At 38.0% G+C, this 144,179-nt stretch overlaps 8 protein-coding genes, 1 long non-coding RNA gene and 1 pseudogene across 12 annotated transcripts in view; 1 reads left to right on the top strand and 9 right to left on the bottom strand.

The window, feature by feature from the left end:
• LOC307157720 (scavenger receptor cysteine-rich type 1 protein M130-like) overlaps window positions 1–1,295 on the bottom strand; it is a 6,205-nt pseudogene extending 4,910 nt beyond the window's left edge. Inside the window, exons 1-3 of the transcript in view lie at window positions 1,005–1,295; window positions 553–855; window positions 101–415 (exon numbers count right to left, since the gene is read on the bottom strand). The product of the transcript in view is annotated as a scavenger receptor cysteine-rich type 1 protein M130-like (transcript). The remainder of the gene's footprint in view (window positions 1–100; window positions 416–552; window positions 856–1,004) is intronic.
• Window positions 1,296–4,166: 2,871 nt separating this feature from the next.
• Window positions 4,167–36,701, bottom strand: tmtc2a (transmembrane O-mannosyltransferase targeting cadherins 2a). Of its 2 annotated transcripts, XM_079869422.1 has the most exons (12): window positions 36,245–36,700; window positions 18,461–19,052; window positions 13,580–14,411; window positions 13,380–13,494; window positions 11,845–11,930; window positions 11,578–11,762; window positions 11,348–11,426; window positions 9,353–9,474; window positions 7,304–7,385; window positions 6,851–6,965; window positions 6,379–6,442; window positions 4,167–6,136 (listed from the first exon to the last, which is right to left on the bottom strand). In XM_079869422.1, exons 1-12 carry the CDS (start codon window positions 36,325–36,327, stop codon window positions 5,957–5,959), a joined length of 2,535 nt encoding a protein of 844 aa, XP_079725548.1. In that variant the 5' UTR covers window positions 36,328–36,700; the 3' UTR covers window positions 4,167–5,956. The 2 variants fall into 2 exon arrangements, 1 of the variants encoding a protein (XP_079725548.1); XR_013821012.1 differs by lacking the exons at window positions 4,167–6,136; window positions 7,304–7,385 and having other exon boundaries at window positions 36,245–36,701.
• A 5,802-nt stretch (window positions 36,702–42,503) lies between these two features.
• LOC307157506 (putative methyltransferase-like protein 25) lies at window positions 42,504–54,165 on the bottom strand. 2 transcript variants are annotated; one of them, XM_079869425.1, is made up of 12 exons: window positions 53,772–54,165; window positions 53,169–53,336; window positions 52,917–53,035; window positions 52,237–52,836; window positions 50,850–50,997; window positions 47,770–47,864; window positions 47,475–47,504; window positions 46,875–46,948; window positions 45,444–45,537; window positions 44,410–44,484; window positions 44,251–44,322; window positions 42,507–42,777 (listed from the first exon to the last, which is right to left on the bottom strand). In XM_079869425.1, the coding sequence occupies exons 1-12, from the start codon at window positions 53,974–53,976 to the stop codon at window positions 42,682–42,684; spliced, it is 1,776 nt and encodes a 591-aa protein (XP_079725551.1). In that variant the 5' UTR covers window positions 53,977–54,165; the 3' UTR covers window positions 42,507–42,681. The 2 variants fall into 2 exon arrangements, with proteins under 2 accessions (XP_079725550.1, XP_079725551.1); XM_079869424.1 differs by having other exon boundaries at window positions 42,504–42,777; window positions 44,251–44,484.
• Window positions 54,166–54,208: 43 nt separating this feature from the next.
• Window positions 54,209–57,662, top strand: LOC307157507 (thyroid transcription factor 1-associated protein 26 homolog). The gene is made up of 4 exons (XM_079869426.1): window positions 54,209–54,417; window positions 54,608–54,959; window positions 55,115–55,220; window positions 56,719–57,662. Exons 1-4 carry the CDS (start codon window positions 54,264–54,266, stop codon window positions 56,881–56,883), a joined length of 777 nt encoding a protein of 258 aa, XP_079725552.1. The 5' UTR covers window positions 54,209–54,263; the 3' UTR covers window positions 56,884–57,662.
• On the bottom strand, window positions 57,506–62,169 carry LOC307157505 (scavenger receptor cysteine-rich type 1 protein M130-like). The gene is made up of 14 exons (XM_079869423.1): window positions 61,861–62,169; window positions 61,684–61,767; window positions 61,279–61,596; window positions 60,599–60,901; window positions 60,297–60,374; window positions 59,784–60,098; window positions 59,480–59,677; window positions 59,298–59,381; window positions 58,744–58,803; window positions 58,568–58,624; window positions 58,320–58,397; window positions 57,973–58,035; window positions 57,706–57,768; window positions 57,506–57,584 (listed from the first exon to the last, which is right to left on the bottom strand). The coding sequence occupies exons 1-14, from the start codon at window positions 62,069–62,071 to the stop codon at window positions 57,535–57,537; spliced, it is 1,962 nt and encodes a 653-aa protein (XP_079725549.1). The 5' UTR covers window positions 62,072–62,169; the 3' UTR covers window positions 57,506–57,534.
• A 7,522-nt stretch (window positions 62,170–69,691) lies between these two features.
• Window positions 69,692–101,284, bottom strand: LOC307157719 (scavenger receptor cysteine-rich type 1 protein M130-like; the record flags this gene model as incomplete). The annotated part of the gene is made up of 29 exons (XM_079869644.1): window positions 69,692–70,164; window positions 70,246–70,308; window positions 71,075–71,131; window positions 71,257–71,317; window positions 71,402–71,476; window positions 71,601–71,657; window positions 71,825–71,884; window positions 72,284–72,367; window positions 72,466–72,663; window positions 72,770–73,084; window positions 80,039–80,116; window positions 80,325–80,627; window positions 81,040–81,357; window positions 81,395–81,757; window positions 81,995–82,309; window positions 82,479–82,775; window positions 83,640–83,708; window positions 94,749–94,832; window positions 94,931–95,137; window positions 95,239–95,553; window positions 95,751–95,828; window positions 96,061–96,363; window positions 96,761–97,078; window positions 97,116–97,478; window positions 97,696–98,010; window positions 98,097–98,399; window positions 99,002–99,307; window positions 99,416–99,712; window positions 101,233–101,284. The coding sequence occupies 26 exons, from the start codon at window positions 101,282–101,284 to the stop codon at window positions 71,295–71,297; spliced, it is 5,496 nt and encodes a 1,831-aa protein (XP_079725770.1). The 3' UTR covers window positions 69,692–70,164; window positions 70,246–70,308; window positions 71,075–71,131; window positions 71,257–71,294.
• Window positions 93,778–94,521, bottom strand: LOC307157514. Its single transcript, XR_013821016.1, has 4 exons — window positions 94,463–94,521; window positions 94,273–94,338; window positions 93,975–94,028; window positions 93,778–93,825 (listed from the first exon to the last, which is right to left on the bottom strand). It is a non-coding gene; the product is annotated as an uncharacterized lncRNA (long non-coding RNA).
• Window positions 101,285–112,071: 10,787 nt separating the features above from the next.
• Window positions 112,072–119,739, bottom strand: LOC307157718 (scavenger receptor cysteine-rich type 1 protein M130-like; the record flags this gene model as incomplete). The annotated part of the gene is made up of 14 exons (XM_079869643.1): window positions 112,072–112,124; window positions 113,056–113,118; window positions 113,260–113,328; window positions 113,453–113,509; window positions 113,668–113,727; window positions 114,228–114,311; window positions 114,410–114,610; window positions 114,705–115,019; window positions 116,210–116,506; window positions 117,301–117,618; window positions 117,695–118,018; window positions 118,188–118,502; window positions 118,607–118,933; window positions 119,529–119,739. 14 exons carry the CDS (start codon window positions 119,737–119,739, stop codon window positions 112,072–112,074), a joined length of 2,694 nt encoding a protein of 897 aa, XP_079725769.1.
• A 5,805-nt stretch (window positions 119,740–125,544) lies between these two features.
• On the bottom strand, window positions 125,545–137,127 carry LOC307157509 (uncharacterized protein). The gene is made up of 9 exons (XM_079869428.1): window positions 136,717–137,127; window positions 136,535–136,618; window positions 136,021–136,080; window positions 135,855–135,911; window positions 135,522–135,599; window positions 126,669–126,728; window positions 126,476–126,538; window positions 126,209–126,271; window positions 125,545–126,089 (listed from the first exon to the last, which is right to left on the bottom strand). Exons 1-9 carry the CDS (start codon window positions 136,946–136,948, stop codon window positions 126,040–126,042), a joined length of 747 nt encoding a protein of 248 aa, XP_079725554.1. The 5' UTR covers window positions 136,949–137,127; the 3' UTR covers window positions 125,545–126,039.
• Window positions 137,128–137,748: 621 nt separating this feature from the next.
• Window positions 137,749–140,793, bottom strand: LOC307157717 (scavenger receptor cysteine-rich type 1 protein M130-like; the record flags this gene model as incomplete). The annotated part of the gene is made up of 7 exons (XM_079869642.1): window positions 137,749–138,156; window positions 138,478–138,795; window positions 138,882–138,965; window positions 139,064–139,378; window positions 139,559–139,795; window positions 140,059–140,373; window positions 140,736–140,793. The coding sequence occupies 7 exons, from the start codon at window positions 140,791–140,793 to the stop codon at window positions 137,834–137,836; spliced, it is 1,650 nt and encodes a 549-aa protein (XP_079725768.1). The 3' UTR covers window positions 137,749–137,833.
• Window positions 140,794–144,179: the final 3,386 nt, after the last annotated feature.

The following is a 144,179-nucleotide window of genomic DNA, read 5'->3' as shown; positions in this document are numbered from 1 at the left end:
CGTATGAAAATTACATCATATCAGATTAGTTGTTCTCTCAAGAGAGTTGTGTGTAATTTATGATGTTTATCACAATGTAAAAGTACACTATGTCATTCACCTGAACAGATGACTCCAGCATCACCATTATGATCACAGGTATGTTTACCCCATCCTGCTGATTCACAGTTTTTCAGTGATGACTCAATTCCAAAACAAACTAAAACACTCATCCAGATTGGTCCCGATCCTGGTCCAAAATGAGCATCACCCAGAGCATCTACAGGTTCTCCACAGTCCAGCTCTCTACACACCACTGCAGCATCAGACATATCCCAACCATCATCACACACTGTTCCCCACTGACCTCTATGAAGAACCTCCACTCTACCAGCACAGCGACTGTTGCCATCAACCAACCTCACATTCATTACATCTATGAGAGGGTAATAGAAATGGAGAGAAAAAAGCATTTATCAAACTTAAAACAATATAATAGACCAGTGTGTTGCTTTGTGATGGATTCATATACAGTATATGTGTATCATTTCAGTCTTTTAGTTCAGCTCTTACCAGCACACACCAGTTCAACATTGCTGTCATGTGAACAGTTGTTTTCATATGATAGTGATTTTGAACAGAGATGAATCTGAGACTCATTTCCTCTGCACTGAATCTCTTGTGTCCACATCTGAGCGTCTCCTTTGCCAAAAGCATTTTCTCCCAGCACCTGTACAGGAGCCCCACAGTCCAGCTCTCTACACACAACCTCTGCATCCTGCTGGTCAAAGGCAGCGTCACACACTGAAACCCACGACTGATCATCAAGTATCTCCAACCTCCCAGAGCAGCGAGAACCTCCAACCAGCCGGACTTCTGAAAAAGCAATAGAACAGAAACATTTTCAGAAAAAAATAATCAATGACAAATTATTTATTTAAAAAGAATACTGGTGTGTACGTATATAATTTAAATATATACAGTATGTTATAGAATAAAATGAGGTTTGGAGCAGTTTACAGTACCTGAACAGATGACTCCAGCATCTTCAGTATGATCACAGTTGCTTTTACCCCATCCTGCTGACCCACAGTTCTTCAGTGTAGACTCTGATCCAGTACACATGACAAGATTCATCCAGATTGGTCCTGATCCTGGTCCAAAATGAGCATCACCCAGAGCATCTACAGGTTCTCCACAGTCCAGCTCTCTACACACCACTGCAGCATCAGCCAAATCCCAGCCATCACCACACACTGTTCCCCACTGACCTCTATGAAGAACCTCCACTCTACCAGCACAGCGACTGTGACCATCAACCAACCTCACATTCAAACCTTCTATATATTGAACAGAGAGCATGAGAGATGAAGAGACAATGAGAAACAGAAAGAAATAAAGAGTGAGATAAAAGAAATCACACAATGAGGAGGGAATGCACATAGATATAACATCAAGTTTTAATCTGGGGATTTGAATCAGAAGTGAAAATTTGATTTCAACCTGCACACACAAATTCAACGTCGTTGCCATGAGAACAGTTGTTTTCATCTAATGGTGATGTTGGACAGAGGTGAATCTGAGACTCATCTCCTCTGCACTGAATCTCTTGTGTCCACATCTGAGCGTCTCCTTTGCCAAAAGCATCTTCTCCCAGCACCTGTACAGGAGCCCCACAGTCCAGCTCTCTACACACAACCTCTGCATCCTGCTGGTCAAAGGCAGCGTCACACACTGAAACCCACGACTGATCATCAAGTATCTCTAACCTCCCAGCGCAGCGAGAACCTCCAACCAGCCGGACTCCTGTAACAACAATACAGTTAATTTAAATAGTTCATTGGACAAAAAAAAAATATATATATATATATAATATATATAACCAAAGGTGTGTATGTATATATCAAATTATTCAACCCTATTGCGAATCATTGCAACTTAGCCATATTTCTAACATGCTCAACAAACCTAGCCAGTTCAGATATTTCATGTGTTCTAGCTCAAGCAAACCTAGTGCAACTAATGAAGCCCTTGATTAGTTGCATTCGATGTGCTTGATTTATTAAAACATTATATAATATACATAATTATAATAGGTATCATAACGTGTAATTTATGGTGAGAGGAGAAGAAACAGCCACCTCTGAACTAAAGAGTGTCTAATTGGTCAGAACTCATCTGAGAGGCTGGACAGACTCCTCAGGGTAAAATCTCAGGACACGAACAAAGGATCAGACGACAGAGTCAGATCAAGATCAGAAGAACATGGGTTAACAGTTTCATTCAAGCCATCTAACTACTCTCGTCTCACTTTTCTTCCTTACTTAGTTTCCTTTTCTTTCCGTTTATATAAAATTTAATAACCCTGCATAAGAAACGATAGAAGGGTTAAAATGAATGATTGATGGTTCGTTCAGGTCAGGTCAAGTGCACATAGAAACTTAGGATTTCATCATTTCACTCCTAAAACTCATTCTTTCCTCACTTTCTTTCTTTCTGCAACTCGTGTGAATGTGTGTTTGCGCATGTGTTTGTGTTAAATGTTAGTTTTATGTGTTAGAAATATCAATAAAGTCTCATTTGCATTTAAAGAGAAGTGTTCTTGTGTTATGTGCTTACAAATTTAATGTCTTAAACTGCTGATAGTGACATTGGTAATAAATAGTGTTTTTACTATAGTTTGGATATTAATATCCGCTGCAGAGCTGATATAGTTACCATGATCACTCAGGGTTGTTTTACACATTAAACTCGTGGCCTCAAGAAAGAAAAAAAATAGTTTCCTCAACAATAGAATAGAAAATACTCTACATTTTGGTGAAATGAGGACACTTTTAGTAATGTTATATTAAGGTGAGGTACTGTACAAAGCAGTTTACCTGAACAGATGACTCCAGCATCTTCAGTATGATCACAGTTGTTATTACCCCATCCTGATGACCCACAGTTCTTCAGTGTAGACTCTGATCCAGTACACGAGACATAACTCATCCAGATTGGTCCTGATCCTGGTCCAAAATGAGCATCACCCAGAGCATCTACAGGTTCTCCACAGTCCAGCTCTCTACACACCACTGCAGCATCAGCCATATCCCAGTCATCTCCACACACTGTTCCCCACTGGCCTCTATGAAGAACCTCCACTCTACCAGCACAGCGACTGTGACCACCAACCAGCCTCACATTCACACTTTTCATTTGTGCAACAGAAAAATGACAGACTGGGAGAGAGAAAGAAGGAATTAAATTAACACATTAACTACTTAGCACAAAATATACATAATATGTGCCAGTTAGACAGCAAACCAGATGCAGTATAGTATTGCATATAAATGTTTGAATTAAGATAATTTCATCCTCAACTGAAAGTATAAACCTACTAGCGGTGATGAGTTTGATTAGAAACATCAGACTCCTTATCATCATCTTCTGCTGGACGCACACCATTTCATCAGCTCAGAGAACGCAGCACAAGTTTCTTCTCTGTTCCTCAAACACACTGAAGAAACTGGGTACTGTCAGCCCCCTAAAGAGGAGAGCCCTAAAACTTTCCAATCAGGTTCATCATTACCTTATTAGACAGAACATAGGAAATCATCAAACAACTTCAGTGACAAATCAGAGGAGGCATTTCTGATTTACACCATATACATCAAAAGCTCGTCAGCGCTGAAAAGAACTCCTCCTCCATATCGAGACACTTCACTGAGGATACACACACACACACACACACACACACACACACACACACACACACACACACACACACACACACACACACACACACACACACACACATACACACACACACACACACACACACCTGCCAGAGGCAAAAAATAGTAACACATAATTTGGGAGACTTTGAAGATTTCAGAGAGAGGAAGCACCCCATGTTATATACAGCATCAGAACCAAACACCTGCTGATTCAGACACTGATAACTGCTCAATTCAAACATCATAATATGCAATAAAATATATTTATATTGAACATATTTTATAAATGTATATTTTAAATTGACAGGATATAAATTATATATTAATAACAACAAAACAACATATTTGTCATAAATTAAAGCTAAATTTGCATCCCTGTACCCATTCTAACATATTATTATTTAGTTTTATCAATTTTAATGTTCATTGTTCATTAATGTTCATTTAATGTTAAAAAACCCAGAAATCGGTTGTAAATAAAAAGGTTTTATTGACTTTAGAAACTACAGAGAATTTAGCAGCCTTTGGGCAACAGGCATGTGCATTGATTGTGGCAAAGCGTTACTCAACCACAAGATGGCAGAAAAACACTTGTTATTCTAAATACAGGCAGACGTAATTCAGGGGAGTCCAATCCTGTTCCTGATGATCAACCTACAGTACAGGTCAAAAGTTTAGAAACATTACTATTTTTAATGTTTTTGAAATAAGTTTCTTCTGCTCATCAAGCCTGCATTTATTTGATCAAAAATTCAGAAAAAAAAAAATGTAATATTGTGATATATTGTTACAATTTAAAATAATTGGTTTTCAATTTATTATACTTTAAATTATCATTTATTTCTGTGATGCAAAGCTGAATTTTCAGGATCATTACTAACCTTTGATACTTTTTTAGGATACTTTGATGAATAAAAAATAAAAAAAAGAAGCAAATTTTTTAAAAATAGAAATCTTTTGTAACAACAATATACGCTACTGGTCAGTAATTTGGGGTCAGTAATTTTTTTCTTTCTTTTTTTGAAATAAATCAATACTTTTATTCAGCAAGGATGTGTTAAATTGATTAAAAAGTGATAGTAAAGAAGATTTATATTATTAGAAAATATTTTTTTATTTTGAATAAATGCAGTTCTTTTTAACCTTTTATTCATCAAATATATTAGGCAGCAGAACTGTTTCCAACACTCATAATAAATCAGAATATTAGAATGATTTCTAAAGGATCATGTGATGTCTGGATGTCACATGTGACACTGAAGACTGGAGTAATGATGCTGAAAATTCAGCTTTGCATCACAGGAATAAATTATTTTTTAAAGTATATGCAAATAGAAAACTATTATTTTAAGTTGTAATAATATTTCACAATATTACTGTTTTTTTCTGTATTTTTGATCACATAAACACAGCCTTGATGAGCATTTCAAAAATATAAAAAAATCGTAATGTTTCCAAACTTTTGACCTGTACTGTACCTATCCAATCCTGATTCAACACACCTGTCTGTAATTATCACGTGTTCCTGAAGATCCTAATTAGCTGGTACAGTTGTGTTCTCCAGGAACAGATTTGGCATCCTTGCTGTAATGTGTTACTCTTCAGATAGAGTGCAGCAAAATATTCATGAAATGAGCTGATAAACGTCTTGTCAGGAGAGGGTCTCAATGTTGAACGTTTACTGGGACAGAAAATGTTCCGTTCTTTCTTATAATAAAATTCTGAATGATTATTTGGGCAAACTGACATTTTATTGTGGTAAAATGTTTTGGTAAAAAGTCTGATTAAACAAATTAAGCTCTATGGCAGTCAGCAACAACATAGTGCTTCATAATAGATTCAGCGCTGGGTGTTGAGAGATTGTAAGTTCCATTAACAACCATTACAAGTGACAAAATCGCTGATTTATCAACAATAAATTAACAAGAGACATTTTAAATATCTGCATAATGACAATATATGACACTTCAGTTGGTATGAGTTACCGGTGACATTAGCCTTCTGTGTACGCAAGACAGTTAATCCTGGTCACTGCTCTCAGAAGAATACAATCCAGTTTGTTGCAAACACCACCTCTCCTCACTATTTACGGTTCAATACAGAACTTCACAGAGGCTCCATCTTCATTCCCAACCTCTAGACCAGTTCAAGTTTTAACCAACATCTGTCCACAGTAAGGGCTCAATATTCAGAGAAATCCATCTCAAATAAGATCAGACGTCCACAGATGCAATATCTGCAGAGGTTACAGCAGCAGATCAAGTTCCAGCGGCTCGTAGACCCTGTTTCTGCATGACATTCCAGAGTTTGTGGAGGTTGGACTGAGTGATGAGGTCGTCTGGTTTGAGTTGCAGCGCATGGAGGTAGTTGCTCTCAGCTTCCTTCAGCTTCCCATTAAGATGGAGGATGGCCCCGAGATTCATCAGAGCTGCTGGATGCTGGGAGAACGAGAAAAGCAGACACAAAAAGAGAGAATCATGGATGGATTATAGAATGTGGTTCTAGAATTAGGTAAGAAAAAAAACTGAACATTCTAAAAGAGCAAATGCAACAAATATAATGGAAGACTTCAGAAAATTTGTATAGTAGTTTGTAATTAATGCATATAGAAGATTCAATAAATGTGCAAAGTTACTACAAACAAAAATATATTTAACATCTGGCTGAAGAAGGTACTTACATCAGGTCTTAAATCAGCTGCCTTCCCATAATACCTTTCAGCTGCCTCATTCAGACTGGCCTGTCTGTGGACAAACACACACATTACAAGAACCTGTAAGTTATTATGAAAATTATTTTGCATACATAATAAATTATTAATATTGCTGCATAATGAGTGTTGGCCCAGGCAACTAGCCCTCTACTGTACATAGTGCAACTTTAATTTCTCTAATAATACTCTGCTGCCTCTTCTCACATCAACACAAGTTAGAATAATTAATTAGCCAAGCTGTAAGTAAAAACAATATGTCCATGTATTTATTTGGCAAGCAGCTTTGGAATAAGCAGAATAATGTAAAGTCAGCTAGTCATTATCGCAAAATATTCCCTTGTTTCATTGTAGATGATGAAACACGTGGAGTCCACCTGCAATCCATCTGAAACAAGTGTACAGATGTAGCCATATGAATGTTTGACAGACACACACACACCTGAGCATATGAGCAGCGCTGAACACCACGTCAAACTCAGAACTGTCCAGCTCTGCAGCTTTCTGAGCCATCACTGCTGCCTCTCCCAGACGAGACTCTTCACACAGAAACTGACCTGAGAGAGAGAGAGAGAGAGAGAGAGAGAGAGAGAGAGAGAGAGAGAGAGAGAGAGAGAGAGAGAGAGAGAGAGAGATCACAGGATGGAAATCAACTCAAACACAGCAGTCGAAGATCAGATATGCAGGAGGCAGGACATGAAGCACAATGAACCTCTCCTACTTCAGGACATAAGTTTACGGATTCATTTAAGTGATAAGAAAGAAAGAAATCTATTATATATTATACATATATTTATTATTAATAATAATAATAATAATAATAATAATAATAATATTATTATTATTATTATTATTATTATTAATAAAAGAAGAATGGAATCGAATCAGATCCTACCGTAATGCATATAGCAGTTTCCTCTAGTAGGATCCAGCTCTATTGCCTTCAGGAAGTAACGCTCTGCTTCTGACTTTTGTCCCTGTGGAGAAATTAAGAAATAATTACAACTACACCCACCGTTACTATTAAAGGGACATAGTCGTAACCGGATCCTTTAAATTTACACTATACATGATGTTAGATGTTATCAAAGTGTGGGAAAGTACACTTGTGTGACTGTTTCTCCATGTTTGATGTTCAATTGTCTCACTTTCTTTACAGTTCAGTGCTGATTGCTTCCATGTTGGTGTTACCTTTGCAAACGTTCTTGTCATAAGCAGCGCGGTTATATTAGGCTTGCTTCACTGAACAGTTTTGTGGCAAACACTTCAGATAAGAGGATAAAGAAATAGCTTGGAAAGCCATAGCATTTCATGCTCTCATTGGCCGCGGTTCCTGAAAAGCATTCAACTATGTCCAAGAGCGTTTATCAAATGTATAGGCCTATAATACTTGAAGTCAGGGTTTCAAAAACCACTAAATACCTGCAGATTTGAATCCAAAAAGGGTAAATACAAAAAAAGCTATTGTTTTAGCCCCAGACCTCGATTTAATCTGTTGACTAAAGCATTAAATTAGCTTTTCGAGGACATATTTTCAATGTAAAACAAACCTTAGAACCTTCAAGTTCAAAAACAGACTGCTAAACTCTATACAAGGCTAAACAGAAAAGGAAACAGAAGTAAATGTCCTGAATCTTTCACGTTTTGGCCATCTGACAAAAATGGTCTTGTGAGGAACATCATGACATAACTTCAGTCATTTTGTCTGATGCTGTTCTGACCGCCTGACAGAGTAAGCCAGCTAATATGCCGCAGTTCTTCAACAGGTGGTCAAAAGTTCACCAATAACCTGTTTTCAAGAAGGAAAGAGTAATTAAATTAAGCACGGTGCTTGAGGGGTAATAACCGGTTTTAATCTGTGTGTATTAAGTGGACAGGCCAAGTGGGGGTTGGTGGTGTGTGGGGAGGGGGGGTTTAAAGTGAGCAAACAGGTTTGAGGCAAAAGTCTGCACTCTTGACCAGCCGTGCCGAGACACAAACCCAAATCAGATTAGGAGGAGGATATGAGATATCACGTCCTGGGGGGGATGCAGCTGCTCGACCTTTCTTCATCACCCCTTCTCCATTTACATCATGGTGGTCAGAGAGGGTTATTTCGTATGCAGGGAGAGATGGGATAGTGAAAGGGGTGGAATAAAAATGTGAAAATCTGAGAAGACAGGCTTCATTATTAACAAAATGATGTTGCCGTTGATGTCTGAGAGATGTTTTTGTGTCAATGTTCCTCTCAAGGACGAAGCAATTATTTCTTTCCTCAGCACTAAGAGTCTCATGAAGGGTCATCTGTGGCAAATGATTTTGATAACCAGATCCATCTTTGGATACTTCTTTCCACTTCATCTCCCCATTTGTAGATTGAAATCAAACTAAATGGATTTAATATTTAATTACGCTTTCACAAATCCATTTAGCTTCAGGTTTTTACATTCATAATGAAAATTTAATAGCAACCACAGTCTGTAAAATATATAGCAGTAAAAGTTTGAGACCACTGGTGAAAAAGCTTATATTTAACCTATTCTATTTAATAATTATTATTATTATTATTTAGGTAAAATGTATTATTATTATTAGTATTATTATTATTAGTATTAGTAGTATTAGTAGTATTAGTAGTATTAGTAGTAGTAGTAGTAGTAGTAGTAGTAGTAGTAGTAGTAATATGATAATAATCATATCAAAAACATGGATGGATGGAATGGATGGAAGCGCTAGAATGGGATGGATCATAGATAGAATGAAGTGGATGGAAGGGATGGGATGGATGGAATAATGGATTCATGGATAAACAAGAAATAAATAAACACCATGTAAATTGATTTTCAATTTTTTTTTAATTTGTTTTCAATGTGGGCTCAGACTTTCAGGTCTCACTTTTGTGTTTGTGACAAGAAAAGCTCACAAGCACAAAAAGGGTAATAATGTACTTGTCAGATTGACTCACCATGATAGACAGCAGTTTTCCATACGTCAGGTGGGCAGGAACATGGTCGGGTTTGGCCTTCAGTGACTCTCTGTACCAATGTCCCGCTTCCTCTAGATTATTCAGCCTCATATACGCCTCACCTGTGGGCCAAAGTCAGAAGGACATCCAAAATTACCTAGAATTCCCTGGACTTCATGCCAACAAATCAAATGCAAAGAAAAGCATATGTCATTGGATTAGTTTGAGGAGTTATGGAAGAACTTTCCAATTATGCCTAGAGTTGACATTAAACCTCTGGAGCACTATGTTTGAAATGTATAGAGAAAAATGTTCTAAACTGCCTGATGTCCCAAAAACAACAGTCCATCATGGTATGAGACTGATAATGACAGTATCATACAAGGGACAGAAACCATAAGCATAACTAACTGTAAGCAACTGAGCTTTCAAAAGACTACAAGTTAAACTTGCTATATTAAGGTCATGGGTTTGATTCCAAGGAAATGCATATACTAAAAAAAAAGAAAAAAAAAGTACACCTTGAATGGATTCTAAAGTCACTTTGGAAGCGTCTGCCAAGGGCATAAATGTAAACTCATCACATCTCTGGATACTGATTCAGTAATGCAAGGACACATTATCTATGTATCAGATTCCAGTCACATCTCCAGGCATGACAAAACATTATTTGGGATGGTTTTACAAATAACTAGTGTTTTATACAATAGAAATTATTTCAAAGCAGCTTCACGGTAATAAACGGTTAACATAATTAATGATGCAGACGTCATCAAATATGAAATATGAGACAAATTCAAATTCTGTTGTAAAGCAGCTGTAGCAAGATAATGGTGTGATTAAACTGAAGGGGTTGTAGAACATTAAAAATATATTTTAGGTCATATTTGAAATATTAAACGGAGCATGTTTATGAGGTTGTCTATAAGAGGGGAAAATCTAAAATTGCAGGGGGAAAATATCAAAAGGGGATAATAAGTCATAGGGCTGGTCTTTAGTTATAATATTTTTATGGATAGATTGGATGGATGGGACGGGATGAATTGGGATAGATAGAATGAGAATTTATAAATTTACATTTAAAGGGGGGGTGAATTGCCGTTTCATGCATACTGAGTTTTTTACACTGTTAAAGAGTTGGATTCCCATGCTAAACATGGACAAAGTTTCAAAAGTTAAGTTGTACGTTTGAAGGAGTATTTTTGTTCCAAAAATACTCCTTCCGGTTTGTCACAAGTTTCGGAAAGTTTTTTTCGAGTATGGCTCTGTCTTACGTAAGATAGAGCGGAATTTCCTTATATGGGTCCTAAGGGCACCTCTCCGCGGCCGCGCGCGCACTCGCAGACCAGAGAGAGAAGAGAGCGAAAGCAGGACGTTACCTCAAAGCGCTCTGCTCGGCTTTAGGGAAGTCAATGTCACCAAAGAAGTGGGTTTTTGGTTGGCAGGGCAAGACAACCCTGCACAGATTCCCAAAGAACCCGGCGTTAAGGGAATAGTGGATGGAGTTTGTTTTTTCGAAGCATCAACGGAGGTTGTGCACGACTCTTTGTTCCCTGCATTTCGACGATGATTGTTTTATAAACAAAGCCCAGATCGACTTATTTGCAGATCGTCTAATGCTTAAGGATCGAGCAGTCACGGTGAGTAAACTACTTCAAATGTCTCTCTGTGTTGTTGTTAGATCAGTTAGCACAGCTATAGCACACCGCCCACACGGCCCGCCCCCAGCCGCTCGGTTTTTTCCGGAAAGACTCGGTACAGCCAATCTTTAACTTATAAATATAATAAAACTAAAGACGTTTTGGAGATATGAAGGATGCAATACTACTCTATAGGTACTCAAGATTAACAGGAGATTGAGTGAAAATGAGCATTTCACCCCCCCTTTAATATATTGTAAAATTGTGACCTCAATTTTACATTGGTCTATAGATATGTACAGGTACATACATAAAATACATCTGAATGCAGTTCAACTGAGAAATAAACACTGACCCATCATGTTGTACAAACTCTGCGGTGCGAACTGTCGTGGCATCTTTTGCACAGCCTCTTTATAAACTGAAAGCGCCTCCTATACGACAAACAAAAACAGCCTGTAATAATGTGACGAAAAGAACTGTAAAGTATGAACAACCAACAATTCATACAAGAACATTATTGGATCCATCTAGGGTTATGCATGTAGATTTCAATCAATCCTCAATGAATGAGCTGAGCTGTACCTCATGCTGGCCCAGCTCATGAAGCATCTTGCCCAGGTTGTACAAGCAGCTGGTGACGGAGCTCTTGTGGGCATGAGGGTCCTTCAGATTCTCATCAGGGATGTCCGCGCAAGTGTGGAATGTGCGCTTGGCCTCTTCGATATTCCCCTGGGAGACCAGGATGATGCCCACGTTCAAGTATGCAGCTGTGAAAATCAGGACACAAGTAAGAGACTGACTCTGATGGTCAAAATGGTGAACTAAGTGAAACTGAAGAGCTGAACTCACAGGCCAGAGTCGGTCTGCTCCCGATGGCCAGTTTATAGTAATGCAGAGCCTCAGAGAATCGCTCACTCTCCTGTAGCAGCAAACCACTGGATGAAATAAAATCACACAGGTTTTAAGCTTGAGAAATGATGTGTGAAGCAATATGAACATATAAGTTTGTGCAAGGACCAGAAAGTGACAATGAAACATGGAGGGTTTCTTCTCTTCTCCAGGGTTAATGAGTGTTAGAGGTGTTTCACACTTCCCTTCATGCCTGCAAATCAGGACTAATGACTAATGAAATCCCCGTCACACACACAAGCCCTGAGAGAGAGAGATACGGCAAATACTTGCACTGCTCCTCAACCTCCCACTTTAGTTTTCTGAATGCTAATTATGACTTTCCCCTCACAAAGTATGTTTTAACTTTTTTATTTTGGGGCCACCTTTATAAGAATTAAATGTACTATAAAATAGTTAAAAATCAGCTCATTAATATTATGGCACATATTCCTTTTTTGTACATCTGTTCATGTCTGCTGCCCTGCAAAAGTCATGTTTCAGTGGATTATGTCAGTTTCCATGGAAAACTGGCTCAGATAAAGTGCTGTATGACCTTGACAAAACCAACTCCCCAAATTTTGAAAACACTCAGAGAGAGAGAGAGAGAGAGAGAGAGAGAGAGAGAGAGAGAGAGAGAGAGAGAGAGAGAGAGAGAGAGAGAGAGAGAGAGAGAGAGAGAGAGAGAGAGAGAGAGAGAGAGAGAGAGAGAGAGAGAGAGAGAGAGAGAGAGAGAGAGAGAGAGAGAGAGAGAAAACTGCATATGTGTGTGTGAGGTCAAGATCTTTCTGTCCTCATCTGACCCAATTGAGAACATTCAAAACCCAATACATATGTGTGAGAGCTGTTAAGTCATCCCTTTGTTTGCTTATTTCTGGTCATAGACAAAGACAGAAATTAACAGAAATTTAATTTAATTTAATTAAATGGGGGGGAATCTTATTGAGATGTAAAGTATGGTTATGTCATTGTTAAAAAATAATAATAATTTTAAAAAAGACTCAGAAAGGTGAACCCTGAACACATCAGAAACATCTAGCATCATTTGTTTTCTGAACAACTTGGTTAGATTTTTTTATTTTTTTTATTTGATGCAACAACATTCAGACAGTGTGGTGTAGATATAAAAAACCAGGTCAAAGTTATTGGTAACACTTTACAATAAGGTTCATTAGTTAACATTAGTTAATGTATTACCTAACATGAACTAACAATGAGCAATACATTTGTTACAGTATTTATGAATTTTTGTTAATGTTAGTTAATAAAAATAGAGCTGTTCATTGTTCATGTATTGTTAATTCACAGTGCATTAACTAATGTTAATAAATACAACTTTTGATTTGAATGTATTAGTAAATGTTGAAATTAATATTAACTAAGATTAATAAATGCTGTAGAATTACTGTTCATTCTTAGATAATGTTAACTAAGGTAGTTAAGTAATGTTAACTAATGAACCTTATTGTATAGTGTTACCAAGATATTGTACTCACAGGTTGTAGAGCATATCAGCCATATTGCCCCGGTAATAAAGAGCATTTCTATACGCCCTCTCTGCCTCAGCCATCTTTCCCTGGTTCTTCAGGACATTACCCAGGTTACCCCAAGCTAAGGGAAACATGAAATCTCACTAGAATATTTATTTTGTAGATAATAAATCTGATATTTCAGAACACAAGCTCTTTAAACCCACCTTTTGCAGGGTTGACAGCAATGCCAGACCTGTACAGCATCTCTTCACTCTGCCAGTCCTGGTTCCTCCTCACAGTCTTCAGGCTGTAGAGAAGCACCAGGCCTGCGGCACAGGTCAGCAGGAGCGCTCTGGAGCATCTCAACCTACAGCGCATGAACATGCTCCTAAACCCCACGGTCACGAGCAGACAGAAGCCCATACTGGGGATGTACAGCACTCGCTCGGCCACTACAAAGCCCACATAGAAGAACATGTTAGTGGCTGGGACGAAGGGCAAAACCAGCAGCCCGAGGGAAAAGACCACCACGTTCTCTGTGCCTGGGAGGGATTTTTGAGGGGTTTTGAGAGGTTTGTGATAACCATTTCTTTTAGGAGAATTCGAGTCCCTGTAGTGATTGTCATTGTGATTATGACTATATCCGTTAGTTGCAGACTTTCCATTGCTCATATAGGATTTTCCATTGGTTTCACTGATTTTTGTGGACTGTAGCAGTGGGCTTCTCAGGCCAAACCATGCCAGGAGAGAAAATCCTGAGTAAAACATAACCGACTGAAGGTTCCTCCAATCAGCGATGGATCTGAGCAGAGGAACGGCATCCATTGACCAATCAAAGCTGAGTTTGTCAGGACAGAGGAGGAGCCAGGCATTGACAGCTGGCAGGTACAGGAACGTAAGCGCTCTGGTCAGGAAGTGAGGCGAGTCGGCTGCTGGGTTGTCTGAGTTGGAGAAGTTTGGCGGCTTGTTGCCCATCCAGTAAAATCGAGCTGTGAGCAGAATCATTCCCCAACCAACCAGCCAGGCTAAACTGACCAACAAGATTATGTTCCTCCTCTAGAAAATGAAGAGAACAAAATGGATCATTTTACATTTTGACTTAGTTTCTATTCCTTTGTTGTTGTTTTTAGAAATGAAAATTTCCACCACAATGTCATTTACACCACATCTAAAGTTATGTATTGTGTTTAATCGCATTTTGAAATGGAAATGATGATGATGGAAATGACATTAACATTTCAAGAAAAAATGCCCAACAATTTTGTCTTTCTAAGTCTATTCTAAGGAGTTATGGCTAAGCTCATAGCTAGCATTTTATGTACCATAAATAGACCACAATAACATGATCACAGATTTTTGATAATGACAAAATTACAACTTGATTGGAAGTGACAAAATAAAAATAATGATTTTTTCAAGCATGCTCTTCACTGACACTGTTGTCTCTTTATAAATATTAAAATGTTTTATGTTTATGTCACTGTTTGTTTACCATAGTTTTACATATGTACAATTGAAAGTCTGGGACAAATGTATACATAAAAAGTCTGAAAAGTAGAAAAAATATTCCCAAGACTGCTTAATGAGACCATGTAACATTTTAAAAATGAAATATAATAAAATATATAAATAGACATCCCCTGGTGCATAAAAGTACCAGAAGAAAAAAACACCCCTTTGGATTTATACTGCATATAACAGTCTTTTGAGCAAAAGAGAAAAATCTTTTCTAGTATAATTGCCTCTTGGGCACAGCATGACTATTGACAGAGTGCATTCTGGGGAAGTCAAGCTCAAAGACTGGGGAAATTAGATGCCACAAATATCGATTCTTTATTTCACACACAATGGGTCAGAAACTTATGGGCTAAAGCCACGATAGATCCTCTGCTTCCACTGAGTGTGACACTTTAATCTACAGTTCAGATATGGTTGAACTGAATGAGCTCTATTTCATCACCTGTTTTTGTTCATGCTCTTTTGTACCAAACTGTAAAATCAATCTTAGATTGGAGATCCCATAAAGACCTTAAAGCGAAGATGTAAAGAACAATCATCAGACAAAAAGCAGTTATCCTCAATGTCATGGCAGTTTTCTTCTCTGCTTATAAAGTTTGTGCATAAGGTCATGTTTCAATTTAGTAACTAAACAAATAAAACTCATGCATAAAACACAACAAATGACCTCAGCATTTCATGCAAAATCCAGATAGAAATAGTCAGGGCGTTGGAGGATGTTGATGAAGTGAACTCATTACGCTGCAGTTCTTTAAGAGGACAGAGGAGGAGCTTGTTTTAGCTGCTGCTCATCACTGCACTCACAGGTTTACAGCCTTCTCCATTGGGAAACCATCCAAATCTAATCAGAATCTTTCGGTTTTTAACATCAGGGAAAATGTAGGAGGATCATATAATATCTCAACCAGTAAACCTACTGTAGTCTAAACATAAATACTTTTAAGATGCATGATCAGTGTTAAGGAAATGTGAGATCCACAGCATCATTTCACAGCTGAATTTCCTGTCACAGCATAAATGCCATTGCCGCCACATTAATCAATTTGTTGACTGTTTATGAGAAAATCTCCCTGCACAGCATTAAGACAAATGAGCCAAAATATTGTGTGTCATCATTGAATTACCATAAATAGACTATGACACATTTCTTGTGAAGCTGGAAAGATTCATTTAACTCTAATCAGTCATCCATCTTTTTGTATTTCCCCCCTTAAAGGAATAGTTCACTTAAAAATTCTGTCATCATTTACTCACCCTCAAGTTGTTTCAAACCTGTATGAATTTCTTTCTTCTGCTGAACAAAAAGGAAGATATTTTGAAGAATGTCGGTAACCAAACAGTTGATGGACCCCATTGACTTCCATAGTATTTCTTTTTCCTACAATGGAAGCCAATGTATGTAAATATCTTCATTAGTGTTCACCAAAAGATAGAAATTCATACAGGTTTGAAACAACTTGATGGTGAGTAAATGATGACAGAATTTTCATTTTTAAGTGAACTATTCCCTCCAATCAAACTAGAACTCTCTCTTTTTTCAGAATAAAGACCAATTCACACTGCACCGACAGACGCTGACCGATGCGGTCAGTAACCAGATTACAGAACGTCACTTCTCAGACATTCAACCAGGCAAACAGCAAATATGTTCAATCAGCAAAAATAAGTGCCAACCAGAACCCGACAAAGTGTCTGTTGCCATCTGTCAGTGCAGTGTGAATTGGCCTTAAGACAGGTTGACTGAGGGTGTGGAGATCCTGTGCTAAACCAGCAGCCACGTGCACCATTGCTATGCAGAAAAAGGGCAGAACGCATTCCAGACAATCACATGAGCTTTATCTCATCTCAGCCCGATTAGAGAGCAAATGAGATGAAAAATTGCCCTCTATCTGCATTGTGCGCTCGTATGCCCAACCTCAAAACTAATCTACAGCGTATTGTTTTAGACTCACACTGCATTCAGCTCAAATCAAAGCAATATCATATATCAGGGGTGTTTGTAGCCTATAGAATATCAATGAGGGCACCCTATCTCTTTTCATTACCCTGATACGCATTCATTACCGCATGAATGTAAAGTCTGAGACGCGTGGCATTAAATATGCAAAGTCAGTGCCTCCTCGTTGTTCAAAAACCATTTCGGAAGATCCTTTGGGGTCTTTTATTGTTGACCATTCCTTCTGCATTTAATGAGGCCCCTGTGAAACACTGAAAGCCAATGAGCCGGTTTTCCACCACGGGAATAAGAGTGAACGAGAAAGTGCTTTGATAAAGAGAAAGAGAGGAAGTGAGGGCATGGTTTCCTCTCTTCCTCCTCATCCTCTTTTTCTCCCTCTGTTTGCGTTCCCATGCGCTCGTGGCCGTCTGGAGAGTTTGTAATCTCTCGCTGTCGCCCCTCTCGCGCACCTCATGATTACCAGCAAGAAAAGCCGGAGACACGGGCAGAGAGGCCATGATAAAGAGCCCAGATGTGCTGCGGGGTTGGCATCGGTGTACAGTCTGGACTGGTAAGATTACTCTTACATTATTGTCTGAAATAGGGTGGAGGAGAGCTGCAAAAATTCTCATTTATCATCATATTGATAAAAAGTGACATTTAAAGATTAGTTCTGCATATTATACTGAACAGATCATGAGTGTAAGTGTGATAATTCCCACAAAATCATTGTACAGCTAAATGGAATTAAATGTGTAGTATTACTACAGTAAATGGAATTTTCCATCATGTAATACTTGCCATTTGTTGGTTTAATAGGGTAATTCATCTTAACAGGTTAGGACACAGTAAAATACCCCTTTTATATGAAAACTTTTGTCTAGTTTCAAGGTTTGCATAGACACTAGTCACTATTTATTTTTTGCAAAAATTATTAAAACAGTGATGATGCAATAAATATTTTAAGTGCCCACACATTCATGAAAAATCACAGTTTTAGAAATGTACTGCACCTCAGATGAAACTAATAATAATTGCCCCCCAGCTTGTTTTGACTGTTTTTTGCCATATAAACTTACCTGACTGGTCTACAGGTCTTTACTTAAGTTGTATTATAACGTTACACTAAAACATTCACATTTTCTAGGGTAAAGGCCCGTTCACACCAAGAATGATAACTATAACGGTAGCTATATTAGTGTCCACAGAAATATACAGTCCCCTACAGTTTTGTCGTCTGTCACTTTAAATCTTTGAGCTCTTTAAAGCAGTATGGATTCTGATTGGCTGTCATTGTTTTTATCCTTTATCAGCTAAAAAATCATTCAGAAAGTGATTTAAATGATATTGCTTCTCTGTGCCATTATCATTATAGTTGTGGTGTGGACTCGGCTATTCTTTTTATATTTAGAAAGATTTTTAGAGCAATATCTTTCACTATAGTCATCGTCCTTGGTGTGAAAGGGATTTTCTAGCATTACAAAAATACAGGTTTTTCAGGATGGAAAGGAACTCTTGAGACTCTGGATTTATGTTAGTATAAGAAATTCAGCCCGTTAAGATTCAGGACCTTGTTTCTATCACATTGGTGCCGCTATTGCATTTTCATTTGAACTTGAAGTAGATCCACACAATGAGAATCAGATCTCACCTTCAGCACCATCGTCACTGCTTGCCGGAGTCGCAGACGATGCACAACACAGAGGTCATAAACGGCTGACACGGCCAGAACAGTCACTCCCTGCTCCTTCCACAGCAAGGCCGCCGCAGCAGCACCCAGACTCCCGGCCAGCCACAGCGTTGCCTGCCACACAACCCCGCTCGAGTGCATTGCGTTGGGCCTTAGACGGCAGTATTGGGTGTAACAGAGCAGGGACAATAAGAAGCAAAACGCTGCTCCCACATCTGCTCGCCCCACCACCCCAGCTACCGCTTCGGTGTGTATGGGATGAGAGGCGAAGAGCAGTCCCGCCAGCAGGCTCCACGGTCCTCCACCCAGTAGAAGGCCACAGAATGCAGTGAAGAGTGCAGTGACACAGCAGTGCAGGCCCACGTTGAACAGGTGGTAGCCCCGGGGGTCCAGACCACCCAGGACGTAGTTGAGGCGGAAGGAGAGGGTGCAGAGGGGGCGGAAGGACTTGTGGCTGCCGCTGTGGGTGAGCAGAGTGCCCCAGAAGTCATCGTACAGGATGTTCGTCCATGGAGTGTCCGGTAGGAGGTCTTGGTTGGTTTTGATTGCTCGGCTAAAGATGGAGAAAGAGGTAACATGAAAAATAGGAGCCATATTGCATGAAAAAGACATTTAGAATAGCATTAACAATAAAAGTGGCATGAAACTTCTCTGCTTCATGCACATTTTTAATGTTTATTTATAACAATTAATGGAGGATGCCACCAGACCAGACCCAGCATCAAACCATCAAATCTTTACAGTTTTAAAGACATTATCTGACTCCATTAATCTGTCTATTTAACACATATACTTCACAAACAGTAACATGAAATATTTCAATCATCACTTGGATCCCAATACTATTACCAGTGTTTTTTGTTTTTTGTTTTTTTTTACAAAACAATCAGTCATAATAGAATAATATATTACTAATAATCAATTTATGCAGTTATAATCTTTTTTTATATATATTTATATATAATACATACATACATACATGCCATTGATTCCAATACAATTAAATTCTAATGCTTTCTTTCCCTGTTATAAGAATGGAAATTAGTAACAGTGCCTGTTTCACCATGCATTAAAGGTTGTGGGTGTGGGTGGGTGTTGTGAGGTTTTCGCGTGCAACACCCACCCCTGTCGGTGATTGGTTGGAACACTATTTATTTTGGTTTTGAGTGGTGGTGAAACCAACTGTTTTTGTGTGCAGATCTCAGAGCCTAGGCTGCCTACAGAGACGCGTTTTTTTGACGGCATGCTTATGGGACGGGTAGCTAGCGGATCGTTAGGATAGATTAGATGAATGTGATCATTTATGTTTGGGCCTGAAATCGCTGATACAACCTTTAAATAAAGCCATCACTATCCTGCTATCCAGACAGTGACAGTAGCACAATATATATGCGCTTTCTTAATGTGTTCGCCAGTTTAATGTATTCTTTTCATTCATGATTGGCAATGATGTGGGAGGGCAGCTGATTTAAATATTTAAATTACAATGATTTCCAAAGGGCAAGATCGAGATGCAAGGCCACAGGGAATTGAACACATGCAGTTTTGTTTTATCACAAAAAGAATGAAAAGTGAGGTGAAAATAGTTTTATCCTTAGAAAAATAAAAAAAAATAAAAAAATAAAAAAAAAGAAAGTCAGAGGGGAAATATTACAATAGCTAGAAGGAAGTAATGTGGAGTGCAATAAACATCTAACAAAAATACATAAAAAATGAACAAATACCCAAGAAAAACTAAGAATAATACATTTTAGGTCTGTGTTGTAGTGGCAGTTAATACATCAGGCCCTCAGTACAAATGGAGCAGTTTCCTGTGACCCAAATCTCTGTCTATAGAGCTCTCTGTGACTCCATGAGAAAGCTTGCACTTGTTTTCGACTCAGGAAACACAATGCTGGGAAAGTGAAGAGATCGGCGGCCGTCATCACGCTATGACCCCCGCAGTGAGGTCTCAGCTTAGTACCTCGATCATCACATATTAGATGATGCATACCACAAACGTCACTGTTACTACAAATAACACCTAACATAAAATAACCATCACTCTTCCTTACCCATTTTAAATGAGTGCCAATGGGTCATTATTCGCCACACATTACAAGCATCTGCTTTGCCCTTTGTGCATTTCCACAGTGTAGATCCTGAAATTTTTGTAAATGGACTACAGTGTTTGCAAACAATTGTACACTTATTAACACTTATCTGGATTTATGTAGTTGCTTATGTTGTGTACATCTGTTTATAAGGTAATCTTGTTCTAACTGGGCCACAGCAAATCAGATTACTGTGAATATAGTGTGGTCCATTAAGAGCAGCTTTACTCTGAGGTCATGACTGAAGGTATTAGCAAATACTATGCACTGCTGTATTAAAACTATTACAAACACACTCAGAAGCAAAGACGCAATTGACAGAGAGACAAACAAACGTACCCTGTGTGTTTAGATTTTGTGTGGTCCAATCAAATTTATATAACCGAAGATGCTCATGGGTAGACGGCTGTGACACAGACCACTTGAGCGTCTCCAAAATATTTAAGTTTTAAAGCGAGGTCTACGCCTCCACTTGCCATCCCTTATTTAGTCCAAATATAAGCAGCGCCTGAGAAAACTGGTTGTTTTGTATGAGGTTTATCTGTGGACCTTGAGAAGGATGACGGCCTGTAAATTTATGTTTTCCTAAAATCCGAAATGTGTCATTTGTCACCTCAAGGGACTGGAAAAATGCAGTTGTATCTTGGAGTATCTAGCCTTGCTCAGTGGCAATACACTTTACATCTCATACATTTAATGTTTTCAGCTTCCAGTGTTTATAATCTCTATAAATCACTGGTGAGCCGCCCTACAAAGCCACTCAGTCACTGGGAGTTCAGAAGGTTAATGCAGTTAAATGTGAGGGCGGCTGGATGTGCAGTCATTTTTCATTTCCAACGCAGCCGGTGCTATGAAAGTAATCAGATTAAGCGTGTAGTTTAAGGTGAAGTTATATACTGACTGCCTATTAAAGATGCACAACATATTGTACCTATTTTCTATATCAACTAGTCGGTGGGTCGCAAAAACAACTAATCAGTCCTATGTAATTAGACCAATTCCAGTCAAACTTTACACTGCTTTAAAATGCACCATTCATGGTGGAATGCTAAAAAAAAAAAAATAATAATAATAATAATAATAATAATTATTAAGTAAATAAAAAATATATATAACAACAACAACAACAACAACAACAGCAAAAGTTAATATTTATATAATTAAATCAGAGAGGGTATTCCAACAGCTACAGATTAGCGCAAAGTACTGAAGAGGGATGGAGTGGCTTTCAATCCCTGCACAGGGAAACACGGCTGTGGTGTTAATCTGATGCTAACAGGATTACAGGCAAATCATAGAGCCAGAGTATTTTAGGGGCACAGCTGTGGGACAAGGTCTTAATCACTTTAAACCTGTCCCAACAGAGATGTGTGCAATCCTTGTGTTTGTGGTTTTAACAAACTCACTAATGAAAAGCAATTAGGTGGTTGACTTGTCTTAGAAAATAAATTAACTAAAACAACTGCTATTGACCTAAACAAAGCATTGAATACTGATGTTTTTCCAACAGAATCTCATGTTGGCAAGTAATCATAAACTTTCTATAGAAAACAATTTTTGGGAAAATTGGCATCAGCTTTAAACAACACACTCATAAAATGTCACTGCATTCACAAATGGTGGATTTGTTTCATTTAATTCATACTGGCAAGAGTTCCCCATTTGTTTTTGCAGAGACCAAGTGTATAACACCCATTAGCCCATAAAGCAAAGCATAAGATGGTTTTAATATGCGATAAACATCTCCACAACATAAAATTTTCATTTGTTGCTTTCACTAAAAACTATGATTTCTTAAGGTGTTCTTGATATTTCAGATTTTTATAAGGGTTTGAACTTGCATCCACACATCCAACCCATATTTCAGTGAGGAGACAAGGCATCAGTGTTGTGTTAAGGTACACAACATATGATATAAATCATAAACTCATTATAGCAGAAATGCCTGATCCAACTGATCCTTTCTCCCATATGGCTTCTGGCTATAACATCACCACAACAAATCACTGTGCGCTCCACTTTTAATCAGCCTCAATATCACCTGTCATCCGTCTGAAACGCAACATATACATTACCAGTAAAATGTTTAGAAAAAAAAAAAAAGACCAAATTTATGTTTCTTGTGATCTGAAAGCTTATGCTTAAATGCTTGAAATTAGATTTGCAAGCAATATATGTCTTTGTAAGAATTTAATTACAAGAAGAATAAAACTTCTGACTGGTGTATCAAATTGAAGTAGGCCTATGTGAATTATTTCAGAATTAATAATTGCATTGTTTTGACAGACAGTGCAGCACTACACAGTTAAAGGGAATCTTTTATCCAGCAATAATAAATTCAATACCACCATCAATATACATTCATGTTAAAGGCATCTACTATAGGGTCAAGCAGTTAACAAATGCCAAACTGAAGTAAAGAGGCAGTGATCAAAGCCACCAGGCACTCACAGCCGGCCAGATGTTAAAGCCAACTCTGGCATGAGCTTTTAACAAGATCTTGATTAAGATTTTTCCCTCTTGTCTACTGGAACCCATTCATGAGCGCAAAAACATATAACAGCCAATCAGAGAACACATACTTTTTTTCCACCCATCAAAGATGCTGGCCAAGTGGGGTGGAGCAGGGAAACAGCAGTGTCCTTTAGTGCTAGACACTTTCATCTGCTCAGAGAATACTTCCTGATTAGCTCAACAGCACACACACACACACACACACACACACACACACACACACACAAGTAAAAAAAAAATTAACCAAACTGATCGGACATATGATTAAAAATAAATAAATAAATAAATAAATAAATAAATACATAAATACTCAATGACTCAGAATGCTAACATTCAAACTCAAACAGACCCCAACTCAAAAACCTGTCATGCACTGACGGCCCTCACACAAACAGCACTGATTTTAAATCATTTTAATGATCTGAGCAGACCCAATGAGTATCTGCGATACTTCTCACTTTGACAATTGATCTGAGAGCTTCCTCACTACACCAGAACTGACATTGATCTCCAGTAGGAGCCATCTGGGCTAATCCCAGAGCGATGTCATGCTAATGGAATAGCCATTTCACTCAGCACAAAGAAGCCTTGTTAGCTGCATGATGGATGAAGTCCATAAGAGCTCCAGTGGTAGAGGAAGCCACAGAGAAAACTACAGTTAAAGGAAATCAATGTCTTATAAAAACACTGCAGTCCAGTCAATCAGGCAGTATTTCAGACTGGAGTACTTCACAACTTTAAAGCTCTGACAGTTTTAAATAATCAAGCCTAATCAAGTAATTAAAGTAGCTGTGAGCAGGTATTTTATGCTCTTAAAACTTCTAGAAAGTACTACCATAAACATGAATTTTGTTATTTTACTGTATATTATATTATCTTTTTAATATATTAATTTTAATAAATTGATGGACAACAAAAATACTTTCCATCGTCTGCAAACCTGCTACTGTAAAAGCCTGAGAAAGCCCTGATTTCCTCACTTCTCGTAGTCCAGACCCTGTAGAGTCTCACCGTCTGAATGCTGTGATGGATGTGGAGCTCACATCTGGAAAAGTGTGAGGTTGAAGTGTTTCTTGGCCCTCTATTGAGATCCTTTTAATGAAAATATATATGCAAGCCTTCTCTACATATAAAATGTGAATGGAGCGCAAATGCTCTTACCAGGCAATGACTGGAGCCTTTAACAGTGATAGTTTTCATAACATAAATGGCTGCCATAAAATCCAGTTAAAACTAGATTTATTGGGCCACCCAACAGGGCACCAGTGCCTTGATCCGAACTGTATTGCATTTCAACACAAATGCATGTTCAAAACCTACATTACAGAAACATAACTAGGCAGTGAAATATTATCAGCTGCATATCCTGATCCACATCTTCTGTTGTCTGAATAGACAATAATTGAGTATGAGGAGTTAATTAAAAGCTAATGTCTACAGTGTCTGCTCAGCGGTGATAAATGTTGGCCTTGATTAAATTCTGACAGTGCCCGTTTCTCCCAGCAACAAACCATGTCTGTCTACTCATTGCCTTATCGCACAAATCAAAATGTAGGCAGAAGAACCACCCCAGGGACTGATGCTAATTTGATGGTACTTTTGCGGTCTGGTGCCTTTAATGATCATAGATGATACGACTCCATTCCCCATATAATATAATATAATATAATATAATATAATATAATATAATATAATATAATATAATATAATATAATATAATATAATATAATATAATATAATATAATATAATATAATATAATATAATATAATATATAATATTAAGGAATTAAACATTTAATGCATTCTGTAGGTAAATAAACTAGCTTTTTTTCTTCTTCTTTTATACCATTACTTTAACTGACTTGTCCCAAGTTTTCAGTTCCACCAAGATTAAATACAGATGTAGGCCTAACCTAACACACATTTTAAAAAGTACCTTAAAATAAATGCCATTTGGTTTTATGTTTAAATCTAATGCAATGCCATTCATACAAAAAGTATCCATGCTATAGTCATTTTTTACTCTAGTAAACAAATTCTCACTCTGTCTTTCCCAATCTTGCTCTGGTTTTGCATCTGTATGATACATGTCTTGTGTTTTTAGCACGAGTAAGGTAAGCTGGTAAGCTGGATGTCAGTGACCTAAAAAGCTCCCATCTGCTAGAGAAGACAATTGAATGTATTCAGACTACAGTGGGGGACGAGAGTGAAAGTGAAATGTACAATTCCACAAATGAAGAACAGCAGGATCTTTTGGTGCTTTTTCACTGTTTGACCGGCCCAGACTAGTCATTAAAAGATACAAAACTCAGAAGAAACAGAACAAAACAGACAATGAAGGCAAAAAGAGAAAAGCCTAGACCTATTGATCACATTCTATTCTTCATCTGTGCTCTTCATCCATTCCTCCCTGGCCTCTCTTTGTAACAGTTTTCAGGATGTTCACTAATTGGCAAATCGACCAGCTGTGTCCCGCAACTACCTCTTCCTATACAATGCCACATAAGCTAACGGAACAGCGAAGGCTCACAAGGCATGTACATATTCCAAATCTGCTATGGTTTGAATCAGTTTATGTAATCTGACATTTGTTCCACAATAAAATATCCAGTGAGCAAGGCAAGAAAGAATGGACATTAGCTGCGTCCCAAACTCCCAATTCAGAGGCTGCATTTGAACGGCAATTTTCCCAGTCTACGAAAGGATAGAACGAGTGGATGCTTCGCAGCCTATAGGCTATCCAAAAAATTCATTACATGTCGGTGAAGACAGGATTTTTTTAAAGAGAAAATACCGAATTCCACTTTTAGATGCAAGTGTTGGGATTCAACTTAGCCTACTCAAAGTATCTAACGCTACAAATAAAAAAAAAAAAAAAAAAAAAAACTTTAAAGCTTTAAATTAAAGGTTCAAATGTTGACATATCTTACTAAATGCAATTTTATATACTTCATACTCTTGATTATGTACATTTATGGACCAAGGTGAACATATTTAGACAAGTAGTGAACACGGTTTTGTTTTCAGACAGGTGAATATAACTTTAAAAAAAAAAAAAAAAAAGTCCAGTACAAACATTATGCCCGTTGTCATTATGTGTTAATTGTGTTAATTCAGAGCATTTAATGCAGTTTATCAGCCAACAATATGTTTAAGTTCTGAGTATTAAAGGGATAGTTCACCCCAAAATGAAAATTCTGTCATCATTTACTCACCTTGAAGTTGTTCAAAACCTTTTCTGAATTTCTTTCTTCTACTGAACACAAAAGAAGGTATTTTGAATAATGTCGATAACCAAATAGTTCCATAGTATTTTTTACAATGGGGACCAGCCTCTCTTTGAATACCAAGATTCTTCAAAATATCTTCTTTTGTGTTCAACTTGTGGTTGAGTAAATGATGACAGAAGTTTAATTTTTGGGTGAACTATCCCTTTAAGAACAGATAAACACTTGGACTTAATCACTGTATTATGTGAGGAGAATGAAAGGCAACCATTGTATGTGTACAGTATGTGTCATTGTTGACTTCCCATAATTCCTTGCATTTAACCAATAGTAGTTTGAAACTGCAAGTTCTTAAAATCATTTTAAATGATCATTTTAGAATTAATAAATATTATTTATACTTTTCAGCTTCAGAGATCCCCACTTTTCATGATCCAATCAACACCTGATGGATAAAACCTGCTCTACATTTATCATCACATTAAACACCTGGTTTTACTTAGAAATGTGACATTATGGATGTAAAATGGGCTGAAAACTGCAACCTACATTCACTTAGAGTTGACAAGAGAGTGATTGAAGATAATGACTAAAATGGGGAGGAAACGAGACAGACAGAGCAGAGAAAGATGGAGAAAGAGAGATATTACCCGCTGGCGAGACGTACTGCTGGATCATAGTAATCTATTAACTCGTGCATGGGGAATCTTTGCTACATATTGAGTGGCAGAAATGTCCATTTCATCAAATACTGACAGATGAAGAACTTCCACGAAAGTCATACCGAAGAGAAATTCACACACTCCAAAACAGATAAACACAGCAGGCAGCAGTTTATCTAAATCCCACTCTGAAATATGGTTTCTTTCCGTTTATTGAAATCAAGCGAGGCCAGATAAAACACAAACTCCAGGACCTGATGGTGTGATGTTACTAGAGCCAGACACCGCATGAGTAATAATACTATCTGTGAGCCAGATAAGAGAAAAACAGCATTGAGAAATGAGCAGGGGCTCCTTTTTCAGCCTATGATTTGAAAAATATGTCTCAAATCCTATTAAAATCGGATGGAATGTAAACATTCAAGGGACAGATCATAGAAACCTTTTCCCTTGCCTCATTATTTATAAACTAGGTCAATCAAAACGAATCTCTGATTATGACATCACAACCCTGAGCACATTAACATATGCAAATGACCTCTTTTTTTGATCGACTGGGTGGTCGTAAGTCTTAAGGAAGTTGTGTTTTCTTCCCTATTGTCATGCACTGTATATATCCAAAGGAAACGGCTTCTTAAACAAGAAAAAATGTGGGGCGAGATTTGATTTTGTCCATCAGGAATTGATTAAATCGTTGTATCATTGTGGTTTGCAATTGCTGTGATCTCATGTGAGTGACAGGTTGTCCTCGCGGCAAAAAAGTCTTTAGAGAAGAGATGTCGCTGCAATAGGGAGGGGAAGGTAGAAAATGGTCTTAATACCTAAAAACATTATATGTGAAGGTAGAAAACACCAAAACAATTATATGCGGACAAAAGCTCCTCACGATCTGACATTTCTCCTTCTCAAAATTATGCATGCAAACCCTCCATCCCTGTACAATAAATTAACTGTATCATCTGACCGGTAATGGCATTGCATAGCAATGAGAGCGCTGCAGACAGTGAACCTAAACAAGTCCTCGTATCACTGCGATCTTTCTTTACACGGCAGGCGAAACGCTCTATGCGCCTCTTATCTAGGGGAAACACAGGAAAAGCAAACAGATTGCTTCCGGACTGGTGATGAATTACAGACCTCCAAAAAGATTTGAATAGGAATGAAATATGACCCGAATGTGGTTACTAATGTTGCCCAATTGCTCTGAGCAGAAAAAAACTGAAACACAAAGCAAACGACATCACCCCCTCCCTACATACGCAGCATATCATTAAGATAATGTAGGTTGAGTGATGTACTACAATGTAAAAAATGATAAAGTGTCAGTTCTCCCTCAGGACGTTACTTGTATATGAGAATTTAGATGCTTTCTTTGTTCTTTTGAATTTTGAATCAAACACTCAGTGTCTTTTTACACAACAAAGACATCCATATCAGCAACAAAATCAATATCTCTCTGAATGTATGCAACATTCTCTCCACAGTTACGTCCTAAAGAAAATACTGAGGGTCTCTAATGGGAAACGCATTAATGTAGACCGCCTGGCTCAGCGCTGGAGGGGTGCAGGTGTGAGAAATACAGCAGAGGCCCCTTTAAAACCATAACATTTCCGTCCCGACTCATTTGCTTTTCTTTTCACGACGTGAGAGGATATAAAAACATCTCCTCGAATTATGGACTTAAAAATGACGTGACTTTTGAAGCAGCGGTAATTACCTAGAAATACAATTGAGCTTAAGAGCGTGGAATATTCGGCTCAATAGACCAAAGGCGATGAAGGACTTAGCCGCCACGCTCTGTGACACGTCCTAATGAATCTCTATTGCACTCATAAAGCAGCTGGGCCTGTAGATGTGACATTTTAAGTCATTTAAAAAAATCCATCCAGGAAGGCAAAATTAGGGGCTTTCAATACGATGCAGGTAGCACTGACATTATATGCATGAATAATACCAAGCACAGTGAAGTATTAGCACACGTAAAGCTGACATAAAAAAGAAAAACTCTAGCACAGACTTCATGAAAAACAGAAAGAAATCTCTAAAATATGAATAAATGGTAATACATGCAGATTGTGCATGATTTTCTTGCACATAAAAAACAAAACTACTTTACTGAAGAAATTAAGAACAATCTGAACCATTTTTGTTACTATAGAGGCTGACAAAAACTAAAAACTCTTGCACAGACCTCTTTATGAAAAATCATGTTGCTGGAATATTGACAAGAACTATTTTTGAATAGCATACATGCAGATAATGCTCTTTTTTTGCACATGATAATTAGAAGTACTTTACTGAGCAAATTAAAAACAATTTCAAACCATTAAAAATAACCATTAAAAAACATTGTTTACTATTTACATCTTTAAAATATGCAAGCCATTATTTACAGCGGGATCCAAAAGTCTGGGACCTCTTTGAAAATCTGGGATTCATAATTGAATTCAAACCAGGCAAATACAATTTTAGGATTTTGATGAATGTCAAACATTGTGGCGTAAATTTAATGAGAAATACATAAGATTCTGCATTATTTGTAGGTAACTATTAGTTACCTACAATTAGGGTCAGTGGTCCATGTCACAAATGTGATAAGTTACTAACTAATCACATTTGTGACATGGACCACTGACCCCAATTCATAATGAATAAAATGTACTAAACAAAAGCAAAACAGAAGCATTTTCCTTGGTGGTCTTGGACTGTTTATCTTTGGTCCTGCCAGTAAAACAGCACAAAGATTAAGGAGGATCAATACGAGAAACAATCAGCGCTGTTTAACAGGGCTTGGGATTTGATTCAGTCGGCTTTCTCCCTCCCAACAGATGACAGGTAGATCCACACAATCCACAGGAACCATGATAACCCCATGATTAACCTGTCAACCAGGCTGCCCAATTATCACTGCAGGACACTATGTTGATGGATCCCCTTTATATCCACACACACACACACAGAAAGAGAGCTTAACTGATTATGACTGTCATTAATCTCTGCCTTGAGCAGAAGGCATCAATTTATTAGAGGATTTGTCAGTCAGATGCACTGACATTGAGAATGGAGGATTTATTTTTGTGTGCTCCCCTGATTCCAAATTGGCACAAGGCTGGTGAGGAAGTGTTCGAAAGAGAGAACAAAAGAAAGAGGAAGACAAAGACAGGAGGCAGAGAGTGCTGAGAGCGGGAGCTGCCGAAAGATGATACACAATCGTCATCGATCACACAGACAGCAAACAGCTACGAATGTGTGTAATCTGTGGGGAACTGAGAGGGGTTGAATTTCCCCCTACTGTGGTGAGTTTTTATGCCCATCTATGTGTTTGTGGGAGAAGGCAGATGCCAGTGCAATGTGACACCAGTACAGACAGCTCATAATCACAGGGCTAAAATGTGTGTGGTCGCTCAGTCCGAGGTTTATTAAAAACTATTATGAAGACAAAAACATGCAGTAATGGGAGTTTGCAAAAAAAACAAAAACTATAAATATGCACTACAATATAAATAAATTGAACAGAATACAACTTTTTAATCAGTGCTGGATGATCTGATTTAAACAATCACTCGAGCCTGACCAATGAACCACCCAGGAAGGGATTGTCTGACTCTGATCCAGTGAAAGTTACTGAACCATAGTGATGGTATAGTTATAATTTACAGTTAAGGTGACTTTATTGTTGTTGTGAATTTAATGAATAAACCTTTAAACCAAAAGCTGATTTGGCATTATTTTAAGAACAATCAGGCAAATGGTGCAATGTGATGCAATTACAAAAGGATTGAAAACTAAAATAGCCTACTGAAATGTAAGTAATTTTCATATACATGAATGAATAAATTAGTCAATAAATTGGTGAAAAGTATGTAAAGAAATAAATAACTAAAGTAAATAAAGCAAGTCAATTAATTATGGTATATTAGTAATGTAAGGGATGAAGAATAAAACCAAGAGCCTGAAACTAAATAAAAAAAATATGAGTGAGTGAGTGAGTGAGTGAGTGAGTGAGTGAGTGAGTGAGTGAGTGAGTGAGTGAGTGAGTGAGTGAGTGAGTGAGTGAGTGAGTGAGTGAGTGAGTGAGTGAGTGAGTGAGTCTGATTTGGGGACCAGATCCGATAGACTTTCTAAGACCCACATATAAAGGCTGTGAACTGTGGGAACTTATGGGAAAACTGATTACACATTCAAAACATTTTCTGGATTTTAACCATCAGCAACCATATTCTGATGTCTGTTGAACATTAACCTGGGTGGGAAGTTAAGCCTCAACTCTAGAAGACCTCAGGATTGAGGTTTTCATCATGTGTGAACACTCCATAACTCAACAACCGCTCTGCAGAATCCTTTGATCTGGTACGACTTCCACGAGGGAACGTAAGAGGGTTCTCGTTTCCAAAAGTTACCTCATAGTGGCAGTGATGGGAGCTGTCAGAGTCTGGAGTCCATTCTGCTAAATGACGCACAGTAGCAAACTAAGGGAGAATCTAAAGAAGCGAAATTTGTACTCCATCCACTCATGTCTAACCAAAACAAATGTCCTTTCTGCTAAAGAGACTCATTTCTTTGATGTTACTGGGTACAAAAGGCCACATCCCATGGCAGTATATCGACACCAACGCTAGTCAAGCTCAATAAAGGCGACATCCTCTTCGTTACAACACTGGCTACCTTCTTTCAAGAAACTCGACACTTAACTCTGCCTGTATGATTCCCCTCAGGGAGGCCGGTGTCATGGCCGGTACATGAGGAGTTTCACCCTGATTGTCGATTCAGACAGTGTTCAAATGAGCCGAGTTTGCTGACAGCTCCTCAGAGTTGGCCACAGAAGGATAACCAGTGCAAATCTGCAAGTAATCAAAGCACCAACCCCCAACACACAGCATAACATTACACAAACTCCCTTAGAGTTTGCATAAATCAATATAGTGGATTTGAACGTAAAACTTACATGTGTTCAACACTGGTGGAATAATGTGGCATATTAGGGCTTGAGGGGAGAATGCGGAGTGCTTTACAATGCAACCATTTCCACTGGCAACAAATCAAATCTTTCAGTCACTCGCTCTGAATCTCATTCACTCTGCCTCTGGCTCACTATAACCACTCAAAATGATTTTAAAATTGATTTTGGTACTTTTGATGAAGCCCATGCATCTGCCTCTCCTTCATAAAATATATCATCTCTGTGATGTACTTGTCTGGGTTGTGCGGTTAAACCGCTCTCTTCAGCCTCCAAACATCTCAAATTACCCTCTTTAAATCAGCCACTCTTCACTTCCTCTCTTATGTTGTGTCCCACTGCAGACAGAGCTGAATGACAGCAGTTCGGTTAAAAAGAGTCAAATAAGTGCTAGTTGTTCAGGTGGCAATGTGGGTATTTAGGATTGTAATGGGTTAAGCCTAATACACCTTGAACCGAAAAAAAGAATGAAGACACTAACAGTCTGTGAGCAAAATTTTAAAGCATTGATCTGTTATCAAGTCCAGAAGCAATCTAATATATATATATATATATATATATATATATATATATATAAACTATAATTTCTACAATGTTCTAATTAGTAAAATTATAAAGTGCATAGCGCAAGATTATAATAATTCCATGAGCATGTTTTTTTGATGACTGAGACATGGATTGGAAAAATACATACTGTAAATTCATTATTTTGTCTTGAATTCTTTCCCAGGCCACCAATGGGCACATAGCTACTTTTAAAATGAAAAAAAAAAGACAATTTCAGGAAACACTTTGTCCTGAAACCCCAAGAGCTTTAATAAAAATAACAGTCTGACATTTCAAAAGGCATGAGAGCATGTCTAGAACAGATGATTTGATAAAATAAATGGTCTGTTGCCAACTAATATCAAGGCCTATAATAGAAAGGACTGACATCTTAAATAAAGACTAGCTAGATCACTTACATATTTTGTTATATTTTTGTGGATGGCAATTGTGTGATTTTTACTTATTGCGAGACATGCAAACGTGACAAAAACCTCATTCACACGATCAAAATGCAGCCATAAACTAATGGTTATTTAATTATTAATAATCTGTACATCTGTCAAGACCACACAGACGGCCATGTGTCAAAACTCAGACAGAGTGTGAGCTCTCTTGACACTATCTATCAATCACAGTACTTGCACACTGATCTCCTTCTCAGCTTCTCAGAAATACGCAACATTGAACTGGTTAAGCATGCGTTCGTCGCACAGCTGGAAGAGAGAGGGATGTTTTCTTTTTAAATTCCCCTTGAGGCCTATTATGCATTTCTAGGGTCACATATTTAAGGACTGTTACAGATGCCCAAACAATGAAGAATGAAGTGGCCAGCACTATATGTGACTGGGTTGAATTAAAAACCTTATTTCTTATGCAAGTCTGTCGCTCGACTAAATGTCAGTTTAAATTTTTACAATGCTATACTGCTGGTGTCATACAGTACAAATAGTCAATTACAACCACAGTTACTGTATTAATCAAAGCAGCAGCTGCCCTACAAGTAGAATATGCCTCTAAAATCCCATACTGATCAAAAACTAACTTCAATATTGAGGAAAACATGTCGTCAGCCATGGATATGGACACGGCTGAACCTGAGCTAATCAGTGAACGACATCCTCTGGAAATCTCTTCACTGATATAACTAGCATTCAAAACAAACAGAAAGATGTTATCTCTGCAAGGCAAGCCACGTGAAACTCATCCAGAGGGCGAAAACCATGTAAGCGAGGTCTTATTACTCACAGTCAGAGTCATGGAAAATGCTTTAGAAAAGAACAACTGGCACAAGATCACATAGCGACTCTCAAACATCACTCTCAAGACATGTAAAAATAAATTTCCCCCAGTAGGATAACACTGGCTGACGTCCTCTGCCTTCAGTCAAGTTGCACATTTCATACCAAGAATGCTTGACTCGGTTTTTTTATTGCTATTACCGTTGGCGCATGGAGTGCGGACAAGCCTCCGTACCATTCCAAGGAAAAACACTTGACGTGATTAAGAAAACAGAGACGGAGCGCGGTACCCAAGAGCTCTGGAAGCCCAAGACTTCAACCGCACTTCAACAGCTGGTGTATGACCACAGTCAGAGACAGAAAACAGTCCCAGGAGTCGAGTCTGGAATCACAGAAAACCAATCACCAGATTCTTTGATTATGCCTTGAGCACACAAACACATAAATCACAGCAACTTAAACCCCGGGGACCGGGTGAAGGACGCAGGACTGTTGACCTTTATGCGAGAAGGTCGATTTGATGAATGACTCCGCAGGGTCAGAGTACTGATTGGGTATCTGTGGTCTCTCAAGAGGGACAGAGAAGGATGCAGGCATGTGTGCCTCTCTTGGGTTTAAATTAACACTGGGTCTCATCTGGAAATTAAAGGTCACAGGCCAGGATTTAACATTTACAAACACACTACTTGCATCGCCCCTACAAACTATGGTTCGAACTAAAATTCGAGCTTAAGTCACTGAGCAGATTAGCACATGCTGAATATGTAGATGAATATCTGCCCAGTTGAGAATCAATGCATCGCATGTGATTGGCATTCTGGAGGTCAGTTTGGGGTTTTGGGATTTGGAGGTCAATATGTTGACAATAGCCATATTTGGGAATTTATTTATGCACAAAATTGAAATGTCATAAAACATTTGCAAATACAGCATCATTCCCATCCCATGTGGTCAAGAGAACAAAATCGTCACTTCCTGGGAAACTGGCGCAAAATTATCCGTAATAAAGATGTAAGTTGCTGCAATTGGGGAAGCATAAATCACTTGCGCCACAGAGTGTGCAGATGAAACGCAATAAAAGCTGTCATGTTATCTTGTTATCTTTCATTTTAATGAGGACTTTGGCTCAGGCATTTCAGAATGACCAGATGAACATTTGAGATGCTGTGAAATGAAATTGGTCTGCTGATTAGTCCAGTTATCCAATCACATCCTCTGATGAGGCAAAGTCAAAGAGTTTTTTCTTGCGTATTGAGGGATTTATTCACTATTTACGTAAATGTCTTTCCATTGTAGCTCATGCACATGTATTCTTATCAGATAAAAACAGTAGGCTATGGCCTCAAATGAGCGCATATGTTTTTGTGCACATTTTTAGAATTTATGCATTTTCATCCAGCTTTTTTCTGTGCTATATATCTCAAGATTCACATAAAAATAGGTGGATGGAAACAGCTAATGAGATATTGAAACAAACAAAAGAAAGTATAGCATGAACATTGATGTAGTCCCCATGTAGGTTCTTGAAATGATCTGTAAGCCAAATTAAGTTCCACCTGGGAGTTTATCAATTAATCTTAACGGAATCAGAAACAGCTGGACATGTTTACACAAATTATCACTTCCCTGTGATAGTATCCCTGCTTTGGCTAGTATACTAAACCCATTATTTCATGGGTCATTTCACTACAGTAAACCCACAAAAAGACGCCCAGGGTTTTGTCTGGCAAAGCATGCTTAAATGGTTTTAAATAGCCTAATTTCCCAAAAATAAGCATAAATGTATTGGAGAAAAAGACAATGACAGCAAGTCCACACAGTCAAATATAGAAGAGAGTGAGTTGTCGAAAGAGCTATATCTCAAGGTTTTAGATCACTACACAGTCCTAACAGTACACATTTGGGATGTCTCCACATCTATTTCAGGTCTTCTACTAAACGAACTGATAGGTCTGTTTGATTAAGACACAAAATCTGCAGTGAGTGTGCAGCAGCACTCTGGGGCAAGTTGTCACATTTTAACTGTACCTACATGTTTGTACAGCAGGCAACCTTTAACATTTTTGTTTCATGTTGATTAAAATGAATAAACAAACCCAAACCTGAAAAATATTATTTATTGGCGTAAAAAGGGACAACTAGCCCCGGTTTCCAGAGGCGCGCGACAAGTATACTTCTAACGATAAACAATAAGCAAATTTCACACGACAGACAATAGCCTAATAGCTGATATTTCACAATATGAAATATTTCATAACTATTTTTTAAGTACATCTAGTTTGAGTGGAACTATTTTGTAAATAAATTTATTAAGTGATACATTTAGTAGAAGTTAAATGTGCTGTTTTGACAAGCTACTCAGTAAACAGCGCAAACATACAGTTAGGTGACTTTATATGTGCGGTCAAACGTATGAGTAAACGCACGTTTAACTAACCACACATGTCTCATTGTTGTCATTACTGTGACTAACTGTAAGGATGAAGTGATGGAGAAGGACTGTACCTGTCATCATAGCAGAAATCAGCGCTCAGTGTGTTCATATAAAGGAGCAGAGCCACAGCACTGCACACCAGCTCCACTATCATCTCAACGACACACAGGAGAAAAGGAAGTCCAGGAATGAATGACACTGATCAGTCCCTGTCTCTGTTTGCTGTTGTCCTCATTGTTTTGCTCCTGCTGCGAGATGGGAAGAGTTTCAAAAACAACCATCGCTCGTCTAACCCATTTTCAGATCAAGGCTTTGGATTCAGCCCTCAAATTTTGTTCGTACTGTGTGATTTCGCTAATAAGCGGAGAGGAATCGGTTGCTCTTCATCCAAGCCGTAGTGAAACATCCCGTTGCAGTTACACCCTCCTATCAAACACAGCACGCGTGTGATATTTGGAAACGCCGCGCATGCGCAGAAATCAAGCATCAGCATCAGTGCACTGAGAGCCTTGTCCTATTAAACTGATTTAGACCCTGAACATAATAAACTGCAACTGCCTTTGGTTTGCAGCATTTACATTTTTGTTATGAACAACTATATATATATATATAACAAATATATATATATATATTACACCAAATTCATATCACATTTTGAGTGCCATTCTGTCAATCACATTTTAGAGTCAGAAATGTTAATAAACTGTAAGTTTCCAATCTTTTAGATGCCACGGACCCCTAAATATTATCATACTTGTGTGATATCTTTTATAAACACCAAAATTATACACTAACATTTTTTATGTTAGCCTTAAAATCTGAAATTAGTTTCTATTAAGTTACTGTTACATCATTATATATTTTCATACTCATGTAACGTAGGCCTACTGTTAAATGTATTTTATTTAATTTCAAATATATTTTAATATTAATTAATTTCTTATCAATTAATAATTGAAATTATTATTTTTTTTATTTACTTATTTTTTTATCTAGACTTTTACACGGATCCCAATGTCGCTCTCTTACTGTCCCCTGGTTTTGAAAACAGTTTGAAAACCCCTGTAATAAACCATAAAAATATTAATATATAATATCTAATAATAATCTTCTTGGCAAGAAGTGTAGAAGGTGAATGAGCTATGTTTGCGCCCTGTGGTGAGTTGAGCTTTTAGCATGTGAATCTTTCTGAAATCCCCACTGAGGAGCAGCTGGGTCAAAAGCTGCTCAGAGCATGTGTGAATCTGCAGGAGTCAAACACAGGAACAAGAGCGAGAGGAGAGCATTTGTACCCCAGTGTAGTCACTCCACTCCTTATCCACCCTGCTGACCCCAAGCTGTTGACCCTTGACCATCAACCCCACTGGGAGGACAACTGCTCCTTTCAGGGATCAACCTTCTCAGTTCTGCATTCTGCTGCGAATACAAACCCTCAAAAGTGCACGATTAAAAAAGCAATGGGGCAATAGCTAGTTTATCCTCTTATAACCCAAAACTCGGTTGCAGGTGTGTTCTAAGATAAACAAGACAAATTTTAAATGCAAATAATACAATTAAATAAAGAATAAAGCATAAAATTAAAATGCAGGCAACAGCTTGCATGCGAAGATGTTCATAACAAGGCCAAAGGCCAAGAAATAAGATATGTTTTTGAAATTCAATTTTAGACTTTTCCATCACAGCTGATAAATATCAAACAGGAAACAGTCATGATGGGCCGTGCCACAGTCCGAGCCACTCCTGCTCTGAAATAGCACCTGCTTGATTTAGACCAGCACACAAACACACAGAGATCAACTGTATTAAAATAATAAATAGAACAAATCTTGACTTGGCAATGATACTCATATGTTTATATTTTGTTCTTCATCCTCAAAAGTTACATAAGATTACTTTCCATAAAAAGTAACGCTTTACTTTTAAAAGTTACTTTCCCCAACATTGGCCATGCATATGTTTATATATTTAAAATTTGTCATGTTGGCCTATTTGTAAAAGGCAGCTTGCCTAATGAGAGATTTTGTTATAGTTTCCATTCAGCACAACTCTATAAAGGCAGTGAGGATATTATAGGAACATGTTTCCAGGGCAAAACATTTTAATCTGAAACCTTTCACATCGCTGTCCAATTTGTGATAGGAAACACATTACAAGAACCTGTTTACATTTTCATCCACAACTGAAAAAAAATATACAGTATATCACTGATTTCTACAATCATCATTTTGGACTGAGGCCCATGATGCATAGATGATACACTGAGAGAACTTGAATACATTACTATTCATGCACGACCTTCGGCCAGAAGTTGAATTTGTTCCTTAATATCCTGTTAACACTTCAGACAGTGAGGCAAAAAAAGAAGCTGATTATTTTCAGATGGAGCTCATCATGCGTCATTGTAGATGAGATTGGCATATGTTTGCGTGTGAGGGAGAAATAGAGACGCGATTGAAAGAGAGAGAAATAATAACAGAATATTTTCCATCTGTGCATCCTGTTTAGTCCCTTTGAATCACTGATGAAAAGATAAATCGCACCTCTCTTTCCTTCCAATTCTCCTCACTCTTACTCTCCCCTCTCCTTCTTCTCCTTCTTTTCCCATACAGTTCCCATATTAAAGTGCCGATGCCTGATAAGGAGTATTGTGTGGTTCCTCTGCTTCCTCCGCTTACCGGAAGCTTCACTGGCTCCCCATTGACTTTTCCCATCATTCCCCCCCTCATCCCGTTCTTCTCACACAGACCTGCCAGGGCTTGGATGTCCACACAGTTAAAACATTGCAGAGAACAGTTGCATCCTGGGAGTAAAGAATTCCATTAATGTATCATCTTTCACACTAAAATTGAATTCAAGGGGTTCGCACACATTCTTGTGTTTAAAGTCCCCATGAAATGAAAATGGACAATTCTTGTTTTGTTTATGGAATATCGCAGTATCTATTATAAATTATTTATCCATGCACATAATATTTTTTTAAAGGGGTGGTTGATTATGATTTCACTTTCTTAACTTTAGTTAGTATGCAATGTTGCTGTTTGAGCATAAACAACATCTGCAAAGTTGATCGCTCAAAGTTCAAAGCAAAGGGAGATATTTTCTTTTACAAAAATCACTTTTTAAGGACTACAACAAATGGCTGGTAGGGACTACACAAGCTTCCTCCCGGGTTAGTGACATCACAAACCCTAACGTTTACATAAACCCCGCCCCTGGGAACGCGATCATGACAGAATATGCTAATCAATGACTATAAGATAACTACAGATTTACCTAAATTCATCAAATAACCATTTAGAAACGTCCTGTTGTAATCTACATGTTGTCACTTCTTCTTGAGTCTCTCCATCATTGTCTGAATCCAGTTTGAACATAAAAGGCTAAAAGTTTTTGAAATTTTCAGTGCATGTCCATGTCCATGTGAGTGCTCTTGAAGCTCCGCCCTCTGTGCTGGAGCAGCAGCTCATTTGCATTTAAAGGAACAGACACAAAACGGTGCGTTTTTTCTCACCCTCAAAAAGTGACAATTTTAACATGCTATATAAAAATATCTGTGGGGTATTTTGAGCTGAAACCTCACATACACACTCTGGGGACATCAAAGACTTATATTACATCTTGTGAAAAGGGCATTATACCACCCCTTTAATGAATGTGCCTTCAATTGAATAACTTTATTCAAAATAACTTCCCCTCCCTCTTTTCATCTCTTCTCATATGACGTGTTTTGAAAATCCGTTTCATGCCGACTTCAAAAACACAAGATGCAGCGCACCAGAATTCAATTCAATTCACATTTGGAACAGCATAAGAGGCCGTTCACACATATGGTTTTGTACCCCCAAAACCGCTCCATCTAACATGTTTACAGCACAGCACAGATGAACACAAAAACACATTCTTTCAGAACCAGCCCTGAAGGTTAACAAATGTTCGTTTTTTCTTGAAGCCCATCCAGCTTTGGTAAATGTGTTATTTATATCCTGAAGTCACAAAGTCAGTGAAACACACCATGGTTGTTGACCACAAGACTTTGGGGGAACAGCAGCTGTTTTGTGAAGTGAAAAATGATTCGCCACATAAGCAAACAAATCAGTTGATTGTTTCTGCTTTAAGTGAAGAAAAACAAATTGTGTTTTTGATGATCTACTAAAAAGGAAACTTGTTTTGTTCAGAGTGGAGCTGGACATTCCTGGTGACGATAGAGAAGCATTTCCTCAACCTCCCTTGCATGCAAAGAAAAAAAAAAGAAGCAAAATTTCAGGAAATAAGGGAGTGAGTAAGCTGGTTTCCCATCGCTTTGCTATTTCTGTCTCAAAGAGATGTTTTGGAGTGCATCATGTCATTATCCTGAAGCTTTTCCTTTCTCTAATTTAGACGCAGAACAGGAAATGGCACAATGCATCCGCTAAAAAGATGAATTCATGATAGAAACATATGCGACTGGTCAACAGAGTCATTTTGGCAAAGTGTTAGACTGGCCCCAACACACTCCATGAAGTTCAGGCTCAAGTGCTGCAGTGTCAGTGCGTAGCCATGCTTATCTCCACACAGACACACTAATGGCGTCTATTTTTCCAGAAATAATGGCAGAGAAGTTGCATTGTTCTGGTCAAGTGGTACCATGATGAATGGATGTGGAGTTGTTAGAGAAGGAAAAGTCATTAGAAGCAGGATTTGCATGCAAGGCTTAGCAACGTGGCCTACTTTCTCTGACAGAAACTTTCCTCAAATATTTACCCTACTGTTTGAATTCAATAAACAATGACTTATAATTAAAAAAATATTGTTTCAACGGCGTCTGTAAAAGCTCATTTACACATTAAGTAAGTCACATTGATTTGTTAATGTTTCAGGAGTTCAACAGGTTTTCAGTAACCACTTTTGCCACTTGGAAGTGCATGGTTATCACATACAGTATGAAACCATATTGCTCAAAAAGTATGACAGACAGACCATAATTATCAAAAAACCCAAGAGGTCTCCTTGCAGGTTTTGAATTCTCTATTCTCTTAAGATATAAGCAAACACATAAATAGTAACACAAAATATAGTAGTTTGAGCAAGTAAAACAAATGCACTTTGTGCCTTAAGTGCTGCTAGTTCTAAGTTAATCAATCAAGTTAAGACAACTGCATCCTCGAGGTGTTTCATTTGTGAATATTAACTAAAACATGCAAGACAGGAGAAACGGCTAAAAATAATGAAGAGCTCTATGTCTGATTAATATTAATGGTGTGTTAAATAAGTGGAAGCAGAAGACGTCCCAAGTGTGACTGATGTCCTCGTATGGCTGGCTAAAGGCTGATTTATAAACCAGTCAGACTAATGAACACTAAAAGCAACGTTCTGCATCCCATTGATCACTATATCTTTCTGCTTTAAGCTGCAGACCGATCCGTTATGCATCATAACTGAACCGATCCGGAGACTTATACAGCCAGGTTTTTGGAGCAGCTGGAATGAATTCAAAACTACTTTTAATTTACTGTGAACCAACCCTATTTTAACATCATTTATATTTTAGGTCATTTTTGTAAAATATTTTTACATAGTTTTTCTCGATTGCTAAATCACTATAACTGATTCAGTTGGCCCAATTTCCCAAACTATTCACTATTCATTCAAATCAGTTCTCGAAACTAAGACACATTTCTCAAAACTATCGATTTAACCATGCTCTCATTCAGAAAACACAAGTACACAATATAATTAACTCAAGTTATCACAATGCGAACTAAAATAGCATGCATTTATCCATGTGTAAACATTAAGTAGCAAAACTGAATACACACCAATCAGAATCTGAGGATAATATAAACAGGGCCACGGGTGATTATGTGCTTTGGAAAATGAATCCTAGTGGTGGGAAACAAAGGAAGAGAAAGAAAATAAAATGTTCCTGATGAAATACAAAGAAAGTCCATCGGCCTACAGGGTCATCAGTATACGGTTTTGTGTTGCATACTGAGTTCATATTCAATTATTTTGTATTTGTATTTCCATCTACTGTAAGAACTCCTGACTGTAATGAACATAAACTTTCCTTAAAGCTTATTCTTTGAATTTCACTGTATCTGCACCCCTCTATTTATGTTATACACTGCAATTCCTTCCTGTAATTCCTAGACATTGACTTGCAAAATGATTTGTGATTGCCAAAAGGATGTTTTTGTAATAGTGTTTTGAATTGATCTTATTAGTGTTCAATAGGGTAGTGGAGGAGTGGCTGTGTATTTGTACATGTTAGTGTGTAGTTTAGAGATTCTGTTTATATTTGTGAGAAAATGGTGAATTGTTTCATGAATTGTGTTAGCGATCGAGAAAAAATTGTAAAAGAGCATTTTTATTGTTGGTTTGAAAAATCGACAACAATTAATTTAGAATCTGGACTTTAAAAACAAAATATTTAATAATGGAAAATAAAAACTATAAAGTTGTATCAAAATAATACATTAAAATGACATCAATATATTACACTAAACTGCAGGACTACCAGCTTTGGTGTTCAAACTGTAGATTCCTTTATCCCAATAACTGCATAACATCTCGGAGACTGGAGGGGGTCAAAGAGCTGAACCAGCGCAGAATGAGAAACATTCTCCTGTAAGGAAAGAGACAGTTAAGAATGAATTATGACACTCTAAAAATCTACGGAGCCCCTAAAGGGACATGGTGATGGAAATTTTTTTAGATGGGAGGAAACCATGTCCCTTTAGGGGCTCCGTAGAAATCCATTCGTAGATTTCAATATTTATTTATCCAATACTTAAGGTATAAATCTGCATGCATGAGGTTTTTCTCAATATAAAAATAAGGGATCATGCCTTATAATCAATCAGGCTATACTAGTCTCGCTGTATGGTTTTGATTCACTAAAAACAACCGACTTATACGTATTAATTGTTCGGCAGTGAGAATACACTGGTTGTGTTGTATATTTTTGATTTACTAACAAGAATCAGTTCAAAATAATAATTTGTTCAGGAATCAGAATACACTGTTCATGCTGTATATATCTGATTCCCTAAAAAGAACAGACTCATAAGACTCATTCATTTGGGAATCGGACTAATAGGTGGTCATGTTGCATGTTTTTGATTCAATTAAAACAATTGGATCATAAGATCAGATTGTTCATGAATCAAATTATACTGGTTTTCAACCCTGTCTGTGCTTGTATATATCCAGTCAGAGTATATTATTTTAGATGAACCGTCATTTATGTTCAGTTATAAGAATATTGGTAAGTAAAAAGAGTATTTTTTTCAGTTCCAATAATCATCTTAACTGAAGATTGTTTTAATCCAAATTAATCCATATTACAGATTTCTATAATCACTGACCAAAGCACATTAATATTCTTGGCAGAACACCCCGAGTACGATGTTATGAAACGGTTTATACAGGATAAAACCATCCATAGCCCAAATTCTAAAGCGTACCCTGATTTCAATGTCGTCGATGTGAATCCTTATCATGTTACCAAGCCCTTTAATGTCTGACATACACAAATCATAGACCTCTGTAGAAGAACGCACAGATCTAACACAGGAGAGGCTTTACTTGCTTTACATTACATGACTGATAAGAGAACCCTGTAAGATTATGTGGAAATTACTCCCACAGAAACTTGCTTTCACTGTTTTGTGACGATAAACAAAGTGATTTTGTCATGCTCTGAATTTTCAGTCTAACAATCTTCACAGATGGCTGAGTCTGATGCTCCTGACTGTCGTCGCGAGGATGTTTGAGGTTTTATGTTCAAAGCCTGGTGGGCAAGAGGGAAATGGAGGTGTAACTTAAAACCTCTGAACTCCTGTAAGCTAAAATCCTTTAAAACCATTTTTTGACTGTTTTGGAGCTGCTATATGTGGCTAATGTCTGTTTGTGAAAGTTTTGGATTAGGGAAATGTGTGCTGTGGCTCTGAAGTAAAGCCTGAAACAAAAGCCCCACACAGTTCTCCAATTATATGAGGATTACCATCTTAACATGGACAAATAGGGGGTAAATATACAACTGTGGGTAAACTGGACAACTACTATGTTATCTGCCCTGACAATTGTTTTTTTTTACCTGCTCTTTCAAGTAGCAAAGTCGATCCAGGAGGATGAGACCCTCTATACATGGAGCCAAGGTTACTTTCAACTGAGGAAGATGAAAACAGCATGAGGCAGACTGATATAGGGTTAGCAATGAAAAAATAATAGACATACAACTTTCAATGACGCTCACCATGTTAAAAGCAATCATCTCATTCATCCTGGGTGTGTAGCGATCATGATAGCTCTGAATATCGCCGTCAGATAGCTGAGAGAACAAGAGATATGGATTTAATGGTTAATAAATAATATGAAATAAACATTAAATGTATATTTTTAATTTAAATAAAAATATATACATAAATATATAAATACATGTACAGTATAATATTTATATAAAAATATTTATATAATCTTTGCTGTAGTAAGCACATATATACACACAATTCAAGTTTTTTAACTATATAAATACACACAATTTTGTCAAATTAAATGTAATTAAAATCATTTTCTATTTTAAATACATATGTAATATTTTGTTTATATAAAATAAAATATACATGAATATAAATTTGAAAAGATTAATTTAAAAATATAAAATTATAAAAATACAATTTTAAATATTACAAATATAGTTCAAATATAGACAAACATAGTTTTGTCAAATAAAAATGTAACAATTTTCTTTTTTAAATATTTAATTTATACTTTCATTTATAGTTTATTTACAAATATCCAATATATATTATATTTAATGTATTCATATAAACTATAGACTAATAAAAGTGTATATATATATATATATATATACATATATATATATATATATAATTAAAATATTACAATAAGCAAAAATTTAATAATTTAAATAAAACATTTTAAAAACATATGTAATATTTCATTTATATAAAAATATAAGTGAATATATTATATTTAATGTAATTATATAAATTGTAAATACATATACACATGATTTTTTTATTTTTATCAAATATTTAAATAACTTTAAATATATATATATATTTCTCCCCAAAATCAGGTTACACTGATATCGTCTGGGCCTGCTAATGCCTTTTTAATAGTCTCTTGCTCTCTGTACCCATATTTCCCTACTTGTCAAACCTACTTTAGTCTGTTTATCTCATTAGTTTCATTGTGGTGTAATTCAGATGCATGTGGGCAGACTGACACAACATTAAACGTAATATGAGAACAATCGGTTATTACTTTAGTCTCATCCAGATCCAGCTTCCGAAGTGCGCGCCTGACATAGTCCACAAACGAAGAGGCTTTGGAGTACACGTTCCCAACACGTTTCTCACTGCCAATAGGAAATAAAACACTGCATCATATCAAAAATATCAAGCATACAGTTGAATTGATTTCTGAAGTAGTTTAGAGACTGATATTAACGTACATTCAGTAAGTCACATGCAGAGGGTGAACTTTGCACTCCTTGTTGACTTGCACATTACCGTAACCTGATGTTTTGGCTTTGACTCACAGGAGTTTAATAAAAAATTGAAAACAGGGCTTTAGGGTTTGACTCATGAGCATCAGTCACCACTGAATCAGATCTGCTCAGTACAGTCATGATCAAATATCTCGATAAACATATATCAGCCTCCGCAAAAGGAAGGAAGGACCGGAGGGAATCTGGAGCCTCTTTATTCTCTCCTCCAGTTTACTAAAGCTCTCCGGCGACTTAAACAAAGACAGGCGGTTGTTTTCTGTCTAATGAGCAGATGATGTGGTGAGGGTGCTGTCGATGAGATATTTGATCCTGGTGTTTGTGAGGGGAACGGCGTCAGTGAGGGAGCTCAATATTTGTCATCGTGTGCGTTTCACACTGAGAGTGGCTCATCAGGGGGTCCGGGGTGTGTGTTTCGTTTTTATGGAGTGTTTTCAAATCTAGGACAGCAAACCTGTTATGCTATTTCAAAGGTTCCTAATTTAGTTTTGGAGGTGTCCTACAGTGCGTTTACATGCATCCAAGGTCAAAAAACACTTTAACTTTCTCATAATATACACTGCAGCATCACCTCTTTTCTCACTGTGTCTGAAACGTTTGATAAAAGATTCAGTCTCTCTCAACCCTCCTTTTCAAGAACCTACTCTGCTCTGATTGGTCAGACGGCCTAGTCTGTTGTGATTGGTCTATTGGAAGTGCATGCAAGTGGATTTGCTTTCGCAGCACAGAAAACAGCATCTTCTCAACATGTCGACAACACAAACTAAACTCTTCCAATCATCATCTTCAACTACAGTGTTTGAGGGCGGGTCGAAGTAGACGTTGTTCGCCGGCAGCCAATGAAGATCATAGGCTGGCATTATGCAAATTTGTTACAAACCTCTGTAGACTCATTTCAGGCCTGCACTTTCATCTTTAAAAAAACATGCAGACCTTTTACATTCACAAACAGCTACTGTATATAACACTACATGAACAATACTTTCTGAAAAAGCATAATAGGGGCACTTTAAATCATGAAAATTTACTGTGGCAACAGTTCATTTTTTCCAGATGTTTACATGCATCTAAAAGCCTTAAAACAAACAGAGCTATTATTATTAATATCATGCATACCACAGTAACAAAACAAATCTAGTATGCTATAAATATGACATAAAATCAATGGTGGTACATATGATGGATACCTTTTAAAGCAATCGTAGTGATCCTGTAAAATAACATGGAGAACCGCCCGATAAAAAAGCGACTCCATAGGCAGCTGTAACAGTCAAGAAACCCTGTTAACATCAGTCCAAACAATTTTGTTTCATTTCAAAACTGATTTTGCCTGTTTTTACTTATTTATGCAATGCATACTTATGTTTGCTTACTTATTTGTGTTTTTAATCACATCATTTGAAATGTTTGTCCCATTTGTGGCAACTTTAAAAACAGATTGTGTCATATTTTCCATTACAATTATGTCATACAAACAATCAGCCGTGCAGAAGACAGCACAAAGAGATCGTACGTGCTGGCCGCTTCACCTCTGAACTTTCATTCATTTTTAATCGAGAAAAAAATCTAATTAAAATACACAGTGCGTCTAATTAAATCACATAAATATGCAAAGCCGCATATGCTGTACGTTCTGGCATTCAAGCCTGACCAACACATTATGCTCAGCTGTGCAAACAGCTCTGGTTGCAAGAGACTGTCCTCCTTATATGCAAATCTTACAGGGGAATTGGGATTTTTAATTGAAATATTAATATTAATATGATATGACACAATCAAGTACTCACCCCTCCTCCGGCAGACACCCTCTCCAGAGCCTGAGAGGGGGAAAATTAGTTTGTGAAGAGCTCAATATTAGTCAAGCCTGCTGGAAACAAGCTTGAATGTGATAACTAAACACACTGTGACATGATTTTATAGTCGCTTTTTGTTTAATAGCAGATACACTGTGTTCATCTTACAAGAAAAATCACCTGATTATCATAAATACATTTTTTATAACATTTATCTAATAAGCAAAGGATGTGGTTTATGATGCGTGGGCAACGTGAGATGTTTTCGTGACGTGTGAGGCAGACTTACGAGACATGCTGACATCCTGGCATTTCGACCACAGAAACAGGCCTGATCCTTCAGATACTGACTCATGGGGAAACCACACACACCACTGACACACCCTGGCCCACACCAAAAAAAATAAACAGAGATGAAGAATCAAACATCTTTTTTACATAAACTACCGTTCAAAGGTTTGGGGTCTGTAAGATTTTAATTAGCCTTTTGTTCAACAAGGATACCTTAAAATTGATCAAAAAGAGATGTGTATTTCAAATAAATGCTGTTCTATTGAACTTTCTATTTTATCAAAGAATTCTGGAAAAAAAAAATTTCCCACTGATACACTGATAATAAGATTTTTTTCTTGAGCACCAAATCAGCATTAGAATGATTTCTGAAGGATCATGTGACACTGAAGACAGGAGTAATGATGCTGAAAATTCAGCTTTGATCATAGGAATAAATTACCTTTGAAAATATATTTTAAATTGTAATAATTTTTTTAAAATATTGCTGATTTTATGGTATTTTTATAATCAAATATAAACAGACTTAGGGAGCATAAGAGACTTCTTTTAAAAACATTAAAAATCGTACCAACCCCAAACTTTTTAGGGTATGTCAAAACTAAAGCAGATTTCTAAACACTGAACTTTTTGTGGATTAGAACCTGTTGAGCACATGCCATTCAAACGAGACCCATACTGTGGTACGAGGCCTACTCGTGGTGCAGATAAACACTGTTTATTACAGATATCATGCTAATCTAAACCATGCCAAACTGAACAGGATCCAGAGTCCAGCACAGGCCTGAAATATGTGTGTGTGTCTGTGTGTGTGTGTGTACAGGTTTGGCTATACTTGAGGGACAAATGTCCTGAAATATTATGACAACAGACTAGTGAGGATATTTCACTGGTCCTTACTAGTTAAGAGAAGCATACAAATCAGCCAAAACATATAAATACCATTAACCGGATATAAAATCAATTTAAGTCTATGCAATGTCCTCACTAATATAGTGAAACAAACGTGTGTGTGAGTGAAACAGAATGAGCCGTGTATAAAAAAATGGACAGAGAGAAGGACCATGTGCAACACTGACATTAGTGATTTCATAACTTTAACACTTAAAGTCTTAATTCGACCAATCACTGTGAGGCTTTAAACTTAAGGATCTTCAGTTTGAGTTTGTGGGTTCCCCAATAAAACAGGGTTTAAAGCTGATGTGTGTAATTTTTTGGATGAAAATACCAATTTTAGGCGCAGATACAACTGTAAGTAAGCCATTCACAGGTTGACTGCTTAACTAATGACGTTTGTGGACGGGACTTCCTGTTTCCTGCTTCAGTAGGAGACATTGCATGGGCTCTTTTGTATTGAGTAAGCAAATGCAGGGCCTTTGCAGAGATACCATAGAAAAAGTATTAGGCTGTTAATTGTGATCAGGCAAGCAAAACTCAGTGCAAAATCTTTGTAACTCTGTGGGGTGCCGCTAGTGGCACAACAATTACACACTTCGCCTTTAAACGCACAGCATGATGCTGTAATCATGCCAGGTATTTTAGACTAAAAGGCACATTGTGTATTTCCATTGGAACTGCATTTGTTTCACTCCGTACTGTTTCTTCTTCAGAACAAACGCGCTTGTAAAGCGAGCCGCCGAAGCCCTGAAAACTCTGACATCATCATGCTGAAAACGCCACATGTTGTACGGACTCTTCTTGATTTAGTGAGATCAAACAGATTGTGTGTGGAGAGGGAGAGTGTTTGTGATGTCAGTCCAACATCTGAACACACTTCATGTGTTTTAGCTCTGTCCCTGTAGCAATCAAGAGTCTGTGATGTGATCACCAGGCTTTAAAAGACAATGAGACATTATTGTAGTCCTGCTGTGCTTCATAGCATTGGACACTGACTCAATCGACAGTAATTATGTGATCAAAATATCATATTTTGCAGGCACTCAATCATTACTGCAGTGACGAACTAAGAAGAAGTATCTAAGAGAAGGGGAAAGACAGAGAGCGACCGACAGAAACCACATGGTTTCTTCGGACTAGCACCATTTCTTAAAGGGATAGTTCACCTAAAAATGGCAATTCTTAATTTCATCTGCAGAAGATATTTTGAAATCATCAGTGTTTTTTGTCAATACAACAAAAGTCACCATTATATCAATAATAATAACAAGCATTATTATTAAATAATACAATTATTAATGAAAAATTGGATTTATTTAATAAATAAACAACAATTAATTATTCATTGAAAAATAAAATATTTTATAAGTAATAAAGAAAATAATAATAATTATTATTATTTTGTTATAAATGTATTAATCACTGTTTTATATTGAATAATACATTGTTGTTGTTTTACATTATTTGAACCAGAATTGACCCAGGGCTGCAAAAGAATGTCAAATTTAATTAATTATTTAAAAATATTAATACTTAATAATAATATTTATTATTATTATTATTATTATTATATTACGTAATAATTATATTTATAATTAAAAAGAAAAATATATATTAATAATACTAACAAACTTTATTACATAATTAATCAAATAAACAATGAAATTAATCAACTTATTAACTAAATATTGAATTTACTTCATAAATAAAACAACAATTTATTATTTGACTCAGGATTGGCCTAGGGCTGCAAAAGAATGTCAAATTATTTAATAATTATTTTTATTAGGATGGTATATAAATGTATTATGTTATTATTATGATGTTAATTATTATGATGTTACAAGTACATTATAATTATTATATTATTATTAATAATATTAAATTATTGATTTAATAAACAAGCAACAACCACAATAACTCTTTATAAAATTAAATTCCATATAATTGATACATGTTATAATAATAACAATAATAATAAATTATTAGTAGTATTTTTTATTATTATTATTATTATTTTACATTTTTTGACCCAGGATTGGCACAGGGCTGCACATTGCTGGAAAGAACATTATGCAAAGAACTAAAATTACACACATCTTATCTTGTTTGAAGATTTGGGCACCCGGTTTGACAGAGACTGATCTGTTCACGTGTGTGTGGGACAGGAAGTGTTCTTACCCTGTCTGTCCTCATCAAACTCTTCAGAAAGCAGGTGGTAGCAGCAGCCCACACTGCAAACGGCCCGCAGCTCCTGTTTGGCCCCGAACATCCGCAGAGTGCTGGGAGCCAAATCTCCACACGTATGCAGGCCAACCAGAACTGCATCCTGGGTACCGGCCAGAGAAAGAGGGAGAGAGAGAGAGAAAAGGGTAATTTGGTGAAATCAGCACAGACCGTTTGCCATCTCTCATTGATCATAAATAATTTGCTATGGACACATCCAAGTCCCTCTCCATTCTTGAGCTCAATTTCACCTAATTAACATGATTAGGATAATCGCAGGCGTCTCGCTGAGCTGTAATAGCAATGATACAACTTCTGCTCTATAATCAAAGCCCACAGCTGGACAACTATTGCAGCATAGCGTGTCTCTTGTGCTATTATATGAGTTTAGTACACATACATTATTTGATCCTTAGATAATATCATATGAAATGAATTCACAACACATTCACAATGAAAAAAAAAGTTTTATCCTGATCCAAATGCTTTAAAAAGTATGACAAAACACAGCTTCAGCTAGTTTTTTAGGTTACTAAAATACAAATGCAGCTATATAAGACTCAAAAAGACAAATTCTTTATTTAATAATAATAATAATAATAATAGTTTATTTGTTTATAAGTAGTTGTAGTGGTAGTAGCAGTAGTAATAATTACAATTATAATATAGTTACATTGAATTTAAATCTACTAAATCACTTATTTACTTAAAGCATTATTATTTATTATTAATAATAATAACAAAACTTATTTAATAATGAAGGAAATAATTAATTTAATAAATGAACAACAATAATTTATCATTCATTATAAAATAATAAATTTCATAAATAATAATAATAATTATTATTATTAATTAATTAACAAAACAATTGATTTAATACAATTAATTTACAACTGAAAAAAACTATAGATTTAATAAATGTAATAATTGTTTAATGTAATTTTTTTTTTTTTTTTTATTATTATATTTATATATTTTTTTATTATTATTTTTATTTATACATTTTGTTTTATTTTAAAATGAATCATACATTATTATCATTATTATTGTTGTTGATGTTGTTATTTTATATACATTTTTTTAAATTCTCCCTTGGTTGAAACCCCTTTATTAATTCTAAAATCTATTATTATTATTATAGTATAGTGAATTATTAATTATTATTATTACACTATTTTTCTCCCTTGGTGGAAACTAATTAACCTAATAAAATCCTAATAACCCTTAATAATTGTAAAATGTATAATTAATTATTTTACAGTGAATTATAAATAATTATTATTACACTAGTTTTCTCCCCTGGTTCGTTGAAACCGTGTGTGTTCTGACATCCACTCACCTCCAGCTCTGTGATCAGCGTCTTGAGTTCAGTTTCTGCAGTGACGTATGAGGTCAGAGGGGAAAACAGGCTGCTGTCGCTGTCGTTCCTCCTCCCGTCTCGAGCTTTCCTCTCCAGATTGTCCCTCTTCCTCCTCTCTCGTTCCTCCAGGCTCAGCTGGCTGGGGTGGACACGAGGAGAAGCGTCCTCTATGACGTCTAGAGACAGCGTGCTGAGGAAGCTGCTTCCTGCATCCCAATCACTGGGCTCTAATGTGGCGTTATCTGAAGCGGATAAATCACTGGAGACTTGTTTTGATAAATCACTGGTTTCCTCTTGAGCCACAAACCTTCCTTTTTCCTTTGAAATAAAGTTTTTGTTGCCATCACTGTTCTCACAGTTTCTGCTGTGTTGTTTACTCCTATCCTCACTGTCCAAAGCTTGATTCCCACTGGCTCTGTTCGTTTTCTGATAGGCTTTGGAGAACTTCTTCAGTTTCCTGTTCCTCTCCTGAGCTCCATGTGTGTTGGTGCTGGAAGAGTCGATACCGAAAACTTGTAGATTAAACCGCATGGATAGATAGGAGCACAGGTAGCCTTTCCCAGAGCCCACGTCTATCACCTGAGATGAAGAAACTGATGATGAAAAAGATGCAATTCAGAACAAAAAATTTAACTAAACTACATTTTAAATGTTCTTACCTGTTTGACCCGGCAGCATTCAGCCAAACTAGCCACAACCTCAGACATTGCCTGCACCTCATGGGCTTTCTTACAGTTCATAAACTCATCTGGAACAGGAACTTTGCCTGATGACTCTCCTATGGAAATTACAGACCATGCATGATATATAACCTTGTAATAACCTGAATGTGACGTGCATAATGATCACAATAAAGATCCAGAGTGGAATTTAAATGTGCTTTTCAGTGCTTCTGATCTGACTGCAGTTACCCGCTATAGAGTCTCCATATATCAGTGTCAGATTCTCCATCAGCTCTTCCAGCTGCATACAGACCCCCAGACCCGGGAAACTGTGGGCTTTCGCTGCCCTCAGCAGGGCTGATATGTCCACCAGCTTCTTTGAGGCATTACAGAAACCAAAGGTGATGTTTTCCTTTTCTAAAAGCAAAAACACTATTACTATGAAATACAGCTGATTAAATAGAGTAGAGTCCAATGCACTTTAGTTCAATACATATAAAATATATATTGTATCATACAAATACAACGTACTGGTAGGCTATATCAAGTTAATAATTTTAAATATTGATCAAATTAAATGATACTGCCGCAGACCATTTTGTCATTTTACTCCACAAAATAATGTATGTGTTCTGAGTAAATGTTAAAGAAACTTATATTAAAACATATATTAGTCATTATAATTCTGAGCAGTTTCTTATGTTGAATAGTGTCATAATTAAACCACAGCTTCTTTTTACTTAAAAAAATTATTGCATTATAATATATATATATATATATATATATATATATAATGTATATTTTGCATAACAATAAAACGATTTTTCTTTTTCCAGATTGAGTCCTTCTTACCTTCTACCGCCCCCGTGCGGTCATTAGTGGAACTGATAGAATGCAACACTTCTTCTGGACTCACACACATGAACGTGCTCCAAACATCACGCGTGTAGAAGTCCACTGTGTGCGCATTCGAGATGCTTAGCGATATGGAGAGAAAGCGCTTTACTTCATCTATTTTCCTTTTTAAAGTTTTAATAGGCAGGTCATTAAATGCCATTATTCACGGACCGAGAACAGTGAGAATTTCATGAGAGCTGCAGCTGTTGACACATTTTCTGTATTTAAGACATAAGTAGTCAAATAAGGAGATGATTCCTCTGAGCGACCAAATGTGCGGCCATGTTGGGTGTACTAGTCAGCGTTTTGTTCTATGAGCGAATAGAACATATTGCCCTCACACAAATGGCGCTTATTTGATTAGTAATGCCTTGCGACTATACGTACGTCATTATTGTGCGTCTCTACACGAGAAACATCCGTGTTGTCCACATACTAGCGTCAAACATGGCACCGTTAAAACAAAACTCAAAAAGTCAAGGTCCGTTTAGAGGAAAACACTTCAATAACAAATTTTCACATGGTGGTTTATCACATAGCGCCAAAAGAAAAAGAAAATGGGTTCCGGAGAACAAACTTTTTGATGGTAGTTTAAAAGAGGGTGAGTAGTTGTTTTTAAATCCATCAACGTAAAAACTGAACATTTAAGTAAATGTATATAAAAATATATTTAATTTTTGAATAAACTGCAATAATGTATATTTGAATAACGTAATAGATCTGTAATAATCCTAAAGGACTAAAATGTGAATGTATTCTGTTTTAATCTCATCTCTGTCATGCTTCATCAGGTCAGGGGTTTGCCTTCAAAAGGAAGGAGAAAGTAAGGCATGAATACAACAAACTTCTTCGAAAGGAGAGGAAGAAAAATCAAGCATCAAAAGTTCAGTTAGAGGAGAAATATCCCGAGCATCTGAGACATCTGTACCTGGCTGAAAAAGAACGACTAGATGAAGAAGAACAGGAGAAAAAGAAGAAAAGATGTGAAGGAAGAGCACTGGATAAAGAGACAGAGTCAGATGATGAACTAAACATGGGGTCGGATTCTTTAGATTCTCCTGAGAAACACGTCTTAAACACAACGACTGACCAAACTATCGACCCTGATCCTGATTCATCTAATAAACCAGCACAGTCTGACAGGTACAGTAACAGATAGTGTATATATATATATATATATATATATATATATATATATATATATATATATATATGTATATGTATGTGTGTGTGTGTATTATATTCAAATAATAGTCCATTTGCATCAGCAAAGCCACATTCCTGATTTGTGTCATCAGCTCCCACAAGGCCCTGTTCATCCAAAGGAAGCATAAAATGTCTTCGTATCAAAAGACAAAGCAAGAATATGAGAGGATGAAGGAGGAACGTGCAAAAAAAAGAGAGGTGAGGCAATAGAAACTGGCCAATATAACATTATTACAAATGTATACCAGGCTTGTGCAAAATTCAGAATTTCAGAATTGGCCTCCATTCAATTCATGAATTGGAATTTGAATTGAATTTACTCCGCCTCACAGGACGTTGAGTTGAATTTGAATTGGAATGACAGGAAGTGGAATTGAATTAAATTCATGGCAATTCGAAGAAATTCCACACAGTCACACAACAGAAAGAATGTGTTGAGTCTCACATGCATTCAGTGTTAGGAAGATTACTTTGGAAATGTTATTGCTTACTGTTATTAGTTACCCATTATAAATGTGTTTTGGATAACTTTATTTGGATAACTTTATCAATGCAAAGCAATTTCGTTTTAAGTTGATTAGTAACTAATTGAATAATTTACCTCAGTAATACAACTAAATACAATTACATTAATTTTGTAATTTAATAACAGAAATTTCATTTCACGTAACTATTTACTCCTCAACCTTGCATACATTTTGCTCTAAAATAGATATTGATCAAATTCTTGAAATAAATTACCCCCTCAGTGTTGTTTAATTAGTTTTGTTCCAATGTAATTTTCATTTCAAAGTAATCACACAAACACAAAGTTGTTGTAAATGCAGTTATCATTTATTCCAATGCAAAAAATTACTGAGCAACACTGTTGCATCTAATTCTCAATAGCTCCTCAAATGTTTTTTCATTGAGTCTGCACCGTTCTGGTCTGAATATCTTTCCTGCAACACTAAAGATTCTCTCAACAGGTGCAGAGTGAAGTTGTAAGGGACTTCTGATACTTAAAAAGTCCAGTGTTGCCCATCAAATTGTGCTTTCAAACAAATGTCCACCTCAAATTGTTTAGCAACCATTTTAAATACTTGGTTAAAGTAAAGCATTCTGGGAAATGGAGTCATGTTCCATCATGTTCCACAAATTTACAATTACAATAAATCAAACTTAATTATGTGTTCTGTGACTAGAGCTTTTAACATTCATTGCTGGGGGAAAACATTTCATTTTAATGTAATCTGTACAAGTAGTTCAAACTAATATCATTTATAATGCAATCATATCTGACATATACTGTAAAGCTTCATTGTTAAACACTTTACTTAAAATATGTATATGAATTTCTTTGAATTTTTACAAATTCGAATTGTAATTCTAGATCCTGTTTTTGACATCAATTCAAATTCAATTCAAATTCAAGAATTAAATTGGAATTAAGGAGTCATTCTCAATTTAATTCTGAATTGTGCACAAGCCTGATGTATACTCAGTGCTAGAGTCTACAAATGCAGTCCTTTTAAGGTCTATCAGTATGGTGGAATTGTTGTACAGTTTTTCACTTCCTAATGAATTTCCTATTTGATGTTATTAAGATAGATCCATTATGTCATGCACATATACACATTTTCACCAGCCTTACATTCTTGGGAAAATGATTGACACATGTATTATTACGTTTGTTTTATTATGTGTGTCTCTGTAGGAATTCTTGAAAGACAAATCTCAGCGTGAGGAGGCTCTGAAGAAATACAAGGAAAAGAAAATAGCAACATATCAGCTGTTGAAGAGAAAAACCAAGAAGGGTCAGCCCAACCTCAACCTGCAGATGGAGCTATTGCTGCAAAAGATTCAAGCGCAGCGCAAATAACTCACATCAGACTTAAAAACTGTTTCAACTTGTTTAAAGCATTTTACATTTACATCATTTTTTGTGTAAAGTAAAAATGCACCATCACACAATAAAATGTGCAGTTTGGCTGAGTTTCTTTTTTACATAATGTGTATAACTGTGTTTTTACAGTAATCATTTTTTTAATAAAAGGTTAAATTATGCTCCACTTAAGTTAATTCAAGCTGAGAGCACACAAGAAATACTATTACTAAATACTATGGCAGTAAATTTATGGAAAAATGTGATTCCTAATAATAATCTATTAAGTGGTAAATCCATTTTATCATTATATTTAGGTTGATTTCATCATCTTTAAATGTTTATAGTGTTTTGCATCATTTCTTCGAACTGCTTTTTAAATATATCTATATATATATATATATAATTTGTGACAAACGTAATGAATAAGTGGTATATTTTGTTTATTAGGCAAAATATTGATATCAAAATAATAGGCAAAATATTAAAATACAAATACTACAAAATTTGTTGCAATGCATGTAACCTGTTATAGAAAAATATTTCAGATAGCAAAAACATGAATCTTTAACAGCAGTTTAAGAAACCCCCATATCTCCAGGAACTGTAATATGATTTGATGAAGAGGCAGTGGGTGTGGTCAGTGAGTCATATGGCTCCTCCCTCTTTATTTGACTCCTCCTCCACATCATCATAGTCTGTTTTTAAAAACAAAAGCAAACTCATATTTTCATTGTAATATTTACATCAAGATGTAGTTTAAATGAGAAACATAACAAATAAAAATTAAATATGCTATAGAAATGTCCAATAACCTACCCAACAGGTTCCTCTCATCTTCACTGCTGTTCTTCACATCATCATACTCCTCCTGATCTCCCTCTGATTCATATGTGAAATAAAAACCTCACATTGTAGTTTGTAAATCAGCTTGTGTCATTAATGATGTTATTGATCTCTTTCACCTCATGAATGTCTGAGATTATTAGATTTACTCCTGATAAAGTCGTGATGATTCATTAATGGTAGAAATGTTCAATATTAGTGGGTGAAGGTGATCATGAAATGCAGTTCTGTGTGACTCACCTTTTACATCTCGAAAGATCTGTCCATTAATGATGACATCATCATAATGCTCTGGTGTGTCCACTACACATGAACATATAGACAGAACAAACATTGCATTATATCTTACAATGTAATGGGATTAATACATAATATCAGAAATCACTATAAAAGGATTATGGAAAATACACCAATAACAATAAAAAGTAAACACCATTTTTGATAGAGTTCTGTCCACTTGTCATTACATCATCATAGCGCTCAGGTGTGTATTTTGTAAATTTAACATGAGACAATATATTATGTATAATGTATAATATATTTTAAATATTTCTATTATATTCCTATTATAGAATAACGAACGACACCTGTCTCACGATCTGGTTTCAGTCCATCAGTGATGACATCATCATAGTATCCCGGTGTGATTTCCTTCATCATCTCTTCTGCATCAAAACATGTATAATTTGGGCATTTTTTAATATTTTGGGAAACAAAACAAATGTACGAGACCACCTCAATGACGTATGCAGTCTGATTGGGACACAGCCTCTGATTGGGACACAGCCTCTGATTGGGACACAGCCTCTGATTGGGACACAGCGGGATCACTGACCTTTCAGGACACTGCCATTGGTGACATCGTCATAATATGCAGTCTTGAACTCTTTTTCTAATAAGATAAAAGTTTTAGTATTGTGAACAGTTGAATTAGTGTTAAAATGTGTAAATTAAATTTTTTATATATTTGTAAATCAAATTATTGATTCATCTCTACTTCAGCTCTCTAACCTGAGAGAAGCTCATCAGCATCTTCATACCCAGAATGCAGTTCTTCAGAGACGAGACTTCCTGTTAAAGGACAGCAGAACAGTCAGAAACATATTCATAATTCCATACAGACTGAATCCTCATTTCTCCTTTGGATCATAAAGCATTGTGTTACTTACAACACAAATATTAATTACTTACATTTTAAAAGCATTAGAGGCAGAAAATCCTAAGTTTTAGGCCTATTAGCAAAACACACATGTATCCTCACATGAACCCTTTCCTCACTGCCTTCCAGAAATACACACAGGAAGAGACAAACACACACATCTGCACCTAGACTTGCAAACATATGAACCCCTCCTTATTACCATCAAAATACACACAGGAAGACACACACATACACACACACACACACACACACATAAACATGCACTTGCAGCTCTGTGGTTTTCTGTGAGGAATTCTCTGGTTTAAAGCCGGAGGTTTAACAGGACTAATAATAGATGAACATCAAGTGTCTGACAGACTCTCTTATTAATCATATTAAATAAGATTCACGGCTCATGTCTCACCTCTCTGAGTGAAGTGATTGTGTCTGTGATGAATCTCCTCATAAACGGCCTCAGTCGTCGTCTTGTGTCTCCTCTTAGAGAGAGCTGTGAGTGTAGACAGACAAACCTGCTGTCAGTTCACAACACATGACTGATCACACACTGAATAACACACAATATGACAGTCTCTGGATCTCTCCTACCTCTCCTCATCACTCTGTTCTGCTGAATCAGTATAAGCAGTGGCACTAAGAGCAGTAAGAGCAAAACTCCCAGTACAACCAGCACAGAGAGAGACACTGGAGGAGTTTGTGGAGGAGTGACTGATGTTGAGCGCACTGTCTGAGAAACTGGAGGAGAAGCTGATGCTGTTGTGGCAGGAGTAGTGGACACTGACAAATCTGGCAAAACACACACAAACACATTCAAATTCATGCAAATACACAGATATTATTCACTCTAAAATGATGTGAAAATGACTAATATTGCTCAGTGTTTTGCTCTGACCTGCACAGGTGAGTCCAGCGTGCTCTTTGTGGGAGCAGTCAGTGTGGTTCTTCAGGGAGAGAGGACAGTCCCACAGGTGAATCTCATTCCCTCTGCACTCGACTCTGTTCAGCCACACAACACCTTCACCAGCACCAAAGACTGAATTCCCATCAGCCCTCAGTGCTGCTCCACAATCCAGCTGCCTGCAGACCACCTGAGCATCGCTGATGTCCCACAGATCAGCACAGACTGAACCCCACACAGCGTTATGATACACCTCCAGCCTCCCAGAGCACCGGCCCAAACCTCCCCTCAGTCTGAGAGGAACATGATCTAAATCACACACAGAAACATCACTGACCAGCTTCAGGACACCATTCACAACAAAACACATGGAAGCTTAAGTAAGACGGCTTTAAATGTATGATTCGTGGATTACATTTATGAATTTGATTATGTTTTTTAAATGCAAATCAATTCTTGTTTAAATGCACATTTTAATGGAAAACAGTCTTAAATTAAAAATCTTACTTGAACACCGTCTCTGGTGAGGAGATGGAGAGGTAGAACATGTCAGACGACTGAGAGGAGACTCAGGATTCTCCTCCTCTGAGATTAAATATTAAGAGAACTGAACATTAGGACACAAAAATCATAACTTCTCTCAGTGAAACATATCAACGTAATTTAAGCCTCATAAATCATTTTATGCTCTGTCCATCAAATTAGTTTAGTGTTTCAGAAACAGTTTACTCTCCACATTATATACAAACATTGTGTTTAAAGAAACATAACTACTGAGATCATCTTACATTATTTAAACATAATCTCACTTGAGCAGGTGATTTTGGCCACTTCATCTCTATTACAGTCATTCTGTCCCCAGGGTGAAGATGGACACTGCCACAGATTTGAATCATGTGGTCGACATTTCACTTTATCCAGCCAGTTACGAGCTGATTCCAGTCTTGGTGTAGAATCAGACAAAACACCAGATCTTCCACAGTTCAGCTCTTGACAGATCAGACTCACTGTGTCTCTGTCCATCTGGTTGTAACACACATTACCCCAGGATCCATTGTAGAAAACCTCCACATTCCCTTCACAGCCCTCAGTTAACCTGATCTCTTTAAACTCTAGATGGAAAAGGATGTGCATTAAAAATATTGGAGTTTAAGTTGTGCTAAACCTAAAATATCACCAAAATAACTGGTTAATACAAGGCTAATGCACACTGTTAGCACACTGTTAGCATCTGAAAAAGATACTTAATTATATTTTTATAATATATTTTGAATATTATGTATTACTTGATTCTGCTTGGTCAATAAAAAATATTTAAAAAGTAGTGGCATCCATGGCAGCACTGTCTAATGGTCTTTGTTGCAAAATATGATCCATCCACTCCTGATTATCCTGGTGTTCATTTTGCAAAAATTACCAGCTGCACATTATCCCTTTAAACATTTGAAATTATATATTTTAAAATAGATCACATTACGTTACTGTTCACCTGAGCACACGACTCCTACATCCTCCTTGTGTTGACAGTCATGTTTCCCCCAGCCTGGAGAAGAGCAGTTCCACAGGGACGTCTCATTCCCCTCACACTCCACCTCATCCAGCCATATGGGTCCAGAACCAGGACCAAACCAGGCTGGTACCTGCTGGTTACTGAGGGCCACTCCACACTGCAGCTGTCTGCACACCACATGGGCATCTTTAATATCCCAGGAGTCATCACACACTGTCCCCCATGAGCCGCTGTGAAAAACCTCCAGCCTCCCTGCACAGTCTCCCCCAGAACCCACCAGCCTGATGGACCCGCGACCTGATATTCAGAGAGAAACAGTGCTTGTACATGAACATTATTTATCATTAACAACTGAAGAATCTGCCCAGATGTTGATTTTCTCACCAAAGTGTTTGATTGACAGCTGTTGTGTGGAGCTGCAGTTGAGAGTTTGTGGAGAGCTGCAGTTCCTCATATGAGCTTCACTCCCTGGAGAGTATTTATTTGTAATTCAGTATTTATCTAAAAACACTACATTTTAATCTGAAACCAATTACTTTATCACGGTGTGAATTTGCTCACCAGAGCAGACGACTCCAACATCTCGTCTATGAGAACATTCAGCTCGACTCCATGAAGAGACGGAACATTCTGAGAGTTTTCTTTCATTCCCGACACAATCAAACACATCAGCCCAGATTTCACCACTTCCCTCTCCAAACCAGTCTGATCCCACAACAGACACAGCAATCCCACAATTCAGCTGTCTACAGAGGACACTGGCAGCTCTCATATCCCAGCATGCATCACACACTGTGCCCCATTTACTGAAGTACTGACGCTCAACTCGACCAGAACAAGAGTCTGAGCTGTTGACCAGTCTGAGGTCAGTGTAACCTGGACAAAGAACAGAGAGTTTACTGAAACTGATCAAACCAAGAAGAAACCAATCAAATAATTAAGTTTTAGTTAACAATTTGATTTCTCTATTGAAAGGCTGAACATTGACATTTTACCAGAACATATCAGTCCTACGTCGTTGTCATGGGTGCAGCTTATATTCTGTGAGGTTGATGATGGACAGTGTTGAATGTGTGATTCATCTCCTCTGCACTGAATCTCTTTTGATCCAATCTGACCCTTTCCTTTTCCAAAAGCATCTTCTCCCAGCACCTGTACAGGAGCCCCACAGTCCAGCTCTCTACACACAACCTCTGCATCCTGCTGGTCAAAGGCAGCGTCACACACTGAACCCCAGCCGCCTACAAGAAGCATCTCCACTCTTCCAGAACACAGGTGAGACCCGTCCACAAGTCTTGACCTTCCGTAGTTTATTGTTTCTGAATATATTTACACAAAAGAGAAGACCATCTGTCACAATGATATATTTATATTTATATTATGATATGGACATAAAACAATATTCCTTCATTAATAATAGATTTTAAATAGATAAATTGAGTTGTTAAGACAATAAAATATACTTTTCATCAATTAGCTGCTTATGATTTGCTCTGATAACAATTACATTAAATTACATTAAATTGCTTATAAGATGTTTATCAATGAAAGTCTGATCAGTGATGTATTAACAGAGTGATGTATGGAGCCGCTCACCTGAGCATCTGACTCCAGCATCTTGATGATGACCACAGTTATGAACACCCCATCCTCTTGATCTACAGTTCTTCAGTGTTGACTCTGATCCTCTACAGGCCACATAATCCATCCAGATTGGTCCTGATCCTTGTCCAAAGTGAGCATTACTCACAGCCTCTAGAGCCTTTCCACATCCTATCTCTCTACACACCACTGCAGCATCAGTCTTATCCCAGCTCCTATGACACACTGTTCCCCACTGACCTCCATGATGAACCTCCACTCTACCAGCACAGGGACTGTTACCACCAACTAACCTCACAGTCTCAAAATCTGTACATGAAAGAGAGAAAGGGATCGAATCATGCAAAGTCAAGAAACATAAGATGTAATAAGTTGGTAAATTGAAATAGAAATATATATATATACAGTATATATATATTTAACTGGACAACTAAAGCTGGGCATGAGTGTATAACAAATTGATTTCCTGTAAAAGCTCAAATCATTTTTAAAATGTAACTGATAATTATTGATCTAGTGTCAAGATCTTAGTTTCTAGATATTACAAAGTCTTCTATTCAGAGTGTAGTGGTATAATGCCATCATAAACAAACTACTTATTTAAAAATGTTCAATTTTACATCTTTACAATCTATTTTGCACTTACCAGATGTGGTTATAGTGACTATAGAGGAGACTAAAACGAGTGTCAGAAATCCCTCCATCTTCTTCTGCCCGTCACACTGTTTGTTTGACTCTGTTTCTCTTCACACACACTGAAGAAACTGGCTCCTGTCAGTCCCCTAAAGAGAGAGAGACTCTCACAGCTGCCAATGACACTCACTGTTACCTTATTAGACACAACAGAGGAAATCATCAAACACAATCACTGACAAATCACACAGCAGCATTTTTATTTTCTCCATATATATCAATAAAGTGTGAGCGCTGATGAGCGGGACTCCTCCTCCAGTGTGAAGAGACACTTCACTGAGGACAGACTCGTGTCAGTCATATGTCAGCGTGGAGAGAAAGTCACACTAAACTTAAAGGAGATTGATAGAGAATCACTGCAGGTTATATTCAGCATCAAAGCCTGTCACTGCACACAGGAGATACAAGACTGACTGATGACTGACTGCTCACTTACTGAAGCTTCATTTCACACACAAAAATACTTGATCTTTGTTATAAATATATAAATCATATTAAACTGAACATTTTAAAGTCATTTTTGGAACAAATGTGTATAATATCAAGTGTATTTTACTATACTGTTATGATGTTCTAACCAAGAGCACAATTAACAGTATGTTAATAAATTATTAAATAAACTGGAATTGTTGTGTACAACAAACAGACAAGTTTCAGACCACATTTGTGAATAAACATTGTTTTGTTTTTGTTTTTTTCACATATATTCATTTTGCATTATATTCAACACATTTGTAGCTGTCATGTGTTTAATATTGCAATGCGTAATTCCTCCAGCAGAGAGCAGCAACACACTTATTATAAAGAGAAGCAGAAAAGAGTCTGGTCCATGTTAGAGCTTCTCATAGCATACATTTATATGGGCAGAAAATGCTAATTACTTTGTCTACAGCTACAATTTTAATTTATTAGATAGAGTGAAGTCAGCAAAATTGGGACACTTTTTTTGTAAACTGTGTATTAAATACAAATAAATCTATTCTACCTACACTGTTATTGTTTTAAACAAATGCTCAAGGTCTCTTGTATCTCCAGCTATGGTTGTTTGAAGGAATATGGGTGTTTTTTTTAAGATATAAAAAGATTCAAAAATGAAAAGAACCCATTTTTATAGCCGTCATTAGATAAATTTGGTACACACAATTTAATCTAGTTTGTGATTCGATATTACAATTGCTTGCAACAGGATATTGCACAAATTCTTTTTTTAATAAAAATTATTCAAAATGTAAAACAATAACTTTATTAAAACATACACTCTATAACGGATTGTGTTGATGATGTTTCATGCACAGCTCTGGGCTCATTTTTAAAACATTATGGAACCAGTAATAACCTTTGACCTTTCAGTAAAAAATTTGTTTTTGTTTTCAGAAAACAGTTTCATTCCACTAGCTTTGGCATATTCAAAAGCTTTTTATTAGACACGTTTTCTAGTTACTTCAGACAATCTGAGAAAAAAGGTTATCGTTCATTGGTGTGGATGCAAGTTATCATTATAGTTATCTATATAGGCCTAGTTATCGTGCTTGGTGTGAACGTGCCTTTACCCTACACTCAGTGTTGACCCTTTCATTATTTCTTCACTCCACTGATAGGCTTTTTACCTCTCTTGTTTGACTGACATGTTTTTTTCCTTTTTATGACATTTTCTGTAAAACAAAACAACTTTCCACATTAAGCAATGTATTATATCTTTTATTTTATAGGATGACCCACTTCCCATTTTATCTAACACTTTAAGGTAAATTGGGACAGCAACAAAAAAGACCACCCACCATTATCGCAAATTATTTTTTAAAGAGCACTACACCAAAACGCTTATTTGTCCTATTGTAGCTGATGTCCCGCTTTTGCTCACTTCACCCTAGTTCAATTCATATCACATTCATTTTACTCTTTGTCTGCCTTTATGAAATAGGCTATTGTACTAATACAGTAGTAGGGGAGACTGGGTATGGTTGTAACGTGGAGAGTTGTAACACCACCATTTCCACCACTTGGGAATAAGATAGGAGTCATGTGCTCATTTCAATATTTACCTACTGCCTCCCTGATACTGCATGGTGGTTGTCAAGTCTGGAAAGCGACACATTGTGAATTTATAGAGAAAAAACTGATTTTGAGGTAAGAAAGTAAATTTTTTGACCAAGACTATTTTTTGTCTAGTATCTAAACTATTGCAGATAAAATAGTTTGACTTATATTAGATTAAAATGTAGTTTCTTAGGCAACATATGATGCAGTTTTCCCCTGCTAATTTCAAACCAGTATGCTAATACAGCTAGCTAAACAGTGACTGACAGGAGTGGGGTGGGTTGTAACACTTCTTGAAAAAGTGTTACAACTATCCCCTATCATACAACTGATTGATTTTAATATTTTTACAGAATGCCTATTGCAGTCTCTGGGCCCACAAAGCCTGCACTCCAGGGTTACCGGCATTCATTTGTCAGCACTGTGACTCTGATTAAGACCACACACACACACACACACACACACACACACACACACACACACACACACACACACACACACACACACACACACACACACACACTCTCTCTCTCTCTCTCTCTCTCTCACACACACACACACACACACACACACACACACACACACACACACTCTCTCTCTCTCTCTCTCTCTCTCTCTCTCTCACACACACACACACACACACACACACACACACACACACACACACACACACACTCTCTCTCTCTCTCTCTCTCTCTCACACACACACACACACACACACACACACACACACACACACACACACACACACACACATACACACACACACATATATTGTTCTTTTGTTAGAAATTATATGTTTATCAAGTATACTGTTAAATAAGTTTGTTCAAGTAGAAACATTTACAGACACACAAGTTACAGTTTTTTACAATCACTTTGTTACTATTTTCAGAACCTTGATGTCATTTTTCACAACTCTAGACACAAAACTCACAACCAATGATCAAAATGCACATTTTTCAAAACTCTAACCATTTTCTCATTGGCTTGGATACAATACACATAAAACTTAGATCATTTGTTCATTCAACAAAAATCACCTGTTCAATATGACACAACTTAACATCAAAGTACTACTATTTCAAAAGACAATTCACACATTACATTTCAAATGAGTGTCTATTCATTTCCTTACAATGATCTAACTATCAATTGATACAACTGCTCAAAATGATAAGTAACTATTGCATTACTCTTAATGCATAGTTGTATGGAAACAGACAAACAATCTTTCATGTTTACTGTAAATCATGAAAGTTTCAAGATAACGAGATTCATTGTCACCAATTAGCGTGGAGCATGAACCAATTAGACTACAATATCCATGGATGTAGCCTAATATTTTATCATAATGCTTCATCAGACACTGTGTCTACACTCTCAGAAAATAAAGTACATAATTGTACCTTTAGGGGTACAATGGCTTGTCACTGGGGCTGTACCCTCAAGGGTACAATATTGTACCTTAACCTTTAAAAGAAACGGTACATATATGTACCTTTTAATGCTTTTTGACACTCAAAAAGCTACATATATATATACCTTGAGGTCCAATAAATAAGCCCTATGGGGTACGTTAGTGTAGATTGTACCTTGGGGAACAGAAATGGACTCCTACTGTACCCCTATTTCTGACAGTGTATGGTCCCAAATACTGTACCACCTTTTCAGACTATTTACAGTATTGACAGTACTGCACTGTATAGATAATCACTCCTGTTCTGTTTCTTACAGTACAAGCAAGCAAGTTGAGGATCACTGCATTTGGTGTTTTACAGTACTGTCTTTTCTTTTCTATTTCATAGCTAATTATTTTAGCTTTGATTCAAATAAACCTATGCTGTGGTTGTACTGTAGTGTTTTGCATCAATATATTACAAACTTTGTTCAATGATTCCACTGTGTCTGTAGTGTTCTCTCTCTCTACTACTGCAGTACTTTTACAGAGATGTATTTACTGTACATGTAGTACTATGAAACCTGTATCACCTATTTTGTTCTACAATATTTAATGATTGTACGAACAATGACACAGTGAAACTATCGTTTGCTTGTGTGTGGGTGATCTATAGTTATGTTTCAATGGTATTTCACAGTGAATTTGTTTTTTGAACCAATAATTGTGCAAGTGCAAGATTTCTTTAAAGATGTGAATGCACAATGCAATGTTTTGAACATTAGACAGCCTGTGTTACAAGTGATAACCGTTTTGAGTTTGGTGTCTAGAGTTTTGAAAAATGACATCAAGGTTCTGAAAATAGTAGCAAAGTGATTGTAAAAAACTGTAATTAGACAGTCTGTTCCAGAGAGTGAGACATTGTTCTTTTATGTCAAATAAACCTGTTTTTGAAGCATATCTTATAGTGTGACATCCATTTTTGCTTCTTTTGTGTAATTGTTACAACTTACCCCAGCATGTGTTACAATCTACCCCGGTATACCGGTAGGTAGTAATGAAGGCACACCATGTATTAGACACCAACTCACGAGGTCTGTGATATTCTTGTAGAGGATTGAATTGGTGCCATTTGTAGTGAACATGTGCGGGTACTTCATATAAAATTTTGAGAACTCTAGCTTCAAAATTCAGTAAGTTATAGTTACTGAAGCAAAAAGTGTTACAACCATACCCGGTCTCACAGAATGACAATGATGTAAATATAAGCTATATAGCCTACTGTAGTGAGAGTGATAAGCTTATTTATTGTATTTTCAGCAGGTTCTCATAATAAGAACCTCATAAGAATCGTTTTTAAAGGTAAGTGTTTATTAAAAATCATATGAAACTGTCAAATAAAGCCATAAAAGAAAGGGGCAATTTATAAAACGTCTTTTTTTATGGTAAAAATAAAACATTTAACTGTTACTGTAATGTCTCCCCCTACAACAACAAAACATCAAGTTATACGTTCACTGTGTGCTGGTCAGTGATTTTATTGTAAATGGCCTAAATGTTGAACAGCAACATCCATTTATCGAACTTCATTTATCGCACCCGCTCCGTTCTCCCGTTCCGTCTGAACTTTACTATGGAAGCTAGCAATATTTAATTTGAAACGTATTATGCAAAATGACAATGCAATATGTAAAAGGGCAATGCATTTCTTTATTTTAATTTTAATTTTCCCATACATTTGTGCAACGTTTGGGGCAAAATGAAAATGAAAATCCAATTATATAATTTACATTTGCCATTTCATACACTAGGTTTACAGTTTTTCTCGATTGTTTATACACATTTTCTGAAAGCATGCCTCATATTCTCAGAACTCTACACGCAAATCAAAAAACACACACACAATGGGCAAACCCCCTCAATTCTCCTGCAAAATGAAACTTTACATTCAAAACAATGTTATTTCTTCTCAAAATGGTATTTTGTTTTCAAATGACACACACAAACCATCATATGATTAGACATTTATAAGAACCAGTTGAACACTGATGTGCTCAATGTAAAGCTCTGCGAATTTTTGATGAAATGAGCTGCACTGGGGTTCTAATGTTCTGTTGCATTATTAGTAATATAGAGCTATTATAAAGTGATTCATATGGTTTATAGAGAAGAAATACGCATTTTAAACATGTTACAGATTGTTGACTTATACACAGCCCTATATAACAAACTAACTTGGATGAGTAAAATGCAAAGGACAAATTCCAGCTCCGAGTATATGGGTTCCCATACTTTGCCTTCACATGCCACTTTCACTTTGTTTGGCAGTCGTTGCCTAATGGTTAGAGAGTCAGACTGGTAACCCAAAGTTTGCGGGTTTGATTCTCAATAGCCAACCGAGATTTGACGAGTGATGTGCCCTTGAGCAAAACACCTAAACACCAATCACTCCCCAGGCGCCACAGAAAAATGACTGCCCACTGCCCCGAGTGTGTGTGTCCACGGTTTGCAGTGTGTGTGTCCATTACTGCTAATGTGTGTGGACTAACTTGGAGAGAAAAGACACTTGGAGAGAGTACTGTTACCATACTTGGCCTTCACATTTCACATTCATCTACAGCCTGAGAATGGATTTAAAAGTAAAATGCAAAGCAGACAAGCGATATTCATATTTATTTATTGGTTGAAATTCACCACACCACATAAAATATAAAATACAAATCAATTAATTAACAGGGTTATGTAAAAGTTACTCAATGCATCCAAAATAAAAGCAAACTTTTTTTTCAGCATTATCATATTCATTATTATTATCATTATTATCAGAAAAATTCAAGTACATGCTGCCACCTGTTACAGGTGAGGTTGTTACATCACATTTTTGTTTATTTGGTAATTTTGCAGAAAAGGCACTGTTGTTTGTTTTATTACTATTAACAAGGCCATAATAAACAATACAAAATCTCACAAAGGCATATGAATTTAAATACAAAAAACAAACAAACATAAAAACCTTAGATTTGATATATCAATAGCAATTTCACTCAAACTTTTACGTTTTTAAATTTCTTGAACCGGCATTGAGCCGAATGTTCCCCCTTCTTTTTCTGACTCCTCCTCCACATCATCATAATCTGTTATTAAAAACAAAATCTTAATTCATGTTGTAATCAGATTAATATTTTACATGAAGAACTATGAACTTAATAACTTACCTAACAGGTTTCTCACATCTTCACTCACACTCATCACATCATCATAGTCCTCCTGAACTCCCTCTGATCAAGAATGACATAAAAAACATCAGAATATAAAACACTTAAACTGCATCCCAATTCAGAGGCTGCATCATATGAAGGCCGATTGCGTCACCGTAGCGCGACGAAAACTGTCCCAATTCAAAGCCTCATTCAAATGCGGCCTCCAGATGTGCCTTTGCTTCCCGTGAAATGAAGGATACAACAGACGGATCCTCCGTGGCCTTGCCTACCCAGAATTCATTGCGCTTCGGTGACGACAGGAATATTTTTTAGACACTTTTACATGAATTACACTTTTAAATCCAAGTATTGTGTTTCAGCTTACTCAAATATCTAATGATTGAAATGTAAAAATAAAAAACTTTAAAGTGGTTCAAATGTTGACATATATTACTAAGATGTGGTTATATATAGTTTATACTCTTTATTATATATAGAAATGGACCATAGTGAACATATTTAGACAGTTTGTGAACCCTGTTTTGGTTTCAGACAATTTAATATAACTTTCAAAAAAGTCCAGTACAAACGTTACTGCCGCTCATCATCGCTGTCACAGTTGCTAGGCAACAAGAACAATCCCCCGTAGACCGTCCCATTCAACAACACTCGTTTTGACCTTCGAGCCTTTAAAGGATGCTGCCTCTGAATTGGGACACATCTTTATCTTATTTGAATCCCTGAATCCCTTTTCCCTTTAAGTGTATTGATTACACAAATCTCATGTCTAATACTCATGTAAACATGTAAGGCTGATAATAAAATGTAGTTCTGTTCAACCCACCTATTTGCGAGCTCTGTCCATTAATGATGACATCATCATAATTCTCTAGCATGTTCACTACACGCGCAAATATAAGCCCAAAAAGTTAAATATAAGCCAAAAAACATTAAGACAGTAATTTTAAAATATCATCAGTTATGGGGTTTATTTTAAAGAAATAATAAAAATAATAAAAAACACACTTTTTTTGATATAAGAGTTCTGTCCACTGGTGATGAGGTCAGGAGCTCTCAGGAGTGTCTTCTACAAAATCACACATTAATGACATTCAAAACTTTTTTTTAATCCAGTATTTCAATATGCTATTATAGAATAACAGAACGACACCTGTCTCACGATCTGGTTTCAGTCCATCAGTGATGACATCATCATAGTATCCCGGTGTGATTTCCTTCATCTCTTCTGCATCAACACAGAATATGTTTGGATACAAAAGCCAAAATATGTCCTTTTTGCTGGTCATGAGACCATTAAGTTATTAATCATCTGGTAATAAATCATGTGATCAATTTAAAAGGTCACTGACCTTTCAGGCCACTGTTGTTGGTGACATCATCATAATATACAGTCTTGAAATCTTTTGCTAAAAAGGAGAACAGATTGTTAATATATAAATAAACACCAGTGTTTAAAATGTATTGTGTCATTTGTCAAATATTTAATAGAATTTGTTAATTACGTTTATTTATTTAGTTTGAATTCAATGAAAAATATTTTGAGTGGAATGAATATGCGCTTCTGCTCTCTAACCTGAGAGAAGCTCATCAGCATCTTCATACCCAGAATGCAGTTCTTCAGAGACGAGACTCCCTGTTAAAGGAGAGAAAAACAGTCAGGAACATTTCCATCATCACAAACAGACTGAATCCTCATTTCCATTGGATCAAAAAAACATTAGAGGCAGAAATGATTTTTTTTCTGTTTGTTTTTTTGTTAGGCCTATTAGCAAACACACATGTATCCTCACATGAACCCATTCCTCACTGCCTTCCAGAAATACACACAGGAAGAGACAAATACACACACACACACACACACACACACACACACACACACACATAAACATGCACCTGCAGCTCTGTGGTTTTCTGTGAGGAATTCTCTGGTTTAAAGCCGGAGGTTTAACAGGACTAATAATAGATGAACATCAAGTGTCTGACAGACTCTCTTATTAATCATATTAAATAAGATTCACGGCTCATGTCTCACCTCTCTGAGTGAAGTGATTGTGTCTGTGATGAATCTCCTCATAAACGGCCTCAGTCGTCGTCCTGTGTCTCCTCTTAGAGAGAGCTGTGAGTGTAGACAGACAAACCTGCTGTCAGTTCACAACACATGACTGATCACACACTGAATAACACACAATATGACAGTCTCTGGATCTCTCCTACCTCTCCTCATCACTCTGTTCTGCTGAATCAGTATAAGCAGTGCCACTAAGAGCAGTAAGAGCAAAACTCCCAGTACAACCACAAGCACAGAGAGAGACACTGGAGGAGTTTGTGGAGGAGTGACTGATGTTGAGCGCACTGTCTGAGAAACTGGAGGAGAAGCTGATGTTGTGGCAGGAGTAGTGGACACTGACAAATCTGACAAAACAGACACAAACACATTCGATTTCATGCAAATACAGAGATATTATTCACTCTAAAATGATGTGAAAATGACTAATATTGCTCAGTGTTTTGCTCTGACTTGCACAGGTGAGTCCAGCGTGCTCTTTGTGGGAGCAGTCAGTGTGGTTCTTCAGGGAGAGAGGACAGTCCCACAGGTGAATCTCATTCCCTATGCACTCGACTCTGTTCAGCCACACAACACCTTCACCAGCACCAAAGACTGAATTCCCATCAGCCCTCAGTGCTGCTCCACAACCCAGCTGCCTGCAGACCACCTGAGCATCGCTGATGTCCCACAGATCAGCACAGACTGAACCCCACACAGCGTTATGATACACCTCCAGCCTCCCAGAGCACCGGCCCAAACCTCCACTCAGTCTGAGAGGAACATGATCTAAATCACACACAGCAACATCACTGACCAGCTTCAGGACACCATTTACAACAAAACACAGAAACTTAACTAAGATGGCTTTAAATGTATGATTAGTGGATTACATTTATGAATTTGATTATGATTTTTAAATGTGTAGCACTAAGAATGTAAAATGGGACAGATATCAGTGCACCCCCCCCCCCCCCCCCCTTTTTGAATTTCGAATTGTTAAAGTTATTGTTAGTTACTTGTATTACTGTATTGCATTGTGTTCAATTTGGTGAGACTCGGAGTCGTCAGCAGGGGGCACCCGGGAGTTGCATGGCGCATGAGTGGCTGACTAGCTAGCAGCATAGAAGTAGTATTCAGCACGAGATGAAGCGCAGAGAAATGTGCTCCTTGTTTGAACAATGCTTTCTATGTGTTTTATACAGATAAATAAATGTGTTGACCCAGGAAGTGACATCGCTTCATTCCTAAAAGTGTAACATATTTTGGCGAGCCAGCCAGGAGGAGGCAACAGAGTGACCAGCACCATTAACCCCCTCCTTCCCAACGAGTCGAACCTTCAACAAAATGGACGCCAGTCAGATCATACGTGATAAAGTGAGTGCAGCTCTGTGGCAGCTAGGTGAAGATTCTCTCATGGATGTCTGCAGGTACCTGAAATGTGATTGCCTGGACAGTGGAGAGTCCCGCAGCAGGACCCGGAGGGCGCTCATCAGAATGGCCGAGTGTCAATTGGATGAGCTTGAAGAGAAACTAGATGGCGATGAAGGTGAACAGTACTGTGTTGATTTATTATCATTCATTGAAAGACAAAGTAGGGGGCGTAGTCAGTCAGATAAAGTGTACCCATCAGAGAAGCCGGCTACAAAAGAAGAACTAAAAAAGGATTTCTCACCACACACCTCTCTTTTAAAGACTGATTCACCATTCAAGAGCCGGCTAGAGCCAGTTAGCCCATTTCCGGAGGTAACGATGCGAAGGGAGTTTAAAATTTGTGGGCAAATTGGAGAGAGTGGTCAGAGGGACAAATTGTCATATCTTAGTTTAGTCCGCCAGATTGAGTTGGGAATACAAAAGGGGCACACACAGACTGAATTAGTTGAGGCTGTAATCAGGGCTGTCAGTCCAGGACTGCCGTTGAGAGACATGTTAGAGATCAAGCGTGGGCTGACCCTCAGTGCACTCCTCACCATCCTGAAGGGCCACTATCGAGTAGACAGTTCGTCAGAGCTTTACCACCAGCTTCTTAACATCTCCCAAGAGCCCAAAGAGACTGCCCTGAACTTTGTATTCCGTGCGATCGAGCTGAAAGAGAAACTGTTATGGAAAGCCGCGAACGAAGACACCGATGAGCAGTACAGCAGATCCGTCATTCAGCGCAAGTTCCTCCGCTCGATCGAAACTGGACTGCTGAGCGATTCTGTAAAGTTCCAAATTCTACCCCACCTCAGCGATGTGAGCATAACAGATGAGGAACTGATACAGCAAGTGGATGAGGCGGCCAAAGTCGAAAGTGAGAGACAAGAGAAACGAAAAAGATCCACTGCTAGTAAAACTCCCAAAGTACAAGAGCTTCAAGCAGAATCTCACGTAAAATCCACGCCTGGCCAGAGTCCCTCTAAACACATGGAGTCCGACTCAACAGCGTCAATTAAAACAGCAAAGCGGAATGAGACTAAGCCTGACAGCATAAACACACAGCAGATGATGGAAGAGCTTCGCAAGGAAATGCAGCAGATGTTTCGGGCTGTAATGGAGGCAAGTCCCCGCCCTCTTGGACTGAAGCCGGGAGGGAGAGGCTGCAAAAAGTGCAAGGAGGAAGGAACAGGTGAGAACTGTTCGCATTGTTTCAAATGTGGGCAGGAGGGCCACTTCTCTCGCAGGTGCAGAACCACATCGGGAAACGGGCAGGCACTACTGAGGTGGGGCCAGCAGTAGTCCAAAGCCAATTGCCCGAAACGAGCAGCCACCACCCAGCCCAGTCATGCAACCAACAACAGCCTTTGAAAAGAGAGCAGCTGGAGCCTCATCAGCTGTAAGTGTGATTAACTACATACCGCCTCGACACCAGCCACAGTTGATAAGCCTTGTGGGTAGCCGATGCATTGTGGATTGCGTTATGGACAATTGCCCAGTTAGAGCCCTGTGGGACACGGGAGCACAATCCAGCATTGTGAATGACCTCTGGCGACTGAACCACCTATTCCACACTGTTGTCAAACCCATCTCAGAGTTATTGGGGGATGAGACACTGACAGTATTTGCTGCTAATGACACACCCATTCCATATATCGGCTGGATTGAAGTCAGTTTCAGAATAGGCAGTGACCACACCAAGACAAATGATTTACAAGTGCCAGTACTAGTGTCAAGCGACCCAGCAGTTGCCAGTGACCCCATCATCGGTTACAACGTCATTGAGGCCATCCTCAACAGAAAAGAGGAAGACACTGAAGGTGAAAGGAAGCAGCTGGCACACAAAGTGAGTAAAGCTTTTGCGATAACAGTAAAGACTGCTCATCGTGTGGTGAAGTTGATGCAGAACACTGGTTCAGAGACTGGAGTAGCTCGTACTGGCGGAAAAAGAGTACCCATACCAGCAAAACAAGTCACCACCGTCTATATAAGAGCGCATGTAAGTTCACGAGCCCAAGGCCAACAGATGTTCTTTTCACCTGACATGCTTAATCCTCCACCAGAACGCGTGATATACAATGATGTACTGGTGCAGATCCCAGAAAAAAGAGTGCCATACATACCCATCTCCGTGACCAACACTACGGATCGCACCATCTATCTCGACCGTCATAGAGTGATTGGTCACCTGGAGCCCATCAAGACCGTATACACAGCACCGGTGCGAACGAAAGCGAATGAGACGACAGTTGTAATGAAGGACAACAGAGAGACAAAGTCTAGTGAAGCAAGTAGAACACAGCCAGATAACAAGCAAGCAGGAAGACCAATGTCATGGGACCCCCCTGTAGATCTCTGTCATCTCCTAGAAGGACAGCAGGAGGCGGTAAGGAGGGTGTTGAGGGAGGAATGTGAAGCCTTTTCCTTTGACAGTGATGATGTGGGCTGTATACCATCCCTCAAGATGCATATAACCCTCCAAGATACCAGCCCTGTCCAAAAGACCTACATGTCCGTTCCAAAGCCTCTTCACAATGAGGTTAAGGAGTACTTGCAGGATCTACTGAGAAGAGGGTGGATCACACACTCTCGATCCCCTTATTCGTCGCCGGTGGTGTGTGTCCGCAAGAAAGACGGCAGTCTTCGTCTCTGTGTTTACTTCAGAGAACTCAACCGTAAGTCAGTCCCCGACCGCCATCCGATACCGAGGATTCAGGATATGTTGGATGCTTTGGGTGGTAGCTCATGGTTCTCGGTCTTAGACCAGGGTAAAGCGTACCACCAGGGTTATCTGGATGAGGAGAGCCGCCCTCTCACAGATTTCATCACACCCTGGGGGCTTTATCAATGGGTGGCCATACCCTTTGGCCTGAGCTCGGCACCCGCAGAGTTTCAGAGGAGTATGGAGCACTGTTTGGCAGACCTGAGAGACACAATTTGCCTCCCATACCTTGATGACAACCTGGTACACAGTAGGAGCTTCAAGGAGCACTTGGAGCACATCCGTCTGGTTCTCCAGCGTTACAAGGAACATGGTGTGAAGCTGACCCCAAAGAAATGTGAGCTGTTTAGATCGAGTGTGAGGTTTCTTGGCAAGTTGGTGACAGGAGAGGGTTACACAATGGACCCTGCAGAGATGGCTCCGGTGCAGGCGTTAAAAGAGAAGACCCCTGCCACAGTGGGTGATGTGCGCCAGATCCTTGGGTTCCTCTCCTACTACAGACCCTTCATCCCCAATTTCTCCCGTGTGGCCCACCCGCTGTATAACTTACTCACTGTCCCCAACCCCGAGAAGGGCACTCCAGACCCGACAGTGAAGAAGCCCCGTAAAACAGGAAAGAAAAACAAGGGTCACTTACCATCGCAGACACCTGTACAGTGGACCAACTCTCACCAGGAAGTGTTGAACCAGTTAATAGATGCACTCACGAAGCCCCCTGTCCTTGGATATCCGGATTTCACCCAGGCATTCGTATTACATTGTGACGCATCCCAAGTTGGTCTGGGCGCGGTGTTATACCAGAGACAGCAGGGGAAGATGAGAGTGATCGCCTATGGCTCCCGCACCCTGAGTCCAGCAGAGAAGAGGTACCATCTGCACTCTGGAAAGCTAGAGTTTTTAGCGTTGAAGTGGGCCATCTGCGAACGTTTCCGGGATTATCTTTACCATGCCCCATCGTTTGTGGTATATACAGATAATAACCCACTAACATACGTACTCACCACCGCAAAACTCAACGCAACAGGACACAGATGGGTGGCGGAGTTGGCCGATTATAACTTTACCATCCGGTACCGCCCAGGCAAGAACAACTCTGATGCAGATGGGTTGTCACGGATGCCCTTGGATATTGAGGACTACATGCGTTGCTGTACGGCTGAGGCCAGTCAAGATGTAATCAGTGCATCCATGGAGAGGGTCATAACGGAAAGGAGAAACCCTTGCCGGGGTGTGGGGTTGATTCAGGTCAGTGCTTTGAGCATGGTGAAGGACAGTGAACCCAGCCAACCTCTCACCGCAGATCAAATCCGCAAAGCACAGGAGGAGGATGAAATCCTGTCGAGAGTCCTCTGGTACAAGTCACAGAGCAGGAGGCCAAGTAGAACTGAAGTGAAAGCAGAGAACCCTGCAGTGGCCGTACTGCTGAAACAATGGCTCAAGGTTCAAGTTGGTCCAGATGGTGTTCTTGCGCCGCAGAACCCGTCGAGAACAACTGCTGCTCCCCAAAGCTTATCATCCGCTGGTCTTTAAAGAACTGCACCAGGACATGGGTCACTTGGGGGTCGAAAGGACACTTGACCTGATACGAGAACGGTTTTACTGGCCACAGATGAGCAAAGATGTTGAACATTTTGTCAGTAATGTGTACGAATGTCTCAAGAAGAAGAAACCGAGTAAGCAGAGCCGTGCACCTCTGGTGCCCATCCAGACCACTTATCCCTTCCAGCTCGTCTCCATAGACTTCCTGCATTTGGAGAAATGCAAGCATGGCTATGAGTATATATTAGTGGTCATGGACCATTTTACGAGGTTTGCGCAGGCCTACGCGACGAGGAATAAATCGTCCAAAACAGTAGCTGACAAGATTTTCAACGACTTTGCACTCAAGTTCGGGTTCCCAAGCAGACTACATCACGACATGGGCAAAGAGTTTGAGAACAGACTGATGGCTAGCTTGAAAAAACTCTCGGGCATCCAGGGCTCACACACGACACCATACCACCCCCAGGGTAACGGGCAGGTGGAGAGGTTTAACCGTACCCTGTTGTCCATGCTGCGTACCTTGGAGGACGAGGAGAAGGAGGATTGGAAGGAGTCCCTCGCGAAAGTTGTCCACGCGTACAACTGCACAAAGAATGAGGCAACGGGTTACGCGCCTTATTTCCTTACCTTTGGACGTTCTCCTCGCCTGCCTATTGATCTTTTATTCAATCTGGAAAAAGATGAGGCCCATGACACCTATGATGACTACGTGAGTCATTGGAAGACGAGAATGCAAGAGGCATACCAGATTGCGGCAAAAACAGCTGTCAAGGGGGCGGTTCGGGGAAAAGTCCTCTACGACAGAAAAGTCCAGGGGAGAGACCTTAACCCCGGCGACAGAGTTCTCCTCAGAAACCTCACTCCCAGAGGGGGTCCTGGAAAGATCCAGTCCTACTGGGAGGACCAAGTGTACAAGGTGAAGGAGAGAAAAGCTGATGGCAGCCCAGTTTATGAGATCAGTCCAGAAAATGGTAAAGGAAGAGACAGAGTGGTTCACAGAAATCTTCTGCTGCCCTGTGATTTCCTTCCCCTTGACCAGCCACCAGCAGAGATTCGTCCGCCACAGAAGGACTCCCAGAGTTTTCCAAAGGAAAGAACCAAGCCAGAACGACAGCATCGGCAACAGCTAGAGCAGAGTGACACCTCCAGTGACGAATACAGTGGCAACTACCAGTGGCATCTCAGACTTGGCCGAGGGAGACGGCAAAGACAGGGTTCACTGAATCCTCTAGCAGAGCCTTTCCAGCCTCAGCAGAGTCCTCAGCGTCACGAAGAGGATGTGCCACTACATAGCGAAGAGGATGTGCCACTACATAGCGAAGAGGATGTGCCACTACAATCTCAGAGACCTGATGTGAGTTCTGACAGGTCTGAGAATGTTGAATCAGAGGCCGACCCGCTGGTTCGGACGCTAGGAGAGCGACAGGCGGTTGGACCGCGACCCCAGAGACTGAGACATCAGCCTGTTGTACTGAGTTATGATACATTGGGTCAACCGTCCTTGGTAAAAAGAGACTGTAAGGTAACAGAGAGTCAGGTAACACAAACTAAGGGTTACTGGAGGCCTTGGATGGCTGAGGTGTTCTAAAGAAATGTTTACTTGTTCCCAGAAATGTCAGGAGACATTTAATTTTGTGGGGGAGAGTGTAGCACTAAGAATGTAAAATAGGACAGATATCAGTGCACCCCCCCCCCCCCCCCCCCTTTTTGAATTTCGAATTGTTAAAGTTATTGTTAGTTACTTGTATTACTGTATTGCATTGTGTTCAATTTGGTGAGACTCGGAGTCGTCAGCAGGGGGCACCCGGGAGTTGCATGGCGCATGAGTGGCTGACTAGCTAGCAGCATAGAAGTAGTATTCAGCACGAGATGAAGCGCGCAAGTGCAGAGAAATGTGCTCCTTGTTTGAACAATGCTTTCTATGTGTTTTATACAGATAAATAAATGTGTTGACCCAGGAAGTGACATCGCTTCATTCCTAAAAGTGTAACAAATGCAAATAAATAATTTGCAAATAAAAAAACACATTTTAATGGAAAACAGTCTTAAATTAAAAATCTTACTTGAACACTGTCTCTGGTGAGGAGATGAAGAGGTAGAACATGTCAGACGACTCCGAGGAGACTCAGGATTCTCCTCCTCTGAGATTAAATATTAAGAGAACTGAACATTAGGACACAAAAATCATAACTTCACTCAGTTAACAATTTAAGCCTCATAAATCATTTTAGGCTCTGTCCATCAAATTAGTTCAGTCTTTCAGAAACAGTTTATTCACCACATTATATACAAACATTGTGTTAAACATAACTACTGAGACCATCTTACATTATTTAAACATAATCTCACTTGAGCAGGTGATTTTGGCCACTTCATCATTATTACAGCAATTCTGTCCCCAGGGTGAAGATGGACACTGCCACAGATTTGAATCATGTGGTCGACATTTCACTTCATCAAGCCAGTTACGAGCTGATTCCAGTCTTGGTGTAGAATCAGACAAAACACCAGATCTTCCACAGTTCAGCTCTTGACAGATCAGACTCGCTGTGTCTCTGTTCATCTGGTTCCAGCACACATTACCCCAGGATCCATTGTAGAAAACCTCCACATTCCCTTCACAGCCCTCAGTTAACCTGATCTCTTTAAACTCTAGATGGAAAGGGATGTGCATTAAAAATATAGAAGTTCAAGTTGTGCTAAACCTAAAATATCACCAAGATAACTGGTTAATACATGGATAATGCACACTGCTAGCACACTGTTAGCATCTGAAAAAGATACTTAATTATATTTCTATAATATACTATTAATACTATATAATATTAATAATATTATTATGAATCTTATATACTACTTGATTCTGCTTGGTTAATAAAAAAATATTTAAAAAGTAGCGGCATCCATGGCAGCGCCGTCTATCAGACCATCATACAGTAAGATATGAGCCATCCACTCCTGATTATTCTGGTGTCTATTTTGCAAAAATTACCACCTGTACATTATTCCTTTAAACATTTGAAATTATATATTTAAAAATCAATCACATTACTTTACTGATTACCTGAGCACACGACTCCTACATCATCCTTGTGTTGACAGTCATGTTTCCCCCAGCCTGGAGAAGAGCAGTTCCACAGGGACGTCTCATTCCCCTCACACTCCACCTCATCCAGCCATATGGGTCCAGAACCAGGACCAAACCAGGCTGGTACCTGCTGGTTACTGAGGGCCACTCCACACTGCAGCTGTCTGCACACCACATGGGCATCTTTAATATCCCAGGAGTCATCACACACTGTCCCCCATGAGCCGCTGTGAAAAACCTCCAGCCTCCCTGCACAGTCTCCCCCAGAACCCACCAGCCTGATGGACCCGCGACCTGATATTCAGAGAGATAAAAACACATTATTGATCACTAACAACTGAAGAATCTGCCCAGATGTTGTTGTTCTCACCAAGGCAGGTGATTGACAGCTGTTGTGTGGAGCTGCAGTTGAGAGTTTGTGGAGAGCTGCAGTTCCCCAGATGAGCTTCACTCCCAGAGCACTGGAAGCCCGTCACACACTCATGAAGGTGTTCAGGACTGGATGAAGAGGAGCCGGAGAAGTTCAGCACAGAGCCACAGGCCAGCTGTCTGCAGACCACAGAGGATTCAGTGAGACTCCAGGAGTCCAGCAGAACTCTCCTCCAGACCTGATGGATGGAAACTTCCAGCTCCCCCTCACACTGTTTCTCTCCAGACAACCGCACCAGACCGTCATGAACAGCCAGAGAAGAATCTGGAAAGAAGGTCTCATGTTTTACTAAAATATTGCAAGTTTGTGAATATACTTTACATCAATAATACATATATATAAAAAATCTGAAATAAATGACAAGTATATTTTCTTTCAGTTTGAAATGACAATACACATGTTGTGAAATTACACATGTATGGTAATATGAAATACTATATTTATTATTTTTTTAATCTTTCAGCAGCACTATCAGTGAATCTTCCAGTAATATAAACTCACTAGAGCAAATGACTCCAACATCTCGTCTATGAGAACATTCAGCTCGACTCCATGAAGAGACGGAACATTCTGAGAGTTTTGTTTCATTCCCGTCACAATCAAACACATCAGCCCAGATTTCACCACTTCCCTCTCCAAACCAGTCTGATCCCACAACAGACACAGCAATCCCACAATTCAGCTGTCTACAGAGGACACTGGCCGCTCTCATATCCCAGCATGCATCACACACTGTGCCCCATTCATTGAGGAACCGAAGCTCCACTCTTCCAGAACAGACGCCAGGACCATTGACCAGTCTGAGGTCAGAGTAACCTGGACAAAGAACAAAGAACAGAGATCTTACTGAAATTGGTCAAACCAAGAAGAAACTGATAAAATAATTAGATTTAGTGTTTAATAATTAGATTCCTCTATACAGTAGAGAGGCTGAACATTGATATTTTACCAGAACATATCAGTCCCACATTGTTTTTATGTGTACAGTTTATATTATGTGAAGTTGGTGATTGACAGCGTCGAATGTGTGTTTCATTTCCTCTGCACTGAATCTCTTGTGTCCACATCTGAGCGTCTCCTTTGCCAAAAGCATCTTCTCCCAGCACCTGTACAGGAGCCCCACAGTCCAGCTCTCTACACACAACCTCTGCATCCTGCTGGTCAAAGGCAGCGTCACACACTGTGTGCCAGGTGTTCCCACGAAGGATCTCTAGCCTCCCAGAGCACAGGTGAGGTCCATCAACAAGTCTTGTAAACCGTACGTAGTTTATGGTTTCTGATTCTATTGAGAGAGTGCACAGCACAGAAGAACACTTTAATTGAATGTGTTATGTCCTGAAGAGACATCTGGCACTATCATTTGTATACAGACATAAAGCAACAGCAAGTCACTGTCCTTTAATTCATTAAATATTTTTTAGAATGGATGAAAATTTATTAATTCTTTAGACAATAACACATGTTAATTATTCAACAAATTGTTTATGAATTGCTCTGAAAACATATTACAAGAAGTTATTTTAATACTTGTGGATGAACATTAAAAAAAATTGTATTGTGCTTTTCACAATACATATTGTTTTACATATACATATTGTATATTTCAAAGTAGCTTTACAGAAAATGCATGAGTCCACATTACAATTCAGAGTGATCTGTTATCAGAGGTAAGTGACTGTGTCCAAGTTATGTATTTCAGAAATGTACATATACAAATCACAGAGTCAGCTTATAATGTATTAATTTAAATGTTGTATTAATTTAAGGCAGAAACAGTGAGCTCATTGAAGTAATGAATACATGTTGTTAACAAATGATTAGGATATATAGAAAGTTGAGTATTGGTGCATGTTTAACCATGATCAGTGATGTATTAACAGAGTGATGTATGGAGCCGCTCACCTGAGCATCTGACTCCAGCATCTTCATGATGACCACAGAAATGAACACCCCATCCTTCTGACCCACAGTTCTTCAGTGTTGATTCTGATCCTCTACATGCCACATCATCCATCCAGATTTTACCTGATCCTTGTCCAAAGTAAGCAAAACCCAGAGCATCTACAGCCTCTCCATCCTATCTCTCTACACACCACTGCAGCATCAGTCATATCCCAGTTGTAATGACACACTGTTCCCCACTGACCATCATGAAGAACCTCCACTCTACCAGCACAGCGGCTGTTACCACCAACCAATCTAACAGTCTCGAAATCTGTACATGAAAGAGAGATTTAGCTAGTAGCAGTAGAACATTGCAAAGTTGAGGACATATTCAAATTATGAGAAAATCATTATGACAATTAAATTGTTTGCCTGTAAAAATTAGTTATTAAAATTTAATTAGCATAAGATAGATTATCTAGTGTCATAAGATGTATTTCAAGATATTATACAGGCCTCTATTCAGTTTCTATTGGTATATATATCAACTGCTCATTTAAACATAATTTCACTTCATTACTCTCTATTTTTTTACTTACCAGACGTGGTTATAGTGACTATAGAGGAGAGTAAAACGAGTGTCAGAAATCCCTCCATCTTCTTCTGCTCGTCACACTGTTTGTTTGACTCTGTTTCTCCTCTGCTCCCTCAAACACACTGAAGAAACTGGCTCCTGTCAGTCCCCTAAAGAGAGAGAGACTCTCACAGCTGCCAATGACACTCACTGTTACCTTATTAGACACAACAGAGGAAATCATCAAACACAATCACTGACAAATCAGAGGAGGCTTTTCTGAATTTACACCATATATATCAAGAGAACATCTGCGCTGATGAACGGGACTCCTCCTCCACCATGAAAAGACACTTCACAGAGGATAGAATCATATATTTCATAAGTCAGGATGGAGATAAAGTCACACAACTTAAAGGAGATTGATAGAGAAACACTGCAGGTTATATTCAGCATCAAAGCCTGTCACTGCACACAGGAGATACAAGACTGGTGACTGATTTTTGTAAGTCTGATCACTTCAAACACTTGTAACTTAGTAGAAACCTTAGTAGGAGTAGACCTATTGTTTCATGAATTATTTGAACAAATGTAACATTTTAATCTTATTGTTTCTGGAAAAATTATGCATATTACTATACGTGGATTTTACTGCTTTGTTCTTTTATTCTAAAAATAAAATTTTATTACACCATATAGTATAAACTATATTGTTGCTAAGCTATTCAGATGTGTTTTTATTAAATAGATTAAATATTATCTACATAAATAGGTAAACTATTTTTAAACTTTTGAGAAAATATAACAGCAATGAATGTGCGTTTAATGCTGCAATTCTGTATTTGTCCAGCAGATGGCCGCAAAACACCTTCTATTGTAAAGGGTAAGGGTTAGCACATAAGGGAGAGTGAACGTACAGGATGTTGGACGGCAATAGGGTGACCACCCGTCCCGCGTAGCGCGTGCGCGCACAGCGTTTGAAGCCCAATTCATGCGTCCCGCAAATTGAGACCGTGTCACGCATAATCTATGCTTGCTCAAAAAAAAGTTGGTCGCTCTCCTCGAGCCCCAGGCAGCTAAACGAACATTACTTGACAGTTCACGCTATTGTTGGAACCATAGACATAATAAATACATAGACGCCCTATTGGCCGCTTTGGAACGTTGCTGCGATACGTCAAGGCGTCCGCCATTTTGTGGAGGGCAAGACTGCGCTGTAATCAAATGCAAGTAAACAGGTGAGCTGCGGTTTTTCTGTATAAAAACCAAAAAAAAATTACATTTATCAACCGATTTCAGTGGTTTGTATGTGGTGTACCAAAAAGTTCCATAGTTATTTAAAATCACGATAGTTAGACTTTATTTTTTAAATAAGGAATGGCCAAAGCTCAGGCTTGTCATGTATTTGGCTTTTCATTCTTGGATAACAATTGTGAACACCCCCATACTGAGATATAATTTAATTTTCACATTAAATTAAATAAAGTTTTCTTATTGTGGGAAAAGCATATTCTGTCATTGACCCGATTTTAGCAATAACAAAGATAACTGATGGATCCTTTATGGTAATACATATGATATGGTACAACTAGAGTGCAATGCAAATAGTAAATATAAGATAAAGTGAGAGGTAGGCTAATAGTAAATAGTTTAGTCAATAAAATAAACAAACAGTATACAGCAAATAAAATAGTAATGAAAAGTATAATTATATAATATCATAAGTACTAATATAATAATAATAATATATTGATAATAGCATATAGTTTATGTATAATACTATAATAATAGCAATAGAATATGACATATAAATTACAGAATATAGACAATAAAAAATAATAAGTTAAATAGTTACTATGAATATTAAAATAATTTAACAGCATAACTATAATAGATTGATAATCGCAAGTGGTATATTATTATAATAACAATAAATAATGTAAATTTATACATTTTAAAATATTATTACATAGGCTATATAAAATAAAATGACGCAACCCTGTCTCTTTTTGTTAAATTTCAGTTTTTAAAAGGTATAAGAAGCTATACAAGTCAAGAAATAAAGTAAACGATTCAGTCAAACATACAGCAGGCTACACCGTTAAAGTTAAATAGCCTAAATATATAAAGTTATGAAAATTTACTTTGCCCTCAGCCAAAACAATCTGCCAAGGAACAAATGATAGATTAATGAAACCAAAGATCGCCCGTTAGATAAACACAAGACGAATTATTCTCACTAGACTGACAGCGGCGAACGTCAGAACTCAGAAGCACAAGCCGAGGCAAGGCTGTTCTCGGCGGGGTTCACGAGCGCTGAGCGCCCGCGGTGATCGCTGGATCTCACAACTCCGAAACCGTCAGATAACATTTTTAAAAAGGCGCTATCTTTATAAATAAACCACAGATTTGAGCTTTAAACAACTACATTGTCGACTGAAAAACTCTTAAAACTACATTTCGTGACACAATAACAGTAGTATTTTTAAATTTCGCGGCCTTTCTCCTCTGAAAATAAAAATAGTAAATGAAATGCAACCAGAAACAAATTTTCAGTTTTGCTTGTGAAAGGTAATTCCCTGAGACCTGTTTTCAATTGTGTGGCGATTTGTAAAGCCCCAAGCAGCACAAGAAATAGGCATTTTTCTCAATTCTCGTTATGAGAGGTATGGGAAAGTTGCCCTCCGCAGTATGGCGGCGCCGTTGACGTACGATCCAGCGGCCAATAGGGCGTCTATGTATTTATTATGTCTATGGTTGGAACACCCACCCCTCAGTTGAACTGCTGACTAGGTTGTTGTCAACTTTTTCGTTGTTGTCATGACAGCGCACGCACGCGCATACCAGACACACTGGGAAGGAAGGAACTTTTAGATGCGCGCTTTCCAATTCGAAAAATTCGAGAAAGAGACTGAGTCTGAGAGGCACCGTCATCATCAATTAAAAAGAGAAGGTGTGGGTACAAGAAAGACTGGGAAAATGAATATTATTGGCTGAAAGGTGTTGAGGGGGATACCGAGAGGGCTTTTTGTGACCTTTGCAAAACGTCCTTCTCAATCGGACATGGAGGGGAATACGATGTCAATCGTATTTTTTTTTAAATACTTTTTTTTTTACTGTTCCTGTGGTGTTGAGCAACTACAATTCCTGTTAATCCTATAATTTTATATTATAATTTATTTAAAGTGAATAAATTGTAATGAAAAACAAATAAAATTAAATAGTAAATCTTAAGTGGAAGTACATCTGTCAATTCATTGAATGTTCAAAATATTATGAATCTTTATTTAGAAAGAAAATACACATTGGTTGGCCTATTCATGAGCATACATCAGCAATTACTCATGTTTAGGGGAATGGGGCATTATTACCATGTAAGGTGGTATGTGCTAGAAATGGGTAAACCACTATCAGTGAGTCTGCCCGTGGGGTGGGGGCACCGCCGCGCCAGGCAGTGTCCCACATTGTCCCTCAGAAACATACCCCTTGTCCCCCCTTGGGCTTATTAGCAGGTGGTCACCCTAGACGGCAATCAATATATTTTCTTCACTTATAGCAACATTTATTAGTAACTTGTTTCATGTAGTACAGCTCATTTCACTGCACATTGATTTTACACTTTATCTGCTGTTGTAATAGCCTATAGCCTAAGCACAGTGACAGTATGTAGGCCTAATCAGAAAATGTCTTTACACATTGTAGGCTCTTTAGCAGGATCTTAATATAAGGTTTTATACTGACAATTTTTGAAATTTGCCATATTATCTTTTTGTTTGTTTGTTTTGTTTGTTTTGGGGCCTTTTCATGTGAGTTTAGTATGTAGGCCTACATGATGCTTTATTCTAGAAGAAAATGGAAACGTTTAGTAGGCTAGGCTACTACATCACAAAAATGTTTTATTAAGTTTCCTTTTATAAATTTGTTTTAAGACGAAAAAATAGGCTATAGATGCTGGGTGTTCGAGACATCTCATGCTTAGGCAACATAGCCTACAAGAAAGAACAATTAACTAACAAAAATTAGTAGGCCCTAGTAGATCCAAAACCCCAATGTGTTTTTAATCGTTTAATGTTTTTTGTAAGTACATGGCGTCCGTCACTCTTGCTGAATACACTGGAAAAAAAAACAGCTTGACGCGACGCAACAAAAACATCGTCGAATGTAAACAAACATGACAACATGAACACACACAGCTAGAGTAAAACACAAGCCGTGTGCTACACAGCACGAGAGAAAGGCAAACACGAAACAAGGCAAAACAGGAGTGTCATGTCTCAGTCACAAAACCAAGAAATAGACTAGACAGAAGTGACAGAACCCTGACATAAAGTTCCTCCTCTTCAGTGTCCGCGAGTTCTTCACCTGGGAGAGTAAAACACTTTTTCAGGTAAGAGCTGTAATTCTGTATTTACGAATTTCTCTCTAACTTAAGTTAGCTATAATTATAGTTTGAGGCTTCATGAAATCAGTATTTCATCATGTATTTAGTTTCAAATTACACAGAGCCCTAACATTTACCTTTTTTAACACTGATGAGGTTAATAGCAGGATGCGTCAACCTTTATGTCTGTCAATCATGTAAAAGTTCATTTCAATTGGTTCTTTATTCAAATAAAAAATATAAACTAATTGATTCCCCCTCATTCAACCCTTAGCAACTTCAACTTGTGATCAAACTGGAAATTTCACCACAGAAACCTCTTCCTGTTCCCCCTTGTCTGACATTGTGGTGGTATGACAGTTCTGCTCACCAATAACATCAGCAGTGATGAAGACTAATCTGCATTTCTCAAAGTCTTAACATTCCTAAAGACGAAAAGGATTGCTGATGTGTTGCACTCTCTCTGTTTCTTTCAGCTGGGACCCACAGCAGGCATTCAGTACAAGACAATAAATGAAGTTTCCTGAATTAATCAGCATAATTCCCTGTATTGGATCTAGCTTTGGATTGTACATGATCCTGAGCTGTTGAAAGACGGTCAAGGTAAGCAGCGCTGGAATCATGTCAGAGATCGGACACGTTAGAGACACACGGGTCACCAGCAGTGGCTCAGACCAGGACAGGGACGGACTGGGGCTAAAAAACAGCCCTGGACTTTCTCCCAAATAGGCCCATCATACGGCCATTCGCCTAGCCGTGTTCGACAGACACTAGCCAGGATGTCCTGATACTATATGCCACAATACTGTAGCCTATCAGACAAGGTATTCACAGCAAGTAACATCTCAAAACCAATGGTGATTATTGGGGTTGTGTTTATTAATGAAGCCTCAGCCTTCAAATAAAAACAAAAAATGTACAATGCCATAAAATACAAATAATGAAATGTCACTGGCTACAGAAACCCCAAATTACACAAACTTGTAATTATAAAACATATAGTTACTATATACCAGGGGTCTCCAACCTTTTTGTGTGCGAGGGCTACCTCAAGGGATAAAATAATCTAGAAGGAATTTTTATTTGTTATACTCCAATATTTATTATACATAACATGGTGAAGCTATTTTACTTTTCACCATCATATGGGAAATAATAAAATATCTTGATATTCTGGTTCAGACTTACAAGCGTTTAAAAAAAAAAAAAAAAATTCCTGAAAAATGATGAAAATATTTATTGATTTTTTTTGTTGATTTTCTATAAACCTATTGTATGTGTTATCAAAAACAGTAGCCCAAACATTTAGTATAAATATAAATGAAAAAATAAATAAAAATAAAAATAAACTGCCATAACTTCTAAACAAAACATTACTGCATTAGGCCTACATTTAATACATGACTATATTAATATAACAGCATTTTTAATATGAATACAGGCACATTTCTGCCAAAAAAGTTTGTTTTACTAAAGTTAATTCATATGTTTTGGTGTGAAATGTCTTCTAGCTGGTTATTTCTCGGGAACAATGTTTCGCCTGTTTTTTTTTTTTTTTTTTTTTTTTTTTTTTTTTTTGCGTCAATATGTTGAGAATATCAGCGCTGTTTCATCTGGCTTTTTACAAGCTTAAATCACATAGTCATTTGTGGGTTTAGAGATAGAGAATTCTGCGCTGAATTTAAATGCTTCTCAGTGGATCGCGCAGCTCTGTGTAATAGCCTAATGTTCGCGTGATCGAGATCAGCCCGCACAGCTGTTTTGGCCGCGATCGCTGTTTTTTGGGCCGAGCTAATAATGCGCTGCTCAGATCAAACAAGTTTTGTTCCGCTTTTTGAGCGTTTGCCATTTGATGTTTCTCATACGCAACGCAAATGACAGCGAATAATCAAAGAGAGTTGGGTAATTTTGTAGAGGCAAAAGTTCAAATTGAAACGTTTAGATGAAAAGGTCGCAAAATTATACCATTTATTCGAAGTCTGGAACCCCGATGGCAAGTTGGGGCTATTTATAGAATGTGTTTAGCGGGCAACTCACAGGCACCACGTTGGAGACCACTGCTATTCAAATATAATGTAAGCAAATTTAAGTGCAGCCTTATAAAACTATCTTTCTGTCAGTGGCTATAGGCCGACTCTTCTTCCTTGTTGTTTTTTACACGTAGCATATAAGTGATCATATTAGTGCCCCTGCTGTTGGCTGTTCATATTGCTTTATTAGACTTTTTTTTTTTTTTTTGTGCCGACGGCCCTCGGTTGGACGGCCGTTCTGGACTTTTCCAGAACGCACAGATTGTCAGTCCGTCCCTGGACCAGGATGAGAAGCAGCCGAAACCGCAGCCAAGGAAAAGTGTGAAGAAGAACGCAGGATGGGGACACATTGCTATGTTGGACAAAATAGAGGACTTCTTTCAGATCTGTGACAGCGAGGGAAAAGGCTTCATCACACGCACTGATATGAGGGTAAAGTAGGGGTCCTTAACTTTACAGGTCCTTCACCACTTGATATTTATTCTTTCAAGAGTATTACTTTATTTTTAAATCTGCCATGGTTTTAGAATAATACAGCTCTGTATTCAAATTATGTTTTTGTATTTTCTTTTTAGCTTTGTATGGCCATCAAAGTTTTTTACATTTTTTTTTTATTAAAATGCTTAGGGTGTATATGTTGCTGTTACAGTTCAGGCAAAGAAAGAGGATTAGAGAACCTAAATTGTAGCAGTCTTTTATTTACAAAAATGAAAACAAAGATAATCCAAAACACTGGAATTGTAGGAATAGATAAACGTAACAGTTTCTGCTTTTACTCAAAGACAACACAGGAAAAATGAACTGAAACAATCTGAGATCTTAAATACACAGGCTAAATGAGGAACCAAACAAGACACAGGTGAACATAATCAATTAACCAATGAGTAACCATAGTAACAAAGGACAAGCAAACAGGAAACACAGGAAGGAAACACAACATAAGAGTCCACAAACAGAACATTTTTTAGGACTATTTAAATTATTTGTTATTTATAATGTTCTATTAGTACAGAATAGGCAAATCAGAATATCTAGATGGCAGAAAATAATGTTAATGATGTAATTTTTCCATCTGTTTCTTGAGTATTTAATCATATACCATCATTCTCTCTATCTTAGAGGCTACACAAAGAATTGCCACTCACTGCTGAGGAACTCGAGAACGTTTTTGACTCACTAGACCTTGACAAAAATGGATACCTGACCATGGGAGAGTTTTCCTCTGGATTCAGTGAGTTTATGATCATCTCCTTCCAGTCAAGAGGATCTATTTAAAAATATTTTGTTATTTGGTACATATTTATAGCACAGCAAATTACACTTTTACAAGGTATATCTGTAACTGTTCCCCAGCCACAGGTAAGAAAATCTGACCAAAAGAGCAAAGCACTTACTAAACAATACCATGAAAATATCGTGTATTTTAGATATACTTACCATGGTACATAAATAGCCTATGGTACAATCATTCAGACTATGTATAGGCTATAGTTACTATTAGCTATTGTCATTACTGGTACTGCAGTAGACTACTTTTTAACTTTATTTATTTATTTATTTATTTATTATCCATCAGTTAAATATTCTGCAGAGGGCCTTTAAACATTTTTTAATGACCTGATTTTAAATTACCATAATTTCTATTATATTATACACAACCGGCAATACCATCTCTTTTGTCATTATTGGAACAAAAAAAAAAAATCTTTACCTGTACAGGATTACCATGTATTGGCTTCGGCACCAGGGAACCGTAATCGGATAATCGGGTGTGTGTGTGTGTGTGTGTGTGTGTGTAATTGTTTATTTAGATTTTGACAGAACCATTAAGTTGCTGTATTGCATAATTCATCCACATAATGGCTGTAATACATAAGCATTTTTTATAGTTTTTCTGAATTGCTAAAACACATTTCTTGAAACCATCACTCACTTTCTCAAAACCTTAAACACAAAACCAAGTTTTCAAACCACATTCACAGAACCTCTGACTCTTCTGACAAAATCAAACAATTGCCTCAAAACCATTTTATCTGTTCTCAAACTCAAACAATGCTCTCAGATCATACACACAGCGAGTCAAAATCATAAACACTACAGATCATTCATTACACACTACATCAAAAAATGGAGAACACATATTATATTGTAACAAAGTAAACAAATTTAGCAATTACGTAAAAGAGTATAGTAATGACAACTTACTGGAGGCCTTACTGTAGGCCTATCCAATGTCTGTATATTCACCACTTGCATACTGTGAAAATACAGTGACCCAACTGCAAAAGCCAAAAAGGTTACAGTAAGAAACTCTAAATGAAAAGCATGTTACAGTAAATACACTCTGAAGAGTTGTGCAACTGCAGAATCAAGGTCAGCGAGAGAGATTTTATTCTGCTTCAGCATCATGTCTTCATGTTGGTCCGGCCGGAGGAGTTTCTCCACATCTCAGACAATGTCATCTCTGCAGGAAAAGGGAAAAACCCTAAAGCAGATCCAGTCTTGACAACATTCTCCACACCATGCTCTTCCTCGTCCTCATCCTCTTCCTGCTTGTTCACCTCCTCTTACTCGTCCTCATCCTTCTCTCGCTCTTATATTGTTTCCATCCATTGTTGGTATCAACATTCAGTGCAACATTTTGAGTAAATTTTGGGACTCTGAACTGACTTGTATTATGTACAGTTGGTTTGGTCACATCATTAGAAATAAGTGTGAACAATTTTGAGTCGTGTGTAAACGATGACAACTGTGTTGCAGTTGTGTTTAACTTTCGCCTACCTGTGTTTAGCATTTTGAAACGTAAGTGCATCACAGTGCAAAATGTGTTTTAGTGAGTGAGAATGTGTTTAGAGTTTTGAAAAAAGAGTGCATGAGATTTGCAAACTGTGTTTTAACTACCTGAACTTGTTTAATGTTTTACAGAAAGAGTGATTTATTCCACAAATTGGTTTAGACTATTGAGAATTTGGTTCAAAGAATGGGGTTTAGTGTTTTAGCAATTCAGAAAAACTGTAATATATATATGTTTTATTTTTATTGATATAAAACAATAGGCCAAAATCCAATACAACTAAAATGTCAAAAGCAGTAAGCAAAGTTTCATACAGAACATTTTCAAATATCATCAAATCTGAGATTTCACACAGAAATATCACTCTTGACTCTTGAATGTTCAAATGTCTTGAACCGAGGCAGTGGGTGTGGCCATTCAGTCATACGGCCCCTCCCCCTTTGATTGACTCCTCCCCCACATCGTCATAATCTGTTATTAAAAACAAAATCTTAAATTATTTAACATTATTGTTAAATGAAAAAGTTAAATGTCAGTCTATAAACATGGAAAAATATAATAAAAATAAAGTGTTAGAATAAACTGAGAACAGAAGTGTTACAATAACTTACCTAACAGGTTTATCTTCAGTGACACTCATCACATCATCATACTCCTCCTGAACTCCCTCTGATCAACATTAATGACATAAAAATGTCACACTAGTTCATAAAACACTTTCTCATTTAATGTATAATTTTCCCTTTCTTTGATTACACAGAAATCGTGTAATACTCATGCAAACTTATATGTAAAGGGTGATATGTAGTGCAACTCACCTTGAGCGCTCTGTCTAATAATGATGACATCATCATAATTCTCTGGTGCATCCACTACACATGAAAATAGAAGCCAAAATATATAACTTTAAGACTTTCAGTAACAAGCTTGATTATAGGAATATTGTGTAAAATATTGTTAAAATAGTAAAAACACCTTTTTTAATAGAGTTGATGACATCATCATAGCTCTCTTCTACAAAGTAAACAATATTACATTTAAAACACACTTTTCTTCAAAATACTTTAATATTGTTATTTAAAACTATATAGAATAACAGAACGACACCTGACTCACGATCTGGTTTCAGTCCATCAGTGATGACATCATCATAGTATCCCGGTGTGATTTCCTTCATCTCTTCTGCATCAACACAGAATATGTTTGGATACAAAAGCCAAAATATGTCCTTTTTGCTGGTCATGAGACCATTAAGTTATTAATCATCTGGTAATAAATCATGTGATCAATTTAAAAGGTCACTGACCTTTCAGGCCACTGTTGTTGGTGACATCATCATAATATACAGTCTTGAAATCTTTTGCTAAAAAGGAGAACAGATTGTTAATATATAAATAAACACCAGTGTTTTTGAACTGCTCCTTATTACCCACTAAAAATATATACAGGAAGTACACACACACACACACACACACACACACACACACACACACACACATAAACATGCACCTGCAGCTCTGTGGTTGAACATCAAGTGTCTGACAGACTCTCTTAATAATCATATTAAATAAGATTCACGGCTCATGTCTCACCTCTCTGAGTGAAGTGATTGTGTCTGTGATGAATCTCCTCATAAACGGCCTCAGTCGTCGTCCTGTGCCTCCTCTTAGAGAGAGCTGTGAGTGTAGACAGACAAACCTGCTGTCAGTTCACAACACATGACTGATCACACACTGAATAACACACAATATGACAGTCTCTGGATCTCTCCTACCTCTCCTCATCACTCTGTTCTGCTGAATCAGTATAAGCAGTGGCACTAAGAGCAGTAAGAGCAAAACTCCCAGTACAACCACAAGCACAGAGAGAGACACTGGAGGAGTTTGTGGAGGAGTGACTGATGTTGAGCGCACTGTCTGAGAAACTGGAGGAGAAGCTGATGTTGTGGCAGGAGTAGTGGACACTGACAAATCTGTCAAATCTGTCAAAACAGACACAGACAGATTAAAAATCATGCAAATACACAATTAGTAGCACTAAAATGATGTGAAAATTACTAATATTGGTCAGTATTTTGCTGACTTGCACAGGTGAGTCCAGCATGCTCTTTGTGGGAGCAGTCAGTGTGGTTCTTCAGGGAGAGAGGACAGTCCCACAGGTGAATCTCATTCCCTCTGCACTCGACTCTGTTCAGCCACACAACACCTTCACCAGCACCAAAGACTGAATTCCCATCAGCCCTCAGTGCTGCTCCACAACCCAGCTGCCTGCAGACCACCTGAGCATCGCTGATGTCCCACAGATCAGCACAGACTGAACCCCACACAGCGTTATGATACACCTCCAGCCTCCCAGAGCACCGGCCCAAACCTCCACTCAGTCTGAGAGGAACATGATCTAAATCACACACAGCAATATCACTGACCAGCTTCAGGACACCATTTACAGCAAAACACACTGAAACTGAACTAAGACGGCTTTAAATGTATGATTAGTCGATTACATTTATGAATTTGATTATGATTTTTAAATGCAAATAAATTATTTTTAAATGCAAATCTTAATGGAAAACAGTCTTAAATTAAAAATCTTACTTGAACACCGTCTCTGGTGAGGAGATGGAGAGGTAGAACATGTCAGACGACTGAGAGGAGACTCACTAGTTTCCTCCTCTGAGATTAAATATTAAGAGAACTGAACATTAGGACACAAAAATCATAACTTCTCTCAGTGAAACATATCAATGTGAAAACATAATTTAAGCCTCATAAATCATTTTAGGCTCTGTCCATCAAATTAGTTTAGTGTTTCAGAAACAGTTTATTCATCACATTATATACAAACATTGTGTTTAAAGAAACATAACTACTGAAACCATCTTACATTATTTAAACATAATCTCACTTGAGCAGGTGATTTTGGCCACTTCATCTCTATTACAGTAGTTCTGTCCCCAGGGTGAAGATGGACACTGCCACAGATTTGAATCATGTGGTCGACATTTCACTTCATCCAGCCAGTTACGAGCTGATTCCAGTCTTGGTGTAGAATCAGACACAACACCAGATCTTCCACAGTTCAGCTCTTGACAGATCAGACTCGCTGTGTCTCTGTCCATCTGGTTCCAGCACACATTACCCCAGGATCCATTGTAGAAAACCTCCACATTCCCTTCACAGCCCTCAGTTAACCTGATCTCTTTAAACTCTAGATGGAAAAGGTTTTGTATTAAAACAATTGGAGTTTAAGTTGTGCTAAACCTAAAATTTCACCAAAATAATTGGTTAATACAAGGCTAATGCACACTGCTAGCACACTGTTAGCATCTGAAAAAGATACTTAATTATATTTCTATAATATATTATGAATCTTATGTACTACTTGATTCTGCTTGGTCAATAAAAAAATATTTAAAAAGTAGAGGCATCCATGGCAGCGCTGTCTATCAGACCATCATACAGTAAGATGGTCTTTGTTGTAAAACATGATCCATCCGCTCCTGATGATCCTGGTGTTTATTTTGCAAAAATTACCACCTGTACTAATTCCTTTAAACATTTGAAATTATATAATTAAAAATCAATCACATTACTTTACTGTTCACCTGAGCACACGACTCCTACATCCTCCTTGTGTTGACAGTCATGTTTCCCCCAGCCTGGAGAAGAGCAGTTCCACAGGGACGTCTCATTCCCCTCACACTCCACCTCATCCAGCCATATGGGTCCAGAACCAGGACCAAACCAGGCTGGTACCTGCTGGTTACTGAGGGCCACTCCACACTGCAGCTGTCTGCACACCACATGGGCATCTTTAATATCCCAGGAGTCATCACACACTGTCCCCCATGAGCCGCTGTGAAAAACCTCCAGCCTCCCTGCACAGTCTCCCCCAGAACCCACCAGCCTGATGGACCCGCGACCTGATATTCAGAGAGAGAAAAACACATTATTGATCACTAACAACTGAAGAATCTGCCCAGATGTTGTTGTTCTCACCAAGGCAGGTGATTGACAGCTGTTGTGTGGAGCTGCAGTTGAGAGTTTGTGGAGAGCTGCAGTTCCCCAGATGAGCTTCACTCCCAGAGCACTGGAAGCCCGAAACACACTCATGACTGTGTTCAGGACTGGATGAAGAGGAGCTGGAGAAGTTCAGCACAGAGCCACAGCCCAGCTGTCTGCAGACCACAGAGGATTCAGTGAGACTCCAGGAGTCCAGCAGAACTCTCCTCCAGACCTGATGGATGGAAACTTCCAGCTCCCCCTCACACTGTCTCTCTCCAGACAACCGCACCAGACCGTCATGAACAGCCAGAGAGGAATCTGAGGAGAAGATCTGATGTTTAATTGAAATATTGCAAGTTTGAAAATATGGTTTACATTTATAATACATTTTACATAATAATAAATTAATTCAGAAAAAAAATATTTTGCGATTTTGTTGTTAAATTACACATGGTGAGATTAAATACTATTTTTATACTTTTTTTAATCTTTCAGCAGCACACTATCAGTGAATCCTCCAGTAATTTGGACTCACCAGAGCAGACGACTCCAACATCTCGTCTATGAGAACATTCAGCTCGACTCCATGAAGAGACGGAACATTCTGAGAGTTTTGTTTCATTCCCGTCACAATCAAACACATCAGCCCAGATTTCACCACTTCCCTCTCCAAACCAGTCTGATCCCAAAACAGACACAGCAATCCCACAATTCAGCTGTCTACAGACGACACTGGCAGCTCTCATATCCCAGCATGCATCACACACTGTGCCCCATTTACTGAAGTACTGACGTTCAACTCGACCAGAACAGACGTCAGAACCATTGACCAGTCTGAGGTCAGTGTAACCTGGACAAAGAACAGAGAGTTTAGTTAAACAGTACAAAACATGCAAAAGAAATGGTTTAAAAAAGTTGTTTGAAAAGCTCCATTACCAGAACATAACAGTCCAATGTCATTCTCATGGGTACAGTTGTATTCGAGAGAAGATGATGTTGGACAAAAAGAAATATAAGACTCATTTCCTCTGCACTGAATCTCTTGTGTCCACATCTGAGCGTCTCCTTTGCCAAAAGCATCTTCTCCCAGCACCTGTACAGGAGCCCCACAGTCCAGCTCTCTACACACAACCTCTGCATCCTGCTGGTCAAAGGCAGCGTCACACACTGACATCCATGACCAATCATGAGGCACTTCTACTCTGCCAGAGCAGAGAGATCCCCCAACCAGCCTGACTCCTTGAATAAAAAAAGGGACAATTTTAATAATATTTGCTTTGCTTCTTGACCTATTACTTTATAAAACTAAACAATTTATTCTGACCAGTTTTTTTTTTTTTTTTTTATTAATTCACACAAGCTTCTTGCATTTACTTCTTGCATTTCACGAGTTTGCACTTACAAATAATTATCTAGAGTAAAAGAGTATGCGTATTTGACGACTGGTGTGCTGTCCGGGGGAGAGCTCTGAATGTGGCCCGAACCCAGAGTACACCCGCTTTCTTCATTTAATGAATAACAGGGGAGAAAGGATCACCTGCAGGGTGTTAAAATGCATGTAGTCTACGAAATGCTCAACCTTTGAACAATATATGTGTTTCGTTCGCAAAAGGGATTGTCTGGGACAAAAAAAAAAAAAAGTATGTTGCACACAAATTGCTTCATGTACATTCCATCTAGTAATTCAGCACGTCACATAATAGATTACTTCACCACACACAGACAACCAAACAACCACCTGATGTAACATTGAATGTGGTGAGAAAATGTGTATTTATCCTGGAATTCTGTGGGGAAAAATGTTAGTAATTATGAAATAAGCGTAGATGAGCTAAGCTTACCAGAGCAAATGACTCCAGCATCTTCATTATGTTTAGCATATTCTATTCCCCATCCATTAAATCCACAGTTCATCAGTGTAGACTCTGATCCAGTACACAGTAAATCAGAAATCCAGATGTCTCCTGATCCTTCTCCAAAGTGAGCACCCTTTGGTGCACTTAAAGCCTCTCCACATCCCAGCTCTCTACACACCACTGCAGCTTCAGCCATATCCCAACCATCATCATGCACTGTTCCCCACTGACCATCATGAAGAACCTCCACTCTACCAGCACAGGAACTCTTACCTACTAATCGCACTGTTTCTGAAGGTAAAAAAGGCAGAGAAAGATAGAGAAAAAAGAAAAACAATTGTACAATATTACTCAATGATTTTATTCCATACTTGTATAGCTCATATGTCGTTCACCTACCAGCACATACAACGCTTACATCGTTGTCATAGGAACAATTGTGTGAAGGTAACATTGGACAGAGAGCAAACTGATACTCATCTCCTCTGCACTGAATCTCTTGTGTCCACATCTGAGCGTCTCCTTTGCCAAAAGCATCTTTTCCCAGCACCTGTACAGGAGCCCCACAGTCCAGCTCTCTACACACAACCTCTGCATCCTGCTGGTCAAAGGCAGCATCACACACTGTGTACCAGGTGTTTCCATGAGGCAACTCTAGTCTTCCAGAACAGCGAGAACCTCCAACCAGCCTGATACCTGAAATGATTATGATAACAAGCCATTTAAAATATCAAGATATTAAAAAAAAAAAACTTAAAATATTAAAGTAAATAAAAGGTCAGGTATATTTTTAAGTATACTTTATCTAGAATACTAATATCAATGTACTATTATAAAATTGTAAGTGTACTATTTCAATACTGCTTGGGACTAAATTGCAATTTTAAGTATTTTTCTGAGAAGTACATTAAAAGTAGACAGGAAGTATACTTTATTATTTTTAGTACTAATAGCACACTTGAATATATTACTTTTTCGTAAGGGAGACCATGGAGTGTTGTATCTTTTTGCTTAAAAATTAAAAGCTGTTTTAAAATCTTCTACTTATTGTAAACTATTTAGAGTAATGTCAAGAACAAAGAGTGCTGTTGTTTCAGAGTAACATCTGTGTCAGTACTGGTCCTTCATTTGGCACCCTTGGTGGTTGACTATTAGGGTGTAACAATATATTGTGTCACAATCTATCGCAATACAAAAACAACATTTATCATCCATAGCGACAATGTATTATATATACAGAAACAGTAGTTCACCCAAAATCAAAGTTTAGATTTATTTAATGTAGTATCAAATATGATTAACCCAGTAGTTCACACATTTGATCTAGCATGTTTATTAATTATTATTAATCAATTAAAAAATAAATACATTATTTAATAAAATAAAATATTTAATATTTACAATATTTAAATTGCAGTCAGGAACAGAGATATGCTATGAAGAATATAAATATTTCTAAGATTTTACTGGTGTCACCGTTGCTATTGAATAGGGGAGAAGGGCCAAGTAAGCCTATTCAAGTTAATTCATTATGTTATACCGAATTTAGCATCTTGCATTACTTTTTGTTAAATTTAGTCCATTTTTTGCATTGTTTAAAGTGTTAGATTTAGTATTTTGTTTAAAGTATTAGATTCAGTATTCAGTATTGTGTATCAAGCTGAATCGTCACATCAGTGTATTGTTACACCGCTATTGACTGTCACCGAGGTTGTCCAGCCCTGGATTTGGTGAGCTGTAATACTAATAGAACATCAGTTTTAATATTTTACATGAATTTATTTTTCAATTTCTGGTTTATTTTTAACATAAAGGTGAAAGTGTTTAACATTAAAATTTTGTACATGAAATTAAACAAGAGAGTTTGCTGATTCAGGTCATGCACGCACTCTCATTAAACATGCATTAACCTGATCAATACATAAAACAAAATTTTGACTTTGAAATTTGTTACTGTCATATAGATTTATTATATTTGTACACAGTCTTGCAGCTTCTACTGTCACATCAAGATAGTGGTCATGTACAGTATGATTGATATAACATTGAGCCGATAGATCAGTTCTAATCGGTTAAACTGTGTTATGACACTTGTTGGTTTCCACTATTTATGAACTTTGAACATTCATTTTAAAATCTAGTAAATTTTTTTAATAGAATAAATACTGTACATCTAATACATTTGATATTGAAATCTAGACAGAAAACCAACCTACCTGAACAGATTACTCCAACATCTTCACTATGCTCACAGTCATGTTCATCCATTTTTGATTTTGAGCAATTGAATATTGAGGACTCTGATCCACTACATCTCACATCATCCATCCAGATTTGTCCTGATCCTGGTCCAAAGTGAGCAGCACGCATTGTATTTGAAGTATCGCCACATCCCAGCTCTCTACACACCACTGCAGTGTTTGTCAAACCCCAATAATCATCACACACTGTTCCCCACTCTCCTCTATAATAAAGCTCCACTCTACCGGCACAGGAATTATTACCATTCACCAGCCTCACATTTCCTGCAGACAAGATACAGAATGATTTACTGTATATACTGTATATATTGCACAGTGAGAAGACAAACAACAGACTTTAAGTCAACAAAACAGGTGAACAGAGAAACCATGAAATAAGTAAATTAACATTTAGATTCATTCAAATATAACATACAAAAATGGTATGGCCATTTCACAACTAACACAGAGTCAATCACTACAACATTAACTCATAATGATCCTGTGTGTGTGTGTACGTACCAGCTGTGGCGAGTCTGATCAAAGATGACAAAAAAATGAGTGTTAGAAAGCTCTCCATCTTCACTGATCATACACTCTTCTTGATCAACTCAGAAGTGAAAGGTTCAAGAGAGACAGAGACAGAAGGCTCTACAATCACCAAACAACAAGCCAATCAAAGTCACTTTTACCTTCACTGTTAAAAATTGCTGTAAAAATACAGTGAATTTCCAACAGTAAAATACTGTTATTTCAATAAACAGTTTAATCCTGTAAATTTACAGTCTATGTTCCATAAATTAATTACTTGTCGTAAATTTACAGCATTTATGTGTAAACCCATTTGTTTCTGGAAAAAACAGTCTTGGACTGTAAAAAATAGCACGTGGGGGCGGGGCATCTTCAACGCAGTCTATTTTCGAACAGAAAGCAGTCAAATAACAGAATTGTTTCGCAACACTCATCTAGACGGTCTTAAAGAAGGACATTGTTCAAGGTAAGTTTATTTCTTTACTGTTATTCTGTTATGTTGCTCCCAACCTGTACAATCGCCATTTTCACGAGGTATTTTTGATTGTGCTGTTACTGAGCGCGAATCGCGTTTTGTAGACAGAGCTCTCAACGGTTGAGGCATTTCGCCTGCTAATGAATGTTCTCTGAGCTCCGATTATCACGGCGAACTATTTGCTTGATTAAAGTTAAGTTACCATTTAGAAATTAGTTTGGCTTTCATTTGTAGTAGCCTAACCCTTAACTCGATTTACATGAATTTCTGATTCAGTAATGTTACACGATGCGAATTTGACCAGATGCATGATATTCGCATAATATCATGCACATAAGATGGAGAATAATTACAAAACTACACGAAATATCCAGATCCATTATAATAATTAAAAGTTAGTGGTCAATTTGTTTAGTTTCCATGCAAATAATGTAAAGCTGTTCAAATTCCCAAAGCAAAAAATATATATATATATATATATATATATATATATATATATATATATATATATATATATATTTCGATTTAGTGGTGCGAGTAACTGTTACCAGTGTTTTTGTGAGATTCACATGTAACTTACATACTATTAAAAAGTCAAAGAGGTTATTTTTGAAAGACGAGGCGGATATTCTCGACTTTTCGGCGCGAAACACGTTTTGAAGACAGCTAAAAGAGGCATTTCACTATTCAATGTTCTCCGTGCTCGACGTCGAATTTCTTTGCTTGGTTTAAGATGACGAAATAATAATAATTTCTTCTTTTTTTCTAGGAATCATTTCTTTGCTTGGTTTAAGATGACGAAATAATAATTATTTCTTCTTTTTTTCTAGGAATCATTCACTTTATGTAAATGTTTTACTGAGACAGTACACAACCCTAATCCTTGGTGAGTTTCACGCCATGTATACTTGCAAACTTTGTGCACAAGCATGCAGCACCATGTGCATTTATAAGGCACATGCGAATTCAGACATGTTTCCAATATAACTTTTAGTTGTGCTCTGCCTGGTTGCAATTTTTTTTTTGTCTCTTTTCAAGTTAAGAGACAAATTAGTTGCATTACAGCTTATTTATATTTAATCCAATATTTAAATTAGTAAGTTTTCTTTTTTAATGTGTGTGTGGGGGTGTGTTTTTTTTATTACCCTTAGACGATTCATTGGGATAAACCCTGAAAGAGGTTCGAAGACCTGCAGAGGCAAGGTGGTTTCAAAGAAGACTGGAAAACTTGTCAGCAAGAAGTCTGCCACTGTCAATCCCAAAGTTGCTTCTCTCCCGAAGAACCTCTTCGATTTCAAATGGAACTTCGTCTAGGTAACTAAACTTAAATGCCCACTGACACTCACATTTGTGCAGCTTCCTAAAAGAATCAACACCTCTTAACTGCATTCATATTCAGTGGTAAGAAAATATCTGAATCCTTTGGAATTGGATGATTTTCTGCATTAATTTGTCATAAAATTTGTTCATCAGTCACATGTATAGACAAACAAAGTGTTTAAGTTAGCTACACAAACAATTATAATCTTTCATGACTTTACTAAACATCCCATTAGCCACTCTCAGTGCAGTGTAATAAAAATGTACATTTTGTAAGTGACTACATTGTTACCTCTATGAACCACAAATGTTGTTTTTGTTTCGTGATGGTTGTTCATGAGTACCTTGTTTGATCTGAGCAGTTAAACTGCCCAATGTTCTTCAGAAAAATCCACCATGTCTTGCACAGTCTTTGGTTTTCCAGCACATTCTGAACAATTAAACCCTTTACAATAGTGACTGCATGGTTTTAACACCTATCTTTTCACAATGAGAACTACTCATTAGTTAGAGGACTCCACTATTATATAGGGTGCCAGGGGGATGATTTTATTCCGAACATCAGTGGACAGTTTAACTTGTCAGAACAAACAAGCGAATCATGAACAACTATTACAAAAAAAAAACCAAAAAAAACAACAACCATTTGTGGGTCATTAAGTAACAAGAAGTTCACTTACTGCAGCACTGTGAATGTTTAATGAGATGTGTTTAGTAAAGTATAGATAATCTCTAAGATTAGTTATGTACAATAACATGATCATTTTATGTCTCTTTTAAAAGTGTTCGTAGAATATGTCATCACTAGTTTTTGTCATGTGATTTATTTTACCACTAAGATTTTCTTGATTTTCTTTCCTCTCAGATCTGGATTTCCTCTCAGACCAGATGTGTCAAAAGCTGATGTGGGACGTTTTGGCAGTTTTTTTTTTGCCTCTTCTTACGTTTTTTCACCAATTGGTTCTCTTGTCCTCTCAGATCGGGATTTCCTCTCAGACCAGATGTGTCAAAAGCTGATGTGGGACGTGTTGGCTGTTTTTTGCCTCTTCCTACGTTTTTTCACCCATTGGATCTCTTGTCCTCTCAGATCCGGACTTCCTCTCAGACCAGATCTTTCAAAAGCAGGTTTGAGATGTTTTGGCAGTTTTTTGCCTCTATCAAGGATTTTTCATCCATTGGTTCTCAATATTTTCCTCTCAGACTCAGAATTCCTCTCTTGCCTGGATGCTGATGTGACATGTTGAATGTAAGGTTTCTTTGTTTGCCTACTGGTTCCTCACATTGAATTTTACAATGTATTTTCTGTGACTTTTTAATGTATTGTTAAAACTTGTTAGCTGTTTTAAATAAATGGCAAACAATACTGTACCATAATCTATATTTTCTTCATTTTTTCCATTGAGTAAATATAGGGATGTTAATAGATATCGGACAATAGAGTAAATAGAAAACAGTAATTATATTCTAACTTTTTATACTATAGAATTATAGCTGGAACCATTACTGCCAGTACTTTGTGAAGCACAGCCATAAAATTAAAAACTGTAGAATTACGGTAAATGGCTGGAACCACAGCTGCCAGTACTTTACTGTGAAATTACAGCATTGTTGAAACCGTAAAATTACGGTAAAGGGCTGGAACCACAGCTGCCAGTATTTTACTGTAAAATTACAGCATTGTTGAAACCGTAAAATTACGGTAAAGAGCTGGAACCAGCTGCCAGTATTTTACTGTAAAATAACAGCATTGTTGAAACCGTAAAATTACGGTAAAGGGCTGGAACCACAGCTGCCAGTATTTTACTGTAAATTTACGGGTGAATTTTTTACAGTGTTATTAGACAGAAGAGAGGAAATCATCAAACAGATTCACTGACAAATCAGGAGACGTATTTATGATTCTCACCATATTTATTAAAAGCACGTCAGCACAGATGAACAGGACTCCTCCTCCACCTTATAGAGACACTTAACTGGGGAGAAACATGCAAGATAGAGGGGTGACAGTCACACATACAGGAAACTGATTTCAGGAAACATTCCAGTTTATTTACAGCATCAAAGCACAGCATTTGCAGATATACAAATACAAACACTGATAACTAACTGCAGGGTCCCCGCGGATCCTTAAAAAGTCTTAAAACGTCTTAAATAAAATATACGTTTTTTAAGGTCTTAAAATGTATTAAATTTCACTAATTTTTGAAGAGTGGCATTAAATTTCATCTGGGCGGCATTAAATTTCATCTGGCGGAGTTTCTCCTTTTGTCGGGAGAAACTACCGGTATTTTCCATTTCACCAGCGCATGTCCCTGTCTAAAGACAGTAAAAAGTAGCGTATGCCTATTGCACAGGCATCACACACCATTTAGGGGGCAGTACGTGTTTTCCGTAGGCCTGTCATAGAAATAGACGAAGAAGTGTAGTGGCAGACGCGAGTTAAGATAGGGAAGTGCAAATTTAATGATAACTGGCTCGATGATGAGAAATATAGTGGCTGGTTACAAAAAAACGACGGTATACGAAGTGCGGTGGGCTGCAAAGCCCTTGACGCGCATATGAAAGGGGGGAAGCACAAGCGCGACAGTCAGGCAACAACTGTCCCCATTCAGCTGTTTGCCTACATCGAGATTTTTAATCCAAAGAGTCAAGGATAGTCTGTCTACATATGACTTTCACGTTTCCATGGTAATCAGTCACTCGTGCATCACGCCCAAATGCACGCAACTACGCGGCCGCGCCGAATAATTTTCATAGAGGTCGCAATGAGTTCAAAACGGCAAAAAAACTCTTCACTCCTTATTCACGAAAAAGTCAAGCACTACAAGTAAGTTGTCATCTATAATTCATGTGGTATTCGAATTGTGTTGCACAATGCGGATAACTCAGCCTATTTCTCTTGTTGAATAATTAAGTTTTGTTGTAAATTTAAAATATTCACTAACTGTTTTTATTCATAATATCTTTTATTTTCACAGATATATTATCGAAGCCCTTCAAATTAGAATAAACATGGTGATTGTTAATGCTGAATTTGTATTTTCATGCATTAACAGCCACTATCTGCTTGTCCACTGTCTGCTTGTTTGTTGTCTACAAACTAAGTTCTCTTGAAAAAGCCTAACTAGAAAGTTTGAAGTAGTTTTAAAAGGTTTGCAATTGGAAAGTTTTAGTAAGACTCTGCTAGGCTATTAAGGAAATGTAATTTTGCCAAAATAACAACTTTATTTTAAGTAAATGTTATTTTTAAATCAGCTTAATTCAGTGTGATTTTACCATATTATCATGCTTAACACTGATCATTTGAATAATTGTAATGCAATGATCAGATGCAGATATCTAAATCAGAGAATATAACGTTAGGTTTGGGCGGTTGGCCGGTGGATTATTTATTTTTAACAGTGGATTCGAGTGACTCAAAGTGCACCAGATTAATGAATTTATCTTTAAAATGTACAAAATTTTCTTTTTATTAGCTTAGTTAGCTTTATTAACTAGTAAAATACATGATCAGGATTTTACCATAAGTATATAAAGTATAAGTATACTTTTTTTATAGCCTATAAAGTATACGGTATACTGAACATCTGCATTTCTTTCTTTCTGTTGTATTGCTTTAAAAATAAATAGCATTTTAAGCCAATTAAGGAAAAACCTGTCAACAAGTCTGAAAAAAGAATTGGTAGTTATTCTGTCCCCCTCACTTTTGAAATGATGGCTAGGCTACGGCCCTGAGGCTAACATTACAGCCGCGTTGGTGTCTTTGGGGCACCATTTTACATTCTCCCCAACTAATACACTGAAGGCTGAAATGCTGTGGGTTTTGCACACGGTTAGCCGACATCACTCCTATACATCCAACGAAGACATGAGCACTTCAGGGCAATGTTCCCTGAGGAATGTGCAAAAACATTTAGTTGTGGCAGGGACAAAACCTCTTCTCTTACTCGATTTGGACTTGTTCAGTACATAAAAAGGGGACTTCTGTCAAGTGTGAATCAAGGCAGCTTCGTTGTCATGTTTGACGAAAGCATGAATTGGACCACCAAAGGCTATTAAGACTATTTGCACTGTTGCTCAAATACAAATGTGCTTTGTTAACCTGAACACCCTAGAGTGTCATTTTTATATATATATTTTCCATGGTAATGGTCTTAATTTTTATTCTTGAAGGTCTTAAAAAGGTCTTAAAAGTCATTAAATTTGTTGATCAAAAATGTGCAGATACCCTGAACTGCTTCATGTTTCTCACTTTGAGTCCATGTTTAGAAATATTAGTTGGATACAAACAGAAATCAAATGTGCTGTTTTAAAGATTCATTTTAACTATAATATATCCAGAAGTAAGCAATGCTTGTCATATATCTTCAGATGCACAGTACTGTAAATGTTATTTCACAAAAGAGTGTAGCCTAAGGAAAAGAGTATTTTGTTAAAAATTAATAATGATTTTAAAAAGACAATCAAGTATACATATGCCTTTGCCCAGTTCATCATATTGGAATACTCGACCAAGTTTGCAGTTGCACTTCTGTGTTTAATACTGCAATACCGATCTATTCCCATGGGTGGCAGTAAAATTACTATGAGATGACAGACTTTTTCTTCTTTTTTTTTAATGCCATGAACCAGAACAATACAATGAGACATAATCATTCAAAGTAAAACAAATACAAAGTAAATAAAGTAAAATAAAATAAGAACAGTGCCAGAGGACAAGAAAAAAAGTATTACAAACAACAGAAAAAGGGGCTACTTTATACAACATCACCTGCTTACAATGCTATAAGCTCTAATTGCCTTTTTACTTGTGCAATTACACAAAACAGAACAATAAAGCTTAAAATCATTTTTAAAGCAAGAAAAGTTAGGTTTAGAGTCAGACCATTTCATTTTATGAATATGAAACCCCAATAATGTTAACAATTGTATGAAGTATCTTTCTCAAGCCCATTATCATTGAAGTGTATCATTATGTCAAATCCACTCAGCTGTAAATCAATGTTCATTTTTTTCTTAATTAAACGCTCCACATCAATCCAAAATGTGTGCAATGGAAAAATAAATGAAATATTGTTTCCTTTTCACCTTTACAAAAATTGCAGGAGTAATCAATATCTAATTGAAACCGTTCCAGCACATGTTTTACTGGATATATTCTATGCATTATTTTAAAAGATACTTATTTTACTTTGTTATTAATGTAGAATTGATCTACTGTTCACCAAGCATTACGCCAATTTACATCTCCAAAAACAGATGACCAGAAAAAACGAGCTGGAGGGTAAACAATATTATTAAGTATATTCCTAATGTAGTTATTTGAGACTTTATTTTGTAAAATATTTGTATTACCAAGAAATATTTTACCCATGATATCTGTAACATTGAGATCTTCCTCCTGTGATGCATTTCTAAGAAGGATCAATATTTCCTGGGAATTGCATCCATTACAACTGCAAAGTCTTTAGGTCAAACTGGTATTTTAAATTTATCCAAAAATTCTCTATATGTTAATAAATGTCCATCATTATTCAAAAGCTGACTAACTAATATAATATTGTTTTCAAACCAGTAATCAAAAAAGAGAGATTTATTTTTGTAAAGGATGTCTTTGTTGTTCCAAATATAATATCTCCTATAGGTGAAAAGTTATGTTTGTAGGCCAGTGTCCATGCCATGAGAGCTTGTTTATGAAATTTTGCAAGCTTAAATGGTATTTTTTTTCAATTGAATAATTACACTTCAATAAAAATGAGAGGTCGCCCAATCGTTTAAATAGATAGTTAGGAGAGGAATTCCAAATACTGTCTTTATTTTTTTAAATACTGAATAAGCCAATTTATTTTAAATACATTGTTCAAAGCATCATAACTCAAAACCTCTAAACAACCATGATCTTTGGGATTGCATAAAATTTCTTTTCTCAAATAATGTGGCTTGTTTTTCCATATAAAATCAAAAAGCATTTTATCCAATTGTTTGGTAACTTTAGGGGGAATATCCAATGATGACACACAGACTGATCTGGAGATTCCTTCATTTTTTGTTAAAAGTACCGCCCCTGAATTGACAGATCCCTTTGTAACACACATTAAACCTCTTACTAGTTTTGTTAATAATTGGATTTAAGTTTAAGAAGATTTAAGTTTAAGCAGATTTTCATCTTTACATATAACAACTCCCAGATATGTTATTTGCAATTGAAATATAACAGAAATTAGTTAAACTACATTGTACATTCTTTAAGAGGAAACAGAACAGATTTATTCATATTCATTCCTAACCCTGATACATCTGAAAATTATTTTATGCATTTCATTGCTTTAATGATTCATTCCTATCTTTCAAAAATAAAGCAGTGTCATCTGCAAACTGACACAACTTAAATGTTTTCCCTAATGCTGTAATTCCTTGAAAATGTCCTTTTTTAATGTGAAGGGCCATTATTTGCGTTGCTAACAAAAACAAAAATGGGGAGATCGGACACCCTTGTCTGATCCCTCTACCTATTTCAAATCTGTCAGAAGTCCCCCTTGCTAATTTTACAGAACTGGTACATCCATAGGGTTATGATAGATGACAGACTTATGGTGACTATGTTTTGTTTACCTCTGACATGTTTGTTATGTTCTACTCCTGTATGTAAATTATGTTTTGGTCTTATTAAAATGCAATACAAATAAATAAATAAATAAATAAAATAAACTTATGGTGTATATTTACATTGGCGGACTCGTTAACTGGTACAGGAGCCCCAGCTGTAGTCTGTGCCAGTACAATTTTACTCAAGTTTACAAACCTTTGACTGCAGAATACTGACCACTGACCAGACTAACATTTACCCTAACAATATTTCAGGAATTATGTCATATTTTCAGTCTGCTGTTTAGAATCACAACTAGTGATCCACAAATGAATATGTTGAGTCGGTTCTTCTCACTGAATTGTTCAAACGGGTTAGCACAACAGAATTGAATGATTCAAACTTGCGCACTGAATCATTGGATATAGTTTATAACACAGAGAACAAACTCAGCGCTCAGTGAAATGTGTCCGTACAACAATTAACTGAAACGAAGTCTACAACGTTCGACATCCACAATCCACATCGTTTGTCAGCAATCAAGCAGCTCTTTATTAAGTTCAAAATCTGCATGTGCAGCTTTGAATGACTCGGTACTGCAGGTAAGGACAATTTTCAACCCCCCCCCAAAAAAAAGAATACTAAAAGCACCAAAAAGTAGAATTATATTACCATGGTTTCATTATTGACTGCAACACTTGTGTATGAAATTACTGTGATATAGGCCTCACACAAAGGTACTGCGCATTTTTCGGTCTGTAGTTTGATGAAATGAGCTGCACTGGGGTTCTAATGTTCTGTTGCATTATTAACTAATAATATAGAGTTATTACAAAGTGATTCATATGGTTTATAGAGAAGAAATACGCATTTTAAACATGTTACAGATTGTTGACTTACACATAGTCCTATATAACAAACACACAAACAAACAAATGTGTGTGTCAAATTCCGGCTCTGAGTCTATGGGTTCCCATACTTTGCCTTCACATGTCACTTTCACTTTGTTTGGCAGTCGCTGCCTAATGGTTAGAGAGTCAGACTGGTAACCCAAAGGTTGCGGGTTTGATTCTCAATAGCCTACCGAGATTTGACGAGTGATGTGCCCTTGAGCAAAACACCTAAACACCAATCACTCCCCAGGCGCCACAGAAAAATGACTGCCCACTGCCCCGAGTGTGTGTGTCCACAGTTTGCAGTGTGTGTGTTCATTACTGCTAATGTGTGTGGACTAACTTGGAGAGAAAAGACACTGGGAGAGAGCATTGGTTACCATACTTCACCTTCACATTTCACATTCATCTACAGCCTGAGAATGGATTTAAATGTAAAATGCAAAGCAGACAAGCGATATTCATATTTATTTATTGGTTAAAAAACACCACACCACATAAAATAATTTAATAAGATATTTAATACAAATCAATTAATTAACAGGGTTATTGTAAAAGTTACTCAATGCATCCAGAATAAATGGATCTTTTTCAGCATTATCATATTCATTATTATTATCATTATTATCAGAAAAATGTAAGTACATGCTGCCACCTGTTACAGGTGAGGCTGTTACATCACATTTTTGTTTATTTGGTAATTTAGCAGAAAAGGCACTGTTGTTTGTTTTACTGCTATTAACAAGGCCATAATAAACAATACAAAATCTCACAAAGAGATTTAATATATATAAAAGCAATTACACTCAAACTTTTACGTTTTCAAATTTCTTCAACCGTCATTGAGTCGAATGGCCCTCCTTCTTTTTTTGACTCCTCCTCCACATCATCATAATCTGTTATTAAAAACAAAATCTTAATTCATGTTGTAATTAGATTAGTATTTTAAATGAAGTCTATGAATCTGGAAAACATTCTAACAATAACTTAATAACTTACCTAACAGGTTTCTAAAAATCTTCACTCACACTCATCACATCATCATAGTCCTCCTGAACTCCCTCTGATCAAGAATGACATAAAAAACATCAGAATATAAAACACTTAAACTGCGTCCCGATTCAGAGGCTGCATCATATGAAGGCCGATTGCGTCACCGTAGCGCGACGAAAACTGTCCCAATTCAAAGCCTCCTTCAAATGCGGCCTCCAGATGTGCCTTTGTTTCCCGTGAAATGAAGGATACAACAGACGGATCCTCCGCGGCCTTGCCTATCCCAGAATTCATTGCGCTCCGGTGACGACAGGATTATATTATAGACAACTTTAATTTTACACTTTAAAAATGCAAGTATTGGGTTTCAGCTTACTCAAAAATCTAACGATACAAATGTAAAAATAAAAAACTTTAAAGCGGTTCAGATGTTGACATATCTTACTAAGATGTGATTATATATACCGGTAGTTTATACTCTTTATTATATATAGAAATGGACCATGGTGAACATATTTAGACAGTTTGTGAACCCTGTTTTGGTTTCGGACAGTTTAATATAACTTAATAAAACTAAGTCCAGTACAAACGTTACTGCCGCTCATCATCGCTGTCACAGTTGAGGCGACAAGAACAATCCCCCGTAGACCGTCCCATTTAACAACACTCGTTTTGACCTTCGGGCCTTTAAAGGATGCAGCCTCTGAATTGGGACTGTTCCCTTTAAGTGTATTGATTACACAAAGCTCATGTCTAATACTCATGTAAACATGTAAGGCTGATAATAAAATGTAGTTCTGTTCAACCCACCTATTTGCAAGCTCTGTCCATTAATGATGACATCATCATAATTCTCTAGCGTGTTTACTAAACGTGCAAATATAAGCCCAAAAAGTTAAATATAAGCCAAAAAACATTGAGACAGTCATTTTAAAATATTATCAGTTATGAGGTTTATTTTAAAGGAATATATATATTTTTTTAAATCAATAAATAAACACCTTTTTTGATATAAGAGTTCTGTCCACTGGTGATGACGTCATCATAGCTCTCAGGAGTGTCTTCTACAAAATCACACATTCATCACAAACATTAATGACATTCAAAACTTTTTTTTTTTTATCAGTTAATATACAGAAATAACTTTAATATACTGAAGTATTTTAATGTTCTATTATAGAATAACAGAACGACACCTGTCTCACGATCTGGTTTCAGTCCATCACTGATGACATCATCATAGTATCCCAGTGTGATTTCCTTCATCATCTCTTCTGCATCAACACAGAATATGTTTGGATACAAAAGCCAAAATATGTCCTTTTTGCAGGTCATGAGACCATTAAGTTATTAATCATCTGGTAATAAATCATGTGATCAATTAAAAAGGTCACTGACCTTTCAGGCCACTGTTGTTGGTGACATCATCATAATATACAGTCTTGAAATCTTTTGCTAAAATGGAGAAAAGAATGTTAATATATAAATAAACAGCAGTGTTTAAAATGTATTGTGTCATTAGTCTAGAATTTGTTAATTACGTTTATTTATTTAGGTTTAATTCAATGAAAAAGTATTTTGAGTGGAATGAATATGCACTTCTGCTGTCTAACCTGAGAGAAGCTCATCAGCATCTTCATACCCAGAATGCAGTTCTTCAGAGATGAGACTCCCTGTTAAAAGAGAGAAAAACAGTCAGGAACATGTTCATCATCACAAACAGACTGAGTCCTCATTTCGATTGGATCAAAAAACATTAGAGGCAGAAATCCCATGTTTTTTTTTCTGTTTGTTTTTTGTTAGGCCTATTAGCAAACACACATATATCCTCACATGAACCCATTCCTCACTGCCTTCCAGAAATACACACAGGAAGAGACAAACACACACACACACACACACACACACACACACACACACACACACACACACACACACACACACACATACAAACATGAACTGCTCCTTATTACCCACTAAAAATACATACAGGAAGAAACACACACACACACACACACACACATAAACATGCACCTGCAGCTCTGTGGTTTTCTGTGAGGAATTCTCTGGTTTAAAGCCGGAGGTTTAACAGGACTAATAATAGATGAACATCAAGTGTCTGACAGACTCTCTTAATAATCATATTAAATAAGTTTCATGGCTCATGTCTCACCTCTCTGAGTGAAGTGATTGTGTCTGTGATGAATCTCCTCATAAACGGCCTCAGTCGTCGTCCTGTGCCTCCTCTTAGAGAGAGCTGTGAGTGTAGACAGACAAACCTGCTGTCAGTTCACAACACATGACTGATCACACACTGAATAACACACAATATGACAGTCTCTGGATCTCTCCTACCTCTCCTCATCACTCTGTTCTGCTGAATCAGTATAAGCAGTGGCACTAAGAGCAGTAAGAGCAAAACTCCCAGTACAACCACAAGCACAGAGAGAGACACTGGAGGAGTTTGTGGAGGAGTGACTGATGTTGAGCGCACTGTCTGAGAAACTGGACGAGAAGCTGATGTTGTTGTGGCAGGAGTAGTGGACACTGACAAATCTGGCAAAACAGACACAGACAGATTAAAAATACACAGTTAGTAGCATTACAATGATGTGAAAAGGACTAATATTGCTCAGTGTTTTGCTGTGACCTGCACAGGTGAGTCCAGCGTGCTCTTTGTGGGAGCAGTCAGTGTGGTTCTTCAGGGAGAGAGGACAGTCCCACAGGTGAATCTCATTCCCTCTGCACTCGACTCTGTTCAGCCACACAACACCTTCACCAGCACCAAAGACTGAATTCCCATCAGCCCTCAGTGCTGCTCCACAACCCAGCTGCCTGCAGACCACCTGAGCATCGCTGATGTCCCACAGATCAGCACAGACTGAACCCCACACAGCGTTATGATACACCTCCAGCCTCCCAGAGCACCGGCCCAAACCTCCACTCAGTCTGAGAGGAACATGATCTAAATCACACACAGCATCATCACTGACCAGCTTCAGGACAACATTTACAACAAAACACACTAAAGCTGGAGGCCTTTAAAGCTGTGATTAATTTTGAATGTGGAAAAAAAATGTATTTACTGTACAAAAAATATATACAGTGCTATGCATAAGTTTAGACACCCATACTAAAGTTGACTAAAAAGAGGAATAAAAAATCATATTTTGGAAATTGAACTTAATGCCTTAATTTAAAAAATTAGGAAAAATCCAACCTTTAAGGACACTAAATTTCTTTGTGAATGAATAATGTATCGTAAATAAATAAATGTTCTTCCTTAAAATACATGGTGCGTAAGTGAGTACACCCCTATGTTAAATTCCCATAGAGGCAGGCAGATTTTTATTTTTAAGTATTTAAAAAAAAAAAAAAAATTAGGATACTATGCATCCTGATAAAGTTCCCTTGGCCTTTGGAATTAAAATAGCCCCACATCATCACATAGCCTTCACCATACCTAGAGATTGGCATGGTTTTATTTCAGTTAGCCTAATAGCTAGTTTGATTTGCATTGAGAGATGATCTTATGGAAAGTACCCCATGCCAATCTCTAGGTATGGTGAAGGCTATGTGATGATGTGGGGCTATTTTAATTCCAAAGGCCAAGGGAACTTTATCAGGATGCATAGTATCCTAATTTTTTTTTTTTTTTTAAATACTTAAAAATAAAAATCTGCCTGCCTCTATGGGAATTTAACATAGGGGTGTACTCACTTACGCACCATGTATTTTAAGGAAGAACATTTATTTATTTACGATACATTATTCATTCACAAAGAAATTTAGTGTCCTTAAAGGTTGGATTTTTCCTAATTTTTTAAATTAAGGCATTAAGTTCAATTTCCAAAATATGATTTTTTATTCCTCTTTTTAGTCAACTTTAGCATGGGTGTATTCACTTATGCATTGCACTGTATATATAAGACAAAAAAGAAATATAAGCTTATGATAATCTTACTTGAACACATTCTCTGGTGAGGAGATGGAGAGTTTGAACATGTCAGAGTACTATGAGGAGACTCATAATTTTCCTCCACTGAAATTTTAAAGTTTCAAAACATCACTGATCAGAATATTAGACATAATAAATAATATTTAACCATACATGATCATGTCAAACTATCTTAAATCAGTTAAATATTATCTTACTTGAGCAGGTGATTTTAGCCACTTCATTATCACAGTTATTCTGTCCCCAGGGTGAAGATGGACACTGCCATAGAGTGGAATCATGACGTCGACATTTAAGTTTATCAAGCCAATTATGAGACTTCAGTCCCTCTGAATAATCGGGTTCACTGCCAGATCTTACACAGTTCAGCTCTTGACAGATCAGACTCGCTGTGTCTCTGTCCATCTTGTTGTAACATATATTTCCCCAGGATCCATTGTAGAAAACCTCCACATTCCCTTCACAGCCCTCAGTTAACCTGATCTCTTTAAACTCTAGAAAGACAAGGAAGAGAATCAATGTCAACTTTCATGTGAGTCTGTTCATTTGGGATGCAAACCATTAAATAATTTGACGAATAAATCAATTGAAGGTTCTTTTAGTGCTTTTAAGGTATAAATATTTGGAAAAACAAAATCCATTTCTAAAGGATGAGACAATTTAAATAATAAATATATTTCAAATATTTAAAACAATTCATGCAAAGGGTGTTTACACAGACTTTTTAGTAAGTTTTCAGTCTTTTTTTTTGGGGGGGGGGGGGGGGGTGATATAATGTAATACTCAACCATTTTAAACAAACAAATATGTAAAAAAATGCTTCTGACCAAATGCACACTATATATATATAGCTACATTTTGTTGTATGAGCATCCAGTCAGTAACTATATTTCAGTCTCAAAGTTTACTCTAAACTGTATGTTTTTGATTCACTTAACAAAACTGACCCATTTGTTCAGGAATCACTACACTAGTTATGCTGTGTGCTGAGAACCGACTCATTAATGTCATTCATTAAGACAACATTAGTCGCGCTATGCATTTCATGAAGTAATGTTGTGTTGTGGTACTGATAACTATAGTACTTCAGAAAACTCTGTCAGAGCACATAGAAAAGTGCATGTGAAACAACAGTTATTGGTTCTAATATTTTATATATATTTTCAGAATAAGAACATATTCTCAGTTCCCAACACTGCTGTTGATGTGCATTATGTGTACTGGATATTATCGGTCACATTGATAGGTTATTGAAATGTTATTATTTAAATTATTCTTTACAATTTACCTGAGCACACGACTCCTACATCCTCCTTGTGTTGACAGTCATGTTTCCCCCAGCCTGGAGAAGAGCAGTTCCACAGGGACGTCTCATTCCCCTCACACTCCACCTCATCCAGCCATATGGGTCCAGAACCAGGACCAAACCAGGCTGGTACCTGCTGGTTACTGAGGGCCACTCCACACTGCAGCTGTCTGCACACCACATGGGCATCTTTAATATCCCAGGAGTCATCACACACTGTCCCCCATGAGCCACTGTGAAAAACCTCCAGCCTCCCTGCACAGTCTCCCCCAGAACCCACCAGCCTGATGGACCCGCGACCTGATATTCAGAGAGAGAAAAACACATTATTGATCACTAACAACTGAAGAATCTGCCCAGATGTTGTTGTTCTCACCAAGGCAGGTGATTGACAGCTGTTGTGTGGAGCTGCAGTTGAGAGTTTGTGGAGAGCTGCAGTTCCCCAGATGAGCTTCACTCCCAGAGCACTGGAAGCCCGTCACACACTCATGACTGTGTTCAGGACTGGATGAAGAGGAGCCGGAGAAGTTCAGCACAGAGCCACAGCCCAGCTGTCTGCAGACCACAGAGGATTCAGTGAGACTCCAGGAGTCCAGCAGAACTCTCCTCCAGACCTGATGGATGGAAACTTCCAGCTCCCCCTCACACTGTCTCTCTCCAGACAACCGCACCAGACCGTCATGAACAGCCAGAGAGGAATCTAGAGAGGAGAGCTCATGTTTTATTTGCAAGTTTGGTAATATGCTTTACATTAATACATTTTATAAAAAAATAAATGAACATAAAGAAAACTGAAACATTGCATTTATAGGCCTACTATTAAGTCTTTCAGGAGCATGAAATCAATGAAGTCAGTAAAATGGACTCACTAGAGCAGACGACTCCAACATCTCGTCTATGAGAACATTCAGCTCGACTCCATGAAGAGATGGAACATTCTGAGAGTTTTGTTTCATTCCCGTCACAATCAAACACATCAGCCCAGATTTCACCACTTCCCTCTCCAAACCAGTCTGATCCCACAACAGACACAGCAATCCCACAATTCAGCTGTCTACAGAGGACACTGGCAGCTCTCATATCCCAGCATGCATCACACACTGTGCCCCATTTACTGAAGTACTGACGCTCAACTCGACCAGAACAGAAGTCAGGACCATTGACCAGTCTGAGGTCAGTGTAACCTGGACAAAGAACAAATAGTTTACTTAAACAATATATTCAATTAAATGTTTAAAAAAGCTTCTTTGCGATTATCTCAATAAGTTGAAATCTACTGCTTCATTACCAGAACATAACAGTCCAATGTCATTCTCATGGTTACAGTTTTTTTTGAGAGAAGATGATGTTGGACAGAAATATATCTGAGTCTCATTTCCTCTGCACTGAATCTCTTGTGTCCACATCTGAGCGTCTCCTTTGCCAAAAGCATCTTCTCCCAGCACCTGTACAGGAGCCCCACAGTCCAGCTCTCTACACACAACCTCTGCATCCTGCTGGTCAAAGGCAGCGTCACACACTGTGTGCCAGGTGTTCCCACGAAGGACCTCTAGCCTCCCAGAGCACAGGTGAGGTCCATCAACAAGTCTTGTAAACCATCCATAGTTTATGGTTTCTGATTATATTGAGAGAGTGCACAGCACAGAAGAACACTTTAATTGGATGTGTTATGTCCTGAAGAGGCATCTGACACTATCTTTTTTATACAGACATAAAGCAACAGCAAGTCACTGTCCTTTACTTACATTTTTTAGTTTTTTTTTTTTATATATGAATTGTTTAGACAATAACATGTTAATTATTCAACAAATTGCTTATGAAAAATTCTGAATACAAATTACACCAAGTTGTTTTAATATTTGTGGATGAACATTCAACATTTTTTTGTATAACGCTTTTCACAAAATATCGTTTCAAAGCAGCTTTACAGAAAATGCATGAGTCCACATTACAATTTAGAGTGATCTGTTATCAGAGGTAAGTGACTGTGTCCAAGTTATGTATTTCAGAAATGTACATATAAAATCACACAGTTAGCTAATAATGTATTCATTTAAACAATGTATTAATTTAAGCAGAAACAGTGAGCTCATTGAAGTAATGAATACATGTTGTTAACAAATGATTAGGATATACAGAAAGTTGAGTATTGGTGCATGTTTAACCATGATCAGTGATGTATTAACAGAGTGGTGTATGGAGCCGCTCACCTGAGCATCTGACTCCAGCATCTTCATGATGACCACAGAAATGAACACCCCATCCTCTTGATCTACAGTTCTTCAGTGTTGACTCTGATCCACTACAGGCCACATCATACATCCAGATTGGTCCTGATCCTTGTCCAAAGTAAGCACCACCCACAGCCTGTACAGCCTCTCCACATCCCAGCTCTCTACACACCACTGCAGCATCAGTCATATCCCAGTTGTAATGACACACTGTTCCCCACTGACCATCATGATGAACCTCCACTCTACCAGCACAGGGACTGTTACTACCAACCAATCTAACAGTCTCGAAATCTGTACATTAAAAAAGAGATATTTAGGTATAATATATATAATATAGATATATATAATATTAACTGCTCATTTAAACATGTATAATTTCACCTCATTACTCTCTATTTTGTACTTACCAGATGTGGTTATAGTGACTATAGAGGAGAGTAAAACGAGTGTCAGAAATCCCTCCATCTTCTTCTGCTCGTCACACTGTTTGTTTGACTCTGTTTCTCCTCTGCTCCCTCAAACACACTGAAGAAACTGGCTCCTGTCAGTCCCCTAAAGAGAGAGAGACTCTCACAGCTGCCAATGACACTCACTGTTACCTTATTAGACACAACAGAGGAAATCATCAAACACAATCACTGACAAATCACACAGCAGCATTTTTATTTTCTCCATATATATCAATAAAGTGTGAGCGCTGATGAGCGGGACCAGGGACGGACTGGGGATAAAAAACAGCCCTGGACTTTCTCCCAAATAGGCCCATCATCCGGCCATTTGCCTCTAGCCGTGTGGGACAGACACTAGCCAGGATGTCCTGATACTATGCCACAATACTGTAGTCTATAGGTACCTATATATCAGACAAGGTATTCACAGCAAGTAACATCTCAAAACCAATGATGATAATTGGGGTTGTGTTTATTAATGAAGCCTCAGCCTTCAAATAAAAACAAAAAATGTACAATGCCATAAAATACAAAATAATGAAATGTCACTGGCTACAGAAATCCCAAATTACACAAACTTGTAATTATAAAACATATAGTTACTATATACCAGGGGTCTCCAACCTTTTTGTGTGCGAGGGCTACCTCAAGGGATAAAATAATCTAGAAGGGATTTTTATTTGTTATACTCCAATATTTATTATACATATAACATGGTGAAGCTTTTTTACTTTTCACCATCATATGGGAAATAATAAAATATCTTGATATTCTGGTTCAGACTTACAAGCGTTTAAAAAATGATTAAAATATTTATTGATTTTTTTGTTGATTTTTCTATAAACCTATTGTATGTGTTATCAAAAACAGTAGCCCAAACATTTAGTATAAATATAAATGAATAAATAAATAAATAAATAAATAAACTGCCATAACTTCTAAACAAAACATTACTGCATTACATTTCATACATTTATACATGATTATATTAATATAACAGCATTGTTTTACTAAAGTTAATTCATTGTGGTGTGAAATGTCTTCTAACTGGTTTGTTCTCGGAACAATGTTTCGCCTGTTTTTTGCGTCAATATGTTGAGAATATCAGCGCTGTTTCATCTGTCTTTTTACAAGCTTAAATCAAATAGTCATCTGTGGGTTTATAATAGAGATAGAGAATTCTGCGCTGAATGGAAATGCTTCTCAGTGGATCGCGCAGCTTAATGTTCGCGTGATCGAGATCAGCCCGCACAGCTGCTTTGTCCGCGATCGCTGCTTTTTGGGCCGAGCTGATAATGCTCTGCGCTGCTCAGATCAAACAAGTTTTGTTCCGCTTTTTGAGCGTTTGCCATTTGATGTTTCTCATACGCAACGCAAATGACAGCGTATAATCAAAGAGAGTTGGGTAATTTTGTAGAGGCAAAAGTTAAACGAAACGTTTAGTTGAAAAGGTCGCAAAATGATACCATTTATTCGAACTCTGTAACCCCGACGGCAAGTTGGGGCTATTTTTAGAATGTGTTTAGCGGGCAACTCATAATGCACCACGTTGGAGACCACTGCTATAGCCTACTGTAACTTAACTATTCAAATATAATGTAAGAACATTTAAAAGTGCAGCCTTATAAAACGAACTTTCTGTCAGTGGCCGTAGGCCGACTCTTCTTCCTCAGTTGTTGTTTTTTACACGTATCATAAGTGATCGTATTAGTGCCCCTGCTGTTGGCTGTTCATATTGCTTTATTAGACTTTTTTTTTTTGTGCCGACGGCCCTCGGTTGGACGGCCGTTCTGGACTTTTCCAGAACGCACAGATTGTCAGTCCGTCCCTGAGCGGGACTCCTCCTCCAGTGTGAAGAGACACTTCACTGAGGACAGACTCGTGTCAGTCATATGTCAGCGTGGAGAGAAAGTCACACTAAACTTACAGGAGATTGATAGAGAAACACTGCAGGTTATATTCAGCATCAAAGCCTGTCACTGCACACAGGAGATACAAGACTGATGACTGACTGACTGATCGCTTACTGAAGCTTCATTTCACACACAAAAATACTTGATCTTTGTTATAAATACATAAATCATATTAAACTGAACATTTTAAAGTTATTTTTGAAACAAATGTGTGTAATATCAAGTGTATTTAACTATACTGTTATTATGTTCTAACCAAGAGCACAATTAACAGTATGTTAATAAATTATTATATAAACTGGAGTTTCAGTTTCAGACCACATTTGTAAATAAACATTGTTTTCTTTTCCACATATATTCACTTGGCATTATATTCAACACATTTGTAGCTGTAATGTGTTTAATGTTGCGATGCATAATTCCTCCAGCAGAGAGCAGCAACACACTTATTATAAAGAGAAGCAGAAAAGCGTCTGGTCCATGTTAGAGCTTCTCATAGCCTACATTTATGGGCAGAAAATGTAAATTACTTTGTTTACAGATACTTTGTTTATAGCTACAATTTTAATTTATTAGATAGAGTGAAGTCAGCAAAATTGGGACACTTTTTTGGTAAACTGTATTAAATACAAATAAATCTATTCTATCTACACTATTAATGTTTTAAACAAATGCTCAAGGTATCTTGTATCTCCTGCTATGATTGTTTGAAGGAATATGGGTGTTTTTTTTAAGATATACAAAGATTCAAAAATGAAAATAACCCATTTTATTCTATAGTCTTCAGGTAAATTTGACACACAATTTAATCTAGTTTGTGATTGGACAATACAATTGCTTGCAACAGGATATTATAAAAAAATATTTTTTAATAGAAAATTTTCAAAATGTAAAACAATAACTTTATTAAAAAATACACTCTATAACGGATTGTTGTCACGGAACGCACGACAACGCCTCCTCCTGGTTTCACTAGGTCCCTCTCTCCTGCTTACTAGGACTGCATTTCCCTCATCAGCTCATTATGATTTCATCAGTCTGTGCACCCTCAGCTCCCCTTTATCTGGACTGTTCTGTTCTGTTCTCATTTGTGAAGTCTTGTTTTACCCAAACCTCTGTCTCAGTTTGTTTCTCTTGCTATTCAGTATTTTGACTTGATCTCGTGTATTTGAACTTGGACTCTGAACTCGTTTATGAACCTTTGCTGCCTGCTTCTGACCTTTGCTTGTTTGACTACGATTCTGGATTGCCCTCTAATAAATATCTGCAAATGGATCCGACCGTCTCTGCCTCTCCGTCACAGAAGACTTCACCTCTATAATAACCTTTGACCTTTCAGTAAAAAGCTTTGTTTTTGTTTTCAGAAAACAATTTCATTCCATTAGCTTTGGCATATTCAAAAGCTTTTTTTAGACACGTTTTCTAGTTACTTCTCAGACAATCTGAGAAAAAAGTGTGGATGCAAGTTATTATTATAGTTATATATATATATAATTATCGTGCTTGGTGTGAACGGGGCTTTACCATAGTATTGACCCTTGAAAAGAGGCTTTACCGCTCTTGTTTGACTGACATGTTTTTGCCTTTTTGTGACATTTTCTGTAAAACAAAACAACTTTTCACATTAAGCAATGTATTATATCTTTTATTTTATAGGATGTCCCACTTCCCATTTTATCAAAGACTTTAAGGTAAATTGGGACAGACCACCCATCATTATCGTAAATTATTTTTTAAAGAGCACTACACCAAAAAGCTTATTTGTCCCATTTTAGCTGATGTCCCGCTTTTGCTCACTTCACCCTAGTTCAATTCATATCACATTCATTTTACTCTTTGTCTGCCTTTATGAAATAGGCTATTGCACTAATACACAGTAGGCTACACAGAATGACAATGATGTTAATATAAGCTATAAGCTACTGTAGCAGTGAGAGTGATAAGCTTATTTTATTTTCAGCAGGTTCTCTTATCATAATAAGAACCAAATAAGAAGAATCGTTTCTAAAGATAAGTGTTTATTATAAATCAAATGAAACTGTCAAATGAAGCCATAAAAGAAAGGGGCAAATTATAAAACGACTTGTTTTTTTCAATGGGAAAAATATAGTACCAATAACACTTTTTAACAGTTAATATCTCCCCCTAGACCAACAGAACATCAAATTATACGTGTGCTGGTCAGTGATTTTATTGTAAATACATTTCTAGAACAGCAACATCCATTATTGAACTCAGTTTATCGCGCCTGCTCCATTCCGTCTGAACTTCTCGAGATTCCCGCTACATTACTTGATTTAGCATATCAACAATTCCAACTCAATCCATGTCCACGATTGAAATACAATGTATCCATTCACTACACCGAAACTCACCGTGTTTTATAGCGAACTTGGCGTCACATCCATCTATCTTGATGCTGTTCATGTTTGAAGAGTTCAATCCCTTCAGGCGTTCTTGCTTTATTATTGAGAGGTGCTCGATCTCTACTTCCAGTCTCTCTGAGTTTGGTCAATACTCCTGTTGGCAAATTGTGTTTTGCTTCACCCAATAAAAATAATAATAGATCAGTCCGTACACTATTTCATCAGGACATTGCTCCTTAACCACCAGTGACCGCTTACTGGAACTATGCAGTTAGTAAGGCCTATATCTGTTGAAATAAAAAGTGTGGATGCTTAAATCTCTTTCCTTTTTACCAATCACGAAAATGTTTTGGCAAGATGTTTCAGGATTTATTTGGAATGAAATTTATAATGAATGTCTGTTGTATTGGAAGGGTGTGATATAGGCTTTGTTGATTATGATCAATCTAAAAAAAAAAAGCCAATTATATGTAATTAATCTGATCTTGTTACTCACTAAATTCCACATTCATAAATCTAAATGCGAAACCTCTCTTTCTTGTTTTTATGAAAGAACTTTAAAAAATACCTCTTTTCAATTATACATTGTCTGAGAACAAAAAAGTCTTAAAAACATTATCTGTTTGCAATTATTGTCTTTTTTTCAGTGTAATGTAATTCTCATTATTTGTAACCCCCCCCCAGTTGTTGTTTTTTGTATTCTGTTGTTATTTATTACTTTGTTTTGAGAATCAATACAAAAATGCTGTTTGTGTTTCTTTATTTGCATGTCTTGAAGTAATATAGGTATAATACATAATAATACAAATTATAATAAATAAAATAATTCAGTATTATCATGTTACTTTCATGTTGAGGTAACTGGATTAGTTTACTCTTTTTAATACGATTAGATAAGAAGAAAAGAAAAGATGGAATATATTTGTACGTTTACCTTGTCTTAGTGAATGTACTGTATTTAATATCATGTAAACTTATTCAGCACCCTGTCAATTATTTGGCAAATGATTGATGCATGTCTTATTATGTCTCTCTGTATGAATTTTTGAAAGATGAAATTTTGAAATTATGAAATTAATTATGAAATTTTGAAAAGTTGTTGAAAAGAAAAGCCAAGAATGGACAGTCCAACATCAACCTGCAGATGAGCTAATGCAAAATATTCTATCAACCACAAAATAAGACTAAAAAACTTTCAATTATTTTACGCATTTTAAATTTAAAATGGACCATCACACAATAAACTGCAGTTGAGATCGGTGTTTAAATGTGTGTTATTTATTTATTGATGACCAAAATTATTCGTACAATTATCTTTGCATACCTTTTTGTTGTTATCACTAAAATGTATAAAATAAAATTGCATTGGGAATTGTTATGCTCTAAATTGATTTAAAATTTTGTCATTGGATAGTGCTGTCAACTGCCTAAAATACTGTAACTAAAAATTATTTCCCTACATTTTCTTTTGTCCACTATCCTGCAAATGTTCTTTAAAAAAAAATGAATTCATTAAGTTCATACAAATTAATTCATTGATTAAAAAACATATCTTTTGAGTATCCGTTGATATCAATAGAAAAATAACAGGCCAAATACTGAATCAAATTTTGCGGCGCATGTAGCATTTCATACAAAAATATTTGAAATAGCATAAAAACATAAGGCACTGATGCATTAGAAACAACATAAGAATCTCCCAGGAGCTCCAGGAACTGTAATATGATTTGATGAAGAGGCAGTGGGTGTGGTCAGTGAGTCATATGGCTCCTCCCTCTTTATTTGACTCCTCCTCCACATCATCATAGTCTGTTTTTAAAAACAAAAGCAAACTCATATTTTCATTGTTATAAATGCACCAAGATGTAGATTAAATGAGAAACATAAATAAAAGCAGATATAGGTTATAGAAATGTTCAATAACCTACCCAACAGGTTCCTCTCATCTTCATTGCTGTTCTTCACATCATCATACTCCTCCTGATCTCCCTCTGATTCATATGTGAAATAAAAACCTCATATTGTAGTTTGTAAATCAGCTTGTGTCATTAATGATGTCATTGATCTCTTTCACCTCATGACTGTCTGAGATTATTAGATTTACTCCTGATAAAGTCGTGATGACTCATTAATGGTAGAAATGTTCAATATTAGTGGGTGAAGGTGATCATGAAATGCAGTTCTGTGTGTCTCACCTGTTACATCTCGAAAGATCTGTCCATTAATGATGACATCATCATAATGCTCTGGTGTGTCCACTACACATGAACATATAGACAGAACAAACATTGCATTATATCTTACAAAGTAATGGGATTAATACATAATAACATAAATCACAATAAAAGGATTATGGAAAATACACCAATAACAATAAAAAGTAAACACCATTTTTGATAGAGTTCTGTCCACTTGTCATTACATCATCATAGCGCTCAGGTGTGTATTCTGTAAATTCAACATGAGACAATATATAATGTATACATATTTCTATATGTGGTGAAGTACTCCTTTAAGCCTCACTCCGCCCCATTATTAGTTAGCGGCTTTATTTGGACTATATAAAGGGCATCCCCCGAGTAGTAGGAAATTGCGTCAACTTTGCATTCATCTCGGTGTCCTGGTTGCCGGTGCTCGATTGCTCTGTGTGGGAGGTATGTGTTTGTCTGCCATAGTTATGGTTTGGCGTCTAGATTGTGTGTGTGTTTACTGACTTTTCTGTGCAGCTGGTGTCTGTTTGGAGGTACTGCTCGGGTTTTTTTCTCTACATCGCCGCTGTAGTTCCAGTTTAATAAAAGAGTCGATCGCACGTATAACACAGCGTGCTGTGAGTGACTGCTGCTCTCCTGCACGGTAGGTCTATTGTATTGTGTGGATGCGGGTACGGGATTGTAGTTATTTTGTAAATGACGCGTGAATTCCTCTGTATAGTGAATGGGATGAGGGAATGGTCTGCCGGATATTTGAACAGAAGTCCTGCTGATTGGTATGTAAACCCACTCATGTCTCTATGTCCTTTTTAAGGTAAAAGCGTGGTTTTAATCTTGTTTCTTGTGTATTTTAGGCCATTAAAGTGGGCGTTTGATCGCAACGTGGTTTGGCCGTGACGCTGCTGTTTTGCTTTTAGTCGTTTTGTGTACAGTTGTTTCGTTTTCATTTTAGTTTTCTTTTGTTTGTTTCTATTTTGTTTTGTGATAGCTGTGTTTGACAACTACAACTGTTCTTGCGGGCAGCTGTGTAGTATACAGCTGGGCGGTGTACGGCTGCTTGGTTTTGGTTTGTTTTCTTTCTTTTTTTGATTGTGATATTTGGTTTATGGTTTGATTTTGATATAATTTATTTTGTGTTGTGTTATCAGCCCTTCCTGTCGGTAAGCAATAGTACATTGATCCTGTGTGTTTATTTGGCATTAACTGCCTAAGGCTGGCAACATCAATAACCATTAATGCTGTTTTCTTATAGGCTTTATTTATATTCTTTTGTTAATTATTTTTCTTTTTTTTCCAGGAGCGGGGGTGATCCAAAAGCGGGCAGGCTAGCCATCCTGTGCATGGTGAACAGATCAAAGACAGATTCTCCTTTGAGTGTGCGGTAGAGGTTTTCTTGTAGTGGATTTCACAAGTGTGTGTGTGCTGTGGAAGGTTTGGGCACGGTGTACTCCTTGCAGGCCGAATTGAGGCTTATTGCTCAGCCTGCCCAGCTAATGGTGCACCCCAGCTCCGTCAGGAGAGTGACATGTCTGTTCATTGATTGAACTGTGCTGCTCATATACAAAGTAGTGGCCTGGCTGTCCAGCCCCGGTGTTTGACTGATTCTAACACCCTGTTTCAAATTATTTATGACATTAAATAAAGAATTGTATATATTTTCATACATATTCACGTCTTAGTGTTTTTGTGATTGTGGGAGGGAGAAACGAATTTGTGTGCCCCTTTTTCTTAGGGGTATTTCCCCAGCTGGGTTAAGGCTGGGGTGGCGTAGTCGTGATTCATTATAGCTCAGTATTTGAGAACGTGTCTGTTGCCATTTAAAGCTCATACTCATAGCCACATCTGGCGCAGTCGGCAGGGTTCTCCTTCTCCGACCTAAGACGTGGATATTTGTCTTTGCATTGTGGTTGATTTGTTTAATTTTTATTTTTTTTCTCTTCCTTTAGAAGCAAAACAGCAGTGTTCATTTGGGCTTGGAGTGTGCTGTTGTAGTAAGCAGAGCTCCATCTTAACGCGTGATATTCACTATTCGAAATTGTGCTAAGTTTATTGTGTGAATTAACAATGGATGAGGAACTGCAGGAACTAAGAGAATTAGTAGCTCAATTAAGAGCTGATAATTTGAAGTTGCGTCAAGATCAAGCCCTGGCCAGTTCGCCTGGTCCTAGTAGTGACCCTCCGAGGATATCCGGGTCATCCGTAGGTACATCTCAACCCGTAGATACTGGCACACTGCCCGAGCGTTTCGTGTTTATACCGAGGGACAGAAAGTGTTCAAAGTTTAACGGTAGGTCGGGCATAGGGATCAATGAGTGGGTTGAGGAAGTACAGGCTTGCATGCGGGCTCGGCATTTATCTGTGGCGGACCAGTCCTTTTTCTTATTTGATCATTTGGAGGGGGAGGCACGCGAAGAAATTAGGTACCGACCCGTTAGTGAGCGGGAAGATCCCAGTAAAATTATCTCCGCCCTAAAAGAACTCTATGGGTGTACACAGTCATATGTTGCCTTGCAGGAGTCCTTTTTCTCCAGAAGGCAACAGGAGGGTGAGACCTTGTTGGAATTTTCTCTCGCTCTCATGGGTCTCCTGGAGAAGGTAAGACAGCAGTCACCAGTCGAGTTGCCAAATGCCGAAATACTTCTGCGCGATCAATTTGTCGAGCATGTGCTTGACAGTGCGCTTCGTCGTGAATTAAAGCAATTGGTACGTCGTCAGCCCGCTGCTACACTACTAGATATTCGTAGTGATGCTATTAGGTGGGAGCGCGAGGGTATGCCTGGAGGGGCAAGAAATCGAAGCCATTCTGTTCCATTAGCTCAGGGTTTTCAATATGGGGTGCAAGGAGGCGTGCGGCAGCAAGTAGATCGGCGTACTTCGCCCTCAGAGATGAGTGAGCTTAAGGAAATGTTAAAACTGCAGCAAGGGCAGCTAACTCAGCTTGCCCAGAGTGTCGCCCAATTGCAGAATCCACCTCGTAATGTTCGGCCGGCTCGTGCTGGTTTCGTTATATGTAGGAGATGTCAAAAACCTGGCCATTTCGCAAGAGATTGCGATGGGGAACGTATTCCTCATCGCTCACCCTTGCCTGACCGAACAGACACCAGGGCACTGGGAGATAGACCGCTTCATTCAGGCGCGGCATCGGGAAACTAGTTCCCGCCGAGTTGTTGAGCCACAGCTCGGTTGGGGAAGGCGTAGGCTTGAATGGTTGTGACAGTAATGATTCAGGGTCATGTTTAATGTCGTCATGCCCACATTTGGTGGTGGTTATGGGAGGTATATCCGTGTCCTGTCTGATCGACACGGGATCAATGGTTTCTACTCTTACCGAGAGCTGCTTTCGAGAACACTTTGAGCCATGGGGCCAGGACCGTCTTAAGACTTGTCAGTGGTTGCAGCTTAGGGCTGCGAACGGGTTGTCCATCCCTTACATAGGTTATATGGAGTTAGACGTAGAACTTTGTGGGAAGTTATTTTCAAAATGTGGAGTGTTGGTAGTCCGGGACCCTCCTGGTGGTGCTCAAGCCCCTGGTGTGTTGGGGATGAATGTATTGAGTCGGTGCTACCAGGAGCTTTTTGTACAGCATGGGCTCTCCCTTTTTGAGTCCCCACCTGCGTCGGGTGCACCCAATATAATTGTCCAAGCATTGCAACGCTGCCATCAGGCGAGTATTCAACCCTCTTTGGAGAGCATAGGTAGGGTGAAGGTACGCGGTCCTCGAGCAGATCGGATTCCAGGTGGCACAATTAAATTTGTAGCTGCTACCTGTTCAGAGCAGTATGCTAGTGGCATAGCACTCTTTGAGCCGCCTGAGTCTGGCCTTCCGGTTGGGCTTTTAATTTCTCCCTCTCTAGTTCGAGTAGTCAAGGGTACCGTTTATGTCCCCATTGTGAATGTGGGAACTACCGATGCTTTATTGTTCCCTCGTCGGGTGATAGGTTCCTTAACCAAGGTGTCTGTTGTAAGTTTGCCCCCTGGAGTTTCGGAGCTTAGGCCAGGAGCTGTGTGTTCAGTCTCTTCTCAGACAGGCGTTCCGACTGGGCAGGGACAGCTGGATGCAGTGGATCTATCTCATTTGCCGGCAGGAGACCAGAGGGAGGTCAAGGCCCTTCTCTGTAGGTATCAGTCTGTGTTTTCCACCTTTGAGGGAGATGTGGGGTGTACAGATTTGATCTCTCATGACATTCCCCTTCTTGATGAGGTCCCCATTCGGCAGAGATATCGGCGTATACCTCCTTCCGATTATGAAGCAGTCAGGGTACATATTAACCAGCTATTAGAGAATCAAGTGATCCGAGAAAGCTGTAGCCCATATGCGTCGCCAGTTGTGCTCGTCAAGAAGAAAGATGGCAGCATACGCATGTGTGTAGACTATCGACATCTGAATTCTAAGACGAGGAAGGATGCCTTTCCCCTGCCTCGTATTGAGGAGTCCCTGGATTCGTTAACCGGTGCCCGTTGGTTTTCCACTCTGGATTTAACCAGCGGGTACAACCAGGTGCCCGTGACTGATCGGGATAAGCATAAGACTGCCTTTTGCACCCCATTCGGTTTATTTGAGTGGAATAGAATGCCGTTTGGGCTCTGCAATGCCCCCAGTACGTTTCAGCGACTCATGGAGCGCTTGTTTGGTGATCAGCAATGTCATTCGTTACTTTTGTATTTGGATGATATCATTGTATTTTCTTCCTCTGTTGAGCAGCATTTAGAACGGCTAGAGGTGGTTTTGGGACGACTAGAGCAAGAGGGCCTTAAGGCTAAGTTGGAGAAGTGTGTATTCCTTCAGTCGGAGGTGAGGTACTTGGGCCACGTAATTTCCTCCGAAGGTGTGTCCACAGATCCTAGTAAAACCCAGGCAGTGGCCCAATGGAGGCGTCCATCTAATGCTACGGAGTTGCGTTCTTTCCTTGGCTTTGCTAGCTATTATCGCCGTTTTGTAGAGGGGTTTGCTAAGATTGCAGCCCCTCTGCATAGGTTGGCAGCGGAATTCTCAGGTGGTAAGTCCAAGCCCAGGCGGCAGACAGGAACAGGGTTTATGACCGCTTGGAGTGAACAATGTCAAAAGAGCTTTGAGGATTTGAAGTTAAAACTCACTACCGCCCCTGTGCTCGCGTACGCTGATTTTTCCCAGCCTTTTATTTTGGAGGTGGATGCGAGTCATGGTGGTTTGGGGGCTGTCATCTCCCAGGAACAGGATGGGAAGGTTCGTCCAATCGCGTACGCTAGTCGCAGTCTTAGGCCCACTGAGCGCAATATGTCCAACTACAGCTCCATGAAGTTGGAGTTCTTGGCGCTCAAGTGGGCCATGACTGAAAAATTTAGAGAGTATTTGTTGGGCAGTCAGTGTGTGGTTTTTACAGACAACAATCCACTGAGCCACCTGTCCACCGCAAAACTGGGAGCTACAGAGCAGCGTTGGGCAGCCCAGCTGTCTGCATTCAATTTCCAGATCCGTTATAAGTCAGGGAAAAGTAACAAGAATGCTGATGCCCTTTCCCGACAGAATCCTCCGGGGAATGAGGTGCTGGGTGGACTAGTGTTGGGAAGTGAAGTACCGGCTATTCTACGGAAAGTGCGGGAAGCCGAGCCGGTGGTTGAGGTACACCAATCAGCGATTACTATCTTGCCTAGTTGTTTGGGGGCAGATTTTCGTCAACTGCAGTTGGTAGATCCGGTTATCTCTGAGATTTTGCCCTTTTGGAAGCGAAAGGCCCGTCCAGGGATGGATGAACGTCAGCAGATGTCGATTGAGGCCCGGAAGTTGCTCTGTCAGTGGGATCGTTTTGTGGAGCGAGACCAGGTACTTTATCGTAGAGTCTATTGTCCTAATGGTGGGGAGGAGGTCTTGCAGTTGTTATTGCCTGCTGTGTTGAAGTCAGAAGTGCTGACACAGTTACATCAGTGTCATGGACATCAGGGCATTGAGCGAACTGCTGAACTGGTTCGACAGCGGTGTTATTGGCCCGGTTTGGCCTCAGATGTTGCCCGTTGGTGCCAGGAATGTGAAAGGTGCCAAGTTGCTAAAGACGCGCAGCCAGTATCTCAGAGTTTTATGGGTCATCTTTTGGCTTCGAGGCCAAACGAAATTCTGGCCATTGATTTTACCTTATTGGAGCCATCTAGGTCAGGAGTGGAAAACGTGCTTGTTATGACTGACGTCTTCAGTAAATATACTCTTGCTGTTCCTACTCGGGACCAACGGGCTGAAACCGTGGCGCAGGTCTTGGTTAATGAATGGTTTTACAAATTTGGCATTCCAGGTCGCTTGCATTCGGACCAGGGACGTAATTTTGAGTCTCTACTGATCCTCCAGCTCTGTGGACTGTATGGAGTGGAGAAATCTCGCACGACCCCTTACCATCCAGCGGGAAACGGTCAGTGTGAGCGTTTTAACCGGACCCTGCATAATTTGTTGCGCACTCTGCCGGTATCTAGAAAGAGAGATTGGGTTGCATGTTTGCCCCAAGTTCTCTTTTACTATAACACCACTCCACATCAGTCTACTGGTGAGTCCCCCCATCTTTTGATGTTTGGACAGGAACCACGATTGCCCGTGGATTTCCTGTTGGGTAGGGTACAGGAACCAGTGGCTGGCAGTGTGCACGAATGGGTTCGGGAACATCAAGCCCGGTTACAAGTGGCTTTTGAGAATGCACGAGAGCGTTTGCAGATAGCAGCAGGGAGACGTAAAGCAAGACATGATCAGCGGGTCCGGCATGTACCCTTGGTGGAGGGGCAGTTGGTTTATCTAAGAGAGCAGGGCCACAAGGGTCGCCATAAGATTCAGGACCTGTGGAGCCCAATCGAGTATCAGGTGGTGCGTGCTCCCAAGGAAGGTGGTGGGGTCTATTCCATTGCACCGAGGGGTGACTTGAGTAAGGTAAGGAATGTACATCGGTCATTGCTTAAAGGGCGACTCCAGAGAGAGGTTTTGGCGGAAGCATCTTTGGGGGAGCAGTTAGAGCCCTTAGTGTTAGCACAGGAAGAAGAAGAAGAGGACGAAGTGGACTTGGTCGGCGTGATACCTGAAGGTCCAGTTGCATTGGGTGGGGAATCGGAGAGATTAGATCGGACCATGCAAACAGGACTTCGGTCACCAGAAGGTGTTTTAGATGGGGCTCTATCTGGACCAGTAAGCTCCCTTGGTGAGTCAGGGGTGGTGGCAGCAGGCCTCACACCGGTTTTGGTTCCTTTGGTGAGTGGACAGTCGGAGGAGAGAGAGATTCTAGTACGACGAACCGGACGAGTAACGGCTGGTCACCATTCCAATCTCTATCACCTTCCTCGTACCGGGAGGATTGTACCCTCCACTGACTCTGTATCTAGTTCTGTAGCGGCCATTTTTAGGCCTTGGAACTGAGGTGGGGTGTTGTCCATCTTCGGGTCGGCGATGTAAAAGCAGGGGGTAGATTGTGGTGAAGTACTCCTTTAAGCCTCACTCCGCCCCATTATTAGTTAGCGGCTTTATTTGGACTATATAAAGGGCATCCCCCGAGTAGTAGGAAATTGCGTCAACTTTGCATTCATCTCGGTGTCCTGGTTGCCGGTGCTCGATTGCTCTGTGTGGGAGGTATGTGTTTGTCTGCCATAGTTATGGTTTGGCGTCTAGATTGTGTGTGTGTTTACTGACTTTTCTGTGCAGCTGGTGTCTGTTTGGAGGTACTGCTCGGGTTTTTTTCTCTACATCGCCGCTGTAGTTCCAGTTTAATAAAAGAGTCGATCGCACGTATAACACAGCGTGCTGTGAGTGACTGCTGCTCTCCTGCACGGTAGGTCTATTGTATTGTGTGGATGCGGGTACGGGATTGTAGTTATTTTGTAAATGACGCGTGAATTCCTCTGTATAGTGAATGGGATGAGGGAATGGTCTGCCGGATATTTGAACAGAAGTCCTGCTGATTGGTATGTAAACCCACTCATGTCTCTATGTCCTTTTTAAGGTAAAAGCGTGGTTTTAATCTTGTTTCTTGTGTATTTTAGGCCATTAAAGTGGGCGTTTGATCGCAACGTGGTTTGGCCGTGACGCTGCTGTTTTGCTTTTAGTCGTTTTGTGTACAGTTGTTTCGTTTTCATTTTAGTTTTCTTTTGTTTGTTTCTATTTTGTTTTGTGATAGCTGTGTTTGACAACTACAACTGTTCTTGCGGGCAGCTGTGTAGTATACAGCTGGGCGGTGTACGGCTGCTTGGTTTTGGTTTGTTTTCTTTCTTTTTTTGATTGTGATATTTGGTTTATGGTTTGATTTTGATATAATTTATTTTGTGTTGTGTTATCAGCCCTTCCTGTCGGTAAGCAATAGTACATTGATCCTGTGTGTTTATTTGGCATTAACTGCCTAAGGCTGGCAACATCAATAACCATTAATGCTGTTTTCTTATAGGCTTTATTTATATTCTTTTGTTAATTATTTTTCTTTTTTTTCCAGGAGCGGGGGTGATCCAAAAGCGGGCAGGCTAGCCATCCTGTGCATGGTGAACAGATCAAAGACAGATTCTCCTTTGAGTGTGCGGTAGAGGTTTTCTTGTAGTGGATTTCACAAGTGTGTGTGTGCTGTGGAAGGTTTGGGCACGGTGTACTCCTTGCAGGCCGAATTGAGGCTTATTGCTCAGCCTGCCCAGCTAATGGTGCACCCCAGCTCCGTCAGGAGAGTGACATGTCTGTTCATTGATTGAACTGTGCTGCTCATATACAAAGTAGTGGCCTGGCTGTCCAGCCCCGGTGTTTGACTGATTCTAACACCCTGTTTCAAATTATTTATGACATTAAATAAAGAATTGTATATATTTTCATACATATTCACGTCTTAGTGTTTTTGTGATTGTGGGAGGGAGAAACGAATTTGTGTGCCCCTTTTTCTTAGGGGTATTTCCCCAGCTGGGTTAAGGCTGGGGTGGCGTAGTCGTGATTCATTATAGCTCAGTATTTGAGAACGTGTCTGTTGCCATTTAAAGCTCATACTCATAGCCACATATATATACATATTTTAATATATTTTAAATATTTCTTCCTATTATAGAATAACCGAACGACACCTGTCTCACGATCTGGTTTCAGTCCATCAGTGATGACATCATCATAGTATCCCGGTGTGATTTCCTTCATCATCTCTTCTGCATCAAAACATGTATAATTTGGGCATTTTTTTAAATATTTTAGGAAACAAAATAAATGTAAAATATACTGTTGCAGGTTTTGGGTAATGAATGTCAGCTGTGTCCCAATTCAGAGGCTGTGTCCTCCGGTCGTCACATTTGAAGGCTGTATACCTCATCAAGGATGTCTTATTTAAGAGAAGTAACCGTAATAAAACTTGACTGTTATTCCTCATGAGGTGTAAAATGAGGCCTCTGATTGGGATCACTGACCTTTCAGGACACTGCCATTGGTGACATCATCATAATATGCAGTCTTGAACTCTTTTTCTAATAAGATAAAAGTTTTAGTATTGTGAACAGTTGAATTAGTGTTAAAATGTGTAAATATTTTTATTTGTAAATCAAATTATTGATTTGGATCTTCTTCAGCTCTAACCTGAGAGAAGCTCATCAGCATCTTCATACCCAGAATGCAGTTCTTCAGAGACGAGACTCCCTGTTAAAGGACAGCAGAACAGTCAGAAACATATTCATCATTTCATACAGATTGAATCCTCATTTCTCCTTTGGATCATGAAGCATTGTGTTACTTACAACACAAATATTAATTACTTACATTTTAAAAGCATTAGAGGCAGAAAATCCTAAGTTTTAGGCCTATTAGTAAACACACATGTATCCTCACATGAACTCATGAAACCTCACTGCCTTCCAGAAATACACACAGGAAGAGACAAACACACACAAATACACACACACACACACACACACACACACACACACACACACACACACACACACACACATGCACCTGCAGCTCTGTGGTTTTCTGTGAGGAATTCTCTGGTTTAAAGCCGGAGGTTTAACAGGACTAATAATAGATGAACATCAAGTGTCTGACAGACTCACTTATTAATAATATTAAATAAGTTTCACGGCTCATGTCTCACCTCTCTGAGTGAAGTGATTGTGTCTGTGATGAATCTCCTCATAAACGGCCTCAGTCGTCGTCCTGTGTCTCCTCTTAGAGAGAGCTGTGAGTGTAGACAGACAAACCTGCTGTCAGTTCACAACACATGACTGATCACACACTGAATAACACACAATATGACAGTCTCTGGATCTCTCCTACCTCTCCTCATCACTCTGTTCTGCTGAATCAGTATAAGCAGTGGCACTAAGAGCAGTAAGAGCAAAACTCCCAGTACAACCACAAGCACAGAGAGAGACACTGGAGGAGTTTGTGGAGGAGTGACTGATGTTGAGCGCACTGTCTGAGAAACTGGAGGAGAAGCTGATGTTGTTGTGGCAGGAGTGGACACTGACAAATCTGGCAAAACAGACACAGACAGATTAAAAATCATGCAAATACACAGTTAGTAGCACTAAAATGATGTGAAATTGACTAATATTGGTCAGTGTTTTGCTCTGACCTGCACAGGTGAGTCCAGCGTGCTCTTTGTGGGAGCAGTCAGTGTGGTTCTTCAGGGAGAGAGGACAGTCCCACAGGTGAATCTCATTCCCTCTGCACTCGACTCTGTTCAGCCACACAACACCTTCACCAGCACCAAAGACTGAATTCCCATCAGCCCTCAGTGCTGCTCCACAACCCAGCTGCCTGCAGACCACCTGAGCATCGCTGATGTCCCACAGATCAGCACAGACTGAACCCCACACAGCGTTATGATACACCTCCAGCCTCCCAGAGCACCGGCCCAAACCTCCACTCAGTCTGAGAGGAACATGCTCTAAATCACACACAGCAACATCACTGACCAGCTTCAGCACAACATTCGCAACAAAACACAAAAACTTAACTAAGATGGCTTTAAATGTATGATTAGTAGATTACATTTATGAATTTGATTATGATTTTTAAATGCAAGTAAATTCTTGTACAATGCACATGCAATGCAAATGCACATTTTAATGGAAAATAACTTAAATTATAAATCTTACTTGAACACCGTCTCTGGTGAGGAGATGGAGAGGTAGAACATGTCAGACGACTCCGAGGAGACTCAGGATTCTCCTCCTCTGAGATTAAATATTAAGAGAACTGAACATTAGGACACAAAAATCCTAACTTCTCTCAGTGAAACATATCAATGTGAAAACATAATTTAAGCCTCATAAATAATTTTAGGCTCTGTCCATCAAATTAGTTTAGTGTTTCAGAAACAGTTTATTCACCACATTATATACAAACATTGTGTTTAAAGAAACATAACTACTGAGACCATCTTACATTATTTAAACATAATCTCACCTGAGCAGGTGATTTTGGCCACTTCATCTTCACCACAGTCATTCTGTCCCCAGGGTGAAGATGGACACTGCCACAGTTTTGAATCATGTGGTCGACATTTCACTTTATCCAGCCAGTTACGAGCTGATTCCAGTCTTGGTGTAGAATCAGACACAACACCAGATCTTCCACAGTTCAGCTCTTGACAGATCAGACTCGCTGTGTCTCTGTCCATCTGGTTGTAACACACATTACCCCAGGATCCATTGTAGAAAACCTCCACATTCCCTTCACAGCCCTCAGTTAACCTGATCTCTTTAAACTCTAGATGGAAAGGGATGTGCATTAAAAATATTGGAGTTTAAGTTGTGCTAAACCTAAAATACCACCAAAATAACTGGTTAATACAAGGCTAATGCACACTGCTACTTAATAATATTTTTATAATAAATTATGAATCTTATGTATTACTTGATTCTGCTTGTCTATCAGACTATACAGTAAGATGGTCTTTGTTGCAAAATATGATCCATCCGCTCCTGATTATCCTGGTGTTCATTTTGCAAAAATTACCACCTGTACATTATTCCTTTAAACATTTGAAATTATATATTTAAAAATCAATCACATTACTTTACTGTTTACCTGAGCACACGACTCCTACATCCTCCTTGTGTTGACAGTCATGTTTCCCCCAGCCTGGAGAAGAGCAGTTCCACAGGGACGTCTCATTCCCCTCACACTCCACCTCATCCAGCCATATGGGTCCAGAACCAGGACCAAACCAGGCTGGTACCTGCTGGTTACTGAGGGCCACTCCACACTGCAGCTGTCTGCACACCACATGGGCATCTTTAATATCCCAGGAGTCATCACACACTGTCCCCCATGAGCCGCTGTGAAAAACCTCCAGCCTCCCTGCACAGTCTCCCCCAGAACCCACCAGCCTGATGGACCCGCGACCTGATATTCAGAGAGAGAAAAACAGTGCTTGCACATGAACATTATTTATCAATAACAACTAAAGAATCTTATGATGATTTTCTCACCAAAGTGTTTGATTGACAGCTGTTGTGTGGAGCTGCAGTTGAGAGTTTGTGGAGAGCTGCAGTTCCTCAGATGTGCTTCACTCCCTGGAGAGAGTATTTATTTGTAATTCAGTATTTATCTAAACTGTATACTACATTTTAATCTGAAACCAATGACTTTATCACGGTGTGAATTTGCTCACCAGAGCAGACGACTCCAACATCTCGTCTATGAGAACATTCAGCTCGACTCCATGAAGAGACGGAACATTCTGAGAGTTTTATTTCATTCCCGTCACAATCAAACACATCAGCCCAGATTTCACCACTTCCCTCTCCAAACCAGTCTGATCCCACAACAGACACAGCAATCCCACAATTCAGCTGTCTACAGAGGACACTGGCAGCTCTCATATCCCAGCATGCATCACACACTGTGCCCCATTTACTGAAGTACTGACGCTCAACTCGACCAGAACAGACGTCAGGACCGTTGACCAGTCTGAGGTCAGTGTAACCTGGACAAAGAACACAGAGTTTACAGAAACTGATCAAATAATTAAGTTTTAGTTAACAATTTGATTTCTCTGTTGAAAGGCTGAACATTTTACCAGAACATATCAGTCCCACGTCATTGTCATGGGTGCAGTTTATATTATGTGAGGTTGATGATGGACAGCGTCGAATGTGTGTTTCACGTCCTCTGCACTTAATCTCTTTTGATCCAATCTGATCATTTCCTTTTCCAAAAGCATCTTCTCCCAGCACCTGTACAGGAGCCCCACAGTCCAGCTCTCTACACACAACCTCTGCATCCTGCTGGTCAAAGGCAGCGTCACACACTGAACCCCACCGTCCTCCAATATACATCTCCACTCTTCCAGAACACAGGTGAGACCCGTCCACAAGTCTTGACCTTCCGTAGTTTATTGTTTCTGAATATATTTACACAAAAGAGAAGACCATCTGTCACAATGATTATAATATGGACATAAAACAATATTCCTTCATTGATAATAGATTTTATAAATAGATCAAATTTAGTTGTTAAGACAATAAGATATATACTTTTTATCAACTAGCTTATGATTTGCTCTGATAACAATTACATTGAATTACATTAAATTGCTTATAAGATGTTTATTAATGAAAGTCTGATCAGTGATGTATTAACAGAGTGATGTATGGAGCCGCTCACCTGAGCATCTGACTCCAGCATCATATTGATGACGACAGTTATGAACACCCCATCCTCTTGATCTACAGTTCTTCAGTGTTGACTCTGATCCACTACAGGCCACATAACTCATCCAGATTGGTCCTGATCCTTGTCCAAAGCGAGCATTACTCACAGCCTCTAGAGCCTTTCCACATCCTATCTCTCTACACACCACTGCAGCATCAGTCTTATCCCAGCTCCTATGACACACTGTTCCCCACTGACCTCCATGATGAACCTCCACTCTTCCAGCACAGGGACTGTTACCACCAACTAACCTCACAGTCTCAAAATCTGTACATGAAAGAGAGAAAGGGATCGAATCATGCAAAGTCAAGAAACATAAGATGTAATAAGTTGGCAAAAAAAAAAATTATATTAATTTTAATAATAATAATAATAATAATTATATAATTATATATATATATATCTAATGGACAACTAAAGCTGCATGAGTGTATAACAAATTGATTTCCTGTAAAAACTCAAATCATTTATAAAATGTAATTGATATTTAATGATCTAGAGTCAAGATCTTAGTTTCTAGATATTACAAAGGCTTCTATTCAGTTTGAAGTGGTATAATGCCATCATAAACAAACTACTTATTTAATTAAAAAGTGTCAATTTTTCTTTAAAATCTATTTTGCACTTACCAGATGTGGTTATAGTGACTATAGAGGAGAGTAAAACGAGTGTCAGAAATCCCTCCATCTTCTTCTGCTCGTCACACTGTTTGTTTGACTCTGTTTCTCCTCTGCTCCCTCAAACACACTGAAGAAACTGGCTCCTGTCAGTCCCCTAAAGAGAGAGAGACTCTCACAGCTGCCAATGACACTCACTGTTACCTTATTAGACACAACAGAGGAAATCATCAAACACAATCACTGACAAATCACACAGCAGCATTTTTATTTTCTCCATATATATCAATAAAGTGTGAGCGCTGATGAGCGGGACTCCTCCTCCAGTGTGAAGAGACACTTCACTGAGGACAGACTCGTGTCAGTCATATGTCAGCGTGGAGAGAAAGTCACACTAAACTTACAGGAGATTGATAGAGAATCACTGCAGGTTATATTCAGCATCAAAGCCTGTCACTGCACACAGGAGATACAAGACTGACTGATGACTGACTGATCGCTTACTGAAGCTTCATTTCACACACAAAAATACTTGATCTTTGTTATAAATATATAAATCATATTAAACAGAACTTTTTTTTTTTTTGAACAAATGTGACTAATATTAAATGTATTTTACTATACTGTTATTATGTTCTAACCAAGAGCACAAATAAATTATTAAATTAACTGGAATGGTTGTGTACAACAAACAGAAAAGTTTCAGACCACATTTGTAAATAAACATTGTTTTCTTTTCCACATATAATCATTTGGCATTATATTCAACACATTTGTAGCTGTAATGTGTTTAATATTGCAATGCATAATTCATCCAGCAGAGAGCAGCAAAACACTTATTATAAAGAGAAATAGAAAAGAAAAGAGTCTGGTCCATGTTAGAGCTTCTCATAGCCTACATTTTTATTGGCAGAAATTGTAAATTACCTTGTTAATTGCTAAGGTGAATTGGGACAGTTCAATTGGGAGAGGGACACACATCTTTATCTAATTTGTGATTGGATAATACAATTGTATGGAGCCCCTAAAGGGACGTGGAGGTGGAAAAAATTTGGATGGGAGAATTATTATAATATTTTTTTTCAAATCTTTTGCGTTCCCACGCATAACCTGTTGTGTGCTCGGGACAGACACTTGCTGTTTAATGTCCCGCTGGCAGTGTTTCAGAGCTCCGTACGTTAATGGAGTTTTTCATGTGTTTGAACTTGGACTCATATGTAAAGAAATTATGCAAGGGAATGCAAAATATTTATATAAATATTTTTAATTCTCCCATCCCTAAATATTTTCCACCACCACGTCCCAGAGGCTCCGTACTATTGCTTACAACAGGATATTGAACAAATCCTTTTTTTAATAGAAAATTTTCAAAATGTAAAAGACTATCTTTATTAAAACATAGCTATACACACTACAACTGATTGTGTTGTTGTTGATGATGTTTCATGCACAGCTCTGGGCTCCTTTTTAAAATGTTTTGAAAACCAGCAATAACCTTTGACCTTTCAGTAAAAAGCTTCTTTTTTTATTTTTTTTATTCATTCTTTCTTCACTCCACTTCACTCTCTTGTTTGGCCGACATGTTTTTTTCTTCTTCTTTTTCTTTCTGCCTATAGCTTTGTGACATTTTCTGTAAAACAAAACAACTTTTCACATCAAGCAATGTATTACCTTTTATTTTAGATGTCCCACTTTAGCTGAATGCTACTGTCCCATTTTATCTAACACTTTAAGGTAAATTGGGACAGTAACAAAACTTGATTTTTTTTTTGTAAATAGAATGAAGAAACTTGCACATCGTTGCATTAAATAATTATCACGTGAACATGTAATACTGTTTGTATTAGAAATTAGACCTTAGCAATTTTTATTAGACTGAATGTGGTTCTTAACTTGCTTTTGCAGACATTCCAGCACTTGGGTAGTAACCATGCCAGCAAGGTTTATATTTGACCAATCAAATGTTGATATTCAAATTAAGGGTAACACTTTAGAATCACTATAGTTCCTGCATAGTGAGGAAACACTTGAGTAATTAGTGATGCACTTTATAGCCTATATTCAGAGTAAAAATGATGACTGATTACGTCTCAGACACAAGCTAATGTTCTTTATAATTTGTCAGTTAGTTAATAGTTATTAATGAGGCTAATCTCATGGCCTAATTATTGATTACCTAATTAGGAACTATCTCCTAAATTTGATATTACTTACTGATTCGTTAAGCTTGTTTCTATATTAGTTAATAGTAGTAGCTGAAGTGTTAATGTAGGGGAGACCAGGGACAATTGCAACAGGGGATGGTTGCAACATGTCATTTTTCTCCAATTAGAAACAAGCTAGCGTGATGACACTCTATACTGCACATTAGACCCTCCCCCCACCAAGAAGACAGAAGACATATTCAACATCTGCTGCTGCATTTATTGAACAAAACTTGTTTTGGAGGTATGAAAGTAAAAATTTTCATGAGATATATTTTTGTCATAGATTTTGTAAGAATTAATCAAAACTTACTTAGTTTGAATTATTGTTTTGTTGACTTCAAAGTGACATAGTTAGCATGTGTCAAAGTCAGTGTGTCTAGCAGGCGTATGATGTTCTGTCATGGCTGATAGGTTTGGGGACGGTTGCAACAAGTTATAAATTGCATGTTTAATAAAAGTTTGTTGCATTGCAAATTGTTCAATTCTTCCTGTCTGACACTGAAATATGGAGAGATTGAATAGCATCGGTAACACCTGCACACTGAATCTATGTAGGCCTATGTTCTACACATGAACAAACAAAACTCAATAACTGTTATTTGATAAATATGACTAAATAAATAAATAAATAATAGGCTACAATAATATTATTGTATAAATAAATAATACTATAATATTATAGTAGGCCTAAAACAGTTAATATTTTCAGAATTCTATGCTCATTGAGACAAAAAGCTTAAGTTAATTAATTAAATTAAAGGTATTTTTATTAAAGGACCATTATTCTAAAGTGTTACCAAAATGAAGTAGCCTACTGTTGTGACAACATTTCACGACCACCCACCATTATCGCAAATTATTTTTTAAAGAGCACTGGGCCTATACCAAAAAGTTTATTTGTCCCATTTTAGCTAATGTCCCACTTTTGCTGACTTCACCCTACTTTTATAGCGAACTTGGCGTCACATCCATCCATCTGCTGTTCATGTTTGAAGAGTTCAATCCCTTTAGGTGTTCTTGCTTTATTATTGAGAGGTGCTCGATCTCTACTTCCAGTCTCTCTGAGTTTGGTCAATACTCCTGTTTGCAAATTGTGTTTTGCTTCACCCAATAAAATTCCACAAATTCCTAAATTCCACATTCATAAATCTAAATGCTAAACCTCTCTTTCTTGTTTTTATCAAAGAACTTTAAAAAAATACCTCTTTTCAATTATACATTGTCTGAGAACAAAAAAGTATTATTAACT

The sequence above is a fragment of the Squalius cephalus genome (assembly GCF_949319135.1).
Source record: "Squalius cephalus genome assembly, chromosome: 4".
Lineage (NCBI taxonomy): Eukaryota > Metazoa > Chordata > Actinopteri > Cypriniformes > Leuciscidae > Squalius > Squalius cephalus.
Note: the sequence above shows the minus strand (reverse complement) of the source record. Positions and strands in the feature narration are given on the sequence as shown.

What these genes read in the sequence shown, in the direction of transcription:
- LOC307157507 (XM_079869426.1), top strand. Translation starts at nt 54,264, where the DNA reads ATGGCACCGTTAAAACAAAACTCAAAAAGTCAAGGTCCGTTTAGAGGA. An exon ending in TGATGGTAGTTTAAAAGAGG is followed by an intron (nt 54,418 to 54,607) that starts GTGAGTAGTTGT and finishes ATGCTTCATCAG; the next exon opens with GTCAGGGGTTTGCCTTCAAA. An exon ending in AACGTGCAAAAAAAAGAGAG is followed by an intron (nt 55,221 to 56,718) that starts GTGAGGCAATAG and finishes GTGTCTCTGTAG; the next exon opens with GAATTCTTGAAAGACAAATC.
- LOC307157506 (XM_079869424.1), bottom strand. Translation starts at nt 53,976, where the DNA reads ATGGCATTTAATGACCTGCCTATTAAAACTTTAAAAAGGAAAATAGAT. An exon ending in TGGATCTGGATGAGACTAAA is followed by an intron (nt 44,485 to 45,443) that starts GTAATAACCGAT and finishes TTGTTCTCTCAG; the next exon opens with CTATCTGACGGCGATATTCA. An exon ending in TTTGCTACTTGAAAGAGCAG is followed by an intron (nt 42,778 to 44,250) that starts GTAAAAAAAAAC and finishes CTTTCCTTACAG; the next exon opens with GAGAATGTTTCTCATTCTGC.
- tmtc2a (XM_079869422.1), bottom strand. Translation starts at nt 36,327, where the DNA reads ATGATAGTGGAGCTGGTGTGCAGTGCTGTGGCTCTGCTCCTTTATATG. An exon ending in GAGCAGACCGACTCTGGCCT is followed by an intron (nt 11,763 to 11,844) that starts GTGAGTTCAGCT and finishes TGATTTTCACAG; the next exon opens with CTGCATACTTGAACGTGGGC. An exon ending in GAGTTTGTACAACATGATGG is followed by an intron (nt 9,475 to 11,347) that starts GTCAGTGTTTAT and finishes TTTGGCCCACAG; the next exon opens with GTGAGGCGTATATGAGGCTG.
- LOC307157505 (XM_079869423.1), bottom strand. Translation starts at nt 62,071, where the DNA reads ATGAGAGCTGCCAGTGTCCTCTGTAGACAGCTGAATTGTGGGATTGCT. An exon ending in GGCCAAAATCACCTGCTCAA is followed by an intron (nt 60,375 to 60,598) that starts GTGAGATTATGT and finishes ATTTAATCTCAG; the next exon opens with AGGAGGAGAATCCTGAGTCT. An exon ending in CAATCACTTCACTCAGAGAG is followed by an intron (nt 58,804 to 59,297) that starts GTGAGACATGAG and finishes GTCCTTTAACAG; the next exon opens with GAAGTCTCGTCTCTGAAGAA.
- LOC307157509 (XM_079869428.1), bottom strand. Translation starts at nt 136,948, where the DNA reads ATGATTTTTAATCTGTCTGTGTCTGTTTTGCCAGATTTGTCAGTGTCC. An exon ending in GAACAGAGTGATGAGGAGAG is followed by an intron (nt 136,619 to 136,716) that starts GTAGGAGAGATC and finishes CTACACTCACAG; the next exon opens with CTCTCTCTAAGAGGAGACAC. An exon ending in GATCTTTCGAGATGTAACAG is followed by an intron (nt 126,272 to 126,475) that starts GTGAGACACACA and finishes CATATGAATCAG; the next exon opens with AGGGAGATCAGGAGGAGTAT.